This window comes from Brienomyrus brachyistius, chromosome 6 (genome assembly GCF_023856365.1).
Source record: "Brienomyrus brachyistius isolate T26 chromosome 6, BBRACH_0.4, whole genome shotgun sequence".
NCBI lineage: Eukaryota > Metazoa > Chordata > Actinopteri > Osteoglossiformes > Mormyridae > Brienomyrus > Brienomyrus brachyistius.
Genome location: NC_064538.1, coordinates 27855837 through 28000015, shown reverse-complemented (window position 1 = coordinate 28000015; position 144179 = coordinate 27855837). Strand labels below are relative to the sequence as shown.

The following is a 144179-nucleotide window of genomic DNA, read 5'->3' as shown; positions in this document are numbered from 1 at the left end:
AGAGAGAGAGAGAGAGAGAGAGAGAGAGAGACGCTTGATCCAGATGCTCTTACTTAGTGGCAGAGAAGAGTGAAACTTACTATTTCTTCATCTTTCTTATGGGGGGGGGGGGGGGGGGGGGGGTCCATGACATACAAGGGCTGTGGGGAGTTTTGTGTTGTTCCAGAACTTGGTTAATGAAAGATAGTTACTGTTTGAGTAGAAAATTACAAGCTGGCCTCTATTCTTGTGGATAATATACAATTGGTCTAGTGGCCAGTTAGCAGTACTGTGAAAGCCAGGTAATGTTATTTATCCAGAAAATTACCTTAATGATATGATTAATGGAACACAATGGATACCTGCTCAAAGAGTATGGGTTTAATATCTCCCTCAAACTGCATATAAGTACAACTTGTAACAGTATCTTGTATTTCAGTGTTTTTTTTTCTTGGCAAACCAAAATAGTACTGATTGCAATTTGTTTTTGTTTTATTACTATTCCAGTCTCTGTGGGAGAAACAGTCAGAGTTAAAATAATCTGTGGCTTGAAAAAGAATACAGAGAATGTATCAAAACCATCTCCTCTGGAAAAATATCTGCAACTGAAGAATGGAGACTACCCTTCAGTTGGCATTGCTGCACTGTCCTGGTAACGTCGGCATGGATCCTCGGTACATTCTGAAGCTCAGCTTAACTGACGCCGCTGGCTTTCTCTCCCCGTGCTTCCCCTGCTTCTTGTTGTTGTCCCTGACAGGCACCCCATGCACATAAATGAACCAGTATCCCGGTGTGATGTCACGTGCTTACAGGCTTGACAGACCCAATTCAGCGTGACCGGCCGCCCAACATCTAAATTGGAATTGTGAATATTTGAGAACACAACAAGACAACCTAGTGTTTTAGTTAATGCATCACTCCTTCCAAGGTGGTCTGTACTAAGACATCATCAATGTGGGCTTTTGCATATAGAAAATAGTACCTTAAGTCTGCTTCAGTGAAAGCGAAAAGGGAGAGGATAAGCACGCAAGAGCTTGGATATAACGATCCTCATGTGTCTTTATCCTGTTGACAGCTGTTCAGAAAGCTTACTTTCCAATGTAGATGTGCAATCATAGAATTATTATAACAGCAATAATAATAGTGGAATCACTGTTTACACTTGCCAAAACTGTACCATGGTCTTAAGGGCAGATTAAATTTTACCAGGGTTATTATTAGAATCTCTTTGGCAGGCAGCTTTGCTCTGGGAGGCTTGAAATGTGTGGTCATGAATAAGCACCAATAATTTTGAATCCTTTTTCTTTGCGAAATTGTGGCTTCTTCTCTCCTTGCTGGGGGGACTGGTGGGCTTTCCATCCAGGGCTCACACCAATGACACATCTAATCTTCGCTCCCATTGGCTAATGGCCATCAGTGCATGTTGGGGGAATGAGCAGTTTCCTACAGTAGGTACCGTGTACAGTTGTCTGGTGATGAATGATATAATGCTATGGGCCCCGTCATAAATGGTCTGCTAAGGTTTCATGTGAAATGTCCTCTCTGGATATTTTTCAAAAATTGGTCAGAAAAATCTCAGATGACTGATTAATCTATGAAAGTATTATTCATCTAGGTAGTAATTGTATACAAGCAACAATATGGCATCCGAATTAATGATAAAATAATAGTATATCAGGTCCCAAGTTATACTGATGTAGCATGTACAGGCAGTGTTACTCTGTGACTGTGACTCTTTATACTCAACTGGTTGGTTGAAACAAAATCTTGGTCTGGATTTGTGCTTTCTGGACCTGAAGTTCTCTGTAATAAATTAGTACTGTGAGTAACTTCCCCAACGCTGTGTACAGGACAAACAGACACACAGAGTACCTGTGACTTCCCGAAGGCCTGGTCAAGGTCATCCACCTCCCAGCTGGTGCCTCACAAACTCCAGCTATCTCTTTGAGGCCAAAGAGCAGACAGAGTGTTTAGGGGATTCAGTCCCCAGTCTTTGTACCACCAAGATCTCGCTGCCAAGCTGCAGATTCCTCCAGGCAGACAGACCTGCCTCTGAGGATCACCAACCCACTGCTGGCGCCACAATCAGTCAGCTATGTTTTCATATTATGCACTAACTGTTAAATGTTTGCAGAAATACACAGTACAAAACAAACACACCGGCTCCATATCTCATTTTCCAAATGTTTGCAGATTTTTGATACACAGTGTTCACATGCCTTCAGTTCAAAATATAATATTAGATAAAGATCATGTCTATACTTATGCTATGCACAGTATTTAGCAATAAACAAAAGTTATGCAATTCCTCTGTGCAGTAAGTATCTGGCCCCTTGTACTCAATAACCGTTTAAAGTGCCTTTTATCAGTGAGTGCGACACTCAGTTGCTGTGGTTGTTGGTAGGCCTCTTTGGGTTAATTCTAGCCCACTCTTTATTTAAACATAGAGACATTTGGTCGTTTTAGGTCTTGATATACGGTTTAAATTGGAGCGCTGACAAGGCCAGTCCAGATCATTGATCTTCTAATTATTCAGTTCAATGACACCAATGACACCAAAACACTGGTATCGTCAGTAGACAATACAGACAATATCAGTGTTTTGGTGTCATTATCTTTGACTCTTGATACTTTTTATACGCATCAGAGTTATGCTGGACAGGCTTCCCCACGTCTATAGCACCAAACACCACCCCAGATTTTACCTTTATACTGTTACAACCCTCCAAAATACCAAACACAAAGAACTACACAAGATTAAACAAAGTACAAACATGCTGTATAAATGATTTAATGCTTTTCAGTAAAGGTATGTTTATGAAAGTTATGCCTAAGGTATGTTGTGACGTCATAAAAACAAACACAGTACTGTGCAAAGGTCTTCGGCTGCCAAAGAAAATGATGTTTAAATCACCCTTATGCTGCTGTGTGTGATGATTTGACACCTCTGTTTGCTTTGCCATTTCAGAACCTCTTCAAATGTCCCCCCAGCCTTTGCAGTTGCCACCCAATATACCCAAGTTTGGCTAATTAATACCTTGTCAAGTTATTTAATTAATCAAGTTAATTAAATTATCTAGTGGTGAAATTTAACAAATACAACTGGGATGCCTCTGAAGAGAGCTTTGGGAACCAAAGTTATGTTCTCCTAGCCATGCACCATATCAGTAACTTTTTTATTGTGTTGTTTTTCATTTGCATATATTCTTATCCTAAATTATGTATTTCGTTGAGAATATATACACTTACTACATAGATAAAAAGCTTTAAACATTCCCTTTGATGGCCTAAGCCTTCTCCCAGTTAAATAATGAAAATAATCATTCTATTTACTATTCTAGACAGGTATTGTTATTATTATTGAAACAACAATGACTTTATGAGTGACACTATAACAAAGGTATAGTACTAAACCAAAGGGTCTACCGAAGAAGGAGTACAAACCCTGCCCAGCCCCGTCAAACACGTGCGTCAGTGTCTGTTATCAGTGATCCTTTTGTTAACCTCAGACAACCCCGCACTGCTGAGTGCTACCTTTCAAATTTCCTGAAACAAGTTGCAGGATTAGGACACTGAAGCGTGGATCATGGCAACAAGATGTAGTACAGCAGCACTGAAATGACTTCTAGGCACTTTCTCATCTTCTTTACTTGTCTTTGTCCCTGGAATAGCTGGTGTTGCTACCATGTAAAGCTGCTCCAGCAGCCAGCTCTGGTACCGAAGTTCACCAGTCAGGTTACGCATGTGACCATGAGTTTACAAGTTCATGTCTGTGCTGCAGTATAGAGCTACTGCACCTTTAATTTAACATAACTGTTTGAGCCAATATTGCTTTCTGTTAAAAAGTAAAAATGTAACAATTTATCATTAACATATTTAAGTTAACAGACATGCAATGAATGAGCATCCATCCATCCATCCGTTTTCCAAACCGCTTATCCTACTGGGTCGCGGGGGGTCCGGAGCCTATCCCGGAAGCAATGGACACGAGGCAGGGAACAACCCAGGATGAGGGGCCAGCCCATCGCAGGGCACACTCACACACCATTCACTCACGCATGCACTCCTACGGGCAATTTAGCAACTCCAATTAGCCTCCGGATGTCATTGGACTGTGGGGGGAAACCAGAATTGAGCATACATTAAAATATAAGATATTTAAATAATTTTTTATTAATCATTAATTATTAAAATAATAAAGAATTATATGCAAATGAACAGAAATACAACTTTTAAGAAATTATGAATTTCTTTTATTCTCCAAAGAGTCACTAATATTGTGTGGGGTGGCTTGGTTCCAAAAATCCTCCCCTCAGGGGTACCGCAGTCATTCCATATATTTCTTAAGTTTCACTGACAGCCCATTTAATTAACTTAAATAACCCAAGGAAGTACTTTTGCTAGTCAAAAAATACATGGGTATAATGGATGGTGACTGCAAATACTGGGTGAGTCTTGGAAATGTTCAATTAATAAATATTATAGAGAATAAATAAAATTATGCAACAGGAGAAGTTTTAGGTCGTAAACCCTCTCTGTACTGGAATAATGATTTGCATTTTGACGGTATTCTATACTGTAGGTCAGTAATTAATTTATTTTTCATTTTTGAAACAATATTCCTAAAAGCTACCCATGGAGTTGGCGCAGCGCAGGACTGACCCAGTCATGTGTGTCTACACAATCTGGCACCATCAGCTGAGGTCTGGCATGCAGTCACCTGCTCTGTCAGACCAGCATGACCTCCCTTGACTCCCCCCCCCCCCCCCCCCCCCCCACGACACTCAAACACACACACACACACACACACACACACACACACACACACACACAGGCGCAGGGGTTAACGGGCCACAGTCAGCAAAATCAGCAACTTGGGAATCATCCCCAGCTAACATTAGGTCTAGGTCAATGTTTCCCAATCCACACAAAACGTGGACTGTCTGACAGGGAGCCTGGAGGGAGCAAAAACGTGGACTGTCTGACAGGGAGCCTGGAGGGAGCAAAAACGTGGACTGTCTGACAGGGAGCCTGGAGGGAGCAAAAACGTGGACTGTCTGACAGGGAGCCTGGAGGGAGCAAAAACGTGGACTGTCTGACAGGGAGCCTGGAGGGAGCAAAAACGTGGACTGTCTGACAGGGAGCCTGGAGGGAGCAAAAACGTGGACTGTCTGACAGGGAGCCTGGAGGGAGCAAAAACGTGGACTGTCTGACAGGGAGCCTGGAGGGACTGTCTATGGGTCCCTGTGTACCAGATTGGGAAACACTGGTCTAGAGCATGAACCCACAGGATGATATAAACTTGAACAGCATTTCGATATCTATGGACTTAAACTGATAGTATTACTGCTCTTCATCATTCATCATCAGAGTCATTGTGTTTTATTGCATATTAATCTTTTTTACCATTATTTTCCCTAAAAGTATCCAAAGCAGGTTTCTATGGTGCAAATCGCTATCTACCATAACATGTATTCTGTTACACATGGTCACCGATTACGTCTTTGAAGCCGAATCAGTCTCTCTCCTCAGAATAAACCCCCTTTCTTAGAGGCCAAAGTTGGGTACAGGCTTCACTTCCCTCCCTCTCCCACCCACTCCATTACCCCCTGCCCCCCCAGATGCCTTAAAAAAGAAGCAATATGTTATGGTGCCCAGAGACAAGATTATTTTAAGGGAAGCAGGTTAGGGATTGGTAGTGAGACCAGCCAAATATCTAATTAGGAATCTTCTCTTGTACCCTTGAGTGAAATGTGTAACTCTGCAAACTGATCACATTACATTTGCACATTACATTTACATTTGATACATATGCTGTCCAGCCACCCACCGTGCTGGATGTCTGGCTCATTGGCCAATATGGCTCATTTTCCATGTAACTGATTCGTTTGAGCTCGCAGATGGCGCCTGCCCGTGTACGTTGTGAGCGTGTGTACTGCAGGATGCAACAGATTGCAACGCAGGGCACTTTTTCGTGTGAAGTTTATGCTATTTTTGCATTATGTAAGAGCAATGGGGCCAGATGGTGTGCATTAACCAGACCCTTGCCCCACCCCCACCCCCACTCCCACTCCTCCGCTTGCCTCCTAGAGATTCCAGCTCAATGGGGCCACTGTTTCTCACTGCCACAAACACAAGTGCAGGAAAACTGGGAGCCGGTTCTGGGGTGTGAGTACATTGAGGCCCGTAACTGTGCTATTGTCACTGCATCAGTGGAAAGGGGCAGGACACTGCAGTAATACGGTGAGGGGAAGGCATGCCTGGATGGTTCCTGGAAGAAACACCCACAAGCGACAAATACTGCACTCGCTCACATCCTGAACTCTAACTGTAAAATTTTCATATTATACTCTCATGAAATATATATGGCTATCCAGGTGTGTAAATTTAACTGCTTTATTGAAGCTAGACAAAAAGCAAAGATATATCTGTGCTGCATTGCTTACTGCATAACGCTGAGGGAGATCTTGCTCTTTTTCATCCCTGAAAGTCTGCCTTCCAAACCTGTGTTTTATACAAACATTATCTATACATGTAAAGCCAAACTATCCACTGTATGATGAATTTGACTACTTTGGATGAGCATTGACAGCAGTTAACTCTTTCAGCATTCAGTAAAACAGAACAGAAATGTGTTTATGGTTGATATCTCCTGGTAAATGGTGTGTAACTGAAGGCATGGATCTTGTTGGCATTCATGGAACCCTGCTGGAACAGACCCCTCTTGTTCCCCTAGTCCCAAGCATTTGCCTGTTATGTAACCAGCAAACATTATTGTCCATCACTTCACGGAAAGCAGGCGGTGCTTCCAGGCAGCCGTGCTAGTATACAGTTACTGTATCCACAGCCCAACGCCCCTTTTCCTAGCAGCTCCCTTCCCTTCTCCTCCACGTTGATAGTTTTTCTACAGCCTCACTGTTGATTGCCTCCTCCCACCCCACCTACAGGAATCAGAGACATTCTACCACTTATAATGTTCAATGAAATGTCCTTGGTTGGCAGAGACAACAGAAAAAATGACTGAAAGTTTTTAAAAAGTACAGTAGCCATGAACAAAAATATAAGCATGTCCTTGGGAGCTCTTACCCTGTGTACCTAGAGATTTACATTTCAGCTAAGAATGTATTCAATAGTTTGAACTTTTTTTGCATCTGCTAATTGAATTAGCTTAGCTTTTATTTCTATGTACGGAAGTTAAAAGCTATTTACTGAGGATTTCCAGGAAAGGGACTTTACATGACAGCAGAAATGCAGCCAGAACACTTTGTTTTTAGCTTGTCAGGTGTGAATTGAACAATGACCGGATTCAGCATAACTGCTCTTAACAGCCTGACTAGAAACAGGAGCTCCTCAGGCACCCATAGCACAGCCATACAGCAGAGCCTGTGAAACAAATAAGAGACTTAGTGCACCAGGTCCATCCAGAGCCATGGCAGAAAGGGTTTAGCACAATGAGGAGACACAATGTTAAAAGGAGAGCATCTTCATCCTCTGATTGTGAAAACTTGTCTGCACACTTGGCTCGTGGGAGTTTTACTTACACAAAAATGATTAGTTCAGACAGATTACCAATCAGATTGCAGAGTCCAAGCCATTAGATCGGTTGGTCCTGCCATCCTCTAGTTACGTGCACTTGGTGGCTGTGGTGTACACATTATGCTTCTGATAAGAGAAATCATAAACTTTATACTGGAGTTTCAAAATTTGGCAAAACTGGCTAGCGGTCTAACCAGCTTTTCATTTTAAGTTTGCATAGATTCTAGCTATAGTATGAATGTGAGATCTTGGACAGGATGCTGATCCATTACAAAGAAATTTAAAGATGCCTAGCTGTCACGACCAGCGGGGAACGGGTAATCGCTCTGGCAAGCGAGCTGGAAACATCGGACAGGTACTGCCATCGACAAACTTCAATGACGGACAAGGGACACAAGTAAGACTTGGACTTAAATAGACAGGACTGATCAAAATAACTAGACACAGCTGGGTACGATCAGGGAAGCACACGTGGATAATCAGGGGGCGTGGCACACACAAGGATAATCAGGGGGGCGTGGCACACACGAGGATAATCAGGGGGGTGTGGCACACACGAGGATAATCAGGGGGCGTGGCACACACGAGGATCGTACGAGCTGGGTATGACACTAGCTATCTGCAGTAAGTAATTTGCTTTTGGAATGAGAGGGACAGAAATCAAACCCAGGAGGCTTGACACCAAAATCATAACCACTAGAGTCACACTATGAAAATGCTTTTGGCTTAAGTCAAATAAAAAAAGACACAAACTCAATTTGTGATTTTATAGTCCCTCATTCTTCATTTTTACTATTGTCGTTGTAGATTTAAAACCACAGCCGATCCAATCCAACTGCAAGACAAGTCTGTTTAACTTGCTTCACTCATAATAAAACAAATCATGATTGTGTTCTGCATGAAAATAATAATGAGTTTCATGGTCAATATCAAGCAGCGGTATTCTGAAAGAATCGGAACAATGGTAATTAGAAGATCAGATGGAGATGGGGAACAGGCATGAAGAAAGAAACACCACAAAGAGGAGAACAAAGTGGAGCAAGGCAGTGTTTCCCAACCCGCTGCTTGGGGACCCCCAGACAGACCACATTTTTGCCCCCTCCCAGCTCCCAGTAAAACATGGACTGGCTGGAGGTCCCCAAGGACTGGGTTGGGAAGCACTGGTGTAGGCAATGGACAAAGACAGCACGTGATGCCCTAGAAACATTTGTTTCTCAAATGTAGCCCATTTAGGTTTTATAAAGTGTAGCAGTGAGCCATTTTTCTCATTGCAATCCGCCAATATAGAATTTTGTTTTCCCTGTTCATTCAATGTAGGTGCAAAGTTCTGAAAAATGTCTCTGTGCACACACACAGTGTCTTACTAGACCCAGTAAACTACGACAAAAAGTGTGCTAGTCAACGAAACAAAATTATCTGTAACATTAAAACCAATGAAGAATAAAGGAATTCAGTTTGAAATTATCAAGAGCAACAACCACCTTGCAGCATAACTTTAGGTTGTCAAAATTATTCAGAAACAGTGGTGCTGAACTCTCGCTCTACTCAGATGCCATAGTTTTAACCCACAGTCTATAAAGTGATAATCCCTGTTGAAACGCCTTCTGCTGCCTGGTTTTTGCCCCATCACACACTCTATCGATACAGTAAGTCATTTGGAAACTGCAGAACATGACGCCACTGTCAGCAGAATCTCACATTGATGAAACACATTCCACTCCATCTTCAATGCAAACCTCACAGCAATGGGGTGCCAGCTGCCAGCAAACAAAGCACGAGAAGTGCTACTCTCCATTAGCATAGACTGTCCATACTCGTCACACGGAAACCACTGCAGATGCTCGCAGGACCACTTGCTGGAGCGATATCCCCAATCACCAAGTGGTTGGAAGCACAACAGCCATAAATCCTGATCTTACTGAGATGGCATCAAATACATGTGAATTAATCTCCCTCAGACCCCATAAGCACTCATTCCAAGCCCCGCTTTTGCTTAGATCAGAGATGTTAGGTGTAAGATAACCGTTTAATTAAGAAAATCCAGTTTTTTCCAAGTGCAATGGTGTAGGAAAGAGTTTGGCATTGGGGAGAGGGGGATAGACGACAATTTTTTTTGTTTCTTTTTGGTGGGGGGGGTCGAATCCAAATTAAATATTTGGGGGTACAGGCCCCTTCATTTGCCTGGTTCCTATACCCCTGTCAAAGTGAACTAACATCTTGATAAGTTTCTGCTCAGTTGGCAGACTAATGTCTCACTTGAGTTTAGGCTGGACATAAGAATGAGGTGGTTCTTTCTGTGGCTGCTTCTAAGCAGAGGGCTGAAAAAAGTGAAGCAATACCATGGAAACAAAGATACATTCGGCAGTATCCTATCATTAAGACATAGAGGTTTATTGTTTTGAAATAATATTGGCGAATGTGTGGTTGGCTTTATATAATCTGGCTGCTTTGGAGAGCAAGTCATTTATTTTTATTCCACGGAATTGGAAGCACAAAGATCCAGCCCATATGGGAAGCAGCCCAGCACGGCTTGAAAGTTCCTTCATACCTTGAGGCAAAGGAGTGAGAACTGGCATCCAATCAACAGGCAAATTGATTTAATAAGATTGTTCTGAGCTTGGTTACAATGAAAACCATGCATTCATTTCCCTGCAAATCTGCCAAATCTCTTTCTAAAGGAAAATAACCTCTTGCTTAAACTGAGGACGGGGAACTCAAGTGCTCAAAAGTGTGCTAGCTTTTATTCCACCTTACCTTCTAATTTAGGCTGCAGGTACTTTTGTCATTTACTAATACAAAGCATCTGCAAAAAGTTAATGAAGAAAGTCATGGACCTACTTTCTAAATACATATGAACAATGTGTGCTGGTCCATCAATGAGCTTCTGTCCTCTTTTATCCTGACTGAATAGTGCTGCTGGCAGCCGGATGGAGCCCAACTCTGAGCAGCACCAGTGCAGGGCTGGGACAACATTAGCACTTCATTTCGTTGTGTTTTTTAAGGAACAACCTCAAAAGACCAGATCTCGAAAACACCATAAATCTGTGCTTGACACCAAAATGAAATTTTGTTCTTAAAGCTAAGATTTCCTCCAGGACTTAATTTAAAGGGAAACAGGGAGGAATATGCAGTCTTGTAAATGTAGCGTATGTCTTTCATCAGGAGTGGACACTTCCTCTCATATAACTCAAACCTGTTTTGTTTTTAACACCAAGTGTGAACCACAATGAAGGGTTAGAAGGTATTTTAGGACTGTGACAAAATTTTACAAAAAAAGGCTAACAATCCTAACAAAAAATGCATATGCTGTATTAGTCAGCATGATGCTTCATGAGAAAAGCATGATACCTTGGTCCTAATCATGATGAAAATCAGGAAAATTAAATCCAAAAACTTCATCTCAACCTACATACTTCCTTCCACTCGCTTGTGTTCCCTCTGACATCAGCTGCATATTTTATTGCTATGATATATTAACCAGGGAAAGCAGATCCAGATGTCGGCTTGAATTGTTTTCTCTTTAAAAAAAATTCTGCATCCCATATGAATGCCAAAGACGTCATAATTAGCAGCTGTTTCTGAGTGAGTGTTAGGCCCATTGTCTTCTTACACAGCTCGAGCAGGGGCAGTTCTTGTACCGATCTTCAGAGAGCCCCCCTCCCAGCTTTACGTGGGGTGTAGGACACTTCTAGGATGTGAATTGGGACTGTCTCCCAGGTGAGCAGGGAAAAGAGGCTGTCTTCAGTCATGGCCAGCTGTAACATAGGTACTGTATGACATTAACTCCAGTGCTCTAAGTCCGATGTAGGCTGGAGGTCACAGCTCTCCTTTTGAGGTCTCATGCCAAAATCTTGGCCCAGGCCAGTCATGCTGCAAACACATGCCAGACCAGCCCACAGCATCATCCAGGTGGCCCTTCGCAGGCTTTCATTTAAATTCCTTGGCTGGAAACGCAAGAGCATTTGGAACAATGAGGGAAGGTTTGAGGGGCCATCAGGTCTGGCGGCAGCACAGAGGTTCTCCACATACACAGTATGCACACAGACACACAATCATTCCTGTGCATAAAATACTGAAACATGCGTCCGCATTGCCTGCATCAATCAGCACATTAAATGCATTTTGACTCCAATTGGCAATCAAAAACATCGACAAGAGACAATGTAGATGTCACTGCCAAAAAGCTTTTGGGGACACTGAAAAATAACTGAAGATCCAAATTGGGTAATGCACCGTCTCTTGGGCTAGAACATAAAAATATTTCCTGGAAACACCACAGAATTACAAAATCTAAATGTGCTGTAATTAGATATTTCTTGTGATATAAATAGGTGATTATGATAGGATTGGAGCAATGTAACAGCTGCACTGCCTGTCCAGATTCAATAGAACGGAACCAAACTGTTCCACTGAGCACTGAATAAGTCCAACTGCTTCTCCATGAGGAGGACTGGTTCGCAAATGGGGTATAAATAGGTCTGTTCAGCGCAGTTTGTGCAGGAAATATGATACAATGATGATTTGCAAACAAAAAGAGAATAATAAAGGTTGCAGTGCTAATTTTTGTGCATAGCTTGCCTACACACTGCCAATGAACATGAATCAAAATATAATAAAGCTGAGGTAAAGTCAGCTCTTATTGAGTGCAGTGTACACATAGTCCAGTGTTATCACTGAAGACAAACTCCGGCCTCCACACTCACTTACTTCATTGACATGTCCAGTCTGGTTGCCTTTTGTCCATTAGCATGTCCTCTGGTGGACAGAGGAAGACATGTCTCTAGAGGAGTTTTGCTGGTTGTGTTGTCTTGCTGTAGGACCTGTCCTTTGTAGCCAGCAGTCTTGTTTTAAACTCATCTCAGATGTTAGAAAAGGCAATCCCGGTCTTCAGCTCAATAGAACTGTAGTTAATTGACATGTGCACAAGTACAAAAGTACAAGTAAACTGGAATTTACACTCAGTTCCCACAGTTTGGAACAATAGGCGGGACTATGACATATACTGTAGAAAGATTCATTTAGGAATACTATAACATTAGATAAATTGATAAAAAAGATAAATGAGTGATGTTAAATAAACTGCCTTGGATGCCACAGGACCACTCCAATAATGAGGTTTTATTTTTCTGGGTGTCATATTAACTAGGTTACTGGGGAAAATAGGACTTCCTTGTTTTGGAGGTTATTTTAGAATCTGCTTTTTGAAATATAGGGTACCACAAGAAAGGACCGATGTTTCACAGAAGCATGTTAATTGGACCTGTGAATGATATTTTTCAGCAGCAGGTTTTCCCTGGTCTTATCACTTTCCTCAAAAAAGGGCAGGATCGACCCATTTCGCAGAGAGCCAAGTATGCACTTTAGTAAAGTTCAACAATATGGAAAATGACTAAGCTGCTAAAGCCTTTCTGTGTGCTGTCACAGTGCGCTTTACAGCTGCTGCAGTACTGTCTTTGGTTTGCATCATCACAACACAAATTCAGAAGTACAGTATGAACCACGCTAAGGAGGCAGGCATTAAAATGAAAATTCACAGCTCAGTTTGGTAAATTCTACTTCACATTAAAAGGAAACAGGTTACATAACATAGAATAACTGTCAACAGAGGTTGTGCCTGTCATTGTTCTTAGCTAAGCTATCTGGTTGCAGACTGAAGCCTCCTTTACCCAGCTTCAGACCTCAAATACACAGCCTGAGCCCCCCTTTACCCAGTATAAGGCCTCCATCACCCAGCCTGAGCCCCCCTTTACTCAGCCTGAGGCCTCCATCACCCAGCCTGAGCCCCTCTTTACCCAGCATATGGCCTCCATCACCCAGTCCGAGGCGTCCTTTACCCATCCTGAGGATTCCTTTACCCAGACTGAGGCTTCCTTTACCAAGCTTAAGGCCTCCTATACCCAGCCTAAGGCCCCCTTTACCCAAACTGAGGAGTCCTTTACCCACTCTGAGGCCTCCAATACCCACCCTGAGGCCTCCTATACCCAGTCTGAGACATCCTTTGCCCAGCCTGAGGTCTCCTATACCCAGCCTGAGTGTATTACACAAACAAACAATGAGTTAATGAGAAACAGTCAAACATAAAAAGTAGACTAATCAAAGCTGACACCTTTTACAGTGAATATTGGTGATCAAACTCTAGGCATTTTACTTATTAAAGGGCTTTTTTTTGCTAAACCACGCTGCTGGAGACTTGTCCACAAATGACTTCCACTATCTGGCTGTGTTACCGTGACCTTTCTATCCATTTCAACTGGAATCAACTCAACCCTAAATCAAATGTGGTTATGAGGTGACTGTGCATGTCATCGCTTTCAACTTTCCTTCGTTTTCATTTTAATGAAACTTTTTTGATGATTTAGAATACAACATGCAATTTCCCTTGGTCAACAAATCAGAATAACGATGTCAGTGTGACTCACTAGAAGAGCATTAAAGGTAAATCAAATGTAAAACAATGTAGTTAATGGTTTCTCTTTTGCTCAGTGAAGGACTTTGCAAAAGTGAGTGTGAAAGTGAGCGAACATCATGCGGGGACACAGAGTGCTGGTTTCATTTTGCTATCCCTGCAGGCTGAGCTTCCACCACACATTGGCCATCATTAATATCAATGCTGTTGACAACCAAGCGTAGATCTAAGCCAGTCACTGGGAAGTGATGCCTTTTTCCAGATACGAATTGAAATAAAAGTGGAAGATTTCCGGATCAGAATTTAGGGAGAAGAATCGGAGAAGACGACAAAAACATCTATGAATCCTATTTGCATCACAAGAGCCATTTACAGTTATTAGAGTTTTTAGGTTTTAGGTTGGTGTTTGGTCAGCACACTCTGCCATCATCATTTTGAATGTCTTGCACTATCCTTATCTTGCACATCAGCATCACAGCCAACAGAGTACAGTGAGTGTCATGGAGATCTCCTTTTACCATAAAATATTCTCGGGGTTTAGTGGCATACAGGATAGGAACGTTGTCATGGGGATGGGAGTAACCGAATCTCCTTTGCTACAGGTGATCTCACTGACGGAGTTTCTGTACAGCTGGCTTGTCCTTTGGCTGGCATCCCCCCCAGGGTGCAAGTGCTGACTGGCATCGGCTCCAAGGCCCCAAAAACCCTGACTAGGATTAGAACAGGGGTCCCCAGCTAGATGGATTGCTGGGTTAATCACTGGGTTATGATGAATGGAAGGGTGAACGTTTGGATGGATGGTTGGTTTGTCCTTAGAGTATCTGGAGTGTCCCGGCTAGGTGTATTTGGCCTAACCTAATTCATCATGACATATAAGGGTCACCCAGAAAGCAATGCTCCACTTTCCATTTGTAGGCCTGACAGTGTTGTATGTTACTTATTATGCGTGTTAGTACAGCAGATACTTAATGAAACTAAAGGCAGCATATGACATGAAATTAACCTAGAGAGTGAGTATATTAAAAAGCACAAAAGTAAAATTCTATTATGTTTTATTTTTCAATTTTTACTTTACAAAATATTAAGCAATCAACATACACTCACCAGCCACTTTATTAGTAACACCCCTATACTGGCTCAGTCATGTAGATACAGTATCTGATCAGCTAGTTCTGTGGCAGCAGCACAGAGCATAAAACCACCCAGAAACAGCTCAGGAGTTTCGGTTAATGGTCAGATCAAACATCAGAATGGGGAAAAAATGTGACCGAAATGACTTTGCCCATGACATGGATGTTGACTGCCATGTAGGGTGATTTGACTATTTCAGAAACTGTTGATCTTCTGGGTTTCCCACACATAACAGTCAAGCGTTTACATAGAATGCAGAGAAAAGCAAGTTTCAGCTTTGAGCTGGCAGGAAGTTACAGTAACTCAAATTGTCATACTACAATAGTGGTGGGCATCTCTAAATGGACAACGCTTCGAAAATGACTGCTGCTACAGCAGCAGAAGACCACATCATGGTCCACATATTCCATTCCATATTCCATTCCACACCTATAAGATCAGAAAGCTCAGGCCTCAGTGGGCACAGGCTCACAGACCCTGGAGAGTTGAAAACTGAAGAATGTCACCTGTTCTGATGAATTGTAATTTCTGCTGTAATATGTAGATGGTATGGTCAAAATATGGCAGAAAACAGCATGGATCCAACCTGCCAATATCTCAGGCTTTTAGTAGTGAGATGACGCAAGGAATGCTATATTTCTGAGTAATAGTAATGGACATTGTCCCAAACATTTGTCTTATTTTGCCGTTAGACCCCAATAAACTACAATAACAGTAACAAATATATGCCCTGGTTTCCATAATATTTAAATTTGGTCAAATAGTGGGTAGTATGTGGTAGTATTATTCGGTTGAAAGTACAAGTATATAACAACAAAGTTCAGAGAGTATTTTCTTCAGTAACCTACAGGTGTGAAAAAGTTATAATTAACAAGCCCTAAATAAAGCCATACAGAGGGAGAGCAGTTTGAGTAGTCTGGTAAACAACAGGGATATTTTTGAACCAGTCCTACTAAATATAATTCAGAGTGAGTTTTTACCATCAAAATGACAGTGATAGAAATTCCTCAAGACCTCCGGAAAAAAACTAATACATTTTCATATTAATCGAAAGCAGTGGGAACATAAGAACATAAGAACTATACAAACGAGAGGAGGCCATTCGGCCCATCAAGCTCGCTTGGGGAGAACTAAACTAATAGCTTAGAGTCGTTAAAATCTTATCTAGCTCTGATTTAAAGGAACCCAAGGATTCAGCTTGCACTACATTATCAGGAAGGCTATTCCATACTCTGCCTACACGCTGTGTAAAGAAGTGCTTCCTTAAATCCAGCTTGAAATGTTCTCCCGCTAATTTCCACCTATGGCCACGAGTTTGTGTATTTAAACTAATGCTGAAGTAACTATTTGGTTGAACAGCATCCAAACCTGTTAGAATCTTATATACCTGGATCATGTCCCCCCTCAGTCTCCTTTGCTTGAGACTGAACAGATTTAGCTCAAGTAACCGTTCCTCGTATGACATTCCTCTAAGACCAGGAATCATTTTTGTGGCCCTATGCTGCACCTTTTCTAAGGCCACAATGTCCTTTTTAATGTGGCGTTACTGAGGGAGGAAGTAGCGAGGGAATACGGAAATGGGCAAGCCGACTACGCCACTCTGGGAATTTCACCCAGAGAATTAGAATACCAGAGTTCAAAACCCACTCCAATATAAAAGGACACAGATTCGTGATCACCATAGGGGAGACGCGAAGACCATAAACACTCCCTTTATTAGGCTGCTGGCTATTAACATTCAAAATAAAAACACAAAGAAACCAAACAGCAAATTACAAAACCAAAATCACAGCACAAAGAAATACAAATCAAATCATGCTTAAAACACTCCAATCACACGAAACCCAAACCAGGCAGCTGTTATCGGGAGGGGAATGGGAGGCGTACAGTCAGACAACACTCTAAGGGGTCCCGCAGTACATGACGCCGGTACATCCACCCAAGGGGTGGGCTAGAAGAACGCAACGCGACCACGCAGCGTGGTATCACCCAACACGGATCCTCACCGCCCAGCACCAAACCTTCCCAATGACACCCCCCCAAATTTACATCCAGTCACTAAAACACTTTAATACCTAAAACCAAGTAAAACACGAAACAAAACATAAAACATCCGGGCAAAACATCCAGGCAAAACAGCAGCACTTGTAGTGACTTAGTATCCCGCTGATGGTCTGGCTCACGTCGGTCCGGGACACTCCAAGTCGCGATCCACTACAAATACAAACACAGTATTAGGTATGCCCCTACTACCCAAACGTTGGTAAAAGGAGACGAGACATACCTGGCAGATTACACGCGGTAAAAGTTGGAAAACCTTAAAAGCGGAAGCAACCGCAAGCTGCTAGATTTACCAAGCCCTTGCAACTGTAAGAAAGATACCAAAGCACATTACAACCACCCATACAGCAAGCAAACGACCCCGTCCACTGATGCCCTACCTGCAGCGTTGGATATAGCCACAACTTCCGGAAAAGGAGATACTAGCGCACGGAGAGTCACGTCACGCTTGCAAATCAGTCACACACGCAACCACAACCGGGTCCTATATACGCGTGCTGATTGCTTAATTGTTGCAGCCAGGTTAATGAAATTACCATGCCCCAACCAGATCGCACCCTCCAGCTCCACCTCATTACAATCTACCCCAGGATTTTGCATCGTTGTCCCGACGATGGACAGCTACAACCAAACCCCGAGTTACTGCCAAGGTCTAAACACAGCCCCTACCGCATGAGACACAGGTCCGGAAGAACTCACAGCCCCTAAGGCCACGCCCCCTACCGACCTAGGAAGATGATAAAGATTAGTATGTCGGCCTGCAGTGGTCCTGGCGGTTCTTCGTATCCCTACCCCACTGGTACTTGGCTGTTCCATCACTTGAGTGGTGACTACAGAGGGTCTTGAAGGGGTACCCGTATGCCAAGAGGCATATTCCTCCCCGCCTACCCCAGAGTGAATTGGCATGGCTGGAGGCAACGTTGCAGCCAACGACTGGGGGCACTGGGAAAGACCTGTACAGGCAGCCCCAGGGGCAGATGACGCTGTATTCCCCTCCACTGCAGGGATCTGAACCCAGAGCTCCTGCTCAAACGAGTCCTCGGAGGTAGCCACCTCTTCAGCTGGAAAAGGCTGAGGATCACCTTCGACTTCACAACCAACACAGGGCTTAAGCATGGTCCGATGAACATGCTTGACCTTCTCTAGAGCATCAACTGGTGCGACAGTATAAACCACACCCCCCAACCTAGGGGTTTTCAATACCTTATGCACCACTGAACTCCAGAGGTCTTGGATTTTATGTCGGCCCCGGACTCCAAGATCACGTACATACACTAACTGGTTCTCCTGTAACGGTGCAGCCTTCACCCGGTAATCATGGCGCTCCTTACGCCGCCCTGCGGCCATAGCAAGACGCTCCCTGGCACCCTCAAAAGCTAGCTGAAGTCTGGCTTGATGCTCCACTATCCAGTCATTCACTGTACCAGGCACTGGTTCTTGAACCCTGCCCAACAAAAAATCCACAGGCAGTTTGGGATCTTGTCCAAACATAAGAAAGTATGGTGTCTCACCAGTAGATTGATGCGGTGTAGTATTGTAACTAAATGTCACCTGGGGTAAACATGCTGACCAATCCCTCTTCTGGGACGCAGGAAGTGTCCGCAAAAGATTGTGCAAAGTACGATTGAAACGCTCACACTGACCGTTACCCGCTGGATGATAAGGGGTAGTACGTGACTTACTAACACCATACAAAATGCAGAGTTGATGCATCAACGCACTCTCAAAATTACGGCCCTGGTCGGAATGAATACGACCCGGGACTCCCAATTTGTAAAACCACTCGGTCACCAAAACATGTGCCACTGTTGAGGCGCGTTGGTCCCGTGTTGGTATAGCCAAAGTATACTTACTGAAGACATCAGTCATCACCAACACATTCTCCACCCCATTACGTGCTGGCTCCAAAATGGTGAAATCCAAGGCTACGATTTCATTGGGTCGTGAGGCCAACAAGTGTCCCATGTAGCTGTGGGGAACAGGCTGAGAGTCTTTACTGACCTGGCAGCGTTCACACTCCTGGCACCAGCGTGTAATATCAGATGCCATTCCTGGCCAATAACAACGCTGCCGCACTAGCTGACTCGTTCTCTCGATACCTTGATGACCATGATCTTGATGAAGCTGTTTCAGCACCACCACCTGCAAAGACCTGGGCAAGACCAGCTGGAACACCTCTTCACCCCCATCAGGACGGAGAATCCTCCGATACAGTACCCCATCCTTTTCCACCAGACGGTCCCACTGACGCAACAACAACAAGGCTGAAGATGATAGCTGCCCCCGTTCCACGGCAGTAGGACGCTCCCTCCTATTCCAAAAGGTCAGGATGCTACAAATATCAGGGTCAGCTTCTTGCTGAACTCGCAAGTCGACCGAAGAACACTGCGGAAAGACCGAAACAACCGCCTGTGACGCAAAGATGCAATTACTGGGTACCGGGGTCTGCTGCACGACAACTGGGACAGCCGTCCCAGGACGATCTGAGGCAGAACTAGGCGGTAGATGTTGCCGAGACAAAGCATCGGCATTTCTATTACTAGTACCCGACCGATGCTTCAGTTCATAATCAAACACCGCAAGTTCAGCCGCCCACCGCTGTTCGGTAGCACCCAGCTTGGCGGTAGAAAGATGGGCGAGGGGGTTATTATCAGTAAACACAATGCACTTAGCGCCCAACAGGTACTCACGAAATTTCTCCGTCATGGCCCACTTCAGCGCAAGAAACTCGAGTTTCATGGAGCTGTAGTTCGACATGTTCCGCTCCGCGGGCCTCAAGCCCCGACTAGCATATGCAATAGGCCGAATTAGGCCACCCTGTTCTTGAGAAAGAACAGCACCCAGGCCCCCATGGCTTGCATCTATTTCCAATCGAAAAGGCAAAGAAAAATCGGCATAGGCCAACACTGGTGACCCCACCAATCTACTCTTTAAGCCCTCAAAGCTAAGCTCACACTGTGCAGTCCATGCAGAAGCCAGAGAACGACCTGAAGCGCCTCGCGACTTTGTCCCGACTAGCTCTGCCACTAACTTATGCAAAGGGGCTGCCAGCTGTGCAAATCCCTCCACAAAACGGCGATAGTAGCTAGTGAACCCCAAAAAGGAGCGGAGCTCAGAAACATTAGAAGGCCTCTTCCACATAGCCACCGCCTCAACCTTTTTAGGGTCTGTCGAGACACCCTGGCTTGAAATCACATGACCCAAGTAACCAACTTCCTTCTGAAAGAAAGCACATTTCTCCAACTTGGCTTTAAGGCCCTCCCGCTGTAGCCGTCCAAGTACCAACTCCAATCGTTCCAGATGCTGTAAAACAGAGGAGGAAAAGACCACCACATCATCCAAGTAGAGCAACAATGCCTGACAATGCTGATCCCCAAAGATTCGCTGCATCAACCGTTGAAAGGTACTAGGCGCGTTACAAAGCCCAAATGGCATTCGGTTCCACTCAAAAAGCCCAAAAGGCGTGCAAAAGGCAGTCTTGGTCCTATCCGATTCCGCAACGGGCACTTGATTATAACCACTGGCTAGATCGAGGGTAGAAAACCAGCATGCACCTGAAAGGGCATCCAAAGATTCCTCGATGCGAGGCAATGGAAAAGCATCCTTACGGGTCTTACTATTTAGCTGCCGATAATCCACACACAACCGAGGGCTACCATCCTTTTTCCTAACCAGAACGATGGGGGATGCATAGGGACTGCAACTCTCCCGAATGACCTGTGCCTCAAGCAGCTGTTGGATATGGGCCTTCACTACCTCATACTCGGAGGGAGGTAATCGCCGATAACGCTGACGAACCGGAATGTCATCCAATAATGGAATCTCGTGGGAAATGAGGTTACTGCAACCCAAATCCCCATCATGTGTAGCAAACACCGAGCTAAACTTCAGCAAGACGGCCCTTACCTGATCCTGCTCTGAACTAGGCAATGCTGACAAATCAAGTTCCTGGATCCGGGTTTCAATGGAAGCATGGGCAACTTGATCGGTAACCGAACCAGCCACTGCCCTCACTTCAGCAACTCCAGTAGGTAAACTGGTTATAAGAACATCACTCAGCCTCCCCAGAATGGTACGGGGATATAACACCACTGCCTCCGTACCCACGTTAACCACTGGAATATAAGCAGTTCCCCGATCCACTTGAACCAAAGCTGAAGGGGCCAAAAGCCCTCCGGGCAACCCAGCCGCATGCGGCTCAAACAAGGCAGAGCCGTGCGCAATGTGACCAGAACAGGTAGTCGGAACAAATGCAAGGACACCCCCAGGGACACGAGACGCCCTGCCTCCCCTTACACGCACAGTCCTACAGGACTCAGTAGGGATCGCATCAACCTGATGACACTGCTGCAACGCCTGCCGGACTGACCTCGGGGCCTGCACCACAGGCGGATGTTCAACCCAAAGCGGCCCATGCTGACCAAACAGGTCGCGATAACACTTACTAATGATGTTCATCCCTAAAACACCAGGTGCTTGGGGAACTACACCCCCGGGTGGATCCTTGACCACTAATACACCACAACCTGGTATCTCCCTACCACAAAGGGTCACATCCATTTCCAGATACCCAACATACGGAATGGCCAGGCCATTGGCAGCACGAAGCTGCAGCCACTGACACAGCTTCAATCGATCAGGCCCCCATGGTTCAAAATGGCTCCTAAAACAGCTTTCCGTAATCGTGGACACCATCGATCCAGTATCCACCAAGCAGGATACCTCCACCCCACCCATATTAACGCTGATGTGTGGACAAGATGACATTAACTGAGACACCATCCCCACATTCTCCACTACAGAGCCAGTAGAAACCCCCTCCGCGCTGTGGCTCAACAACGCGGCGGGTACTCGTTTCCCGGCTGCTGACCAGACTGGGCAAGGCTTGACACCGAGCCGGAAGAGGGTGGGTCCCTAGGACCAGAAACCCTTGGTCCCTCACAATTCCGTGCAAAGTGACCAGGTTGCTGACACCGGCGACAAATGACAGGGCCGTGAGGAGGGCGAACTTGCTTAGAGGCCTGCAAAAGTGATACAGACCGAGTGAGCAAATTAATCTGCTCTTGTTGCTGTGTCAGAAGGTCCTTTAATTCTAGAAACTCACTATTTGAGGCTACCACCCTAGGGGCAGAGTATGACTGACCTTGCAACCCATAGGAGATACCATAGGCAGCGGGAATGGACAAACTGCGACCGCGCCCACCAAAGGGGGTACCCTCACGTTCCCATCTAAGAGCCTCCCTCCGTACATCTAACAACCTCATGGAGGGTTGACACCGAACCAGTCGTTTCAACTCTCTACGGAGTGCACAATCAGCAACATGCTCCATAAATTGGTCTCTTAACATTACCTCGGCATTAGGTACCGCATGTGGCGCAGCCTGTTGAATCTTACCCATCAAACTCATTAGGGCCAATGAAAACTCAAGCAGACCCTCCCCATCCTGTTGCTTCCTAGAAAAGAAAGCTTCCTGCAACACTACATGAGAATAAGAACAACCATACAGCTCACGCAATATTGCCAGTATCCTTTCCGGGTCACCCCGTTCAACCGCGGAGCGATGTTTAAGCTCCTCCTTGGCTCCCGCCTCTAAGTGGTCAAACAGAAAAAATGCTTGATCAGCAGATGACAATTGCCGAGCCCGCATACACGCTTGCACCTCGTCCTCCCATTCCTCGAAGCTCACCCCAGACCTGCCCCCAAACATGGGACACTTCCGGTCCCTAGAAATAAAAGCAAACCGGTCGGTGAAAACACGATGCTCGGCTGAGACAGGTGGAGGTGCAGGGGCGGATTGGGTGACGGAGGGATCTGGAGCCTCTGCTCGCTCCTGGCGCAAACAATCAATATCAGCCTGGAGCTGCCCCACCAAATCCCGGAGCTGTTGCACTTCATCATCCATGACAATAAAGTAGGTGGACTACGAGACTCAGCAAATTTACGTAAAATACCAGCTCAACGGACACAAATGCTGCTGTTTTGCCTCTCGGTTACATACACATTCAAAACCAAATCATAAAACAAAAGATAAAAATTCACCTATCCTTCCAAGGGAGTGATCAGGAAATCACGGTTCCACCATATGCTGGTGAAGATCCTGCCGACTACGCCAAATCTGTGGCGCTACTGAGGGAGGAAGTAGCGAGGGAATACGGAAATGGGCAAGCCGACTACGCCACTCTGGGAATTTCACCCAGAGAATTAGAATACCAGAGTTCAAAACCCACTCCAATATAAAAGGACACAGATTCGTGATCACCATAGGGGAGACGCGAAGACCATAAACACTCCCTTTATTAGGCTGCTGGCTATTAACATTCAAAATAAAAACACAAAGAAACCAAACAGCAAATTACAAAACCAAAATCACAGCACAAAGAAATACAAATCAAATCATGCTTAAAACACTCCAATCACACGAAACCCAAACCAGGCAGCTGTTATCGGGAGGGGAATGGGAGGCGTACAGTCAGACAACACTCTAAGGGGTCCCGCAGTACATGACGCCGGTACATCCACCCAAGGGGTGGGCTAGAAGAACGCAACGCGACCACGCAGCGTGGTATCACCCAACACGGATCCTCACCGCCCAGCACCAAACCTTCCCAATGACACCCCCCCAAATTTACATCCAGTCACTAAAACACTTTAATACCTAAAACCAAGTAAAACACGAAACAAAACATAAAACATCCGGGCAAAACATCCAGGCAAAACAGCAGCACTTGTAGTGACTTAGTATCCCGCTGATGGTCTGGCTCACGTCGGTCCGGGACACTCCAAGTCGCGATCCACTACAAATACAAACACAGTATTAGGTATGCCCCTACTACCCAAACGTTGGTAAAAGGAGACGAGACATACCTGGCAGATTACACGCGGTAAAAGTTGGAAAACCTTAAAAGCGGAAGCAACCGCAAGCTGCTAGATTTACCAAGCCCTTGCAACTGTAAGAAAGATACCAAAGCACATTACAACCACCCATACAGCAAGCAAACGACCCCGTCCACTGATGCCCTACCTGCAGCGTTGGATATAGCCACAACTTCCGGAAAAGGAGATACTAGCGCACGGAGAGTCACGTCACGCTTGCAAATCAGTCACACACGCAACCACAACCGGGTCCTATATACGCGTGCTGATTGCTTAATTGTTGCAGCCAGGTTAATGAAATTACCATGCCCCAACCAGATCGCACCCTCCAGCTCCACCTCATTACATTAAGATATGGTGACAAAACCTGCACACAATATTCTAGGCGAGGTCTCACCAAGGAATTGTATAATCTTAGCATTACCTCCCTGGACTTAAACTCCACACACCTGGAGATATACCCCAACATCCTATTGGCCTTTTTTATTGCTTCCCCACACTGGCGAGAATGGGACATGGAAGCATTAACATACACACCAAGGTCTTTCTCATGATCAGCTACCTTTATTTCAGTGGGACCCATAAAATACCTGTACTTTATATTTCTGCTCCCTAGATGGAGTACCTTACATTTATCGACGTTAAATTTCATCTGCCAGGTATCAGCCCAGTCACTAATTAAATCAAGATCCCGCTGTAGCTGCTGAGCCGCTAATTCAGTATCTGCTACACCACCCACCTTGGTGTCATCTGCAAATTTCACCAGTTTACTGTATATATTGGTATCCATATCATTTATGTAAATTAGGAACAATAGTGGTCCTAAAATGGAACCCTGCGGTACCCCACTATGAACGCAAGCCCACTGTGACATTGTGCCTCTTATAACTACTCGCTGTTTCCTATCTGTTAACCAGTTATCAATCCAGGTCGCTACAGTACCTGAAATACCTGTCGCTTTGAGTTTAAGTAGGAGCCTCTTGTGGGGGACAACATCAAAACCCTTTTGGAAATCTAAGTAGATGACATCATAGGCCTTCTTATCATCAACTTCCTGAGTAGCTTCCTCAAAAAACTCCAACAGATTTGTTAAACAGGATCTACCTCTCCTAAATCCATGCTGGCTATCCCGCAAAATGTTATTGGAGTCCAGGTAATCTACCATTTTCTCTTTGATTATAGCCTCCATAACTTTACCAGTTATACAAGTTAGCAATCCAAAGAATCCTGAGCCAGAGTGTATTTTGTTAGGTGTACAGCTCCAGGATTAAGGAGCCAACCCAGATTTTCCATACAACCTGGTAGACTTCACCTAGCTACTCTACAATTTGATTGGTTATCTTGAACCAATCATTGCTCCTTCTGCACTCGGAACATTTTTGTGTAAGTAATACTCCCATGAGTGATCACCTACTGCACCACCTGCTATTTCCTTGGTAACTCGCTAAATTCATTCATTGCAGTTCATTGTGAGGCATTGAGATCTACTTCAAACTAAGTAGATACCTGTCATTTGACCCATTGCCTATCTATCCTAGTATTTTTGGCTTTTGATGAAACAAAACTGCCATAGATTGCTCTGAAAATGGACCAACACCTGATTCTGTCTAACTGTCTAAAAGGACAATGGTTCCTGGAGGAACACTCAGAATCTGTAGGCATATTTCACCTGAGATCATTGTTTGATACTCCTCCATTAGGAAGCCCTATGCAAACATAAAAAATTTGTTAAAATTGAGAAGTAGAAAACATTGCATGCTAAAGTAACAAGAATATTCCAGCAATGTCCTGCAGCCTTGACCGATACAAGCAGTTAGACAATCCATTTCCAAGTTTCTACCTCAATGGGCCCTCTACTATACATTTTCTTATTATTTACATTGGTATTACATGGTTTACCCTGATGAGAGTAAGGGTGGTAGCGGGTAAGACCAGACCTCTCTTTCCAAGGCCAAAAACTCATTATGGGAGATCCCCAGTTTTCCAGCTCAGCTAGGAGATACAATCCCTCTTGTGTATCCTGGGTTCCCCCAAGGACCTCTATCTGTTGGGACATGCTGGAAACACCTTCCTAAGGAGCAGTTACGGTGGTATTCTTATAAGATCGCCAAACTGCCTCAGCTGATCCCTATCAGCCCAAAGTAGCAGCATCGCTATTGTAAGGACCCTTTGGATTTCCAGACTCCTCACCTTGTCACAAATAGTAAGCTAGGCAACGCTACAACGAAAGCTCAGTACAGCTACTTGGACTGCCGACTGGTTCTTTTCATCAGTAACTACAGCTCATGACCAGCGGCAAGGCACCCAATGACTTAGCTGGTGCAATACCTGAACCTACCTAGTGGCCACAGAAGTGTGATCCCCCATAGCTGGAACGTACCCTGGGTTCTTTGAAAAACACCTCCACCTGTGTTCGTCAGTCCTAACAAAATCCAGAACTCTGCATGTTTGGATGTATTTTATCTACCTCTGCAGCTTTTCCATCATAGAGGCACTGAATGATTTCCCAGAATATTTTGGAGCCTTGCATCTGACCCCTACCTTTCACCTCGTGAATGGGGAACCAACAAGGTGGCTCCATATAGCTACATTATGGACATTTTTAACTCCATACAATAGGTAGACCCTGGAAATTCTGCTCTTGTTATCTTCTATGTAGCAGTTATAGTTTGCATGACCTCTCTTTCTCTCTCTCTCTCTTCATCCATCCATCCATCCATCCATCGATCACCACCTTTATGATCCTGATGTTTACTGGGAAAATTCTGCATGGACACATGAGTAGAAAGTGAGATTCTGTGTATGACTAGTGCCATTTTACATTTGGAAAACACAGGCTGTATTTCACTGAAAGAATGAAGAGATGTGGATGGTGGATGTTGTCTGGATATTTAACTACATCGGGATTTGGGTGACTCACAGTTATGGAAAGGACTGGCATTTGTTGTTGTTCCTTTTCTCATAGAAAAAATGATTTATCTTGATCCAGTATTCATCAAAGTTATCAAACTCTTTCCCAGTATCAAGCCACTTGTATCTAGAAATCACCAAACCCCAGCTACTATGGGCTGTGATTAACCTCTATATGAACTACCTGAGGGGCGGCATGGTGGTGCAGTGGTTAGCACTGTTGCCTCACACCTCTGGGACTCGGGTTCGAGTCTCCGCCTGGGTTACATGTGTGTGGAGTTTGCATGTTCTCCCCATGTCGTCGCGGGGTTTCCTCCAGGTACTGCAGTTTCCCCCCACAGTCCAAAAACATGCTGACGCTAATTGGAGTTACTAAATTGCCTGTAGGAGTGCATGTGTGTGTGAATGGTGTGTGAGTGTGCCATGTGATAGGCTTGCCCCCCATCCTGGGTTGTTCCCTGCCTCATGCCCATAGCTTCCAGGATAGGCTCCAGACCTAAGCAGTTTGGAAAATGTATGGATGGATGAACAGCCTGAACACAATCAAAGATTTGTACACATAAATTTTGCCTTATAAATAAATATACAAGAAAAAAATGCAGGGCTAGATTTTATTTTTGTTTTACATCATTAGAATCCATCTGGAATATTAACTGTAAAACCCTTTTTTCTAACGTGTTTGTAACAATGCAGTACAGTAATCAAAAATTAATTAAAGCTGCAACAGCACACCATAAAGGATCACAGCAGTCCTGAGTCAGAAAAACTGGAGGATAAAATTCAGCTGTTCAGCTGTAGAAGAAAGTAGAAAACAAACTGTTCCCAGGTTGCACCAAGATTCTCTAAGAATGGAACATTTTTACGCACTTCTCCTGGTATGCATATATAATTCAGTAAATAATGAAACACATGTTGCTGATATACCACAAGCCCATAATCCACATAAAACCTGAAAGTCTGCCTACCAGAAACACATGCTAGTTTTCCCTTTATGTCCAAAGCACTTAAAAATGTGAAAACATCAATTTTATATAGTCTAACAAGGTTCTCTTGCTCCTTTCTCTTCTTAGGTTTGAATATTTCAGTATGATCTTAATATGTAGGGCATGTGTTTCTTCTGTATTTCTTCAGTAAATTTGATACTACTAAAGATTAACCACTTCCATTCATCACTTTCCAGTCCAGTGGTCATTTTAAATAATACTGGCATTAATGAAAAATTTCCATTAATCCATCCATCCATCCATCCATCCATCCTCCATAACAGAGTATCTAATGCAGGATTGCAGTGAACCTATTTCATGAAGCAATAGGCACGAGGCACACATTTATAAACCTGAACCAAAAGCAGTGTGATAAATAGTTCTTTGTGCAAAAAAAAAGATTAATTTCCATATTACATGTCTGAGAATATTCACTAGGTTGTAACACCATGTTCAGTACCAGTCAAAAGTTTGCACACACCAAGCCTCCTACACAGGAGAGTGATAGTGTCACGTCACATGACCTGGCTGTTATGATCACGCTCCAGGAGAGCGAACAGTGAGCGGGGAAGCAGATTCCGGACACACGGAAGTCCAGAAATTGGGGTTTTTATTGTAGGCACAAGTACAAAGACACGGTGGACAACGTCAATGACAGACCTGGGGAAACAGGCTTGAACGTGGACTGAAATATACAAGACAAGCCAAAATAACAGGAAACAGGTGATCACAATTGGGGCAGGACACACGGTTAATGAGGGGGCGTGGCACACACGAGGACTGGACAAGCTGGGTGTGATAAACCCCCCCCCCCCCAAAGGCGTGCACTCCAGGTGCGGCTCAAAGGCATGGGAGACCGGGAACAGAACAGACACAAGGACAGGAAATAAGACAACATCTAACAGAGGACAGGAAATGCAGACAGACAAAGCAGAAAGGGAGACACCAGGGGAACACCAGCGAGAGGAACGAAAAGGGCCAGGAGTGAACATGGGAGACACAGAGGGATGAGGAGCAGAGACAGGAGGGACAGAGGGACGAGGAACAAACATGGGAGGCCAAACAGGAAAGAATGGGTGACAAAGGGGAGCCCGAGGTAGCCACAGTGGGCGACGGGCAGTAGCTGGAGGGGCCGCAGGCAACCAGGAGGTCGGCGCAGGAGGGGACCCCGAAGGGGCCAAGGAAACAGGCCGAGGGACAGGCAGAGGAGTCAAGGAGGGAGTCGGAGGGGGCACCAGGGGAAGCGAGGAGGAAGTTGGAGGGGACCCCAGAGAAGGCAAGGAGGGAGGGGAAGTTGCAGCAGGCGACGGTGTAGCCACAGCAGGCAAAGGCGCCGTCCAGTGACCTGCCGGAGTCTGGGGAGCCTCAGTCGACTGAGGAGTCAAAACGGGGGAACCCATAGGTGACCAACGAGGCATCAGAGGCAGGATTGAGGATGGGCAACGAGGAGTCAGAGGGGGACCCACAGGTGACAGCCGAACCGGAGCCATATGAACTGCAAGGTGCCCCTGAGCCCCAGGCAAGGCGAGCGAGGGCGAGCCAGGGGACAGGGTGTGCGGGACCCTGGCCCTGCTCCTCTCCCCTTTCGGGACACTGAAAGGCGGGGTTCTGGCTGGGGTCGACCTCGCCGGGGTATGGGCAGAGGAGTCATTAGGCAGGTCCCCGAGGAGGTCCCGGACTTCTTGACCACTACTTCTTCCCCCTTGGAGGAGGAGGAACTCGAGGGAGCTCGGGGACATGGACTGGAGTCACGGGCACCAGGGCATGAGCCACAGGGACAGAAGTCAGAGGGGCATGAGCCACAGGGGCAGGAGTCACAGGCGCGGGCAGAGTGCTGGCAGAGTGCGGGCAGAGGCTCCAGGACCTCGGGCACTGCAGGGGACGGAGCAGTGGGTGTGGGCAGAGATGCAGGCAGCGTAGAAGGAGCCTCGGGTACGGGCAGAGCTGCAGGCGGTGTAGCAGGAGCCTCGGGCACGGGCAGAGCTGCAGGCAGCGCAGCAGGAGCCTCAGGCATGGGCGGAGCTGCAAGCTTCACAGCAGGCGGAGGCAGAGCCATAGCAGGCATCTCAAGGATGGGCGGAGCAGGACCGGGTGGAGCAAGGACAGGCGGAACAGGAGCCTGGGGCGAAGCAGTAGGCGGTGCAGCAGGTGGAGGCGTCGCCTCGGGCAGTGCAGCAGGTGGAAGCGGCGCAGTGGGCGATGCAGCAGCAGGGGCCGTTGGCAGAGGTGCAGGAATCGCCGACTCGGGACTAGCAGGGGGTGCCGCAAGAACTGCTGACTCGGGACCAGCAGGGAGCGCCGCAGGAACCACCAACTCGGGGCCAGCAGGGGGCGCTGCAGTGGCTGGAGCCTCGCTGGGCGGCGTGCCAGCCGCCGGGACAGGCAATGTCAGCAGGACAGGCAGGTCAGGCATGTCAGGTGCCGGCGGGACAGGCACGTCAGGCGCCGGCGGGACAGGCAGGGCGACGGGCAGGTCAGGAACAATGGGCAGATCAGGAAGATCAGGCACGGGCAGGACAGGCATGTCAATTATTGCTGCCAGGGTTGGCGCCGTAAACGCTGGCATTGCCTCCTTATAAGCCCTAGGCACCCGTGGGATAGCATCCCAAACTGCTCTGGCCCCTTTAAAAGCTAGGCATGTTTTCCTAAAGGATACACCGCCAACGGTGGCTGTTCTATGGAAGCTAGGCGGACTTTGGTAACTTGCCGAAGCGAAGCGGTGACGATGTCCCGGGTGAGCTCTGCCGGTTCCCGGATCAGGAGGGGTTCCTCCCAATAATTGGCAGGGAGAGAAGCTGCAGAAAGAGAGCATGTCTCCAGGACGATCGTCAAGATCCTCTCCTTCGGCTTCTTCTTCCTCCTCCGGCGGGTGGCTGTCGTCTGAGGGTGCCCCATTTCCAAGAGGATGGATGGCAGATTTACAACCTTGGCGGTGTGCAACGCGACCGTCTGAATCCTCTTTTCAGTCACGCTCTGTACCAGAAACCGGAGGTTTTCATGCACCTGTTTCATGAAGTGCACGTTCTCGGGAGGGGATATCTCCTCCAGGATGGTCCCACTCCGGCTGGCCAGCTCCAGCGCTACAGGGTCTTCTTGGACCTCTGGCTGGCTGAGCCAGTAAATCACTTCCTGTAGCAAGCCAACGCGTTGCCGCTCGACTTGCGGAGGTAAGTCTTCTTTGAGGTCTGTCATTCTGTTATGACCCTGCTCCAGGCGAGCGAGTAGTGAGCGGGGAAGCAGATTATGGACACACGGAAGTCCAGCAAATGGGGTTTATTGCAGGCACAGGTACAAAGACATGGTGGACGACGTCAAGGATACAGACTTGAACACTGACTGAAATACACAAGACAAGCCAAAATAACAGGAAACAGGTAATCACAATCGGTGCAGCACACGCAATTAATGAGGGGGAGTGGCACACACATGGATCGGACGAGCTGGGCGTGACACTGGCCATCTGACCTAAACACAGTAGAAAAGTTTTTGGAGGAGCTTGACCAGAGAGTGAAGGAAAAGTGGCCAATGAGTTGTCAGCATTTATGAGGGACCTCCTTCAGGACAGAGGGCAAAGCATCCCAGGAGGCCACCTCATGAAACTGGCGTAGAGGAAGAAGTAGGGTCAGTCAGTCCACGAAGCAATAAGGGTTAATGGCCTTGCCCAAGGGCCCCTTGGTGGAATTACTTTGTCGACCCAGGGTTTTGAACCAACAATCTTCTGAGTCTCAACCCACAGAGCTTCACCCCAAGTTAATTCTTTATTTAATACTTTTTTTTGGTCAGTGCATAATTCCATATATGTTTTTTTATAGGTTTGACATCTTTATAAATATTTTAAAATGAAGAGAACAGTGGAACTGGAACTGTATGCCTGTACCACATGAATGATCTTTTTGGTACTAAAACTGCAGTGAACTGCGTTTAGCTACCAAATGCTTGAACTTTGGTACAACTAAATGGGAACCAGAATACGGAATGCAAAATAATGGGTATTTATTAACCTCTGTCACCAGTAGCCTGCTTGAGGACGTATACTCTTTCCCAAACAAGCAGAAATATACACACACCCACTGGAAAAACAGCTGACACTGCAGACTAGAGATTTCACAGTACCGTCATTTGTGTATAGTCTGAAGCATATGTCACCAGGTTGTGCAATGTTACATGGTCTGATTTTGAACTTGGCTTCAAGGAATGATTGCATAACAAGGACAGTCTGACGAGACTGGCTGAATCAGGAAATTTAACCCAGCTATGGAGAGTAGTGCCAGGACTTTCCTGCACTCCAAAAGAGTTGGAGGGTGTACCAGGTCTCCCATACTCCACCATTCAGCCTGGTAAGAGCTGATCTCCAACAGACACATGGACAGCTATGACTGACTATGACTACATGTGTCTTTGGTTTTCCAAACTTGCTCATCACAATAAAATAATAATATCAATAAAATAATGCAAACAAACCTTTTACTGTAACTGTTTCTTTGGATGTATAATAAAGACTGACTATACAATTAGTTAAACAGTGGATGCCACTTAAATAATTGATAACGCACATTTAGGCCTTACAAGACATTATAGTAAATAATCTATTTAGTCATCTATACATCTCATGTATTTTTTAATATGTTTACATAAATGGCTGCATTTCGTGACACGTATTGCTGCTTGGTTCTTTCTTATTCTTGTTGTGGCTTATTGTTATCATAATTATGAATTTGACCTTTAACCCTTCCTTAAAGGGGCAAGGTCTAGAATTTCAGCCTTACCGTCCAATCCCAAGAACTAGACAGGAACCAACCAACTCGGCATCATAAGCACCTTGCAGAAATCTGACCTGCAGACGTTTCAATGGATATCTGTCTTATTTTTCACAATAGGTCACAATTTTGTCTGTAAATCTACCAATATGCATGCTAAAAGCTTTGGTGACATCTCTTGTGCTAGACTGCGTTTCTATGAATTGGAGGCCCAGTGTTACACAAGGACATAAGCACTAAATCTTCCTAGATGGATGCCAAAGTTTGTGTTAATTTTCAGTCCCACAGAAGAATGAACAGCTTAATTCACACAGGGCTCTTTTATAGCAGGGTTTCCTTCAAAGCTGTTTCCCAGAAGATAGTCTGGTATCCACTGGTGTATGAACTGACAATGGGGATCTTTCAAATTCAAGGCCTTTGTTCTGCCTGCATTGTTTGTTGCTCCTTCTTATTTTTCCATGCAATTATACCCTGGTCATTGTGAAGGAGCTATTTGATCTGAGATATAAGTTATCAATCAAGGTTGAGCTGTTAAGGTTTCAAATGTTACTAAAAGGTGCGGCGTCTTGACGTTGCCACAGGCCTGACTAAAATTAAGATCAAATGAAATGCATTATACAATCAAAACAAAAAGTAGCACTGCATAAGGAAAGCATTACAAAATAAAAAAAAATCTGCCTAAATTCTGAGGTCTGTTTGTACTGGACAGTTCTGGGGGGACTGTCATCAATTTTATTTTCATGAAACACCGAACTAGAGAAAAGAAGCAATGTGAGAGACAAGTCCAATGTCTTACAGATGTTGTCGAACAATTTATAGTACTAAAAAAAGATAATAAAAACATCGTCAATAATCTTTCTATGCTTCAAAGAAAACGTCACCAAAACAGTTACTGGTCAAGCAAAATAAAATCCATAAGTGCAGCTCTTTTCATGCACTTATCCTACAAAGAAACCACAAAATATCTCTGGATTTTACATCTATTTATCTACCACCAATACCTGGCAGGAAACATACAGTAAAAGGCAGAGTGAGTGTGATTGCTGTGGATAATGGCCTTATGCACGTAAGACAATGCTCCTGCATTTACGTCAATCACGGCAATATGGAAGAGAAGACTGCAGAAAGCTAAGGACACATTCGGAAGGTGGTTGACTCACATCCTAATTATTTTACACATCAGTATTCAAACTGAATTATCACAATTAAATACCAAAGTATGCAAATGGTCTCCTGGAATTGCCAAAACAATGATATATATCAACAAATAAAAATGTCCAGGCTAGTCATCTCATGGTAAGAAGCAAGTGGCTGAGATACACTTTACCACCCAAAAATTTTGTGTGTACGGATGATTTTATTTTCCTGATAAAAAGGAAGCAGATGACAGACCATGGAAAACGTAATTCTTCATTTGTTGTATGTCATAATTCTTAAATCCATCAAAGCTTTTATGGTAAGAATGAGGTAATAGTCAAGACTGTGCCTGATACTAAACTCGGTTGCTTCAACATTAATTGAGAAAGATGAATCACACTATCAGAAAAAAGTACCAATTTGTACATTTGAGGGTACAATTACTTGTCACTGGGGCTGTACCCTAAAGGGCCTGCCAATTGCACTCTAGCTGTAGCTAACTGTACCTCGGCTGGACCCTTTTTTTTCAGACAGACTGTATACAAGCATACTATGTCACATGGTAGGGGTCAGGTTCAGTTTACTTACTGATTGTAAGTTTCAAAAACAGCACTCTAAAAGAGACCAGACCATCCATAGTGCCAGGTTTTCTGAGCAGTGGTGGTTGAGACCATTAGACAGTACTGTACACCATAGGCAATCAAAGGACTGGCTGGGAAGGCAGAGGATTGACAAACCAGGACACAATAAAAAAGAATTCCGGTTTATCAAGACTGCAAACACAGAAAACTATGAAACCTGAGACATGACAGCAGAGGCCATAAACCCAGCCCCACAAAATGGGAAACGAGACTCCAATGTGGTGAGGCCCATGCCCCCACCGTGACGAGGACAAGAAACCCGTAGCAGTACTCAAGGCTCAGTCCACAGACGATTCTGAGCCTGCTTCTTCCGGTTCAGAGTAGCTATCGCCGCTCCTTCTATTCAGATGTACTGTAGGTTGAAATTGGAGTAGATAACCAAGTCCACATGTATGTGAAGATAATGGCTTTGTTACACTTTTGTTGCATATTTTAAAACCTGTATTACAGAGAAAGAAATTCATATATGGTTGCTGTCTCAGTTACATATACAGCATGTGTCAGTTTCTAATTTAATCAACAACAAATGCATATACTACATGATTGTAAGATCTGAAATGAATGAAGATATCTTAAAAAACTTCAGCAGCATATTCTCCTATATTAGCCAATTCAAGACTCTCCTGGGCACAGAGAAGCACCTCTTTGGCCAAACCCACATAGCGATCGGCCTTCCACGATGTTCCTCTGCTGGTCACCTGTCAGGAGCAATAACTGTAAGTTAGAATGGCAGTCAAGGAAGATTTTTTTCTTACTGGACTTCAAAGTGTTTAACAGTTGCCAGGGAAACCAGCGTGCAATTCATTAAATGCTAACAGAATGACTGAATGGCTCCAGTCGACTTTGGCACATGGGATAACACTTATTTTTTTAAAAACAATTCGTAATCTCTAACAGAAACCATTAAAGCCTGGTGGATAGATAATAGAGATATTTTCCATTTTGTTTCTGACTATTTTTCAAACATAATTATATTGCTGAGCTGTTCATGATTAATCTTTCACTCACATTATTAATTCTCGTCTATTATCTTAATTAAAGCTTAGTGCTTATCGTTATTGGCTTTCAGGTGCTGCTAATATTTGTGCTAAATCTCTATCTCATCACTGTTACTGCCCCATTCATATCTCACTCCTGACATCATCATTGCAGGCACATGTCAGGTGGACTTCCATGTACATTTTTTTTTAATAAAATCAAAATAAAAAAATAGCAATTGGAACTGGTGCCAGAATTAATGTAAATATGAAAGCAATGGGTATGTATGTTGATTACAGAGTCACTTTGGGTTTTCAAGACTAATTACTGGCCTACTGCCTTTGGTAATGCTAAGTTAAATTTGAACATATCCACAAATTTCTGGGTGAAGTTTTTCCATAGACCATAGGTCTTTTGTCATTGTATTTCGTAGACAGAAGAAGACGTTTCATGTTTCTGTCAAACCAGTTAGCGGCAGTGTCTTTCGGAAATGACTCAAGTTACATTACATTGTAAAAAAGGGAATGTAGTATCATTCATTGATAAAACGGCATCTAAAAGTACAGGTTTGGAAGTACTTGGATAAATGCCAGAAGCTTTGATAAATAAGCTTTTTATTGACCCTTAGGGCGCTGCATTTAAAAACCAACTTTAGTTCCACGCTCACTCCTGCCCCACAGCTAATACGAGGTAGCTGATGACATGAAGCATATTGCTCTCTTGAACAGTATCTCTGTAGAGAGAAGAGTTATGGAAGTTAGTCATCACATTGACCTGATTAAAAATACAGTCACATAGGAAATCATGTGCATTCAGATTCATTGTTGTACACTAACAAAACACACGCATTCTATGGCAAACATTGTATACAACTTTTACTATTGACAGAAATCAATGGTGGGTACAAATAACCAAAAAGTTAGCTTTGATAACCGCTAATTTGTTAACCTTAACAGCTTAATTCAATAAAGCTGAACCAATTGATCACTAAAAAAAACAGTGGAAACTAATGATAACCAGTAACTGCTTTTACTATATGAATTTAGCTTAATTTTTGACTCTGAAACCCTTAAAAACAAATAAAATTTTTTAACCTGTTTAACACTGAAGTTGCATCTGTCAGGCTAGATTGATTACCTGAAGATATTTAGGATTTACCTAATTGGGTATGGCTGAATTCTGTAGTCTCTGGAATAAATCTGCAGTGAAACTTTATTTGTATGATATTCCATTTCTGAAACATAAGCGTTTTTGTCAGAGAAGCCCTATTTTGCATCTGGCCCATGCTGTGAAGCCACTTAGGGACTACAATCATGGTGCCGTTTTCCTAAAACTAGGAAGGAGGGTCTCAGCTCATTATTGGTTTACAGCTCTGTCAATCAGAACCTAGAGAAAACAGCTGTAGGCAGGATTTTTTCTTGCTCAGCCAGATAATGTGTTGGATTTAAGATAGTTGGAGCTAAATGTAAATGAACAAAGATAAAGTCTATTTAAACTGTGGTATCATAAAAGCAGAGAAAAGGGGTCTGTATCACGAAGGTGGATTTCTTGCTTAGTGGAATAACTTGTCGGATTTAAGGTACCATTAGATCACTGGATTATACCTTGGTGTTAACTATTATGGGGTACTTTCTCCTTTGGCTTCCATGGAAAACTTAGCAGGTTTTATACCACAGGGGTCCTGGACAGCTGGCTTGCGTTAAGTCCTCCCATGTTTCAGAATAGCTTCTATCCCTCCCAGGCCACCAGGCAGCGTTAATGCAGGTGTGTAAATCTGAGGTGTCAAACCCCAAGGAACAATTTATGCACCAAAATGCTGTCCTCAGGTGTCATGACTCAGCAGCCTCAGAAACGACAGTAGTGGCCGACTGCTAAGCTCTGAAGAGACAGCTAAGGGTGGACCTTCATTAAATAAGGAAAAATAACGGAGCAAATGTCTGCCATGTGGCATGTGCACATCCCTTCAGATTTTCTACGAGAACAATGTTCAAGAAATGAAATATGTCCATACAGCAAATGATCTTTGCTGATTTGATTGCGTGCTAGCAGCCTCTTACAATGAAATGATCTTTTGGGCTTAAAAAACTATTTGCAACAGTCCTTGGCTTTTTAAATCATGGCAGCATGTGCTATATGATAAAAAATCCAAACAGCCTAAAGGCATGTAACTGCACTAAATAAGGTTTGTATACAACCTAATAAGTTCTAACCAGCAGTTCAAGTTGGATTTGTATCATACTGACACAATCTTTTTTTCTGAAAAATTATAATGAAGTCCTTAGTGAATCTTAAAAAATGGACAAAACAGGCAAAAAAATGTATGATATATTACAGGCCAAAAGTTTGGACACACCTTCTCATTCAGTGATGTGTTGTCTTTATTTTCATGACCATTGGTAGATTCTCACTGAAGGCATCAAAACTATGAATGAACACATGTGGAGTTATGTACTTAACAAAAAAAGGTGACATAACTGAAAACATGTTTTATATTCTAGTTTCTTCAAAATAGCCACCCTTTGCTCTGATTACTGCTTTGCACACTTGCTAAACACCTCTGGGAACTCCTTCAAGACTTCAAGCTCATTGAGAGAATACCAAGAGTGTGCAAAGCAGTAATATATATCTATATATAATATATATAATATATATAGTAATATATATCCAATCAAAATAATAAAAATAAAACCATTGCACACAAAACTTTTTTTATTTATTTATTTGTAAATGCCTCTTATGAAGAACAGGGAAAAAATATATAATATATATTTATATATAATGAATTGTCGTTATATACACTTGTATACAGCTTTCTACCGGAAATATACAAGGTCACAGACTTATGGTGTTACTGGAAGGATCTTCTGATTCACATGAATGCAGCTTCACGTCTGCTTATTTACATACATTCATTGTTTGTGACACACACCTGTTATATAACAAACATTTCATTCAGACGGGAGGAATGCATTGCTGTATGCAGAGTCTTTTAAACACCAACACAATAACCAATCACGATTGCTTCTGCATTTCCATGGCGTACAGGCTGACCCGGGTTGGATTAAGGGCATGTAGGAATGCACAGAACAATACAAACACCTTCTCCCACCGTGGACACTGCCTTCCCGGATACACACTCCCTGTCCAAGCCTGCTCACTGCCCTGATCTCAGTGTCAAATGATAAGTGAGTTCCGCCAACGTGAAATTGTATGCAAGGTAGTCAGGGAACAAGGCTGGCCCCGGGTGACATTACACATTCAACAGACACCAAAAACATCTCCATGTTGCCCATTGGGCTGGGTTGTTCGCAGGAAGTTTAGCACCATGCACTTCCAGTTTTCTTGTGTACAAGTGACACCAAAATCACGGAGCCACAGCATCGTTCAAGCGACAGGGGCGGCTGCTTCACTCTCGTGTTTTTGATGACTTGAGGCAGATTTTGTTTCAGCAATAAAGAGACTTTGAGTCCTGTGGCTTCAGCTGCTCCACAGGCCATAATAATACTACTTTTTTTTGTGCACCATCGTACTGACAGCATTTTTTTTTTTTTGCGCTCAAAAATCCTGGCTACCAGAAATACCTCGACTGAGTATTTGGCCCCATTAAGCATGTTTAATCTGGTAAGGCCAAGTATGTATATGAGATTTTGATATTAAAAGTATATTGGCCTTAATAAACACTGACTTTAATCGTAAGAACAAAAAATAATAAAACCAGTGGCTTATTAAAAGACAAGATAAAAACAAATATTGCAATACTGATTAAAAGGGCAGCTAGTCCAAAGACAAAATCCTCTCACAATCATAAATGTGCATCTTGCTTTTCATCTTGGTTCATTGTTGGTCAGTTGGACTACTTCTTAACAAATGCTGAGTGGATCACAGTTTTCTTTTCTTGTAACGATGCTTCATAATAAAAATTAACATCTCTGAGTTTATTTGTAGCTTATCCTGACATGATCCTGGTGTTAATCAGTAGTTCAGATTTTCACATGTGTCTCTGTGTTCTTTTAAGGGTTTAGGTAACAACTGAAAATCCACAGCTATTGATAGGCATCATTACATAATACAAGGAATGTTGATGCTTTTGTTACTGTTCATGCAACTCGTAAGGCAGATATATCAATAAATCAGACCTCAAAGTACAAAAAAAAAACAATATTTTGAATAATATACTGTTGATCTTTTTTAATTTAAATTTTGTATAGGAAGCAAAAAGACTTAATACAAAAATCCAAGACATTATGAACATCTATACAGATGTAATATCAAGTAACAGTTTGTGTTTTTGCTTTCTCTGATTTTTCCTTTTTTTTGCTTCAAACAATAAATTATGACAGTACCATAACTGAGCTATCTCAACATACATCCACTCTACAACATACACACGATCATATCTCGCTCAGTCCATGGGGGGTCCTGGGGGTCGGCTGGTGGCTCGCACTGTCCGACTGCCTCGTGGAAATCGGTGGACTTTGATGTGTTTGGACAGGTGGTCACTGCGGGCAAACTTCTTGTCACAAGCGGGGCACTGATAGGGCTTCACACCAGAGTGGGAGCGACGATGTCGGGATAACTCATCCGAACGTGAGAACCTGTAAGACAGATACAGAGACACCATGAGGAAGTTGGAGAACCAGAGGAACATACACAAACACAATGAGATTCCAAGAGACACATGAAGGAAAGGGTTGCACAGACAAAAACTGAAGGACACACATCTCAAGAGAGAGAACAAGTAGATCACATACCAAACCAGAGACCCCATGAACGGTACTTTGTAATTCAAACCCCACTCTTACATATTTGACCAGGCCAATAGCAGAAAGTCACCTTTAGCTTTTAATACCATCCATACTCATCGGAGTTCAGAAATTCATTAGTAAAAATCGTCAAGTGAAGCAGTGCTCAGACAATTCAGCCATAATTCTTTTCTCTTATAAATCTGAGTTGAAATAGTGAGAAACAGATTTCAGCGCATTTCAATGATAGGACTCTGCTACACAAAAACGGCTCCTTCGTGACACTCAGGCTAGAGAGATGTTTGTAACACAATCTCATCCAAACTGCAGACAAAGGCCGAACTGAATTTAACACAAGCAAACAGTGAGCCCAAGGCTAGAAAAGAAGATAATTTATCTTTAGAAACTGTTAGAAAATGGCTGAATGTACTCAATAAAATAATTTAAGTTGAAACTGAGCTCACATCATCAGGACAGGGCAAATTAAGAGTAAAGATCTAAAGGTTCACAAATACTTAAAAAACCTTTCTTTAAAAACTTAAAAAAAAAAACATTTAAAAACCAATAATAAAATCTGTGCAGAAACAATGCAAACAGGATTCAAACAGGACGTAAAAGATGCTTAAAATTAGATGCTTAAACTGAGTCCTGTGCAGAAAATGAAATGGTCATGGTGAAACAGGTGGCACCAGATATTTTTTGACCTAAGACTGTAGCAGGGGGAAAGCACTGCAGAACTGCAGCTGTGTGGAAAACCAGACAGACCAATCTGTCGGGAGACACTGCTATCTTACCCAAGTGTAAAGTTAGTTAAATTAAACAGCCGTTAAATAGCACATATCATTATGAAAATCGAGTCCTGCATTCCATCTGTACACTGAATACACTGCACGGAAACAGATTTTGCATAAAAGAAATTTCAGTTCATCATTTTCAAGAAACACAGGGAATCTCCTGGACTTGTAATGAAGCATTTTTTCATAGGTCCAGAGTCTATAACTAACTCATATGTCAGGCAAATTAACTACAGTGCCGAATGTTCAGCTCCCTGTAACTTCAAGCTCAAAAACAGTTGTTTAAACAGCATGTTTAAATGGGTTCTGGAGAAACTAGCTCTTTAGAACGCAGCTCTATTTCCAGTTGGCACCGTTCAAAGCCGAGCCTATTCAAAATTCTCCTCACGTGAGGGATCTGCCGAGCAGTGCTCCCTGAGACATTCACCATTCTGAGCCGTCCAAAGCATGCACTCCAACTACTGGGTAAAAAAACAAAAATCTATTATTAACAAACTACAATATCACAACTAGTTATGATTTTAACTATTTACATTTTTTTATATGAAGAACTTTATATTGAGTTTGGATGGCTCAGATAAGAAACTTAAGCCCAATCCCTCTGAAGCACTTCAAGCTAAAGGTGCCAGTGGACGGTGCCATGGCAACTATTCACTGGGAAACTTTTGTTTCCTCTTTACACTTTACAGGCAGTTTCCAAGAGTGAGCGGTTATGTACTAAACCAAAACAGTTCCCAGCACCTTTCCCTTTTGCTCATTAAAGATCCAGCAAGTTCTGTCTGTGACTAAGAAGGTAAATAGACAGAAAGACCAATAGATACACACATAAATTCTCATAATCAATAATATACATACAAAATGAATAATATACAATACAAATTGGACGCTAACTTCTGAATCAAAATTAGCCACCTGCCTTAGTTATGTTACAAACCGTTATATGTAATATTATTTGTTTTAAAGGATTTTCAACTGACACAGCAGATTTCTGGGTAGTCATAAATCCTGAAATTGCTCAGCTGTGAATATCAACAGCATCCAGTATCTTATTTATATTGCCAGCATATTTATGCCAAAAGCAAAGTCTTTTACACACAAGATATTCTGGCATCACCAATACTGAGAGTATTAAATGCTGTATCAATGCTTTTACTACTGTTTACTAAACTAATGGTCTTTACTGCAAAATGACAACTGCATGCTCTTCTAGGAGAGATTTGGGTTTTTGCAGTGGTGTTACAGCAAGCCAGAAAACCCAATGTTACTATGAATCTACACCCTTAAAGAACGTGCTGCCTTAAATGATAAACACACAGCTGAGGTGTCTTTGTTGAGGGGCGGCCGCCAAGTATAATTCCCAGTTTGTTCCCATCGCTGCCCTGTAATCGAGACCAGAAGATATAAAACCAGCTGCCAGGGACCAATTGATCACAGCTAGCACTGCCAGTGTTTGGACGTCAGAAACTTCAGCCCGACAAAATCATGCCAATATCATGCATGTATACACATCTGGGATAAATAGCGGACAGTTTTATGAGCTCTGTACAGCTGTCGTGTCTCAGCTGAAGGAAGCCAAGGACCACAAGGCTAGTCAACACAACTCAAGCTGCATCTCTAGCTTTGAGGCACATGTTGTGTTACGCTGACTTAAAATTACAGTGGAAGCAATCACAGTCCAGTCAGAATGATATTTAAAAAAAGCCAGAAATATCTCAAGCATTCATTTTGGTGCTGCAAATCAACGTGACAGCTGTTCCAGCTCCGGCGGGCCAAATACGACAGATTAGAATTTGTACGAAAAGCTGAGCTCCAAAGGCATGCACAGCAGCTGTGAGGAGGGCATGCAAGGCTGCTGTCGTTAGACCATGTGGCACACAGTCCACTTCATACCCCCAGAATCATGCAGAGCAGCCTGGTGACACCCACTTAACCCCCCAGGGCTCACGCCAGAAGACCGAACGAACCACGTGTGTTTGAAGGGTGACAAGAGGAATGCCACGTGGAATTCAGTGGCTGGATGACGTGATATTGTCTTATTTCCCAAACAAAAGCCAAAAGAATCATGAGTACGCTCACGGAAAACACAACATTCAAATAATAGACAAGCAGCTGCATTCTCCATTTATGCTTCCATTTCCTGAAATAGGAAAACCTCAGAAACTGGACTTCGAAGAATCTTTGCGCCTCATGTTATAGTTTCAACGGCTAAACCAGGTCACTGATAAAGAGAGTTTACAAACAGGGAGGTATAAAGGAGAAGCTAGAACAGAAACATACAGTACAGGTGTACAATCTACATAGCTTCAAAGACATCACCAGCACATATGACGTATGGAAACAGAAGAACAATGGGATTACAATAAAAAGGCGATGATGCTCAATGATAATGGTAAACGCTGAGCTGTAAAATCAACCCCATCAAAAATGAGTCACCATTTGAAAGAGCAAAAGCCTTAATCTAGGCCGACTGCAACCAGGCAGTCAGCATGGGGCAAAGTCAGCCCTCACATCAAAGGTGATATCTTATCTAATGCTTGAAGATAAAAAAAACAGACATGGGAAAAAAATGAGAACAGGAGGAACTATAAAATTACCACTGAATTTAATGTGGTTGAAGAACAGCAACATACAAAAACTTCACCTACAACTCCTACTAACCAGCTGTGATAAACAAGTTGGAGACAAGATAAAACGAGAATATAAAATTTAACCTCCCCACTGCAAGAACACATGAACAAGTGAAATTAGAAACTGGGGGTCATATTTGTCAATATCAAACATTATAGAATTTTCTTAAACTTATATCTTAACATTTCATTTGTGGGATTCTGTAAGATCCTACGTATAGCATCTGCTATTCTGGGAAGTAAAAGTGAATGAGCTTAGAAAAGAAGCACCGCAGACGTACAATAATGTCACGAGGGTGAAAACTCTGTAACGATCTCTGCAATCAGGCAACAAAGGAACCTGTGAAACCTGGAGCTTTACTTTGGAAACAACAGATATACTTGCTTATCTAGTATTACCTCCATCCGCAGCCAGGCCAGGTGCAGGCAAAGGGCTTCTCTCCTGTGTGCCTCCTCAGGTGAGCCTTCAGGTGGCTACTCTTGGTGTACATCTTGGTACATCCCGGGAAAGTGCATTTGTGCATTTTGATGAGGTCCGCAACAGGATTCTTCTGGAATTTCTGACTGCCTGCAAACAGGCCCAGTGCCTGGCTCCCAGCACCACCCTCTCCAAGGCCAACAGGCTTGGCAGCAATTGGGACTGGAGCGATGCGGACAAACTTTGAGGATATGTTGGGACTGGTGGACGGGACCACCTGTGGAACCAAGGCAAAGGTTTGTCCATGAATATTGACCAGCAGCTGGGCGATTTTAATGTCTGGTGTGGCTGGAAGAGCACTCTGTTCTTGTTTGATCTGGACAGGCTGAATCTGCAGAATGACAGGAACCCCACTAGTGTCTTGAGGTTTGCTTGAGGCCACCTGCTTTGTAATCCCGTTTGAGGAGCTTGAGCTTATGCTAGGCACTGACTGTGTACTTTTGCTCTTGGTTCCTGCAATGACAACAACACCAGTGCTAGGCACTGTTTGGTCTGTGAGTTGAGTGTCACCATCAGACACTGTTGACCTCTGTCCGCACATCTCCAAGGTCGTCCCTTCACCCACCTCCTGCTTCAAGGCTACTACCTCCATATTTTCCTCAAGGAACTCTTCAATCTCCTCAAGGGTGGGCTGGAAAAGCCCAGTCTGGGCCTCCATCTCAGCCGCAAAGATGGGGAACTCAAAGCTCTCCTCTTTCACAGGCTGTGGTGACGAGTCTTTCCGGGACCCCCAAAGGACATCACAGATGGGGGCTGCTGATGCACCATCCAAGGTGGCCTGGGAAAGCAGGAAGTCAAGGATGCTGTCCTGGCTCTCAGCGCTGGAGCTGCTGCCGTAGCTAGAGCTGAGCACCTGAGACTCGGGGCTGGAGCAGGAGCGCGGACTGGATGAGTCGCTCAAGTCATCCTCAGAGAATGGCGAGGGAAGCACCTGGTAGCTTCCGGCGTCAGTCACCATGTCCGCCGGATGATGTGCCGACGGGGAGCCCGTGCAGGACAAAAAGATCTCCTCAGATGCTACCAAGTGATCCACCATTCCTGGTCCAAAAGACAAAAATTTTAGAGTCTTTCTTTTTAAATTCAGGTGTATGGTGAACTCTGTGACTGAATAAGGTTCCCTTCCTCCCCTTTCTGAAAAAAAGGATTGCGAAGATTAATGTAGACACAAATATGTTAGTTCTTTGAAAATGATAGATAAAAAGGAAAGCAAATGGAAAACAATTAAAAATCATTCATTTTATTCATATTTATAATTAATAATGTTCTCACACAACAATATATATTAGCTAATGCTTACTATATGTTTAAAAGACTAAAACCGATTAAAAATCATTTCATAAAGACACTCATTAGCCACCAGCAAAGCTGCATTCCTGCTGTGTTCGTCATTGCCAAGTTCATTTGTAACGAAAAAGTTACGTTTTACTTGAAATACAAACGCAAGTCCAGAATAATGTCTCACTAAATTCTCTACCGGCTGACACCAAACGATCATTAATCTCTTAGTTACAATATGGATTTTAATCTGAAATGTCTGTATATTCAAATACTATTCATCCGTCTATAGCTTGCGTCAAAGCATTATTCACGAGAATTTCTTTTGAAATACTAATCGTCCCTTAAGATCTGTTAGGCTTTTGCACGCCGTGTAATTCCCGTCAGTGTAACCCAGACCGAGAAACCATAAATTATTGTGTGTGTGTTTGTGTGTAAGAGTGAGTGTACTTTTCACATCTTTAGTATGGTTGTCTGTGCGCCCCCTGTACAAGCCACACTCATTTACAGTGCCCGACAGTAACCCGAGAAATAGCAAGCGCCTGCAATATTATTAACACGAACGTCATAGAGCGTGTTATCCGATAATTAATTTACATATTAAAACTAGTATCATTTCCGTGCAGATAAAGAGTAAAACGATGCAAATAATCCCCAAAAGATCTTCTTCTTGGTTAAGTAAACGCTGCCGATAAAACCGCGGTCATGCTCACTGCGCACGTATAAACTGCTGATAAGCATTAAGTACACAATACTTGGATTCTAATTTATAAAATATGACAGCTAACATATAAAATGTAACAATATAACAGCAACTGCAAACAATAGATTAAATGCTATCATACAAGCGATATATTTTCATTTATTTATGATTAATTTCTACTGAATTAATATTAATTCTGTTCATTTAACGTTCCGTGCAGTGTCACATGCTTAGATCAACAGTACGGATGTGGATATTTCTCTTCCTTACGCTTCAGTGAGGGTACCGCTGCTGCTATCATTCAGTGTAAACATGTTTTGTCTCCAGCATTCAGTATGTTGTAGTGAAGAAACGCACGCCCCATATGCCACTTTACAATCACACGATCGAGAAAAATATCTAATCTTACCTTATTTCAGATTTAAAAAGCACAGATTCCTATATTCCAATGTATATCTTTCCCCCACCCCGATTAAAAAATATAAACTGTAGATACGTGCTTTTAATTTGCCCTTGAAAGAAGCTTCTCATTGCAATGCCAGGCGACGCTTCTCGGATTCTGCTGCCTACTGTAGTAGTACTATATTGCCATCACATGACTGTTGGTGTGTGTTATAAGAGTAAAAGCAGGAGACGGCCGCTGAAGGCTCGTCCTCTCTGAGCGCTGCGATTGGTCAGAAGCATCGAGAGGCCGGTCAAATGTTTGTCGTCAATGGAGAATCTGCCTTTGATTTAAAGTCATGGCGAGTGTTAGACGTTTTATGCCTTAAATTTCCAAATACCTTAAAAAAATTCAAAGAAGCTGCTATTTACATATCCAAAACGAAATGTTTGCCGGATAATCAGGTTATTATTAAACAGTAACAAGTTTGTTATGGTCAGTAAGCTTTGTTGTGAAAGCTTTATAAAAATAGACTGAATTGAAAAGGAAAATGTTTAAATGGAAATCAATATTAATATTTGAAATAATATTTGCATTGTAGAATTACGTAGACAATCTGTATAACTTATAGACATATTATTTCAGGGTGGCACAGTGACAGACATCTCCAGGGTTGGTGTATCTCCGTTCCATTTTTGTACCTTTACTTGTCACTGGGGCTGTACCCTTAAGGGTCTGCCAATTGTATCCTATATAGTAGCTGTAGGTAACTATGCCTTTTAAGCTATAGAAATGGACTCAGAAGAACCTGTCCAAGGTACAAACAACATTAATGTACCACAAAGTGTCCATTTCTATACCTTAAAAGGTATATTACCTACAGCTTAGGTACAATTGGCAAACCCTTAGGGTATAGCCCCAGTGACAAGCAAAGGGCTCACTTTTTCTGACCATGTATGTAGAGTTTGCGTGGTCTCCCTGTGTTCTGCCCACAGCCCAAAGACATGCAGTCAGGTGTACAGGATAATATCCTGTTTGTGACTGGCAGAAGAGCGGCATTCTTTCCAGGCTGCAGTCCAGCCTTATGCTCTCTGCTGCCAGGGATGCGCTGCAGACCCTCTTCAAGACCCAGACCAGGATACGCACTTAGAGGGATGGACCAAAATTATTTCAGGTATATTCTCACTTACAGATGCTTTAAATGACCCACAACATAAAGAGCAAAACTGAGCATTTTACCCGGAGCTTACAGGAATAAATTCCATCTGGAATTCTACACTTGTGCGGCTTAGTGTTTTGGTTGCTGGGAATTTGATTTACGTCAAATGTACAGTGTAGGCGATTAAAAATACTACATAAGACAGTACAGATGTGTGTTAGGGGATGGTAAAGAGTGTGTTTCTTGATTGCACTTTGTTTTTATGTTTGTGGGTACAGATTTGATTGAAACGCAGCTTTTACCAGCCTGAACCTATTTGGCAGTGATTTGTAATTTCGAACATTTTCATGACCTTCAATTTGTGCTTGAGGCATAAGGAAACAGATTATCACAACTGAATTATTATTCCTAAGTGAAGGTAAACTGTAAAAATGCTATAAAATATTAAACATTCTTGCATAACCACTTATAAATATAGGAAATATAGTAATTCCAAAATAGTGTTTGATAACATATCATTTTACTTCAAAGAAGTTTAGCTGAACTAAAGTGCATTCTAAAATGGAAAAACAAAAAGAAAATATTTTACAAATACTGAAGGCAGTGCAAATGCCATTATTAACAGTACATTCAGCTGAAACTTAAATGATGCAAAACAATTGAGTGAGTTCTTTAGTCTGTGTTAACTAAGCATAAAAGCTAAATAATATAAACACAAATATATCAAGTAATAATAAATATTAATTTTCCTTTGGCCACCAGATAAAGAGATCAGGTTTACAGTAAGATTATGATAAAATGTGGGTCTGAGTGATTCTTAACAAAATGGTTACCTCAATATATAAGCAGTGGAGTCATCTTCCTATCATCTAAAATACCTAAACTGCATGGAAACGAGTGGATAATTCAGTTGGCAGACAGGCCATTTTGAACTCCATATTTAAGGAGAACACATTTTCCCATCAGCGTGCATGATGATATTAAGTTACTATAAACTTTTTCTTTCCTACATAGCTGTGTTGATGCAAATTGTGATTTATAGGGCTTTTGATGTGGAGTCTGTTGGTAATAAAGTTGGGGAAAGAAGCTGGAGAGATTGTTTCACGTGTGTTTGTCCTGGCGAACATAAGCCTCTGTAAATTGGTCCCCTGCTGATAGTTTCCTGCAGGACAGAGACGTCACCATAATAGCTGTGTCTAATGAGAACTTACAGGAAACACAAGGAGGAATGAAAGTTATCGTCTCATTCTTCTATTGTCACGACAAGGCATGAGGCAATGTTGATCCAATTTGTGGCTTAGGCACAGGAACTTTATTAGTAACAACAAACACCAAACAGACACAACTAAAAAGACCGTAAATGGCTGAAACAAAATCAGATAGACAATTCTGGAGCTAACTAGGGCTGTGATAAGCAGGGGAACATAGAGCTATCTGATGAACCAGGAAGGCATTTACAGTACAGTGAGGTGCGTGAACACGGAACACAGACAAACACACTCCAACATTTACAGGTAACACACAATGACCACAGGGGAGCAGGGCAAGGGATGGCACATACACTACATAGACAAGAGTACTGGGACACACCTCTTAGTCACTGAATTCAGCTGTTTCATTCAGACCCATTGCCACAGGGGTATAAAATCAACAGAGGTGGAGATTTCAGTTCCAGAGAGTGCAAATCCAGATCAAGATTTGTTTCAACCAACCAGTTGAGTATAAAGAGTCACATTCACAGAGCACTCAACTGGTTGGTTGAAACAAAATCTTGGTCTGGATTTATAGTGAAATCAAGCACCTTGCCATGTAGTTGGGTTTACAAACACTTGTGAAAGAATCGGCCTTTCTAAAGGGCTCAGTTTGTTTCAAGTATGGTACTGTAATAGGATGTCACCTTTGCAATAAGTCAGTTTGTGAAACCTCTTCCCTACTAGATATTCCATGGTTAAATGGAAGTGGTATTATTGCTAAGTGGCAGCGTTAGAGAACAACAGAAACCCAGACACAATGTAGCAGACCACGTAAAGTAACAGAGTGGGGTCACTGAGTGCTGAGGTACATAGTGTGTAAAAGTAATTGTAAAAAAACCCTCTGTTGACTCAATAACTGCAGACTTCCAAACGTCCTCTGGAATTAACCGCAGCACAAAAACTCTGCGCTGGGAGCTTCATGAAATGGACTTCCATGGCCAAGCAGCTGCTTGCAAGCCTCTCAGTGTCAGATAGAGTGGTGTAAAGCATGCTGTCACTGAACTTTGGAGCAATGGAAACATGCTCTGTGGAGTGACAAATCACGCTTCTCTGTCTGGCAGTCTGATGGATGTGTCTGGCTTTGGCGGATGCCAGGAGAACGTTACCTGCCTGATTGCATTGTGCCAGCTGTGAACTTTGGTGGAGGAGGGATTATGGTATGGGGTTATTTTTCAGGGGTTGGTCTAGGCCCCTTTGCTCAAGGGAAGAGAATTCTTAATGCTTCAGCATACTAAGACATTTTGGACAATTCTATGCTTCCAACTTTGTGGGAACATTTTGTGGAAGGCCACTTTTGATCCAGTATGACTGTGCCCCAGCGTACTAAGCAAAGTCCAAAAAACATTGTTGGGTGAATTTGGTGTGGAAGAATTTGACTGGGCTGACAGAACCCTAACCTCAACCCCATTGAGATTATGAGCCAGGCCTTCATGTCCAACATCAGTGCCTAATCTCATAAATGCTCTTCTGGATGAATGCCCACAGACACAGAAACTTGTGGAAAGCCTTCCCAGAAGAGTGGAAGCTATTCTAGCTGCAAAGTGGAAAACAGCTCCATAATGGTGCCTATGGATTTAGAATGGGATGTCATAAAAGTTCCTGTAGGTGTAATGCCCAGGTGTCCCAATACTTTTGTCCATATAGTGTATATATCCCCACAGGGGGAGGGACAGGAGTGGGCCATTACCAATCAATACTAAGAACTGAGACATTAGGAACTATGGGCTACACAGGAGATACAAGGAATAAGGGACATAACTGCAGGGTGAACTAGGAACATAGATTCTAAGCGTAAGGACCAATACTGAATACATGATTGCAAGAAACAATAAATGCTACAGGTGGCAATTATCTGCATCCAAGTACTATGGCCTGAATAGATGCTATGACCACATTTAACATCAAATGCTCCATTAGAATTCTGTAAATGAATGCGTATTAAGCATGGAAGAACATTGTGTACAGCTTTAGAATATCTACATTACTGTATAAGGCCCTATGGACTATGGGCAGTACAGCACCACCATAAGCCAACCTGTGTCTTTTTTCTGGCCTGAGTAGCAGTAGGAATATTGCACCATTAAACCAAATTTCATGATTCCCAGTCATATACAAGGATAATTATAGCTTGCTGAAATTTGATTGCCTGTTGTCAGCCATGTTTGATGAGTAGATGAACTTTTATTATATGATTTGTTGGGACATCTGGCCATGAGTATGCATATAAAATGTCATCTTTTAATGTCTGATGGTTTCCCAGTTATAAGCTATTTTCAGTTATGGCGCCCTATTGGACGATTTTTATGAAATTTGGAGAGTCACCTTGGAAGGTCGTACTAATCATAGATTTGGTGTGGACTGGATGTTCCATTGATTAGCAATGTCTCATTAAGTTCGAACAGGCCATTCCCAAGAAATTACTTGGTCTGTGTCATTGAAACAATTACCATGATCGAAAATCCTACAGGCAACTTTTTGCTTGTAAGGTCTCAAGTTGTTGCAGTTTAAATTATTAAAAAATTATTAAGTAGTCAGCCCGTTTACATTTAATATAATTGCAAACTGTGAAATCTGTAACTTCTGTAATTCCATAATTTTGGTGCTGGGTTCTGCCTCTATAACAGTGTATTTTGTTTATTTAACTGTATTCTCACAGTGGGAATTACAGAAGACTAAACATGTCTGTTTCTTGACTGTTTCTTCCTTTTACAGCTTTTAAAGGAGGACACCAGATAGCAAAGCAAAAACAAAAGTATCTACACAATGCAAGGCCATAACACTGATAAACAAAATCACATAAGGAAATCTCCTTCTCTCACACTTATGTACAGTAAAAGACTAATCATAGGTATTTGTTATTAACATTATCAGTACTATTTGAAAAATGACACAGGATGTTTAAAATATTATATTTACTTACATAGTGTTTTATTTTTCTTTCCCTCAAAACTCTAGCAAATCTAGTAATACCTTCAAAAACATAGTTGGAGATTTATAAAACTCATATGCAATAAAGAAGGTAAAATAGACACTCCTGTATGTTATTTAATGTAAGATATGAAAGAGAATTTTGAAATCCTGAAAAATGAGCTAGGAATCTTTAAGCGCAGAAAAGGAGGGCTATTAATCTTAGAAGCCAATAACCTGGTTATCTGGTGTCTGACGTCTGTCCCTTTGCAGAAGCGGTGTCAGTTGCTGCTGTTGACTTAGGGCACTGACCTGTACTAGGACCAGTGTTGGAAGAGTTAAGGAACATTTGGAGGGGCTCCAGCCCCCTCCCTCAATCATTCCTCAATTTCTATTTTGAAATACGTGGTGAAGTTCACTGATATCACACGACTGGGCTAACCTGGTTGCCACATGCTCTCTATTGCAAGTAGAAGAGCCCAGGCCAGCGAACTGGGAGGGAGTTAAAAATGTGAAACACATGAACTGCTGCTACTGAATCCTGTCCTCAAGTGGCTTTTGGGGGTCAGCAAACTGAGGGCAGACCTGCAGTTCTGGGCCAACAGATTACAAAATAAAGCATAAAGGATAGGGTATAAAGCAGAGGATATGCGTGTTTACGTCGGCAAAACACTTAAGACAGCAAGAAGAGGGTCAGGAACCCTAAAACACTGTGGAACATAATTGGACTAAGTTCAGGATCCAATATAAAATATAACACAGCTCAAAATTAATGGAAATATCTCTTTTGTATAAAGACCATAGGTAGTTTCATTCTAGTATTAATAGTGTTGACACAAGGGGTTTAAATATAGAATACAGACCAGTATTCCTCCTCTTATATTTGTCTAAACTTCACATAACAAGGTCTACTTTGAGATAGACAGACAGACAGTTCATTGATGCTGAAGACAACTTGTGTATACCCTGTGCAAGCATTGTATGATTATACAGTTATAATATATATTATCATATCATGTTTATTAATGCACATTACAGCTGTTAAGGTATGTTAGGATGTTAAGGTATACTTACATGCTGCTCATGAATGTTCCACAAATGCATTATAAAGGAATTATGAAGGTGCAGTTAATGGTCAGTGTTATGGAAACTTCAGAATTCATACTGCTGCTACCATCTACAGTTGGTCTGATATTGGTGCTGATAGATCGTGCAGTTTCAGCATTTATTTTCTTGAATTCTTCTACGAATGGTGACAGCTGACACATTCAACCCTGTACTCTGTAGACCATCATTGATTTCTTTGGATGTTCTTTTTGGATCTTCCTGATGTGGCCTGATTGTCACATATTTCTTACACCCACAGAGGTCTCATTCTTTTTCTGAACATTCCAGACTGTTGATTTTGGAATACCTAGTTGATCTGCGGTGGTTCTGTGTGGTGTTTCCTTCAATCTTATTATCAGAACTGCTTGCTATTTCATCACGATCATGACCCTCTACGTTTAATCTCATTTGTAAGTTTTACATCAAACACAGATCTCATAATCAAATTCCAAGTGACTAAAACCAACCCGACACATTCACAGCCCTTATCTGTTCAGAATTAAGGGCACATGGAACACCAGAGCGGTGGCATGGTGGTGCAGTGGTTAGCACTGTTGCCTCACACCTCTGGGACCCGGGTTCGAGTCTCCGCCTCAGTCACACATGTGTGCGGAGCTTGCATGTTCTCCCCATGTCGTCATGGGGTTCCCTCTGGGTACTCCGGTTTCCCCCCACAGTCCAAAAACATGCTGAGGTTAATTGGACTTGCTAAATTGCCCGTAGATGTGCATGTGAGTGAGTGGTGTGTGAGTGTGCCCTGCGATGGGCTGGCCCCTCATCCCGAGTTGTTCCCTGCCTCGTGCCCATTGCTTCCGGGATAGGCTCTGGACCTCCCGCGACCCAGTAGGATAAGCGGTTTGGAAAATGGATGGATGGATGGAACACCAGAGCAATCAGAAGCACCTGCCAATCTCTTGTTCCAATACTTATGCTCTGTCAAAATTGGAGGAGTAGGCACAGCAAATGACACACTTTACATATGGTTAATATCGCATGGGAAACATTGCCTAGAAATAAAAGCTGACTTTCTATACTTCATCCTTATGTTGTTGTACACACATTATATGGATATAAAACAAAAATAAGCCATTTAACCTCACTGTCCAAATATTTTTGCTTCAAACTGTAATGGTCTATTCATGTGTTTACTGTGTTTCTTTCTTTCTTTGAAGCTGTATAATTTGTGTCTCAGCACAGATCACAATGCAAAGCAAAGAGCAACATCCTATAAGATGATCTTCCAGGATCTGGGCAACCACACTGCATCAAGGCAAAGGGAGAAAAGAGATGAGGAGGGTCTGGAGCAGAAGGCCCTTCTCTCGTCACTCTCACTGTTTCTCACCACAGAGGGTGTTGCTGAGGACATCGGGAACAGCACGGCCCTAGCGAACCAGCCAGCTATCATGTCGGCTATTGCTATGGAAGAATAGTTTCCCAAGAGAAACTGAAATCATTTGGGCTACAACATAAATTTAAATGACCATAAAGGATTTAAGTTCCTTTTGTTTACTGGAAAATGGTAATCTTGTGCCCCATGACGGACTGGCAAGCCATCCCAGGTATTTCCTGGGGTACCCTCTAGGCAGATGGGCCCCTCTGTGCCGGATATGTGCTTGCAAGGTGGGTGGGTAGATATGGTATGAGTGCAATGAATGCTGGTTTATGTCGAAAAACATAAATCAACTGCTTATCAGTACTGCGGTCTAAGATGGCCAAAGCCTAAAAAACACTGTGGATGTATGTGACAGATAAAACAGATAACTTTCATTTAAGAACAGCTATGCAGTAGGTGGCTATAGACAGAGCACACAAGACGGATTGTTTAAAATGTAATTATGTGCTTAATGCCCTGTATTCCGTGGGATGGGACATTTATATCCACTGGGGTATAGTGTTTTACAATAAATGTATGTTACATTCATTTAACAATGAATGGATGGTGGGAAGGAAAGTGACACCAACATTATGTAAAAATAAATGAATGAATGAAATAGAAAGGCAGGTAGATGGATGGATGGATACATAATCCTCAAATTCAATTTCTGTTACATTTCATACAGACTTGGGATGGCAAGAATTACCACAGTACAATTAAACATCTCACAATTACATCATTAGGCAACAGTTGTAGGAGCACCGAGTAGGAGCTGGGAGCAGGAAGCGATCGATCATATTGTGCCCATCATGCTAAAGGAGATACTGGGATGTCACTTTAGCACAGCCAGTCCCATCTAACTGCATGACCTTCTCTTTTATGAAGATGGCATCAAAAGCCTTTTACAAACACACTACAAAGCAGGTCATTCATTTCCACTATGAGGGGATCCCAGGACCCTACATAAATCATGCACATTTATTTGAAAGTTAAAAAAAATTAAAGTTAATGTGTGATAATAGGTCATTTGAGCATCTAGCCCAGCATAGTGCACTTAACTTGATAAAATTCCATTTTGCCACAATGGGTTTTACCGTTTGAAAAAGATCAGTCATATACTTTTTGCTTTATTGCGTTAACAAGATAAGTGTCTGCAGAGATAGACCAATGGCAGAACCATATTTTTCCCTTGTGCAGCAGTACAACTTGATACGCAAAGTTATTCTTTGCAGATTCCATTTTAAATAGGACATGCTGCACATACTTTATGCTACATTATTGCTTCTGAACAGGGAATAGCAATGTTTCCTAATGCCTCACGGGTTAGAGGATTGAGTCTCACCTCCCTTCTGTTTGTGGGTTTTCACTTGCAATCTAAATATATGCGGCTTGGTGTTTCAGACTAAACTGCAAGTACTGTGTGTACCTGCTCTGCGATACACTGGCATCATATCCAGGGTCCCTATGCTGTTGCAAAGCAGTTAACAGAGAATCTAACAACAGTACTCATTACAAGTACAGAACAGGTTAGGGGAACAATAAATGCGTAGTAAGTACTTGCTGCACTAGAGTTTACAGCAGATTTATTTTTCCATATATTCAGGATTGCAACACACTCACACTTTCAGACTCTCACGCTCACACAAGAAATCTCACGGCAAATCTACATTATTCCACTATATGCCTAAAATCAGCTGCATCAAAAGCACTGGGGAGTTTGCAAACCCTGCAGACTAATTGCAAGGGAATAAAAAAACTTACAGACATGTAAATGTGTGAGCAGACTTGTCTCGAACTGAAAATCTCATGTCAGCTAGGTGACCATAGTTGGCAATGCTGCATTTGAAAGCTGCAATGATTGGTGTACTTTCATGGATACTTGATCACTTCAAGCTCTCACTTAACTGAAAAAATAGTACTTAATAATTAAAATCTTGCTCAAATTAGGTGCTGTGCAGGAACTGATATTTTAACAGAATTATACCTCAATGTCCTAATTTGGTTTGTCATCCACTGCAGAGTAAAAGGTGTATTTTAGGAAGACGTGTTCAGATTAAACATGTACTTACTGCAAAACCCAGAAAAACAATGGCTAAGCTTCTTACTCTTTCACTTGCCTCTTTCCTACTGAAGGATTAAAAAAAAAAACTTGCAACTTAAGTCAATTCAAATTTTGTAAGAAAAACCTTCATGAAGGAACTATAGACTGTCATATTTACAGAAATGTTATCAATTTGCAAATGTTAGCTTACCATAAAATATATTCCAGACCACATAAAGAACTATTTGTATGAGATAAGTTACGAGTTGATGTATTTCCTTCACGTGGAGATGGTGGTAGCATTTGTGCTCATTGGTGTATATAACAAGTGTATTATCCACAAATATTTTAGAACATCTAGGATTTAACCTGAAAAATAAACTCATCCAAATGAGTGGTTTATAGTTTAATTCTTCAGGATGCAATGTTTGATATAAAAAGGTCATTGGTTCAAATCTCATGGTCAGCAGAGTTGACGCCACATTTGGGCTCCTGAACAAGGTCCTCAAGTTCAACTACTTCAGGGCCTGGCTGACCTTGCTTTCCTGGATAAAAGCACTGGCTAAATAAATGATTGTAATAAATTACAAATCAAGCTAAATATTTATTGGATATGTAAGCGAATGAGCTGAGATTTTATTAGTCATTTCCTTAGGAGCTACACAATTCCCAAAGTTCTCACAGTGGGGTCTGCATTTTTCAAAGAAAGGTGTAGAAGTATCACAGGAAGACTTCTGGCAAAATGTCAACAAGTTATAATATTTCAGGTTTCAACAATGCCAGAGGAACATAGAGAACAAGCAGTCTTTTTTTCTGTGCAGGTTAAACACTCATAGGTACATACAAAAAAGGTAAGAAAATGTTTCTTTTGAAAAAGATCAGGTACTTTGCTCACTCCAGGCCCTTCTGGCTACTGACTCAGGCTCCGAACGGTAAGACGTCTAACAGGATGCTGCCCTCGGAGGAGGTTCCTGCAAGACAGCAGCCACACTTGGTTACGTCCCCATTATGAGAGCCTCTATTGCCCAAAATTCATATTTCAACACCACACAGTCGTGTAATAATATCTTTTTGGGGACCGCGCATTCATTTCTATGGGAAGCACGCTAATGCTAACTATGACACCCAGTCCTAACCATAACCATAAGTAACCAAACAAGATGCGAGAGTTTTTGCATTTTTAGGTTTTTCATCGCAGTCACGGATTTAAAAAAAATAGAGGTATACCTGGGCCTCACACACATTATCAAGCTGTCTTACACACACACAAAAAACAATCAAAAGGGCATGTGCAAGACAGTTCCATAGTGTATGCGAAAGGTTTGATATTAAGTGTCATAGTTTGATGGAAACAGAAGCCTGACTGCCCTGGAGCTATTCCTCTTAAATGCTGAAACCCTCGTCTTATGGCAAGTAGTTAGTATCACAGTTTGTACAACAGCCCATTAACGTTATGTAATAATAACCTTAATGGGATATTGTATGATTCCGACTCCATGAAGCGAAATATTCTAAATTTTAAGAGCGCCACCAGTGAACTTAACAGGTCTTTCCTGCCGTCTAGAGCCTTAAACTACACCCCATTAAACACTCCCACAAAAGCAATAACCAGGTGATACTCTTAATTACTCATAGAGTGCTGCAATCAGGTGAATCCCCAAACTCTGCAGAAACTTCTGAAGGACCGAAGCCAGCCAGAGTTCAAGCTGCGATTCGAGCAGATGGACTACATACTGAGACATTCTGGCTTCCGTAAATACCCACATTTGTACAGTAGGGGAGGGCTTTGGCACTGACAACATTCCTAAGAGTGTTATAAGCAGTGAATTTTAATGAAAAGGCTCTAAGCCAATCAGAATTCAAATGGCTTCTGTTTCAATCAAAATCTCACGCACACTATCAAACTCCAACACTAAATATCTCGCACCTGCAAGTTTAACAGTGTGAGAAGAATGTGTCTGAGTTTGGCAATGTTTGAACAAGAGTTTGGTAATGTATGTAAGAATTATGATTTTTTTGCCTAAAGCGCTTCTCATACTCACTAGGCACTAAAACATTTGCCTTCTCCAGCATCAGGACCACTGTAAGATTAGCACCACCTGCTGTTTAAATACTATTACAAATTACTATAATGCTGAACCAAAGGGTTAAAAAAAAGATCATGTGGTGCAGAATTATTTGGTCAATTACATTTTTTATTTAATGTAATTCACACAATATTAGTATATTTGCACCCATTTTCATCGAACTAGATGAAGCAATCTGATTAAGTAACACCCAGTATATACGTAAACGAGGCCGAGGACATTGACTCTTACCTGGGAAAGGAGGTCCCACTGCTAATAGCAGAAAAGCTTGATGAAGAAACCATATTTCCTGCAGCTTGCTGAGGTAAAAAGCGGCTATGATGCTCAGTTACTAGGTACCACCTTGCAAAAGACCGAATGAGGAAGCTCTACTGTGCTACATGGATGAGGAGGAGCGAGGATTCAACCGCCTTGGGCTTCACTGTGCCTTCATTGCTGGCAGCAGAACACGACAAGGCCTCATTGGAGACACCTCTCGTAAACTCTCCCAGATCCTTGCCACCATGAACGGTTTGCACATCTTCTGAAAACACCTAGAATGCAATTCTCACTATTTAACCATATAAACACCGCTCTCCATTATTCTACTCCAACTGGGCCAAAGTCTGGGCATTAAGAGAAGTCATCACAGACACACTAGTGCTGGACTCTTTGCTCGTCACTATTTCACAATTTGTGAAGGAGCCGACAGCAGGACAGCAGAAAATTGTCTCTCAAGTTGTTGAGCTAGTTTCTAGTCTCTTCCATGGAAGTTTCAGGGTGTGTAAAAATCCCGTTTTGCATGAACAGAATGATATTCTGGCTGGTGATTGTATTGATTCCTTAAGAGTAGCATGAAGAAAGCCACCACAATGTAGCGTACTGCTAGAAACTGCATGAGAATAGACACGGGAGATGTGGTCAACAGTACTCACATCAGGAAACGACATGCTATTGTGCTCTGCTATTGTGTCCAAAGCAAAAAATACATCAGATGTTTATTCCTTGTGATCCTTGCCACTTTTTGCATGCAAATATTTATCAGCTTCATCAATTCAATCACATTAAACAGAATGGTGATGCAGGTCAATCAGCTGTAGCTGTTTGATTAAGCATTGTTTGTTTTCTCCGTTTCCTAAGGCCTGCCACAATCGAAGCTAACTGGGACACCTTCTTTTTCAGCCGGGCTGACTCTTTCCGTTCATTACTCAGCTTTTTTTGATAAATGTCCAGCTGCTCATTCAAAATATCCAGTTTTTGCTTTAATTGCCGAGATGACTCCAGAACTGCATAATTGTGCTCATTCACAACCATTTTTTTGAAAATAGTAGGCACCGTATGTCCACTAACAGTAGTTACCGATGGGCTTTTAAAAGACATTGTTGGTGTTGCTGTAATTACTGGTCTCTTTGGGGGCTTTCGACCAAGAGATTTCTGAAATCACAAAAAAATATATATAGATATAATGTATATGAAGAATCTGATTCATCTGAATCAAAATCTTTAGGCGGAAAATACTGTAAAAGACACGTAATTGCTTAAAAATTGTGTATTTTATTGCAATAAAGACAAAAATTGCCAATATACTGTATGCTCCTAACGTGCCATGAACATTTGAATAAGTACCTTTTGTAGATGAGCAGGGAAGGAGAATATAGTGGGCACAGCTGAGGGTGTGAGACGCACTGTTAATCCACTTCTGTCAAAGCAGTCCTCCTGGAAGTGACTGGAGCACAGAAGTGACCGTTTCGATGGCATCCACTTATCCCACTTCATATTTATAACCCACTGCCGTAGCCTTTTGGGGTCACTTGCTGGAAACCTTTAGCCAAAAACAGCATATACGGGTATTCAAATGTTGGACGGCAGTTTCACATAGTTGTAAATTCACGTTTGCAACAGTCAAAGGCATAGGGTGAGATAGCATTTTTGCAAGAGTTGCATTACCCAAGGTAAACAAATGTGCCGAAAAACATTAATTTGAAGGTTTTAAAATAAAGAGCAGATGAGATTTAAGTATACATCTAGCATTTATTATAAATGATTTGCAAAAAAAACAGGAATGTGACCTTTATGCTGTGAAAGTTGGTGTGACTGTCCCATTTCAGTAATGATGTAATACTGATTGTTGAGTCTTCATAAAATAATAATAACAACAGCGATAATAAAGAGAAAAAAATATTGCTCAAGAATCGTGTAAGAAAATCGCGATCTCAATTCAACCCAGAAAAAACTGACGTTATATTTTACCCAGAACTGCCCAACCCTTGTGCTGTCACTGACTTGCAAGTTTGGGATCCAAGTCAACAATGTAAAAGAACGATTCATAAAAACCGGGGGACAATGGAGAAGAGGAAACAAAGCTTCACTTGTTGATTTAAACAACTTTACCTGTGAAATGTGAGGCCTTTCTTCTTGGCATCTTCGGAACGGTTTCTACACCGATACGCAGAACACGAAGGCATTCTGGCATGTTTAGTTAAACAGCTGTTACTGAAAAATCAATATGTGGAGCTTATTTACCCTACAAGCAGAAGAACGCACAAGATTCTTAATATCAACAAAGGCCGCGTCTGTTTTTCAACGGTATAGACAGTAAAATGTAGCTTTTATATTTTTCCAAAAATTTCTTTAGGTGCATTGTAATTATTAAGTACCCACGTTTTTAACTGAATAATGCAGTTTCAAGTTTCAAGTCCGCAGTATTTGTTCTAGCGGGAACATCCAAGATACAGCCAATCCACATCGCAGATCGCAAAATTTCCGGAATCACAAACTTCCGTCGCTTCTCTAGTACGTCATACAATCGCGACACAGATATAGGTTGTAGTTTGCAGGTCAAAAGTTTGTGGTTACAGACTATTGAAGTAAACACATATTAAAGTAATCGTGAACTCGCCGTTTAGCTCTCCCGTTGTCTAGCTACATGCTGTATTGTTGGGAAACGTTTGATAAGTAGTTAAATTGAAAAAAAATAATATAGCCCTAGTCAGAGTCAAATAGAAGAATTTGGAGCACTGAAGCTTTCCAGGCAATTGTGTAGAAAAGTCTTTCGTTTCTAAAGGCTTCGAATGGTCATAGAATAACCTATTGGTCAAAAAAACCAAGCAGGAAATTATACATACTGTAGGTCAATGTACACCACTCTGTCAAACCTGTGTAATTCTCAGTAAACATTGTAATGTAGATTCAATATTTTGTGTCATTTGCAACCCTACATTTGTTTTGTTTCTGTTTATTTCTGTTTAAAATGTCTTTTATTTTATTTAGTTTTTTGATTATGTATATTTCACATCTCAGAACTATAAATATATCGTATTAAGAAACTGGATGAGTTAACAGATAATAAGGATAAACAGAAGAAGCCATATGCCCTTTGTCCCCACCAAATGTCCCCACAATGTGACAAAAACCTGTTATTTTGGATTTTTTTCGGTCTCCACAAGGGGAAACTTAATGATACAGCTGTATTTTTTTTTAAAATAAATCTTGTATCTTGTACCACCAGATGGCAGTATAGGCCTTTGACTTCCCAAGAAAAATGGGCATAGCATTATGCCTGTAACACACTTAAATCTGTAAACTCAGTTACACTTCTTATTCAAAAACACTCCGCAGCATCAAATGCCTGCAGCATTCGGTTTGATTTCGATTTCTTTGTACTCATGCACAATTTTCAGTTCACTGTAAGTGTATGAATGTCTTGCAACAGAGCGGTGTTACAGGCCGGAAGTAAATGATTGTAGTGTGTGTGTGTGTGTGTGTGTGTGTTGGGGGGGGGGGGTCATATATACATTACATTGTGGAGACCAAATGTCCTCGCCATTTGATAAAAAAAACCTGTTGTTTTGGTGAGGGAAACTCAATTATATAAAAATCTGTGACTGTAAAAAAATGCCATAAATCTTGTATTTTATTTGGTTTTTTTATGGTCAAGGTTGGGGCTGGGTAAGGGTTAAGGTCGTCATTACTGGGAATAAGGTTATGTCCATTGAAATGAATGGAGACTCCCCACAGAGTGTATCAACGTTTTTATCCATCATTTTTACCTAAAATAATTATATTTCTGTTCAACTACACAAAACCATTCATAGATTTTGAGACATGCTTAGTTTTTGCCCAACTAGTCTGTGATTTAGGCAGAGAGGTGGGCAGCTGTGCTCCAAGGGAACTTATTTGAAGTTCCTATAAACAGATGTGCTCTTCCTTTCATTTTATCAAATGAAATTCTCTCCATATGGAGTACAATGAATGTGCAGTGCTACTCATTTAAATTACAGTGCAGGAAAGCAATATGTAGGGGCAGGCCCTTAACGTGGAACCCCGTGTGAGCTATGAGTCATGAATGCAAAAAAAAATATATAATAACACCAAAGTGGTTGTCAGGAGGTGGGGAGATGAAACAAGCACTGAAATGTAATTGAAATTCATGCTCATAATGAGGGAACACAAAGGAATACCTTCAACTTGAGATATAGCTCTGTTATTTTCCACCAAAAAAATCTGGTTTGAGGGGATATCATTGTCAGGCATGTTTCAGTCAGTCCGTTACCCTCTGCCGTCACTGTCGTTCTCTGTCAGTGTCTGTCCAGGCCCCTTTTCTCCAGGAAAACCTTCTTCCACCACTTTGTTCCTTCCATTTTCATGGTTGTTTCTCTGCCTGAAAAGTCAGTTTTCACTCCACAGAAGCTGTATCTGCTAGAAGGTCAGGCACTCTGGAGCAGTGGAGATGGGGCTTCTGCTTTTATCTCTTTTTTCTCCTTTTTTGGGGGCTTCAATGCCAAACGCTGAAGAAAAAAAAGCAGGTATGAATCTTGTAGAAAATATTTTGTGATCATCGAATGTTAATGGTCATAATGGCAAGTCTTCCTTTTGCGGCCATAATATAAATCTCGGTGGCCTCAATGATTCTGATTTTCTAATTAAATTTTCTCGTGAAACTGGGTCACCACATTGGACACCTGACACCAGCATTTTTGACTGACAGAATATTGATTGTGTGAATTAATGTCATATATTTCAAGCAAGCTGTCAAAAATTCACTAGAGGAATCACAAATGAAAACTCATAATGATTAATTTGTTTAAAGTGCTTTAATGATATCCGATATGTTCACATACAGCAAAGTTGAAAATCAGTAGCTGTAAACAACTGGAATGTAATTACAGGCAAAGTCTTTATCTTTATCTCAATAGATGTAAATCTCATGAAAAAGACAAACACATCACAGATAATGGCACAAATGTGTCACTGGATGAAATGGATTAAGAGATACTATTATATTTGGTCAATGGTATTCAGCATTTTGCTTTTTTTTCCCGAAACTGTTTGTTTTCACTTTCTCTGTTTGAAGAGAAGATCCAAGAGAATATTATGACATACATTGCACAATCTGAAAAAGGCTCCCAGAGGAAGAGGAAATGAAATGCGTGTCTGGATTCATTACAGCTGATGTGGCAGAGTGAGCTGTAGAGCTTGGAAGTCAATAGCACAAGCATCGGACTGCTTTCCTCCAAAGGCTTCTGAAGGGACATTTCATTTAGAAGATTTAATATAAGTTAATATAAGCATCAATTCAGCTGCACCTGCTGTTCTCTAACTGTCTTTTTGAAGGGACAATCTCTAAGCAATTAAGGTGTTTCTTGAGAAGTGGATTCACCTGCTTCTTAGTGTTAATTGAGACAGGCACTTATTCAGGACATACATTACACGTTGTGCCTGAAACCGAATCCTGAAGAGTTTCCTTGATATACGTGTTATAATCAAACAAGGGGTTGGGCTACATATTACACCAATGAATATATTCTTCAGATGTAAAGTTCACATGTCAGAATTCATCCATGTACAAATGTAAGTATTACCTTAATTAGGAATAATTAATAGGTGAAGCCAAGTTCAAGTCCAGTGCTCCCAGTTGGTTTCATGGGCATCGTTAATTTATTAACTGGCTTACCATCGTATATCTGTGCTCAACACAGATTAGGCAGAAATGATCAATGCCTTATGCTTTATTGTGAACATTTACATGGACTGCCTACTAAGTATCAACATACTTTAAATTTGTGAACTAAATAAATCCAGTAAGGTATGCTATCAGGAGGCATACATGATAGGGAATTGAAATATTAGGGCCTGATTAGTCCAGTTTGACGCATATGCTGTGCCATGCATGCAGTTACATATATTTCAGAGTTCACAAAAGGTCACAAGTGCTCATAAACTCAACAAGCACAATAAAACCTTGCAAATGGACTGAAATGCTTTCTGAAAGTGATATATGTTCTTTAAGTGTCACACCTCTGATGAAATAGGTTTACTGAATCTAAAATAGCAGTAGCATAGATTATCAGTGGTGTCATTTTTTGATGTCCTTGTTCATGCAATACAATGAGTGTCACCGTAAGAGACCCCCCCCCATCTAAAAGCTAAGCAAAGGTAAACAGATTTTGAACAGTATTATTGCATACATTTCTTTCTACTTAACCACAAATTAAAATGTACCAAAGGTTATTTTAAGAGGCATATCAAATTTGCACTAAATAAATACTGCATATGTAAAACGCATTTTGCGCATTTACCAAGGACGAATACAGACTTCAGACATTGAAAGAGAAACATTTTAAACATGTTTGTCCTTGAACATGCACAGAGGAGAAGCAATTGATAAACAACTGATGAATATTTAAATATACATTCATGCTTCATCGGAAAATATATAAAAGGTAAACTTTTAACAACTTACTCTTCCGTTTGAAATATTTATGTTTGGTTTTTTGAGTTAGGTGAGACATTTTTACAGCATTCACATTACAGCAAATCTAGCTCTACTGTACATCTGTAATGTTAAGACAGCTCTTTATAAACACATCATATGTATACATAAAACTGTAGTCTACACTTTTTCAACAAAATCAATAATACAGACTACATAAACTTTACTTTCTACATTTTGGCAGTTCCTGTTAGCGTACAAAAAATAAAACAAAAAAACGAATCATTATTAAGTTTGTACGACTGGCATTAGCTTTGTACAATACACAATCATGTAATATGTTGCACTCATTATGTCGGTACTGAATGAAAATGGAAAGTATTGGTATCAGTATTTGCTGTTTCAAGCATGCAACTATCCAACTGTAAATGTAAAAGTTAGTCAGTAGAAGGAACAAACACTAACGTGTGTTCACGCACGCCCAAAACGCATGTGAATGACAACTGATAGTAAGGCCACATGTGCTCGCGGTGATTTTCACTGCTAAGTACAATCAGCTGCCACCTGTCGCTGAAGCGCACGAGTCGTGCCTGTCATTCACCAGGCTACCTGTTGTCACGAGTTTGACCCTTTAATCCACGAGACCTTGAATCTGCCAGGCTATGGGACTTAAGGCCACACATAAAGGTGACGCTCTGAACGAAAGCGGATGTGAGGCGGGCAGGACGGACTCTGTTACCTGTATTAACAACCATATATTTAGGTCTGCTGTGTATTTTCTGACATGTTTGTTGACAACATTTCATCAAACTGGACAGTCCCCCCATTTTTGGGTTCCTCACTTCTCCCATTAGCCTGTTATATAGGATGAAAGGCCAATAACAATAGTTAGTGAGAAGCTGTATGAAAAAATGTTAAGATGTGAAAGCACATCTGAATTAATAGCCTACTAAAAACTATGTCTACATTTTAAAAATCACTAATGTATTGCTTGTTCCCAATGCTGCAATATTTCACTAAATGATACAGTAATAAATGTAGCATCTGTCATGTGCTCTGTAAGTGGTAACAGTGTCATTGGCCTGTGACATGCATAAGGCTGTTCTATAATAAATTTCTCTCCATTAGTCTCTTAGCAGTAGATGAATAAACACAGTGGGCATTGAGAATCTTATGTAGTACCAATGTTGTGGCTCTGCTTTTTTTTGGCCACAGAACTATATATTAGAACTTCTTATATTTGTTATCAAGGTTACTTTAAAAAAAATCAGCTTTTTTGTTTTCTAGGACAGTCTCCTATTTCTACGTCTTGTTCCTTTTGGTGCTTGGTTAGACCCTGAGGCACGGGAGCGATCTTAGCACTGCCTTGTTCAGCGTCTGCTGTCCCTGACTGGTCCCTGGAATTAGGGCTCTTCGTTGTGCATTGCTGTTGCCGTGTTTTGCTATTCTGAAGGAATCCGTGCCCATGAGAGAAAAGAGGACCCACCGAATTCACCAGTACGATCTGTGTGATGAATTATTCAGAGCCAAGTGGAGGCCTGTGGCTCGCTTTCTGCGGTTGCTATTTTACGCGGTGGGGACAGGCAAATATTTGCACACCGATAAGGGATCTTCAGATATGAGAATCTGAAAGCCGTCGGATGAGGGTGTAACTGGAGGTGTAATTGTGATGATGCTTAGGGTGGGCTGCGTTAGATGGTAGACTTCCTACACCATAAGTTAAGAGATGTCTGGGGAAAACCCACACAGCTTGTGATGGCCAGAAAATGCTACAGAGAAATTTGTGAAAAAAAAAAATATATATATTTAAATGCCTGAAGACATTCGCATCTATTTTTGGTCTCTCAGACAGTTTCCATTTTTATCTTACCACATTAAAAGAGTAAAGCCTGGATTCCACGTCTCAGTACAGGTTCATTTCCATTACAACAGTCTTTTCAAATTTTTAAATTTACGTTTCTACATATGCAAAAGCCAGTCACTGTTTAAAAGTCACATCCCTGCCTCAGACAGCAAAAATTTCATGTCGGTTACGTCAAAACAAATCAGAACCAAAGAGTTCGATGCCATGGTAGTGGAACTCTTCCTCATAAATGTTTGAGAAGCAGACGATCAACCCATGAGCACGTCCTACTTCTCAAAGCGGCAGCAGGAATTATGGACAAGGCCTCGTCTTTTGCCGAAAACCTGGCATGCCGCCGTCCAAACCCCTCCACCAGCTCCATTGCTTCTTGCCCCCTATTGACACACAGTCAGACGGACTGGCGTCCGATGGCCCCCTCCCCACTGAGCACCCCAGGATGTCCTGGCATTTCACTCATGGCAGGGGATCAGTACACCTGACATTCGCTATGCTGTGTGGGCATCTACAAACAGGTAACCTCACAGTTTTCATCCTCATCCCTCAAACTCTTACATAATTTATACATAAATAGAACTTCAACTTTTTTTGACTCTCACGGCGGGCAGACAAACGAGCAGCTTATCTTTCAGGACTGTTTTCTTCTTTCAAAGTCTTACATTAAAGCACAAGACTAAATTACAGGATGAAGGACGGCATGAGTAACATCCTCAGGTGATCCGTCGGGTCTGGCTTTGCCTGGCTGTCATCTGAGAAACACGTAGCAGGAATCTTTAGCGGACTCCCTTCTTGTATGTTGAAGAAGGTGGAAATGAAGCTCTAGCTGCCTTTGACTGGCATCAGACTGCCGTGCTGCTGAGAGAGAGGCAGCCGAAACGGATGGAGATGCGGAGCCGCGGCCGCGTTTGCGATCAGTAGGGACTGGCTGTTCACGTGTCTGCCGTCTGCTTAGAACTTTGAGAAATATGCATCAAATCTTCTCCAGTCACTCTCCACTGAGACAGCATGTGTAGATGAGTGAGTGTGTGTGTGTGTGTGTGTGTGTGTGTGTGTGTGCGTGTAAAAAGGAGAAACGTTTTTGGAGGACCTGGGATGGTCGCCCTTAGATGTGCATGTGCAGTGTGGGCATGCCGTCCAGGGCGGGCCGGGGTTCGATACCCTGTGACTTCATATAGGACAGCAGCTGCTCGGGGATCTCGGCCAGCACGTCCTTGGCTAGGCGGGCCATGCTCAGTACCTGATTCCCTGCCCGGTCGATGTAGTCCCGGAAGGGCACGAACTGCAGGGCAGCAAATTGCATCAGTTATAAGTAGCTTATCATTCACTTTGAATATTAACGGGGGGGGGAGTACCAATCAAAAGCAATCCATGACATTAACCACACTGACTTATCAGTGCTCTGGGAAGAACTTCAAAGGCAGACAAGGCATCAAACTGAACCTGGCACTCATTAATCACTAAAGGGACCATTCAAGTCATTTTCTTTTACTGCATAGAAACCAGAAGCTCACTGCTTTATTATTATTGTTTTTTACCTTCCACACAAGCTTTAATCACAAATAAGTACAACATGCTGATAATGAAAGTCAACTTGTGTTTTTAGAAATAAAGAAAAGCATTTTCTTTGTTCAGTTTGACAGTATTTGGCTGTGAGGCACGCTGAAGATGACAGGGTATGAGGAGTGACAGGAAAAACTCGGGCAAGTGCCGCACCTGGACGATATCCCTCTCTGCGAAGCGCCCCCTGGAGGACACTCTCACCTCATCCCCATCCAGCTCCTCCATGGCTGCGGACGGAGAGCATTGCGTTAGCCTTGACGAGGGGCCACCTCTGCATCCACCAGCTCTGCTTTACAAAGGCAGCTTATTGTTTTGATGCTTTTTTTGATGCAGTTTAGCATTTGAGGCCAACTGTGAAACTGCAGGCACTAACGACAGGGGCCTATTGGGGAGGGGGGGGCGGGGGGGGGGGGCGCGGTGCTGCATGTCGGCAGATGGCTACGGGGGATAGAGACCGACCCGGCCGAGACGGCATCTCACACACACATCTGCTGCTGGGTGGGGGGTTAATAAGTCCCTCTTCTACAACCTACCCCTCATAACTGACTTAAAGGCGCCCATTCTGTGTCCCACAATAAATTCTACACGCTTTCTGACATGCATACTTCATTTATGGAGCGTCTTTTAACTTGGAGTTCAGTGGCCAAAATGGCCAAAATGTTCAGTGGCCAAAATGCTTTGTGTAAGTTCTATTTTAATGAGCTAAAGCACACTGAAACACATGTCACATGTTCTTCTAGGGGGTGGCCAACCCACTTTGGTTTAATGGTGGAAAAAAAGAGTCACAGAACCAGCACATGGTCTAAAAAGAGTTGCACTAAGTCTCCTAATTAGTCATGGCTGTGTTTGGAGCGTAACATGCTACAGGGATCCCGCTGTACTAATTGGGTAAATCTCATTCATCATTACTGTAATTAGTTCATTCGGTAGCACGCTCTCAAAATAACAATGAAATACTGCGCCATTCACTTTAGACCCGGTTTTTGTTGGTCACTTTCCGATGCTTCAATATAGCACCAACAAAGCACCTGACTCCGCCCCATTTTAAGACTGACACACCCACGGGCGCTCAGGTGGTCAATGTGACACCAAGTACAGTGTCATGGATGAACCCAAAAGACAAGGATGCAGCTGCATGAGGGATGGAGTGGGCACGTTGTGTGGCCACCATCTTGGTGTAGGAAGGGTGTGCCGACCATATCAAGAGGTATTAATGGTCAGTTGTTTGAATTGGTTGTTTAACAATAATGTATCTGTTATATATCAAATAATATTCCATATGGGGCGGCATGGTGGTGCAGTGGTTAGCACTGTTGCCTCACACCTCTGGGACCCAGGTTCGAGTCTCCGCCTGGGTCACATGGGTGTGGAGTTTGCATGTTCTCCCCATGTCGTTGTGGGGTTTCCTCCGGGTTCTCTGGTTTCCCCCCACAGTCCAAAAACATGCTGAAGCTAATTGGAGTTACTAAATTGCCCATAGGTGTGTGTGTGTGTGTGTGAATGGTGTGTGAGTGTGCCCTGTGATGGACTGGCCCCCCATCCTGGGTTGTTCCCTGCCTCGTGCCCATTGCTTCCGGGATAGGCTCTGGACCCCCACGACCCAGTAGGATAAGCGGTTTGGAAAATGGATGGATGGATATTCCATACAAAAAAAAATACGCACATATATCCTGAAAGAATTAAAATATTTCTTCCACTGTACATATCTAAAACTATATTTCTTATTGAGAGAAATGCCATCCTAGTGAAACAGAGCTTTCTGGGATTGGGATGGTCCCCCTACAACCCAGTCCAGGGTAACCAGTTAGAAAATGGGGCAGTGGGTACATGGATGGGTGGATGATTAGTGCAGCAAAGATAGAAAGATCTTAGCTAAGTCATCAGGTGCACAATGTGTACTTCATCCATTCTTATCATCCACAATCCAGTTGCTGGGCAATATATACTGTACTTCAACCAAGCGTCCATCCGTTTTCCATGCCTGCTTGTCCTCTTCCAGAAACAACGTGTAGAAGGCAGGGAGTAACCCAGGATGGGGCACCAACCCACGGCAGGGCACACGCTCACACAAAATTTGGTATCTCCATTTCACCTTAGCATTTTTCTGGACTGTGACGGGAAACTGGAGAACCCAGGGGAAACCCCATAACGACATGGGGGGAACATGGGGAGAATACAGTGAGAACATGGGTAGAACTTGGGGAGAACATGAAATCTCCACACGAGTAGAATCAGAACGCAAACTTGAACCTTGGTCCCAATAGTTATTACTATTTTCATTACCCTTGTGACCCTAGGTAATATAACTGCTTCAATTGACTCACGATATCTAAATCAAACATTAGGTTTTGATTAATTGATCTAAAAATGAAATTAAGTTTAAGGTTGTTTTTTTTTGCATTGTTCCTCGGGACTACTGTGCTATTATGTTGTGAGCACTAACACAATAATTAAATTCCAAAGTGCTATTCTGGGAAGAAAGTAATGATGTTGGTAATCTCTTGTGCATGGTAAACTCACACTGCAGTAACGCCCTACATCGCTTCTACAGTACATAAACAATACCTGGCAGAGTGCCATCTGGAATTGTAGAATGGTGGTTTGATTTTGAAATAACTATTTTAGAGATACAGGACAAAGAAAGACACTCCCCAGTGTAAAATCATAGTTAAAAACCGAATCGGTAAAGCTTTAGGGAGTGCCTAACTAACCCTAACCCTAACCCTAACCCTAACCCTAACCCTAACCATTAAACACATGGAGCAGGAAAAGGCACATGGCCAAGACTGTCTGATAAATTATTGAATTATTGTCCCTTTAAAAAGAATACATACAATTTATGCTTAAAATAGAGGCATAAAGGAACCCTAATCATATCAGATGGTGTAAATTCTATTGCTGATGTTCCTATAGTTAACATCTCCAAACCATGACTCCCATGACTGTGCTTGGTTGTGCCGCTTCGCGATTCTTCCTGTGGAAGGTAGCGTTTCATGTCTATCAAACAGAGCGGGGTTTCTATCTGACAATATGTCCAGCCGATAACTGTCTTCTCCATATGGCATGAATTCCAGAACTTTATTGTTAGTGACCCCTGATTTCTTCCTTGGTACGTTACCATTTATTTTTTTCCTATCGTTTCTCTCTGACAGCAAAATCATAAATATAGACCAGAATCATAAATACAAACAGCTTTATAGGGATCTTTGGGATTGCCGGTGCAACTTTACCCATGGGCCTAAATTACAGGGGGGGTGGGGGGGGGTTGTATAATCAAAACCGGGTAATACAACCCTCCGCCCCCTCCCCCCCCAACCCCTCCGCAATGTTCAAACCAAAGTTACACCTTTGACTTCACCACTTACTTTTGGAGAAGCTTTGGTAGGACATCCACACCTGAATTACTACTTTTCCACGTTTGGACAACATGGTTTTTCCATGTACTATACAGTACATGGGTAAAGTGCTGTATAACCAGAAAAGAGATTCAAGGAATATAACAAAAAATGATATTTTTGCAAGAACTATTTGGAGAAAGAATATAAAAAGTACATTAGCAGGATTATGAACAGTTTACCAACAATTCCCCTTCCTCCTGTCCAGCACATATATATATTTGTGTTTCATTTTTCTTCATTCATTTAATGCGATCGGTCACAGCATGTCTACACTTATATACTGTATGATCAACCCGGTGGGACCTCAACAAACAATTTCTATATCGGTCTCATATACTCCACATGGTTTTATTACACACTGTGTCTCCTCCACACGAGGCACTGGAAAAAAGGCCATGGCGCCCACATTAAACTCGAGAAAGTCTACTAATACACTTTGAAATTAAGAAGGAGAAGGTAAGCAATGAAAACTTAAAAAGAAAAGAGTGAATCCGCAGAACGTATGAAACAGGTGCTCATATGCCTTCAGAGTGGTGATGTTTGCACGGGCAAGGGATCTATGTTATTGTTAATGTAGCATAAACAAAACGGACAGATACGGTAATTGAAGAACAAAAGAAAACTACTACTGAAGGTTCTAGAGCACCTATGCAGGTCATTAAAGAGCATTGTGCATATTGGCAGGGATTTGCAGAAGAAATACAAGGACACACACAAGACCCACAGAAAAATACACGCAATCTTGAATTATGGCTTCTCAGCTCTATGGTCAACCTAAGCTTTATGTCTAGCATCACTCCTGGTATACAGTATAGTAGGATAATGCTACGTTATACCTATATAATATACTATGCCGTATAGTATATACATAGTATATATCATGGGTGCCCTAGATCCCTCTTACTGGGACACGTGCCCCAGTATATATGTGCTGTGCCCCACTAAAATCTCACGTCCAAGTAATGGGGGGTGGGGTGGCCTGTACTCCAGTAGAGGTTTATGTCTAGCAACACCCCTGCCAGCAACCACTACAATTCTCCATAGAGAAATGTCCCACAATGCCTAATCAAGTACAAAATTTCCCAGCAGATGATGCCTGAGTCGTGCTGCGCCGGAGTGATGCAGAGTTTGAAAGAAGAGCCTGGGACGTGCTCTCGTGTGGAAAAGCTTCAGCGCTTCGCAGTAGGTTAGTGTAATATAAAAAAAGTGTATATGCCAAATGATGGGTATTTGAAGAAGCACAATGAGAAATGAAAGTACTTCTTTTGCTTCTGGGGGAATTACTCACCATCAAATTCAGCTGGTCCCACCCCCACAATGATGATAGACATAGGTAGGCTTGCAGCCTGCGGAGAGAACGGGGTACACAACCAAAACAGCAAAGGGTACACTGAAGGATACTTTGGAACTGGATAAAAATGGCTCCGAGAGCGCAGCTCGCTTTACACATTTAAATTTCACGTCACCCCGTTCAGGAGACGGCGGTGATACTCACATTGACCACGGCTTCCTTGGTCTGCACCATGTCAGATATCACCCCGTCTGTGATCATGAGCAAGACAAAATACTGAGAGCCGTCCGTAATTTCAGCTGCCGACCTGCAATGGAGCAGCGAGCACATGCAAATGGGCACCCAAAATGGACAACATGTGGTTAGCATGTGTGTGGTCCACTGGAACTACAGTACTGTAAATTATTCACAGGTTCAGGTGCATGGAATGTCCCTCTCAAAAGCTAAGCCAAAATATTAGATTAAAAAGTGATGGATAAAATGCATGTACATAGAAACAAAGATAGATAAGCCTAAAACAGTGTCTCCATGGATGCTTATCAAATAATCTGAATTTTAAGCCTTAAAATGTCTTAAATGCAATTTTAACGGGTCTTGAAAATTGATTGGGTTATTTAGTCAACCTTAAAGTGGTATCAAGAGTTTGTTGTCTACAGTTTATCACGGTCTGAAAAAAAGGTTAAAAAAAATCACAGAACAGTTAATAAGTTTAAAATCGCATGCCAGCTGAGTACAGACTGTAAGCCGGTGAGTAGCCACAAAGGGTTATGTGTTTTTAAACTAATTGTTCCTATTACAGGTTATGTACGGCAGGGTTGCCAACTCTCACCCATTTGGTGTGACGCTCATGCTTTCAGATTCTCATGCATCCTAACCATTAACTGCAAACTGTGTAACCTGGTCAAAATTTTATCGGAGCACACCCAGCTGATGTGTGGTGATGTGGTGTGGGGGCTGACGTGGCGTCCCCCCTCATCAAGAAAATAATAGCTGAATGTTCATTTTGAACGTCGGTAAATTAATTTACTTTGCAAGGAATTCTTCATACTTTTTTGCCACTATGGATGTGAAATAAGTCTTAAATTGCAATTATAATGGTCTTAAAAAGATCTTGAAAAGTCTTAAATTGAACTTGTTGAAACCCATTTAGGGGGAGACATTCATAATGCATTACAATGGCCAGTATAAGTATTAAGGGTGCTTTGTACTGCATTACTGTATGAAAGCATCTATAGTGCATTACAGATGAGATCTTCATAAAGCATTCATAATGCATAATACACATGGCTATAATGTATTATGTTTATAAATATTTATAGGCATGTCTATGATGCTTTATCAATGCATTTTAGTATGTTATGACTGTGATCATACATTCTTATATCATGCATTCATAGAAAGCATAGAGACAAATGTTGCCAGTTTGGTTTATGGTTATGATTAGGTTTTTTTCCACATCACATCAGAGCATTATGTAATACACGTTTATTTGCCCAAAAATGTTTGCTTTGTTATCCCTATGGATCCCATATTGTGGAACATTTCCAAGTTATCAAAGCAAACGAGACTTGATTGTGCATTTTGCCCACATGTAGCCATGCAAAACACACAGGGCTTCATTAAATGTCCTCCTTGGCTTCTCTGTAGGCCAGCTGACGTTTGTTACAGTCCTGTGATGTGCTTCGCGTTCTGAAGCCAGTCTTTGGACAGCTGGCTGCTCTGCATCACTCTGCATAAAGGCCTGTCAGGAATGCACCCTATTGTGCTCTGCAGCCGTTCCCCTGATTGATTGAGTCCCTGCTGCCGAGGCGGCTGCCTTTCTGGAGCTGATATTTATCGGACCTCGATAAGGTGTTCTCTGTTCTCTCTTCTCTGTTACTGAAGCCATCTTTCTTTCACATTGTAATTTGAGTCTCAGCGCTCCTATCAATCAGCATCTTCCTGGGGTTCTGCTATCTTTCATAGCAACTTATGTGAATCTGGCTGATTTGAATGAACTGCACTAAACCCTCCATGGTTCTCCTATTGAACTATTTTTACAGCTACTGCTCCATTTCATAACATATTTCCATGATCAAATGGTTGATTTACGTCAAAATAAGAAAGCACTTTGCCCTATATGAATGGCAAATGGTTGCCGGTCAGCCTTTTAAAACCATTGGCTGATGGAAATTTACTTGGCAGATGTGTTTGATGCCATTCCAGGCGCTATGGCTGTTCCTTTGAGCTGTGCATTTTCGTCTTGGCTCCTGGTCTTTGCAGTCCACAGGGGTGTAAATTACCCATTTTTTGTCTACAGCTTGAAGACAATGAGCAAAGATGATGCCCTGGCCGTGCAGAGCGTTGGCCTGTCTGGATACTCAACTCCCTCTCTTCCTCTTTTGGATTGAGCTCCATGCCCCTGCTGTAGTGTGTGTCAATTTTGTTTGTTTGTTAGACTTTTCTCCCATGTGTGTTTTTTCTATAGCTCTCTAAAAGGAGGTGTAGGTAGCCGCCTTTCTTTAAATCAAATTTGTAAGTCGGAAAAATAATAATACAGCACATGATAATAATTATTATCCAGTAATAATAAAAGTAACTACACACAGTACTGTACCGTACCTTAAACCAACAGATGGCTAAAATCACAAATGTTTTTATGAGCGTTACAAAGCAGTGTGTGTGTGTTCATCATTACAAACTATTGCATTTAAGTTAAATTTTGAATCTAATAAACATTATGGTGGTACATTCATAAGTACAAGCTGTCCGTAAGTTGGACGTCTCAACCTGCAGACTGCCTGTGCAGAGTAGTGATCTTTGTGAAGGTTGCAGTTTCAAGTACAAAATAGGATATATATTCATTCAGCAGCATAGCCGGTGGTGCAGTAAGTATATTGGACTAGACAGATTCCCCCCTCCCCTAATTAATAATCAGTCTGCATCTTTCTACGTTTAAAGATTCCATGCATCATCATGTCAACCTAAAGGGTCTTTGCATCAAATCAAAATCCAATGTGCTTATTAAAGGGACTTGTAACAGTAATATGACCTTGGAGTATTATTCTACAACCAAGAAGGATACCGTTAAAATTGCTTATGACTTAAATCAGTTTAAGAACCAGTCAATGTCTTTAACCTTTTAAATTCAGTAATGAAACTGATTTGATCATACATGATATGGCTGAAATATCTCAAATTCCTATATAACTGGCTACAATTTCATTTAGTAGCAATCTATATTGTTTATATATATATATATATATATATATATATATACATACAGTAAATTAGCTGTTTATTTCTTGGGTAGCATAGCAAGTAAATAAATTCTTCATATGTCAGGGTCTATGGGACATGGTACTTTACCATCTTTTTAAAATGACTTCTCAGCCTCTGGGGTTCTGTACTAGGCATACCCAAATCCCAGTCCGCAGGCTGGTACCAGTACATGCCCAGTATTCTACCGGGTAAGGGGTTGTTTGGAGGGTTGTTTTTATTATTTCCAAAAATAAAATAAATTTTTTCAACTTTTTATGTCCCTCACGTGAAAAAATGTGAGCAGTTAAACTTATGAAATCCCCGATCAATCTGCCGGTACCGTGCCCGGCTGTTTTACGAGTGGGGAATACCTACTCTGTGCCCCCGGACTGCACTTTAATGTGGAATACACATGAATGTTTTTTTCTGCTTGGGGGAAACTTTAGTCATGAGTAGTATTGCACAATTATAAACTGTAATGTGGTTGTTTTGAATAGAGTTCATTTAAAATCCTGGGTGCAAAGTACCAAACTTTATATATGCTAAGGAATTAGGCTCAGTGCTAAGGTGTAATTGGATATTTAATTATAATTGGTGTTCTGCAACCAGGAACCACACACACAGCAGGTGATCTGTGTTGCCTTGCTTTCAACAGCACACAAATCCAAAACACCAGTGAGAGCAGAGAATGGAGCCAGACAGTGGGAGAAATAAGCCAGCTGAATCACCCTGAAGTCTGAGCAGTGATGTACAAACACTTGATTGCGGTGTACTGCTTATCTTGCTAGCTCCCATTAGTATTGTGGGCAGACCAGCCAGGTACAGCCCTCCAGCAGCAGTAACTGTCGAATGTCACAGAGGTGACATGCTCTAATAAAGCCCAGGTAACTTAATGATGCCAGAATCTCTAGCTCCGTAGGCATATACATGCACCAGCAACAAATAACAAGAGTGGATAAATCCATGCATTGGCTTTTCAGCAAGGTTAAGAAACGGGGCCAGCTGTCAGGTGAGCACTGTAACAGAAATACTCTGTCTGTTCATCATAACCCAAATGGTAAACATTTGTAGACATCTATAACAAGGCTCCATGCTACATACCTCATTAAATGTTTGAGTGTTATTTTCTACTGCATGTATGGAGGCTATTCATGTCAATTATTTTCATTACAGCAAACTCAAAAGCTGAATATTAAAAAGGTTCAGAGAGAAATAAAGTTGACAGGGAAGAAGGTGAAGAAGGTCTTCCCTGAATAATTGGAATAATGGACTTTTTTTATTGCTTTTTATGTGTTTGCTTGCTGGGTACTGGGTTCATTATCATGCTTCTACTTACTGTAGATGTGTGTGTTCAGAATTAGCATGTGCATCTTTGAAATTCTGAATGCCATCTCCCTTAAGATGTCAGGGTCAAGAAGCAGAATGTTATTAAAGATGGCATCCACAGTACCTAAATGTGGCAACTTTGTTCCTGTCAGAATGTGGACCAAGAGCCACAAGGGAAGGAAAAAAAAACCCACACAAAAATAGCGCAGGCGCACAGCACTGGTCTTACCGTGCCACTTGGTTGATGACAGGAGCAAAGTTGGTTGGGCCATAAAGCTGCACGGCCCGCAGGCTCTGGAAATAAGCCTCCAGCACCCCCTCGATTCCCACACAGTTTGGATTTTCCGGGTCTGAGTTCTATAAGCAATCAAAACGAAAGGCTGCATTCAAATGCTTGTTTAATTCAGTTTGTGATAATTCCACACATCAGGAGTAAATGTCATCATTTCATTGATTGTAGCTCCTGATTAGACTCCGGGAATAAGTACCAATAAAGTTGTTAGGGAAATCACTTCATTAATCTTTGTTAGCACTCATCTCTGGACTGTTCGCTGTTTAATATTTTATGCATAATATGAAAGCAAACAATATTAAAAAAATGAAACTGTCACGACTCTGACTCAGAGCACACTGGTTAAAACCCTTTATTAGCCTTTATAAACAAGTTCTTTGACAAAACACCTCAACCTGGACCATCCATCCATCATGCCAGGTTTTTACCCTCTGGTCCCTGAGATCAAAAGTCCAAACACTGCTGGAAACAGGGAACCGGGGGACATGGGCTGCTGACTGGATGGATGACTCCAGGATGAGGCGAAGCAGAAGGGAGACTCAGGTGCAAGGGATTGGAGACTGAAAACCTAAAAGGGGCAAAACCACAGAACCCAAGACAAACAAAACTCCCCAAAAACAGGAAACTAGCTGTTTTACCTGGCATTGCCAACACATATGCATAACATGTTTGCTCTGATACTGTAGGCAGTGCCAGCAGTAGTACTGCTGAGAGGCTACTTGGGATCATGGATACCTCAGCATAGACACTGGCTAACCAGAAGCCTCAAGCCACACAAACCACCACGGCAGCACCTACTGGCTACTGACAGGCAGGGACGGATTACGGACCGGGCCAGCGGGGCCGCTGCCCAGGGGCCCTTGGGGTGCAGGGGGCTCGTGGGGCCCCTAGCCCAAAACAATTTGCAACGCTTATCAACAATGTATTTTCGTTTGTCTATTTTAGAGGGCCTACATTCTTTGATCCTCTGCCTACAAGGGCCCCTGACCCTATAGGGAGGGCGTTTGGCTGCCAAGGGCCCTTGAATTGTGGTGGTTGTGGTGGTGGTGGGGGCCCACGCGAATGTTTTGCCCAGGGGCCCACACAACCCATAATCCGTCCCTGCTGACAGGCACAGAGCAAACAGGACTACACACCAAGGTGACAGCACACCACCAAGTCCCCTAAATCAAACCTGTGAACAGGGAGTAACTAAGCCCCATGTTTTAAGTGCAGTGATGATGAGCAGGCAATGAGTAGCCTGCCTAAATACTACTGGGCTCTAACTGAGAGCAGCCCAGAGCCGGCTCAATTCCCTGATTAGCAAACCGGGGACAGGTTTCACAGAAAATGAAAATTAAATGGTAAGACAGAATGGCAGCGATTCCGTTAAAGTCGAGTAACTATGAGTCCTGCAGACTCAGCAGTAGCCAAAATGAGATCCTGCACTACTTAGAGACTGGAAGTCGTGCCACTTAAGAGCTGCATAAATAGTGTCACAGGTGAAGACAGTATGCATTCCGAGTGTGCAATGCTGCTGGGTCACCCTCATTCATACAACTATCATGGATGCATGCATTGAAAAGTTGCAAGATGTTGTAAAAGTTGTAATAAATGTTGCTGTGATACAGTTGCTTTTGGGCAATAATGCTGACCAAAGGATAGCAGGAGAGAGTGACAATTACAGGGAAAAAATCCAGTTTGGTTAATTGTTTGTCCCTTAGCAGCAGCCAAGCCACTTTCACAAGAATGTCGAAAACATAGCGTTGGTTTCTTTTTTTTTTTTTTGCATAAGGTTTTTCTTCTTTGCAAAAAAATAGGAAAAGGTGCTTGGCCTTGACATTATTTCATTCTCCTGCAAGGAAATTTTAATCCCCTAGCAACGGGTGAGCAATGCCATTGTGTGGTCAGCAACAGCTAGAGTTCATCGGCTGTGAAGGAAGAAACACATGGGATTCAAGAATATCCAGTGCAGATCGCAAAACTGGAGCCCGGGCCTAGTTTATATGTGTCAATCAATAAAACCAGCTACCACTGCTGGCACTGCCTACAGTATCAGAGCAAGTATGTTATGCATATGTGTTGGGAATGCCAGGTAAAATCTAACAATGTGTTTTCATTTAGCTGGTTGCACCCAGCAGCAAAGACAATGCTTGCAGAATGTTGTTCAGGTCTTACTGGGCCCACAGGGTGAAAATATCACCTTCTCTCATGAATACAGGTCTATGGAAAGAGGCATGATACAGAAAGACTAAAATAGAGTAGGCATTACAATGACAGCCTTCTCACAATTAAACACTGTCTAAGACAAACCTTTGTTATATTATAGATGTAGATGCCCCAATTGAATATCAAGGCTCTCGACTGTGAGAGGACAGTTGAGTATGTTGAGCACACCTACGTAGACTCAGGAAGAATATGAAAGCTCGAGGCAGTGGGCTGGAGCTGAATTCATACCCACAAGCTCTTTTAATTCTCTGCTTTGTCAATGAGTCTAAGTAACTGCTGCTCTTTGTTGCTTCGGGATACTGTAAGTACTGGGTTTGGCTGAACCATTTGTCGCATGGATCCACTTCCTTTATTTGTACCTGTAGTGTGGTGTATGCCATCTCCCTTTCACAAATAAACCTGCAAGAGACTGTGTGCTTAAATACCCTCTTAGAAGAAGATTATGAATGGAATGTAGTGCCAAACAATATCTCAGTGCCATTTAAAACACTGCTCCGTGAACAAACATTACTGCATCCGTTCCATACCTTCAACTGGATGCCCAGAATTTTATGTTTAATTGTGGTTTTGTCACTGAATTAGAGAGTGGCATTATATGCCCACCGGATGTCTACTTGATCAATTTGTGTACCCTGCACAAAGACACTAGAACAGAGCTCTTCTTGGGACTTGAACAGGCAACTGTCTGGTAATTAGGCCAGTGACTATCCTTGCTGCCATCCCTACATTATATTATTTGAGAGTTTAACAGACACTGACGTTTAGTGAGGCATGTCATATCATGGAATATTCTTAGGGGCACAGGATTGAGCCCTGGGATTCGAACCTGCAGCTTTTGGGGCTTTGTTGATAATGTGGCCATACCAGCTTCAGTTTATGATTTGTTAATTTTGAATTTCTAGGATTTCATTCTGTTCTTCACCATTTAGTTCATCCAGTTCTCTTAAAATTAATGACTTGTGGTGTTTTCAGTCTTCCTGCCTTCTTTGCTCTCCCAGACCACTATCTCACACTTCAGGGGGCCCTCACTGATGACACGGCACACTTGAGTATAAATACACCAGTCATTCCATTTCTCATTTCACCTGCCTTGTGTGCTGACTCTTCATATGCCCAGTCAGGTATATTAGGTAATGCAGAGTCGTTACTGCAATGTAAGAGACCCAATAAACCTACAATAAATCCTTTAGAGATCATTGTAGGAAAAAACCTCTGGGCCAAGGTTTAGGCAAGGTCCCAAAGTGAAAGGCATGCGCAATGCCAGTGTTATAAGAGGCAAGCAGGAATGTCTTCAATGAAGAGCGAACTAACCAGAGGAAAGGCATGGGAAATCTTTCCATCTGGTGGCAGCTTGGCCCCAAAGCCATAAGCTGGGAAGAGCTTGTCGCTGTCATAGTCCTGGATGATTTCCCCCACAGCCTTGAGCGCCATGGCATAGGCGTTCATCTGGTATGGGTTCATGTAGTGCAGGGACGTTGGCTGGGAGGGGTTCCCTGGTAGAGATAACATGCATCATCATCATCATCATCATCATCATCATCATCATCATCATCATCATCATTATTAGTGTTGTTGTTCTTGTTGCTGTTGTGTGTGTCCGTGTGTCTCTGTGTGTGTGGGTCATGTCTATATTACTTCTCAGTCCTCACAAGGAGAAACATAATTTTACAAACATCAGTAACTGCAATAAAAAACACTAAAAATGCCAAACATGTGTGTCTGTGTGCGTCTGTGTGTTTTCAAGGATATGCACGATAAGCGGACGCTGTGGGGCCCTTACCATTGGATGCGGTGAAGTCAATGGCCACTGTAAAGTTGAGTTGAGTGCTGTTGGGAGAGACGTTATTTATACTGGAACATCAATAAGCTTAAAGACCTAAGATAGCCTGAATTTCCCATGGACAGCACCAAGGAGGTTGTAGAAACTGAGAAAAAGAGAGATCGAGGACTTCTCCTGATACCTCAATTCCACATTTCTGTTGGGGATAGAGTTAGAATTGAGGTCTTTTTTCGCATTGATTCAGGTTAGTATTTTGAGTGCTGGTGCTAAAACCTGGGGAGGACTCGCACACCACAGAGGGCTGCAGCAACAGCAGGTAGAAATCAAGATTATTAGCCTGGTATTGGACACGGACCCAGTATGACAGACAGGAAGATGGCAACACTTGAGCAAGCTCAGCATGCTCGCAGCTGAAAATCTGGCATGGAGTTGCTTGCACACTGTGCCATGCACCCCTTAATTAACGACAACATAATTAACATTCCTCTCACCCGCCACGGATGAAATCCACAAACGTGTACTCTGACTCCACTTTGAAGGACAGTAGAGTAACCTACCAAAAGTAAGGAATTAAACAGGGTGGTATTTTATGATTATATACTTGCCAAGTCATGATCACAACAAAGCAGAAGGACCTTTACTCACAGTTCCAGAATTTATGTATTTTTTCTTTTTTCCTTTCTTTTTTGGGTTTAGAACCTAGAAGAAAAGGGAGATATGGGGGGCAATGAAGGTACATGGAAAAAAACCCAGTAGAGCCCAATGGAATGCGACCTCATAGACGTTGCAGTGCCGACCTCATAGACGTTGAACTGGCTCTGTCCGCGAGACAGCTCCCTGTAGCTGGTGGTGAACTCGCCAATGAAGTCATGGCTGTGGGACACAGGAGAGCCACATGTGCATCTTACAGTTACTGTCACACACTGACACATCGCTATCTTTCCTGAGAGAAGCCACTGTGTATGACTCTGTCACAAACATCAGCCTCCCATCAGCCTGACGCTTTCTCTTTAAAACCCCCTGCTTTGTATAAAACTGAAAACATTTGAGTAAAAAAAAAAAAAAAAAAGATATGCAGGTTCAGTCGTTATTTATGTATCTCTTTCAAACATTTCAGAAATTTCTATAGGCTTTGGAATATATTTATTTTTGCCTTTTGACCCATTTCCTATTTCTGGCTCTTAGTCATGAGGCCAGTTTTCCCTTATGAAGTCATATAACAAAAGATAACAGCAAGAATGTTTCTGTGAATATAATCTTTACCTAGTTTCATGCTGTTCTGTATTGATATAAGTGTCACAAAATGAGCTAATTTTAAACAATTCATATTTGGCTTTACAGTACTTTCATGTATTTCTTTACCATCTGTAAATTTATTTGTATTTATATTTATTTATTTTATTAATATTCTTTCAGGATATTATGTTTGTCTACTGTGTACTTTTAAATTTCTTAGCATTATGTTTAATCATCTTGCACATTTGTTTGTCTGTCTGTGCTGTATGTTCCTTGCTGCTGTACTGTATATCCCCCTGGGATCCATAACTTCTTTTTTGTTTTAAGTTCTCCAAAGGAAAGGTCTAACCATTACTTTTTTTGTCTGTTGCTCTTGCTGTTTCGTTTAAATAGCTGTCCTGATTTCATTTTCCCCTTTAACTGGATCACTGTGGAGTTAAACGATCTTATAAAGTTTTCCCAAACAGCAATCGCATTTATTTATTGTGTACCTTGGTATTAAATTCCCAAAATGCAATTTTCACTGCCACCAATGGAAACCACACGGTCCTTTTGCCAACCTGATGGAACCTTTTTCCTCAGAGAGCAGGAGCAAAAACGGCTGTGAATTAATTTCGCTTCACTCTTAAGTAACAGCAGATCCACAAAGACAAATATCAGGACTGGTTGCTATGAAACCTGCTCAAAGGAGGTGGGAGAAAACATAGAGAAAGCTTATGACAAGGAGCAGAGTACCTTCCATCTCTGTCCCAGTCGTATACGTCCACCTTGACGGTTCTGTAATGAGAAATGCGAATGAAATGAAAATTATTTTTATTTTTTGGGAACATCCTGTCCACCTTAAATCCTGAACTAACCAAGGATACACTATGGCATCCAGCATCACTCTCCTGTGCAAAATTCCAGCACCCAAATGCAGAGAAGGGAGGAGAGGGTGACAGGTTGCGCAGTAATGCCGGCACTGTCTTACTGTAACAGCAAGGCTTCACGTGACAGCTTCTCTTAAACTAGGTGTGAGGTGGAACGGGAGGAAATGATGGGGCCTTAACAATGTGCTGTAAGTACCTTCCTGTGTGGCATCCAATCGCGCTAATCGACAGCAGCAAAACAGCAAATGAAAGGAGGTGAATCATCACCCAGTCAGGCATCATTTTATGCCACTTGCTCCATGCAAACAATGCACTGGTTGTAAAATGTAAATCTCAGAATCTGAAAGTGGGTTTGACAAGCTGACTTAGAGGTCTCAGCTGCTAGGGAAGCAGGTTTGACATTAAACCTGTGCCACGCTATATGACGAGTGAAATGCAAATCCCTGACACAGACCCACACTGGGCATTTTCAGTTGCACACAATCTGCCGAAGCTCATTACAGTGAACCAAGCAGTGCTGCTGTCACTGGGCTGTACTCTCATTCAGCTTGACCCAGTTCTGAGTCTTTGGACACAATACCAGCTCGTCATGTTTTGTCATTGTAATACTTCACAATTATTGCGTTGCTCTCAATGTTCTGTTTTTCTGTTGGGCGCACACCAGAACGGGCTGGAACATTTTCACAGAAGCACCAAAGGCCCTTAGCAGATTTCTGAAATGAAGACGCCAGCTAATGGAACAAGAGAAGGATCGTGCCCTTTGTGGGGAACGATAGTTAATCCGACATCCAAATCCTCTGTGTTAATCCCTGCAGCACCAATAACAGCCCCAAAGACACTGTGGTTGCCTGCTGGTGTTATTCTGATAACCACGGGATCCAGCTCCTCTGGTCAGTTCTTCATCCCGTTTTTTTGTAACACGATTATTTGTGCAATGCTCCTCATGCTGTTGCTGCCCTGCATAATGATGGCAGAAGCAAAACTAGACTAAACACTGAACAGAAAGTAGCTGCATGTTCATGCCAAAGGTCTGAGATTCAACAATGTATTATTTTTTTGTGTGAATGTGTGTAATATAAGCAGCCATTATTTCAGGTTATAAATTGCCATTATCGGTTTCAGGATTCACCATGGGCTGACTTGCATATGGCATGTTTACACAAATGGAATCTAATGACTTAATAATGAATGTGCATAATGGAAATGACTCACATAGTTCCCTAGACTTCTGTCTATCCTTCTGACATTTCATTCATATCATCACTTCTTTTAGCACACTACTTGGCTCTGATTGGGACTTGGTCATTAGGACCAGAGTTTAACTCAGTTTCCATGACCAAGGGAGCAAAAATTGTCAGCTCTAAAGAATCAATGAGAGAGGCTCAGTCAAAGGCTGACATGTTAACTAAATCAGTCAGGAACTAGTTGGCTGGGTACCGCAGCTAATGTGAAAATGCTTCTCCGGGACGTGTTTATGGGAGGTGTTCAGGCAGCAGAATACTGTTTGTCATTCTTCGACAATAATCAACTGCAACAACAAATATTCACACTCATGGCAACAGACCAAGAAACCCTCTTGAATTCCTATTTTGAGGTGCCAGCATTTCAGTATTTCATTAGCGTTAATGGAACAACGTTCTTTATTAATGCTAACTGTGCAACTGTGTTTAACTTTTAGTCCTTATTATCGTGCTCTTATTGTGCACCGTGACTTGTTATACTGGTAACTATTATACTTGTTATGCTGTTTATATTCTGTAGCTTTTCTGTCGCTACTGCTGCCTTCCACTCTATATTTATGCGAGTTGCATAAGGTCCTCCGAGTCCCCGGGACCAGTGCTATACAAATAAAACGTATCATTAGTGGACCTCAGGAGATCCATCGACAGAGTCCTGCTGTCACTCACCTGTCATAGTCACCATTGCAGAGCGCCCGGACAGGGATGGTGAAGGACTGCCATACTGGGTTCAACGTGTTCTTTATCACCTCAGTCTTGTGGCAAATGGTGAACCTGGGAATGGAGAACACGTAACACACATCTAGCTCTGTTTGAGAAGTACAGCCTTTCCCCAGGCCACGACAGGGTTACGTTCCGATGTACCTATTGTACGGTGAAAACAGCGTAAGGTGCAAAAGGTATTTTAATACAGTACACCTAACCTAACAAACATAATAGCCTAGCCTAGCCTACCTTAAACTTGCTTGGAACACTTACATTAGCCTACAGTTGGGTAAAATCATTAACACACAGTCTATTTTATAATAAAGTGTTGATTTCTTCATCTAATTTATTGAATAATGCGCTGAAAGTGAAAAAACATTTAGCCATTGCAATGTCAAAATCTCGTAACATGAGCCATCGTTAACTGGGGAGCGCCTGTATTCAACATCATTGACCATAGTGCTAATGACTAGCACTGGGCAAAATACTGTGACATGCACAGATGGGTGTAACAATAAAGACGTGGATAAAATTGCTTTCCATGGAAAGGGATATAAGGTGAGTAGTGAGGGGCTGCCTTGCTCACGTTCCATCCTCATTGCTACGGTAGAACACCAGGAACGGGTCCGACTTTCCGAAGAAGTCCTTCTTATCCAGCTTGTTGGCACACAGCTGCATGGTGGCTATGTCCTGAAAAGAGCATCAGTGGCAAGGGAGAGGGAGAGATGGCTGTGAAGCTGGAATGGGCCTAAGTGGATTCTCTCTGTTTCTTCTGGAGAGAAAGAGGTGGGTGAGTGGGAGGTGAACAATGTGAAACCACAGAAGTTCGAAGGAGCTTAAAACCAAAACACTGCCCATAATTCCCTCTGGTTTCTCAGAACGATTTCAAGTGGGATGTATCAGCTATAATTGTCTTGTGTTACGTGCCTGTTTAGCTTGCCTAGAGTGTTGAGGGTATTCCCTCATTACAAATGTACTACATCACATCCCTCCAACTTAAGTGAACGCATCCGCCTTTTCCGGTGATAAATGACGACTGTTTAAGTGGTATCGTCTCACGAGACACGTCATACAGTGAAGGATGCCATTGTGCTGTGTAATTTGGTCAATTAAGCTCCAAAGGTAATGGCGATCATTATGTTTCTGTGTTACCCTGTGGGGGAAGCCTTAATGTGCAGATTATTATTAGCTCATAGTACAGAGTAGTACACAGCAGTACAGTAGTAGTACAGTATCTGTGAGTGTTTGTCTCCTTTGGGTTCCATCAAAGACTTTTCATGAGCTTCTATATGTTTGCTTGAACTTCCTGTCAAACAGGACCATGGGATATGAACTTGCAGTCATCAGAGCTCCTCTTCATCTAATTTAAACTGGTGAATATCATCTTCCCACCTAACTCTCCCACTCTGCTCCCATTGTGCCATTCAGAGATCTCCTTTCTTTAAATAACAGGACAGTCAGCATTCAGAATAAAGGTCAGGACAGAACAAATCAACACAATGTAGAGAAGATTTTTATAGTGCCCAGTCAGGTTATAGCTCAGCAAATGGCACTTTGGCCAGAACAGCCCAGGATGTGTGACTGTGCACCCTGTAATCCAACAGTATCCTCTATAAGCCCCTCCCCGCACACACACACACATATATATGCCCTGGGTTTCCTGCCATAGGCTGCAGGCACACAATGCATAAGCAGCATAAGCAGTTAGAGGAGATGGATGGATGTCCTGCCAAACATCTCTGTTAATACTGTAATACGGCATATAAGTTATGCAGTACAGTATTTGCAGTAACAGTATTAATACTGTAATACACCACATAAGGTATGCTGCGTTGTATTTTCCTTTGGTCTGATTTTCTGCTTATTTATTTATGTAAAAAGTGGCCAAATCTTATTTTGGGCCATATTGGTATGGTTCTTTCAATCAAAATGAAATAAACCTTTCTATTTTTTTGAATATTTTGGTGAACTATGACGCCTGATTAGTGTCAGCCCTGTAGAACATAAATCAGAACACAGAACAGATCACTTTGGCCTTTACTATCAGTAAAGTTATCAGCCCCCAGATTTTAGAGGCACTTTCACGTGATGAAAACCACCCACCCTTATACCCCTAAGGATATCTAGATAATAGATACTGATGTCTAATATTCCGGACCGGGTTCGAAAGCTGCTGCACCAGAGTCTGGCCAAATGGAGACAATGCGGGGATGGTAATACTCCTCTCCGGAGGAAATGTGCAGGTGTGAAATCATATATGTGCTCGCAAAGAACTGCAGAAGAACAATCAAGGATGCACAGGCCTCTCTCATTCAGCTGAGGCCAGATTTCATGACTCCATCATCAGAATGAAACTGGGCAATGGAATACAGGTGGGAGCAGCTGGGCAGATATCAGCGCTCACTAACAAGAAGCACCTTTATGACCCGGCTGATACGGTACCCATTATTTTTGATAAGAATCAAATACATAATTCCACAGCAAGAACTACCGACAATCGAGCATGAAGGAACTATGCTGTGTACAATTTCTGTACTGGAGAACGAGCCAAAATTCCTCCATGGCCCTGTGAGAAAGTGATCGATAATCACAGGTGAGAAGTTCAATTGCGCTCAACTCAGTTTTTCAGCATAACTGGGCAATTAATTTTTTCATCTGGGGGCTTTATTAAATGTTCTAAAATGACAGTATTGATATTTTGTGTTATTTGTTCACTCAAGTTCCTTTTTATAAAAATGTTACTTTTGGTGTTTGAGTCGCCTCTTCCAGGGTGACTCCCCTGCCTTGTGCCATGTGCTTTCTGACATAGACCCAAAGCTCTCCTCGAACCTGTATGGGATAACCAATTATCAAGGACAGCGTTTTATTCAGCAGAGATGCATAAAATCAGACAGGGGGCAAATACCTTTTCAGTGTACAGTAAAAGAAGTCAATGCCAGTAGCTACTGTATGACTGATTCATTTGATGAGTACAAACGACAGAGAGAATTCAACAGCAAGTGAGCCCCGGAGGGATTCACAGAGAGGAGCAGACTTTCATCTGCTTTTCTTTTTTAAATTTCTCCTTCTCAGCCCGTAAGTTGGCTTTTGTCTGCTGTCTGGCTGTGTCACCGTCATGACATTGACAATGGTGAGACCGACAGCGCTGGGACCCGTCGTACAGCTTGAGGATTTGGCAGAGACTAGCCATAGTGTATTTGCTGTAGTGATGCAAAAAGTAGCCTGCAACGGGGAAAGATACTTTTATTTTCTAAACCTGAAATTAAACTTTTGTTTAATCTGTAGTTTTACTGGGACACACATAGATTATTTTTGTTAATATTAAAAATATTATAAAATATTTCACAAAATGTTAGCTCTGCCTTAGACTGGTATCCTGTACAGGGAGACCCCTGAGGCCCTGTGCTTCCTAAGACAGCCCCCCAGAGTTCCTGCTACCCTGACCTGAACAAGTGGTTGCAATTTAGACGATTGCATATTTATTTGATTTGCATTATACCGTATCCCTAGTTGCAATGAACCACCTGAAAGACAATTACAGCAATTCCTAAGTTATAAATATCACTTTTACTGAAATGGTGAATGGGCAGTATGGCGTGGAATTTGGTCCCCGTGTGGATTTTGGCAAGCACTGTGAGAGAACTGTCCCTGCAGTGAGATGCTGTGTCCCCTGACCAACATGGCACACCCTTCCCTCCTCCTTTCTCCGCATGGCAGTGCTGGACGACCTTGCAGAGTGGAGTGCTGCCAGTCTGGGCACTCACCCGGCAGTTACTCAGCTCCTCCGCCGTGAAAATAATGGTGCCGCACTTCTTCCCAGGAATCCCTCTGGGGGGGTATGCAGTGGAGTGGATGAAAGGGGAAGAGAACAGACAGGGAGGGGGAAAGAACAGAAAGTGACAGTTGGGGTTGCAGAGGTCGTCCTGACAAGCTGGACACAGAATCGCTCTCTCTTTGAACCTGCCGTCTGCTCTTGGTCAATTGGCCCTCTCCTTATTAGGAAAGGGAGTAAGAGTCAAGGCAGGATGCTGACCTCTGCTCAGACATTCAGACAGGGTGCTCTTATTTTTAGACATAAAAGATTCTTAGTCTGTAATGTTTTGCCAAAAAGTATAAATGATATCTTACTGCTGTTCTCTATCTCTTCCCCCTACAGGTCCCCATTTTTTTTGCTCAACCGTTAAACAGTCATATCACACTTTGAGATTGCGATTCACAGTCATACAGAGAGATTAATGTATGCATTAAATTTGTACTTTATTAGAATAGCGCACAGGGCAGGCAGAGTAATCTGGTTATGAGATTGAGGGCTCTGATGGGGGCAGGTGTGGAACCTTCAGTGGGTGAGTTTTAAATGAGGTTTGAGATTCTGGTCCGCTTCAAGCCTCAGGGGAGACGATCACCATAAGCTGTGTGATCAAGCATGCTGCAGAGGCTGTAGTGCAGATAAAGTCTTATCAGCACGCTTGATATCATTTCACAAAGTCAGGATCTCTCTGGGCAGCACTTCATTCCAGCACACATTTCACATTCATTTTCCACCGCAATTTGATCCACCCCTGAATACCACAAAAGCACCCTTGCAAGAAATACACTAGTCCTCCAAATACTGCTGTACCATGTCTGCTTGCCCCGACAATCACATACATGTGCTAGTGGGAGTTTTACTTGCACAAAATGTTCTGAGGACAGAACAGAAAAAGACTGGTTCAGAGAGACGACCTTTCAGATTATAGAGGAAGTGGATCCAAGCAAGTGGAGGAGGTGGAGCCGAGACATTGGTTATCTCTGTGAACCAATCATTTTTAGTTCTGCCCTTAGAACATTTTTGTGTAAGTAAAACTCCCATGTGGCATGTATGTACACAAACCACACACGTGAGCATTATTTTCTCAAGGGCATCTTTAGATGAGACAACCATGCCCTTTATGCTACCTGCACCTGCCGTTACAGCCCCCACCAAGGCAGTGTTACAGCAGTATCACATGATTCACCACGGTCAGGTAAATGACTTGGACAGGAGCAATCTAAAACACAATTAACCACCGAGCAAGGGTTTTCATCCTCTTTCCATGGAATAAATGCATGTTGCCACACAGAAGACAAATGGCTCAGCTCACATGTTCTTATATATAGAAAAGTCAAGGCAAGAAGGCTTTACCGTCATACCATGCATATACAAGTATTTAGTGACACGAAATAGCATTCCTCCCGGACCACAGTGCAACACACACTTGCAGTGATGGGAGGGTTGCCACACTGCTTAAAGGGAGGTGTGGTGGGGCTGAGTGTTCTTAGGAATGAGTAGGGGGTAAGGTGGGCTGCAGGGTATTACTTCTCTCAGGGAAGAAGCTGTGGGAAAAGCTGCCAGAACTGGCTTGGATACTCCTGTACTCCTGAGTTTTACTTACAGAAAAATGTTCTGAGAGCAGAAGCGAAAATGATTGGTTCAGAGAGATAACAAATCAGATTGTAGAGGAGGTGGGTCCAAGCAACTAGAGGATGTGGGACCGACCAATCAGATGTTTTGGTCCCACCTCCTTTAGTTGCTTGGACCCACCTGCTCTACAAACTGATTACCTCTCTGAACTAATCATTTTTCCTTCTGCCCTCCGAACATTTTTCTGCAAGTAAAACAAAGGGACCATGGGGAAGCTGGGAGAGGTCCTCCATAACGTTGGAGGCTTTGCACACACGATGTTTCTAGAAAATTCCCTCAATGAAGGGGGCTCCCGATGACTTTTACCCACTGTAGGCACTATAAAACCTAAAAAAGCTATTGCTCATATGTCACACATATAGTATTTACTGACATTCCATTTAACGGTCACTGCCATACTATAGCTCCTCTTATTTCAGGAAATAAACTTGGAAGAAGTTTGGCAGAAAATGACAATAGCAATAAGAGAGAGATTCACATTCAGTCAGTGAAATGCAGCCAGAATAGCCGTAGGATTCAGACACAGCCTGAGGAGCTAAAGGCTGAGCTGGTTTCACGCCTCAGCTCTAATGACTCTGGAAACTTCTTCCTCACCGTGAATCCTCACTGCACACTGCAAGAGGCTAGAGAACATGGAGTCCCACAGTCCACAACAATGACAGTCTGCTGGAGATCCCTCCTCCCTTGTGAGGCATCATCAATCTCCCCATCTCACTTTCTGAAATGCTCTTGGTCATTTCATGCGATCGGTCTAAATCCCTGTTTCCCAAACAGTGTGCTGTGAGAACCGCCCACGTCTGCCGAAGGAGAAATCCATATAAATTTTTTTTATTGTATTAATAATAATTAGTTATTATTTCTAAACTATTCTAATAAAAAAAAACTGTTGCACTTTCATCCATCTGATACCATCTTTAATGGTCGATCCTATTGCAATCGCATCCACCTAATAGTCAATCACACCTTGCACACAGTGCAACATAACTGCATTCAAAAGTAACAAAAAATATAGCCTATACTTGTCTGCTGTTAGCATACTGGCATTCATAGATATGGGTCAATGCCCAGTAAATGGCAAAACCGGTTATTTTGTGATGTCTGATTTTTTTCATAGTAAATAGTGTGGCGCAACAGAAGAAAGTTTGGGAAACACTGGCCTAAAGGAAACAGGGCTTGCTGTTTCTGGCCGAGAGGTAGATTTCATGTTGGAATCATAAAGGCCTCCTAAGAAGAGATGAGGGGACATGACAGAACACTGGGCACATTTAACATGCACAGGCTGCGCTGAGTCACCTTGCATTTCTGGGATTTTTCAGATTGTACAGGTTGCCACTTGGTAGGGGTGTACCTTGAAATTCTGGGCTCCCTGACACAATGTCACCTTGCTCCCCCCCCCACCCTCCACCCAGTGTTACATATAGTTTTATGTGATCAACGAACAGTGTCAAGTGCTGTGTCTCTTGAATCTGCCAAGGTTTGCCCATCCGATGTCCCTGCCACTTCAAAATGTTATTTGTAAACCTCGGATGAATGTTAGCCAATGACATTTCAGTTTATGCTTTAATAGAGCTCAAGGGGCGGCCTCCACGACGTAACCTGGAATCATGTCTGAAGGAAAGGAGAGTCCGGGTTCTGCTCCAAAAATTACTTTTTAAAATTTCATTTTGCAGGTCCACATGTGTGTATGAAAACTTTTATCACTGATCCCAGCGTCTATTTAAAATACGTTTACTGTACCACATACACCCTGACCTGAAAAGAACCATTCGGCCCATAAAAATCTGACACTGCATCTACTTCGATTCATCTATTACTTTTATACAAATATATCAGTGAAAGAAATTTTTGCTGAATAGTGCAACAGTAATGGCTGTCACCGGGGGCACTTGCATGGACTTAACTGCCCCCCACCCCGGTCAACAACTACTGTACAGCATTGTGGGAAAAAAGCGGAGTGGGTTCCCTAAAACTCAATTTGCATAGGGCCCTCCCCCCATGTAAATTTACCACTGTGTCACACAGTGCCTGGGCTACTAATAACACTCCTTAATTGCCTTATAAACTTACAGTATGAGCCCTTAAGTGGACAGAAATAAACAATCAGATCATTAAAAGGTCGAGTGATTCCCTAAATGTGTCGGTTCGATCTGAGATGATCTGCGATACTGCAGTGAGGGCAGCCGGAGCTGCACAAGCTCCCTCAATTCTTTCGCAGCCACTTGACAGCCATGTCTCCTGTGCTGAAAAATGGGCAAAATTGCTCAATCTGGTCTCCCAGAGTTGTTTAGTGCTAGAGAGATCATCGGTTCAGCTTTATCATAATGCCCACTGTGTACGACAGCCTGGCAGGGGCCACATCTGCTGCTGCCGGCGACAGCCAGGACAGGGACAGGGAGCTGGACACCGAGGCCTTCTCACTGCATCAGCGTCTGGCGGTGAAAAAAAGAGCGCATGGCAAAATATATAAAGGTGAACTGGAGTTACCTCCATTCTCCCCTAGCAGGCCAATTATGGGATGTTTCTGACAAGGACGGCTTTTCTCAGTGCTGGTAGGCATCTCGGTAAGACTAAAGGGAACGACTAACGAAAGTACATAACAGTAGAAGAAATTACTAATGAAAACTATCACAACGGCAGTGAAAGGTTGTGTCTTAATAGCCTGAGAAAGGTTCTCACCTACTCTGTAATCCATCATGCATCATTTAATTCACAGGTATCAAACTCCAGTCCTGGATGGCCGGAGCCCTGTACAGTTTTTGGTTTCCCCTCATTTAACACACCTGATTCAACTCCTTGCAACTCCTTGTGCTAATTACCACACAGCTTTTGAGCTGAATCATTTATGGTGGAACAGGGAAAGAACTAAGATACACAGGGCTCCGGCCCCCCAGGACTGGAGTTTGACACCCCTGATTTAATTAAAACAAAGATTTGTGTAAATCTAATATAAAAATATAATTATATATTTAAAAAATCCTTTTTTAGACTATTTTTGAAGACTATTTTGCATATGGTATTTCATAGACACACGTCAAATAATTATACATATTGCCATATATGCACAAACCTGGAATATAAATTATGAGGTCAATCCATGTTTTATTGATTAAATCAACAGAAAACTGAGTTAGATATACTGTAGTGTACATTTCTTTAGAAAACTGACTAGATGATTAAATATTTTCATAGAGCAGATGTTCATGCAATTCTGTCCATGTTTTTGCAATGAGTCAAAGAACTAGGTGTAAACAAACAGAGTTATCACACGGCGCTCACATCTAAGAACATCTGCATTCCCAGACAAGGAGTATGTAATATTAAACCAGATTACTGGGGTGATCTTTGAGTGAGAATGTAAAAAAATAAATAATCTTTTGAGGTTTTGAGTGACTTAAAGCAATTTGTTGCTATTTATTCATAAAAGAATCTGCATTTCTCAGAGGATTTGCAGATGAGAATTGAATAGGAAAAATCAACTTATAGTAATTTTGGTTTACCATGAAAAAATATTAGTTATTTTGGATAACGCAGATGTTTAACTTGATTAAATTATTTTCTTTTTAATACTAAAGGGGGAGGGGCTGCTTGTCCCTCGTTCCCAAAAAGATAATTTATTTTTGTTTTTTCTTTTCCTCGGTAACCCAACAGGTCTTCTGTCAAAATGGTGTTTTTATTTTCGTGTTTGCAGTTATGTAACATTCACCTTGTACCATCGCATAACAAAGAAAATCTCCCTGTAAAATTGAATTGTCACATAGTTCCATTTGCTGTTCTGGCTGAAAGAATTCTCACAATAGATTTTCTATAAATACATCAATCTAGACAATGGTTAGAAATTTATAAAGGTTCTTTTTCATTGACCAGGCACCCGAAGCAAGCCATAAACTGTCTAACACAAGTTGCACTGTCCTCCTCCATGCTGTCAAAAACTGCCATTTTCCCTCTACATCGTTTATGTAATTGTGATGAAATAATTCAGAGCAGTTCTGAAATTTGTATGGGTGATGCATTACCTGAAAGCACATGTTGGATTAATTTAATGATTTGCTTTTCTTGTAATGGCCATTGAAATGTGCAGCGTAAGGTGGGTGTATGTAGAATATTGTACACGTTGTTATTTTGGGTCCTTGCATAACAAAGCTTAGTCCGTAAAACTCTGCCGTGAATAAGCAGTCACAAAGTAATAATAAATAGCATTACATTAAGAAGAAGGCTACAAAGGAACAATATATTAACCAAAAAACATTCTCCAGAGTTTCCATGCCTGAGTCTGCTTAGCAAGAAGCCAGGGGAACTGTTCCACCAGGAGACGAAAACTATGTGTCTGACAGAAACCTCTAGAGGAAGACAACCCACTCAGAAGTGATCTGTAGATGGTCAAAATGCTCGTCTGCAGGCTAAATTTAGGCTGAGTTAAGGGATTGCTTCTCTTAACGAATATTTTATGCTTGTTTTCAAGTGTTTTAGGTCTAATCAGCACAATACCCCACTGACAAAGCAGCATAACTACAAATTGGGAGCCACTGTGACAGACTGCCTGGTGCACAGCCCCTAGCCCCCGGTAGCTGCTTCGAGACCCTCAGCCCTCAGAAGAAACCTCGCATTACAAATTGAGTGAATCGCACTGCAAGTTGACAGAATTCAGTCTCGTGAATTCTTTGAATACTTCAGCCTTACGATTTCCATCCTGCTAATTAGATCAGTACTTTGCTTTAAAAATATAAGCTATAGGACAGCTATGAATACAAGGCTGGCCAAATTAAAAAGGACAAGTGTGGTTTTAGCTTTCTTGTTGCTTTGCAATTTTCAGAAAAGGCACTCCATGATGATAAAGAGCACAACATAACAAAAACTTTCTGACTAACTTTGTATGTTATGTCGGATTCGGTAATATAACCCTTAAATCTGTGTGCATGTTTTTTTGTCACAGCTCAACGGTTGATTACATACAGCCTCCGCAGTGGGATGATGGACGAGAACACAAACTGGCTATTTGGCCAACGCTGATGATGAGAAGCTACTGGAACACAATGAATAATTAGCACTCTTGCATGTGGCAGGGAATTACGGAAGATGCAGTGGGTCACCATTGAGACCCTCTGAGTATATCACTAGTATCCAGCTCATTTTAATTGCTAATATGTGGATGCACATTGGGTTTGATGTCAAAACTTGCTAGAATTCATCATAAATTCAGTGGACTGAATAAACCTTAGACCAGCTTTCCCACAGTACAGATAAGCAATTTACAAATATTTTAGATCCAAAACTGCCCAGTGACAAACCTGGCAATTTATTTTCAGTCAGAAGTACAGCACAGTTTCATCTAAATCACTTGCAGCTTCCAAAAGAATTAAACTATAACATCTTCGGATTTATATACACTGTATTACCTCTGGAACAAACGGTGATAAACCCACTTGAAAAAGCACATGCTCTCCTGCAAAGCCTCCAGCATCTTTAATCGTACTTTTCTGTTTGGTCCGAAGCTAAACACACAATCGCTTATTTGAAAACTTTTGGAAAGGACTGCATGCTGATTAAGTTATGAAGGGAGCTGCATTTTGAATTGGAAACAGAAAAGCCTGCATTCTGCTTAAGACAAGTACATTGTGATTTTGGAGAAGATGCAGACAGGCTGTAACTAGAAGGATGGCATGAACACTGTTTAAGATTTGAATGAGTCAATCCATGTTTTGGTGTCATGGCCACTCTCACTCACAGCCACAGGAAACAGCGGATGTCGCACCACTGATACATGTGCCTCAGATCTGTACTGATTCCATTCACTATCATGACAGCAGCACCACAAATGCCAGTGCCTTCATCTTTAATTAGCCTGTCCTCCAATACAACCAAACAACTCAACAAGTGATAATGCAGGAGGTATAGTGCACCTCTCCAACCTCCAAAATATATTCATTAGGGATCATGGTGATGGACTGGGCAATATATGGACCTTATTCCAGCAAATAAAATGTAACAGCATCTTGGTATTCTATTACCCATGGCATTTAAACGAGGAGCAAAGATTAAGAGGGAAATAGTCTCCTCTATCTGATTACAATGTCATCTCAACAATTTAGAGATTGCAGTTTAGCCAAGTATAATCCCAGGAGGTGAAGATTCCTGAAGCTGACAGTGTGCTGATTCCACTCACGTAGGCCTTCCCACTTCAGGTGATGTGGAGAGGGTCTCCGCCAGCATAGTCAGCCTCTCTCCCTGTGAAACAGCGCTGCCGGGTGGAAATAATTTTGCAATGTTGCCTCAGCTATAGCAGTGGGAGAGAAGCCTGTCACTGGTCATTTCGTCAGATGACTGGAATCACCCCAGTGTTCCCATGGCTTCCCCCAAGCTCCACCCACCTCTGAAAACCCCACCTGCCATTTTATCAGGCACAAGAAACAACGGTCAGTAAAACTACTCCTCGCCAGAACCCTCAAATCCCATAATTTTCTGCATCTGCTCAGCAAGAAGAGCCAAGTAGATAGATCCTCTGTCATCCCTGAGCCCATTTGATGCAGACAGGCAAACACACAAAAAACGACACCACGTTTGATCAAAAGAGACTTGCACTCGGTGAATAATTTAATAGGTAGACCTGTGAGACTCGTTAGAGCTAACAGGAAGGCCACAAGTGCAAAGCTCCCAACGCAGTGCTGTGCAGAAAGGTTTCTCTGAATGCACAACTCATCTACCCTTAATGTGGTTCTGGAGGCGAAAAGTGGCTCCCACGTTGTACTAGCTAGCTGCACCTAATAAAGTGCCCAATGAATGTACTGTACATACTAGTGAGGCAGATGTTGATACGTCTTATGCAGGATGAGGATGAAATGGTTACCGGTGTCATGATAAACCACAGTAAAATTCCTGATTATTACTATCACTTTTTAAAATTATTATCATGAAACGGTGGTTGATTACCGTGCTTTCAAAAACTCACGTTAAATACGGTCCAATATCAACCAAAGTTAGCAACAGTCTCCCAGACGCAAGTGTGTAGATGCAGCATGCAACGTGGGTTTGCTTTGTGTCGCTGAAAAGGCAGTGACAGTGCTCCAGATATTCTTAACGTTAATGCACATTTGAAGCGGTCTACATGAGAAATAGGCTGTGTTATTAGTTTTAATTGCTGATTTAAGTGCTGCAAATTTTATTAATGCTTTTCAATAAAAAAAATAAAAATAAAATTGTGTTTTGGTTCTTTTTGAACATTTTCAGCAAATTTTAAAAATACTGTGACAATACTGATAACCGCGATAATTTTGGTCACTGTAGGCGTGATATTAATTCATTTCATTTCATCTCTAATGCACACATATGCACACAAGTACAGACGCTCCTCTACTATTCTACAACGAATGAGATACATTCCGAACGGCCGTTCATAACTTGAAATGTTCGTAAGTCATTATTCAACGTCATTTTAAGGGTATACACAAGTACAAAGAAATAGGATGCTGGGCGTACGCAGGCTACACTGCTGCGCGGCGGGAGTAGCGGCCTGAAGAAGCAGGAAAAAAAAAATTGATGTGGACAGAAAACGGGAGCCCAAATGAACACAGTTTGGACTTACAGTCAGTCCTCTTCATTCCTATGTCTGAAAGTTCGTAAGTTGAAAGTTCGTAAGTAGAGGAGCGTCTGTATATGTAACTTTCAAAGACACCATATTGATTCAAAAATAACCAGCAGACGTACTACAGAATTACAAACAAAGAAAATGTAAAGTATCAGAACATAATCATGATGCTACATGCATGTCAATTTGAAAAGTCAGAGCTAACACTACCTGATGACCTTTGCATTACCATGTTTTGAGAAACTTCCCTGCTATGTAGCACAGAATGCTCATCTCCACAGTGCTTTTGGGATCCATCGGATAGGATAGCCGATTATCAACATCAGCACAATTACATTAAAATATATCGGTACATTTGCCTTTTTAACAATTTACACAGGCTTGTTTTCCCTGTTTAATATCACAATAAGATTTTTGTCCAGGGGTTCTACTTTCTTTACTTTCTTTGAATTCCAGTTATACTGCATAATTAATTAATTGTCCTATTTTTTTCAGTGAAAGTTTGAAATTAGGTTATCAAAATAATCGATTAACCAAATCAAATTGCGGTAGAAATTAACAATTTCTGATGCAATCGTAATGAAATCAAATTGATTTGGGGCCAATGATTTACACCCCAAGAGGATTCATACGTGTTGAAAAAAGACAAACCTCAGTTAAAAATTTCCACGCCATAATTTCCCCGTAAATGGGAAAAGGCTTGATGTAAGAAACACAACAAACAACCCTCGAGAAAAAAATCTCACAATATGAAACAGAACAGACTCCAAACACAAAAATGTGGATTATTTGTCTGGAAGAATAAGAATAGGGCCCATGACACACCACGACTAACCCACAGAAAATCACATTTATGCCGTATGCAGAGCCCTGGAACTGCAGCTTTGGTTAAACTGATTAATATATGCACTCCAACTTAGGAAATCAACCCTGCCCCTTATCAATCTTTGGATCTTTGCAGCAAAGAACAAGGAAAAAGTAATGGGGAAAGGAAAGTTACTAATGTATTCCCTGTATTGTGACCATTAGAGACAACTATTAATTTAGTTTTAATTTAGTTGTGCAGTCTGCATAAGTCATAGTAGGCACTCCTCACATTTTACGTTCAAGCAAACACAGAGAACTAGAAAAAACACAAGTGAGATTTTATAACTGAGAACAATTAATTACTATTACAATTCAATGTTGTACAATAGCAAAGTGAAAGTAAAAGTTGCAACAACTTAAAAACCTATTTAAGTACAGTGATTAAGTACATGTACTTCGCGACTTTACACCACTGTTAATTTATCTTTGTGCAATGATGTGAATATGTTGATAGCCAGAACCAAGTACAGTCCATAAATAAGTGCTGACAGCGCTGTTTCTGAGAGGAGAACAGCGAGACTTCGTAGAAGGTGGAATTTTCTGCAACAATTTCATTACTTCCACACATCCTGTTTTTTTTTTTCGTTAGTAGTATCTCTTGATCATATTTCTTTTCCAGTTAACTCTTCCCCGGTAACAAGATAATGCAAGTGTGTCATTTCATAAATAATATGAAAAAATGCCCAGTGGGATGATGTCAGGACCTCTGTGGGTGACGACGATAATGAACTAAGAGGAAGAGATCAAACGGGCCTTTGGTACAATGTATACTCAACGTCTACAAAGGCCCAGGGTCTGACATGCAAGATTCACTTTGATTAAAAGTGAAGATTTCATAGGAAGCATCAAACATGTGGCGTCGACATTGGCATGTGTGATGCGTACAGGAGGTCCCCCTGGTGGGAGGGGGGGGGGGGGGGGGGGGAGAGTTTTCAACCAGGAAGCCATAAGAGTTATGCAAGAGATTCCTAGGTGCATATGACATTTCAAACATTTCAACAAGACCTCAGTGACCTCACAGCATGTCTGGTTAATTACTTATACCAAAACCTTGTCTCACAACACAAGCACATGGAATCCTATATTTGTGCCAGTACAGTGGAGGTATGACACTTTCCTTAAAAGGGAGGGCCATGATGACAGCCATGGCCTTGGAGAATGACACATACAGAATTCCTGTGTGCTTTTATGACCGCCCACGGACTCCTCCAACAGAGCGACTAAAACAAAAAGGCTCACAAGTCAGCAGTCCCATAACACAGTATGTGTGAATGAGAGACGTACATCAGTGTTTGTATGCCCGTGTTTGCCTAGCAGGTAACTGGTCATTTATATGGGTTGGTGGGTGTGAGATTGACTTCAGTGTCACTAACATATTCAGTCATGAACTGTAGGTCAAGTCAGAGATAGGGTCATTCACCACACACCCACACAAAGCATGGACAGATTGGTGAAAAAAATGAAAAAACAATTGCTTATTTTAAGCAAGTAAGGAGAGAGGAAAAACACAACATAACTTGTGTGTGAGCGCCAAACTTCCTTTTGAAGCAGCAAAAGTTGCCAGCAATGCAATATGTTTAACTGGCCTGATTCCACAAATGGGTTATATCTGTGTTTAGCACAGCCAGCAATAGAGCTTTGAATGATGATAACTCCCGAGTTTCGCAATCTCAATCATAAATCAGGCTGTGATGGCTCTCCAGCAGTACTGTGTCTCAAGCATTTTTGATGATCTTGCGTACTTTACAAACAGAACAACAGCAAAGTTCCTCATGGGAAAGAGGAACAAGCAAAGACACAGAATGTAGATAGCACTCTAAAGGCTTTGGGGTATCTTATAAAGGCTACAAGGGATGATCTGAAAGTCCATAGTCTATTTAGCTGCCCCAGATGGTAACTTGTAAAACTAATCACTTTCGTTTTAAAGTGAATTCTTATGCCTGTGAGGGAACATACCTGGAAAATATTCAAACCACCAGGCAAGTCAGTGAAAAGTGTGAAAAAGCATCGGACAATGAGAGGGATCTGGCAACTAGCAATAGATTATGAGTCCAGTTGACAATAAATTGGATCGACAAGGTTGTGTTAGTTTTATTTGAAAGATCCAATAAATGCCTTGTATTTAACTTGTATTTTAGTATACTTACTTAGGTTTCTGCAATGATAGTTTTCTCCATTATTTAGGCATATTATGTACAGTATGGCCACATCATGAAAAGGCCAGAGCCATCCATTTAGGGGCGTAGTTTGAGATGAATGGATAGGCAGTGTCACAGCGAGCGGGGCACGGACCCAGGAAGCAGGCAAAGGAGACGCAGAATCCGGGAAAGGGGACTTTAATCGGGAGATGGAGAGGCATACAAGGCAAGACAGGAGTTCATGCTACGCTAAGACATTAATGACGGAACTGGGGATACACACTGACGTGGACTTAAATACACAGGACTTAATGAAACAACAAGATGGTAACATCGGGGATTCACATGAGGTTAACGAGGGGGGCGTGGCACACAGGAGGATCATACGAGCCAGGCGTGACAGGCAGGGTCAAAAGTGCCCCCTAAAATAGGCCTAACAATACCCCTGCATCTATCTATCCATCCATCCATCCATCCATCCATCCATCCATCCATCCATCCACCTTCAAACCATAATCCACAGCAAACATACTATTTATACCTTATTTTGGTGCACATTTAGCTGTTTTTCTCCTTAGCAGTACCTGATGTAGAATCACTGGCAGCTCTCAATAAAGGGACAAACAAATACCGAGAAGCCGCTGAGCAGACCAGACTCTCCACGTAGAAATGTCCAATAACTGTAATAACTGAATGAGTCTGGATATACAGAAAACAGAGGAATCGGCTTCTGCAATTTGGCACCATAATGTCGTGGAAAAATACCATAAGCATTCCCATACTGTAGCTTGTTAAATGTTGCCTCATGTGTCTTCATACACAACTGTGGCAGCTTGTTTGTTGATGGCGATGGACATCCTTTGTGTGCAATTATATATCCCAGTACAAGTACTGCAGTGCAAATACAATAATACACCACCAGGCCATAAAAAAAGTCACCGTTTCAATTTAAGCCAGCAAGTACTTAAGAGCCAATGACTGGATCATTATTACAGCTCAGCAATGTTATACAGCAATAAAGTGAAGTCAGCTGAGGACCTGAATCTATGAATGGCCAAGTTATCACATCAATTCCATCATTTTTTTTATTACCTAATGGAATGGGCATTTTCCAAGATGATAATGGCAAAATTCATTTGGCTCAAATTGTCAAAGAGTGGTTCAGGGAGTACGAGGAATCATTTCAACACACCACAGAGTCTTGACCTTAGCCCTATTGAAAGTCTTTGAGATGCGCTGAAGTAGACCTTCACGGAGTGGTTCGGCTCACCTATCATCAGTATCTCGACGAGAAATGAATTCAGGTCTGGGTGAAAAAAAATGTGGAGATGTTGCATAAGCACATGGAAACAGTGCATTGAAGAATGTGCACCCTAATCAAAGCTAAAGGCGGTCCATCGAAGTTTTAAAGCGTGTGACTTTTTTTTGGCAGTATAAAGCTAACATGGAAAGCACCAGAGGCACTGGGTTGCTGTGTCATTTACATTTCTCAGTATGATACCCAAACCAAATTGCATTTATCCACATTTTGAAGTGATACAGCTTTAGAAGCCTTAGAATAAATAAGAGAAGCAGAATGCAAGTGGCATGTATAGCATGCAGTGGTGACTGTACAAACGCGCAGCAGGAATGTTTGCACACGACGGTGTTTTGCGGCACTGGCTAGAGCTTCAGGGACATCACTGGAAATTGATGAGGTGCCACAAGTATAATTTAATGCACCCATGAATTAAGTTCAGCTTGGACTGCAGGGCAGAGACACATGGTATGAAGGTGCATGGATATCAGACTGAGAAAGCTGACAGTGAGGGACCTCTCCGCTTAGCCCAGTGCCGTCCGCAGCACAGCTGGAAAGCAGTTTCTGTGCAACGTGGGCAGCCTGAAATCATGTGAGAGTGATCACAACACCTGTGCACCATTCACCGCAGGTACAAAAAGGCATAAAAGGCTGCACTAAAGGAGTGCCAGGAACACCCAATGACACACACCTCACCATGGTGTGACAGACAGCACCAGCGGCTTTGTACCAATGGCTCACGACACATGACATGGCGATAGATGATTATATACCCTAGATCTCAATGAGAAACAAAAGTGTAATATACCTCCACAAGTTCATATCCTCATATAGTTCAGACAACAGGGCCAGGTGCTCAGTTACCCCCACCTACTCTCCCTGCATGTGCCTGTACCTCAACAGCTAGAACATTACAGCTCATTATCTTGCTACTGTATTATGATTTTCGTAATCAGAATACGAGGGAAGTAACAGCACCTGTACACCAGGCGGTAAGTACTCAGTTCACATGTAATCATTATTCTGATCACAACCTCTGAAGGCCGACAATCGTGCTTAACCCTCCGAAGGTTTCAGGCCCAGAAGCATTTCAGCTTGCTAGAGTGGTTTACTAGTTAGCTTTTATTATGTTTGGTTTATTTGTTGGCTAGCCTGTTCGCTTGCTTAGTCATTTTTCCTCAAAGTAATTTGCATACCTTTGTGGTTCCGCACATTTAAACACATGATGGCAAAACGGTTCAAACATTTCAGGCCCCATGGTCAAATACCTTATTCACATGAACTCCTCTCCCGACCTTTTGGTCAGAAGCCCAGGCACGGCTAGGATTGTACCTGCTGTTAACCAAATTCTACATAAAACTGTTTGCAGTGTCACACCCCATTAAAAATTCACTTCCTGTGCATCTGTAAACTTCTGTCATGCGAGGCCCCGAAAGCGCAGCCAGCTGCCCTTGTTGTTAGTCACTTTCCTGCTAGCTCCGAATAAAACCCTTTACCTCCACTGCCGTGTCAGGGAATGTGTTTTTAATCAACTGTGCCCTCCTGTGAAAACCTCAGAGCCCAGCCTCTGCTCCGTGGCAGGCCATAGACGCTTATGTTTATGTTTGTTTTGGAACAAGATGAGAGAATGTCCTCACATATGGTGGGATCAAAAAAAAAGAATGTGCAGCTCGAAGAAGCAACTGCAAATGGTGGCGGATTATGCAAAGGACAAGCCTCCAAATTAAATTTAAATCTTTGCACCAGTAGAGAAGGCAGGCTTGTCTTTGGCCGAAGCTGCCAGATCTGACTCAATCCCTATTTACAGAATCAGTCAGTTTCTGCACTCAAGTCTGCCACAGACATTTTAAGCTTTGCTACATAAGGGACATGAATATTTAATGAAGCATTCTTATTACATTTGCTTGCAATATTCAGCCATTGAAATCATCTGCCATTTCACAACATTGCCATTAACCCAACAAGTAAAGTGGCAACCTGGGCTGTTCCTCCAAAGCTGAGGTTAGAAGATTACTGCCGTCTCTGGGGATGGGAGGAACACAAAATGGGTACAAAACTGTTTCAGGTGTCCATGGGACCTGCCTCCACCTCCATCCACAGGGCTTGACTGACAGGCACAGTGAAGACTTTAATGATTTCATTCAAGGCACAGAGTCCGCTTACATGCCACGGCCACAGCACCACCGCTAAAATATGGGCAGGAAGAGGAAATGATAACTAATAGAAATGAGATTGCTTCTATTTGCGACTCATCTTTATGTAGCCCAGGAGCAGCTACCTACTAAATAATGAAAACTCTCCATTTCCAATCAGAGGCATGGGGAGAGGGTTAGTTTCCCAGCCTGGCATTAATCACCTCATCAGATATCTCCCACTCGGCACCGCTGCACCTCCTGTGGCCCCTTTCCGACAGAATCAGGGATGCAAAAAAGGAAGAAAAAATGTAGACATGCATGCACTGCGCTGGACTGTAAACTGTAATTGAAATCGTTAGTCCCCTAATGGCACTGAGGCCAGGCTGAATGTCTGAAAGAGTGAGCCGATAACCAGGAGTGGAGTGATGTTGATCAGGAGTGGAGTGATGTGGGCCCAGACAGCAACTATATGACATGCATATACAACATGTCATAACAAGTCATGACAGCCAATGACAACTCTAGTGGCAGAGTTTATCTACTACTAGGACGACAATGCCAAGATTCATTGGGCTCAAATTGTAGAAGAATGGTTCAGGGAGCATGAGGAATCATTTTCACACATGATTTGGCCACCGCAGGGTCTTGACCTTAACCCCACTGAAAGTCTTTAAGATGTGCTGAAGAAGACTTTATGGAGTGGATCAACTCAATAATCAAATATCGATGAGAAACGAATGGAAATCTGGATGAAAAAATGTTGAGATGTTGCGTGAGCACGCGGAAACAATGTATTGATGTATTTATAACAATTGAGAACAATGTATTGATGAATGTGCACCATAATCAAAGCTAAAGGCGGTCCAATGAAATATTGAAGTGCGTGATTGTCCAGACAATGTAAAATAACATAATCAGTAATGTAAACTATTCCTCTTATTACATGTAATACACAACATTGTTATTATATTAAAATCGCTCAAGTTTGCTGAAATAAAAACTCCCGATGGTCTAAGGTGGTTCTTCATGACTGGGTAGTAAACACATGGCTGGCTTATCCCACCTGTTTGGAGCACATCCTGACAGCAGAAGGATCCTTCATCCTGGGGAACATAAATGTGAGGGCGGTGAAAGGATAAAGATGAGAGAGCAGATGTTTATGAGAATGTGCGCTGCCATGTGGAGAAGCACCAACCAGAATGCGGTGTGGAAAGCCTGTGAGACAGGGACACATTGCCATCACCCTCCGCTATCATCGCCAGCCTTTGAGGAGATTAACTACCATAACACAGATTCAGAAACAAACGTCCAAAAAAAGATTTTCAGCTCCACATCAAGAACGTCGAGTCAGTGACACCAAATTTAGCTCATAGTTACGAAGGGGGCTTCTGTGTATGTGTGCATGCGAGTGTGCGTCTTACTGCCATGAAACAGTGGGAAAGACTTCCAGGGTGTTTGAGTGCTCTCTATTTCTGACCCTGATGGGTATTTATAACGTAACCATGATGCCAACCCACAATGCGGTTGCGCACTGTTTATTCATTCTGTGAGCTTCACTGTATGAAACTGTGCGAAAATACAGCATCTAGATTTCCCCAGTAATGACACATTTATGGGTACCACTGTCCTGAAGTAAGCCTTCAGTCTTGATAGACCACAATAAGCATTACCAGTGATGGGGTATCTACTCAAAAAAAGGTCATAGTCCTTTCATTAATTCATTTTTAATGCTTTGTGCGGACATGATGTCTTATGAAGTGCTTGGACAGTTTGCTCACCAAATTTGCCGCAGTAGAAATGCGTTTCTGACCTGGTCATAGCATATATCTCACAGTAATATTCTTGTCTTTTTGTGCAGTAAACTGAAAATAATGAGTGCATTTTCATTTACTGAAACACCCTGGCTCTTCTGACAAAAAAACATTCTTTTTAAAAAGCCTGTATAACGCAAGAAAGGACATTTTGATATTCCAATATCTATAATGTGATTACTGACATTTTAACTGTAATTATTTACTTCATTATGGAGGAAAGGAATATAATTTCAGTAACAGTTTACTTTGTAACTCATTACCCCCAACACTGCCTATAACTAACCAAGGCCTTAAGACTTAAGAAAAATCCACCAAATCAGAAATTTGTTGTAACCCGTGGACAAACACCTCTCCTCGGTTACCATAGAAACCATTCCGCGGAGAGGGAGGAACGCTCTGTCTTCTACAGCATGTGACCCACTGCGGCTTGAAACATGGCCCCACCAAGAAGCCAACTGCTGTGCTACAGCCAGCTCTGATGATTGGGTCTGGTTGGCTTCCGCTTCTGCTGGGGGGAGACTGGCGTGCTGTAGGAAGAATAGGCCAGTAGGGGCTGGTGACTCCCCATGATGCGTCATAGTGAGTGGCAGTAAAGTGTCGATAAAGGATCAGCTACGTTTAGTCAGCTAACTGGATTCTCTTCTTTGCCTTTGCTGGTGTCTCTGCATAACCTCTACTTAGTTGCACTTTTCTGTTCTCCAAAGATGATTGGTTTGCTGCTGGTCAGTGAACAAACCACGTTCAGTTCAGGAGAACCAGGACTTTCGGGTCCTACAATATGCTCATAGACTGCATAGATTGCACAGCCCTATATCCAATAATGATGCCAATTAGGTGAGTTACATCACTGCTATTTTCAGACCAAAACATCCATTCTTCTCTCTGCTCTTTTCCCAATAGTCACACCAATTATAACTGATGCATAGAGCACAGAGCACGTAAATGGACCCCAGTACAACTCAAACTCCCCAGACACCGTTGATACAATGTACCACACAGGAAAGTCTTTAATGAGTTTTCAATATTCAAATATAAGCATTTACAGAATGTCCAACAAAGGCAAAAATATGAAGGTTTTAGCTCATCATACCTGGGATGCTGTTACTCCACAGCATCCTGGACAACAATGTAAAATAGCAAGGAATGTTTACAGGAAAAGCTCTTCTGCCTTCAATCACAGTAAATCACGCCTATAGCTCACAAACATATATGGCCAAAATACATTCCCCAAAGACTAAATTACGGCACCAAAACGACAGATTTTTCTTGGCCAGCAAACACATCTATCGAAGTAACTAAAACATCTCTCATTGATCCTATGATACCGCATATGATGTTAATGAGGATTTGCAGGTTAAATGTGTTACTCACTGATTTGAGTTTAACTCCCTACTGGAACAGGTGCAATTTTTTTATCTTCTATCCTAAATGCTGACAATCTACTGAACCTGTAGCAAAACTGCAATGATATAATTGAAAGCAAGTTTGCAACAATAAAACTACAAGGAGTATTACAAGTATGTAATTATATAATTAACACAAAACATTCTATAACAATGAAAAATGTACTTTTTAGGGACAGGGAACAGACCCATGGGACACAGGGCCCCGATGATGCAATGGAGGAATTTTATCAACACCCTCAAGATACTAACGGCTCCGCAATCAAAAAAAAAAAAAAAAAAAAAAAAAAACAGTTAAAAACCCCTAACCTATCTAACCATTATTCTCATTCTATTCTGAAACTAACTTTGAACCCTTAAAACTGCAGGTGCTTGTTCTCTGACCTTGCCCCTCCTTCAAAATACCAACACTCCAAACTAACAGATTACAAACAACAGAAATTAACAGATAAGGTGCAGATGAATGCAGTTCTCTGTGACTGCTATGAGTTAATAAGTCAGCCTGTGTGGTGTTCAGCGGCTGCATATCTGGGAAAGTCTGTTTGACAGCCTGTCACTGCACATCTTTTATCGCTGCATGATGCCACAGCTGCACCCTCTACATTTTTTCTTAAGTAATTGACTACACTGTGTAAAAATAAATGAATATATGAAAAGAACTAAACATATGCAAAGTACTGAATGCAATTACTCATATTTGTAAACAAGATTTACACAGGCAATCCAAAAATGACAAATTAAGTATAATTACTGTAACCAATACTGAAATGCTTTAATCTCTAACTCAAAACTCCAGCAAGAGTAATCTTTTTGGATGCTTCCTAATAAGTGAATTTCTCAGTCTGAGACACTGAGTCATTGCCGACCAATCACACGTTACCAAGGAGCCCCAAACATATCAGGAAGAACTTTAAAGGAACAGAAACATATGACGGGTCTCTCAGGTGTCACAATTCAGACAGGCTTCACCGCGGAGCCGAAAAGCAGGGCCGCTGAAACCCAGCGTACCGCACATCAGCTCTCATAGCTGCACCCACAACTGGGCTCAACACAAGGACCTTCTGTGTCTGCTGGTGTAGAGCGAAGTGGCCCACAAACAAGCCCTGGACTCCACCAGACTACACGTGAAAAGGCATCGAAGGGACTCACGAGAGGGTTTTCTCCAGCCGACTGCCTTTGGACCCGATGATCTCCCCCAGGGTGCAGAATGTCTGTCCGAGAAAGTCCTGAGCAAACAGCAACACTCGTTTAGGTGCACTGATAGCTTTGAATGTTCTTGCACAGCAGACCCCTATAATATTCTATGTCTTCATGTCCATGGAAATGTCACAGTGATTGCAGTATGATATCTGAGTTTATGTCTGGTTGACACCCACCGCCTAGTGATTTAGGTTCTGCGGCTTCAGTTCTTCTGCCCATTTAGATGATGTTATACCGTATAAAAATGATAATATTCTCTGATTATCATCAGTCTGTGCTTTCTTAAGATCTGTACGTTTTAGCAGTGCAGTGGCCCATGGCTCTGGCCGGCATATCATCCACACACAGCTTAGCACAAAAACCAGAACTACATTTCCAATACATTCTGAATAAACATACAGGCCTTTCAGAGTGTGCGCCTGCCGATACCATCCAATTACGACTTTTTTTGATGTTTTTTTGATGTTTGAGACAGAACAAAGAACAACAGATGGGTGTGTCGAAACATATTGAGATGATACAACTGCTAAACTATGCCAGTGAGGAGGAGCACAACCTTTATGGGGAAGGACAGCAGATTCACAGTGTTTCAATGGGCAATTTAAAATCATGAGTAGAAAAGGAATGTTCCACTTATGCATGTCTTAGACGAAACAATCAAAATAATAAGCAGTAGATATAGTAACACTGTTTAGGCTAAATTATGTCTCTGAAGACATAAGTGCATAAAATAACCCAACATAAGATGAGTACTGGAAATAATCATTATTTCTGCTTCTCCTTATTGACAGAAGTGAGATTAGCATGCTGCAAACACATAAGACTATATTATGTACATGCTATGCAGATGTCTGTTTCCCAGCCCAATCCTCAGGGACACCCAGACAGGTTATTCTCCTCGAGGACTGAGTTGGGAAAGATTGGTCTAAAGTATACAATTTACAGTGTGACCCATTCTGCTCTGCTTCTTCAATTTCATGAATGATGGCCTCACCTTCTGCTCATCCACAAATGAACAGCAGGGGGGGGGAAAAATTAGACCTGTTAGTCAAGCTCCTAGAGATAAAGAAAGGAAAAGAAAAAAAAAAGAATTTGTTCTCATTTTGAGATAGAAAAAAAAAATCCAAAATAAGCAATTCGCCCAGTTTTACTTTTTACCTTTATCCACAATGAACATTGAGAGCGTGTCATGTTTGCCCTAAGGGAATCCCCTCCCCTACCGCGCAGACCGGGACGCACTGACGGGCAGACTGAAAGCATCATCACAGGAGCTGTTAAAGCACCTCTCAGACAATGTTCTGGACTCCTGACCGACAATCTCCCAGGGACCCAGACTCATCAGAAAAGGTCAAGATTGTAAAGGACCGCCCTCACACGTAACGCTGGACATTTTGGCATTAGTGTAAATGTGTTGCCTTGACTTGTAAAAGGCAAATAATGTTTAATTAGTCAATTTCATGCCCTAAATTACTGCATTTCACCACATTACAAAAATTATGCCAAATAAAGACAGTTAATGGTTGTTAATGTTCATTGTTAGTTTTCCCTATGTGGTAATTACCCACATATGGTCGTAATAATTAGTGACCCTTTAAGTGGGTGGTTTGGCATTTTCATATTTTGTATTTTTTGTGTAACCTTCGATTTAGAATACAACCTGCTTTTTAACTCGTATCTGTATTTTGTTCATGGAAGATGCTTCCTCATAGTCACCAAAAATACAAGCTGCTGCCTTAACACAAGAATATAGAGGAGTACACATATCGCTAATCAGTTAGACAAAGGTACAGTTATTAATTATACAGAAAAAAATTAAGCAAGGATGCTTACATGTTTAGAAATGTTTGAACTTCTTGAGTCCACATTGTACCTAAAAGCACAAAAAGAAAGACAAGTTAAGATAAAAATCAAAAACAAAAAATTCACATCACAATAATCTTCATCACCCACGCCAATTATCAAAAAAGCAATTGATGTTTATCAACTTGAACATTGCTGTTTGAGCCTGACATCACAAATCTGCTATGGGTTGTATTGCTATATCATTATGTACTTGAGAAATAAACAGTTCCTTTTTAATTAATTTCACGCATCAGTGAAAGAGAAGTAATTAAAATGGTTCCCTTCATCCATGGAAAACTCCCATCTGCAATCACCCTTATCATGACACTTGTGCTCCAAGAGGCTATCCTCCACATTCAGCCAATCCACTAGTTTCCAGAACCCTTTAAATAACCAATACTGTGCTACAGTCTCATGTTGATCCTTGAAATTTGAAAGAGGGAAAAACCAGTTTATAAAAGAAAGCTGTCCGCATCAAACCAGATGTCCCCCCAAAGTCATGTAGCGATATTACCCACACATACCCATGTCTCGTCCATACATTTGATTTAAGGGTCAAGAACACAATTAATCAAATATGATTAGGCATAATGAAATTATGTTTCATTTTTGTGTGACATACATAACATTAGCATCTCTAGAACTTCATTAACATTTCAAGAATTTCAACATATCAAAGTTCATGGTCTCCAAGTGGATAATTTTCTGTTGCATTGCCCAAATTATACTGCTTTTCCACTGGAATAGAGGAACCGACCCATGTCCAAGCCGTACCACGAAGAGAGACTAGTTACAATGCAGGTCAAGCTTGTTTCAGTTTTCCACTGCAGAAGGGTCGGCTTGGTAACGGCAAGGCCAGTGACGTAAAACCGAAGAGACACTTATTTACTGTTTGCACAATGTACATCATGATTTACTATGTGCAATTATTATTATTATTTTTGTTTACTGTCTACTAATTTCCACTAGCACATATATGAGAATAGCTGTGTTATGCAAACATCAAACGCTAGCAGAATTAGCATTCACTTGCATAAATTTGCATTACGAATCCATTCCATTTAGCTGTTCTATAGCACTGTTCTATAGTAGGAGTTATCGGGAATGCATCAATATATCACAATGTGTGATACTACTAAAAATGAATAATACACATAATATACCCTTTTCCTTCAGATAATCCATGTGCAGAAGAGCAGAATCTCCGTGAATTTCAACCAATCAGATGGTGGTGATGCAATCAGCTTGGTTTGGTTATGCTACTGGTCAGCACAGCTTGGGTATGGCTCCCGTACTTTACAATGGAAAACCTGCAGTTCAAGGTACGGCTCAGTTCTTGGTGGCAGTGGAAAAGTGGCATTACACAAAGTTTTCCTATTATCCTACAGAACAGACTGCTTTTTTCAATTTATTTGATAAGCAATTGATTGATGAGTTATTCTCCCTGAAAGGAGAGAATAACTCTCCCCCACACTTTCTGTCATGGTATTCTGAGCTGAGGAAAGTCCATAAACTAAACTGCGAAGGAGTATTAGGCACAATCAAAGAGTTCCTGCTGAATTTGTAACATAAGTACCATGCAATACACACACACACACACACACACACACACACACACACACACACACACAACCTCAAGTTAGAGTTGCAATGTGCAGCCTATACTTATTCATCTGTAGTGTAATTCTATTGAGTTTAAAATATTGAAGTTTTCAGCAGCAAAAACTTCTCTTCAAAGGTGTTACATCACCAGGCCAAGTTAAGAATATGATTTACAAAACAATATTGCCAGACTCGTATGTGCAGAAATAAGCTTTGCTGTATTGAAATAAAGTCTGAAGTCCTTCTTTTCCTCCAAGCTATACACAAATTCTCAAGTTCAAAATTCTTAAACATTTTCAGACTTTTGCCTGATGCCCCATTATGGGTCATTCCTTGCCTCATGCCCTCCTTTCCAGGACGGGGTCCAGACTCCCGTGATTTTGCACAGGACCAATGGGTACAGAAAATGGATGGATGGGCATTCAGACTTTCATCCCACTTTTATATAATAGTTATACATGTTGAAAAATATTTTGTGTTTCAAAAAATACCTCTCTATAGGCAAAATATTTCTGTATCAGGTTCTTCTGCCTGAGATAGATGGAGACCATGTGAATCACCCTTTTTCATAAGAAGCTGAGACCCAATTAAAATGAATAAATCTAAGAAATCTCCCAATATCCCTTACAGTTTGACTCACAGTAAGGAATATCAAATGAGCCTTTGTCCATGAGGCATGTTTGCCCACTTCACATCACGTGGCAATAGGCAGGTAGGTTCAACTCTGTCTGGTCGAAGAGAACAGGAAAAACGTAAGTGTGGCCATTATACTGAAGTCTGTTTGACAAGAAAGTCATTACATGTCAGACTGCTAGACACAGCTGCACTGTGTATATAAATTTCTCTCTGTCTGTACTACTCTCCTCTTCACTCCCACAATCCACCTCCATCTTTCTGAGAAGAGCAAAAACTTCTTATCTATTAATCGCATAGGTAGCTCTGAGAATGTTCCAGAAAAAAAAACAGCATTTACCACTGCAGAACAATAAACTTGCCTAAAGCCTCGAAGTTACCTAACTTTTACTATATACACCACCAATCAAAAGTATTTGCACACCACAGGTTTTTACCACTTTTCAATTTATTTCATAAACTGCAGATTTTTAATTCTTATTAAGCACTGGAAAGTTGAGTGAACAACTAAAATATTAATATAAGCCAAATAGTACAAGTTTCGTTTATAATACGGAAAGAGTATATAACAGTGCCTGTCTGACATCCTATTAATTGCTGTGTGGTGATGGTGCAGTTAAATTCCAGGCTGTCCTTTAACTTTAAATGCAGTAGTTAACTGTTTCATCCCATGAAACTGAGCAGTATTTAATGTCCCTTGTAGAAAGAATGCCTCAAATTTTCTCTGCTGTTATAACTGCTAGAAGAGGTTACTTTGATGAATCAGATATGACATTTTCTTACCAATAAAGGTACAGAAATGGTGAACATACTGTCAATTTATTTGTGAGCAAAGAATATTGAGTGTATTTTTAGTAAATGTTAAGTGAGTAGCATGCAACTGTGGAAAATCTCAGTATGTGCAAAGACTTTTAACTGGAAGTGTATCATTACGTAACATAATAATGTAATTCAATAAAACATTTTAGGTACACAGATAAACGCACACAGCTGCAGATGATTAGCCATGCATATTTCTTTCTTGCTTCAATATTTCATTATGTTAAAGACAGTAGTCCTTCTCTAGCTAAGCAACATTCTCTTTTCACTTTATAATGTCAGGTATCAAAGCAATGCCACCCACACAGAAGAACCTGGGATTCTTTCAAACAAAGACCTGAGACGGCCGTTTTGGGAACCAACTCCGTGATGTCACAACTGTTCGTGATTCATCCATATTGGTCACTGCAAGTGTTGAAATATTCCAGACTACTAAACGCTGCAGTGAAATAAAGAAATAAATTACATTAGCTGTGGGCTGCATGGACACGCTGGTCTGTGCATAAACATGACCTGTACTTTGAGACTGGAGAAATGCTAGTGAATTCAGAGAGCAATAAATCACAGTGAAAATATGCCAGTGTCTTCATCATTTTAAAAAGGTATGAAATGGATTGATGGATTTTAAACTGGAAGTGATTGGAGGTATTTGCTTGGACACTAATACACACCTTTGGTGATCTCCAAAGTATATTTATTTTCTGCTTGTTTCAGTACATTATGCTTAATAACAGAGAAAAAAAAACATACGTATACAGGAGTATTGCCTGTAAATGTATTTCTGATGAAGCTCAGACTATCCAGTATTACTGTAAGACTCTACTCATTAAATTGAAAAAATAATTGATTTCTGCATCATATCAAATGCGATCTGCTCTTCAGGGCATATGGAGAAAAAGTAATACAGATATAATCATATCACCTAACCTTCCGAATCTTTAAACGTTTGAGTCAAACAAAAATCATACTACCTGGCAAATCTTGAGTAGCACTGATGCAACAGAGAGAGCACCATTTCAGTCATTTTGTTAGATGTGTGACACACTTAAAAGGAATTCATAGATGGTGGATAGAGTGATGCAAAGGCACCTAATAAATAAATGAACGTGAAAATGATTTGTTTGTGATTATGAAAGTACTCTTGAAAATGAATGGAATGCATTGTAGATTAAAGCAAGCAATGCTGAATCTATGGGATGTTTCTGAAGACTTCAGGCAAAAATCTTGTGGGTGAGCAAAGCTCAGGGGGCAAGTAGCCAGTGTGTGGCCTTTGTCTGAGCATCTCTGAAACTTAATCTCTCTGCATAGCCAGGTTTGGTGCTGTCAATGGATGTGTATAATATGTTAGTAAACGATCCATTTCATACAACAATCCAGCAACCAGAGTGCTGCATCTCCACATTGAGCAGGTGGCCAGTTTAGGACCACCAAGAGAGGCCAGTGACACAGACCAATACCCATACCACCGACTGTAACATTACTGAAGGTAGCATTTAACTTGCTTTACTGAACTCAATACTTTTGCTCTTTGTACAGCTATGCCCATGGTCTCACATCTTAGCACCGGCATCATGGTAATGTAAATCAGGGTGCCAGGGAATTTAAATACTAATGGGTTTACACTGGTGTACAAACACAGCCCTCAACTTCTTGAGGAACTGGTCATGCACAGTCCAACAAAAAATATCAAGTTGAATTAAATGTAACCAAATACACAGTAATGCAGGATTTTGCATGAGGTCTGCTTTATAATGTCTTTTTTGCATTTAATTTTATGATAAACACTGTACACATTCCATCAATTTCCACAGATTTAAGGACTGAACATTTGTCTCACATTCCCTTTGAGCTCCACCACCTCCTCGCTAACTAGGTCGGGTGATGACCTACATCAGAACTACATACTGAGTTTATTAAATATTCAGCAGTTACTCAAGGGCCTTCCCTCAGATAATTTGGTTGCTTTAATCGCAAACTGTGTAGGCACTTACTTTTGGGAAGGGAATTCCTTATCAATCAGAAGAGCCAAGGAAAATGTGAGTGTCCGGCCTTCCTCTACTAAAGCGGACAACGCTGAGAATTAACATGGGAAGACACAGCATCACAGAGAGTCCCCCTTTGTAAAACAACCAGGAGATTACCAAGCCTTGGGGCACTTAACTGTGCGCCAAAATCCACGCAAGCACATCATCGAGTTCCAGAATCTGTTTAATTCATTGTTTAAATTAGCTAAGATTTAAATCATTCAGTGTGGAAATACATAAACAAAAGACTCTCCCAAAAATACTATTTACTCATTGCCAGCACCACTTTTTTGGGCACATGTTACCTCAAACAGAGCAAGAAGCATAAAAGACAATAAGGCTGGACGCACATAATTATTGAGCAAACATCAAAATGGAACATTTCAGGGAAAATCATTAACAGTATGTCTGAACCTCAGTGTATTTTTGAACATTGAAAGCTTCCTGTTGTGACCCTTGATTGATAAAATGATTACATCAGCACCACTGTGTCATTGCCATGACAACAGACAAATATATAACCTCTATTTCTTCTAATAAAGCTAATTATATGAATGGCACACCAAACTGTAACAAAAATACTAGATGGCTGGTAATCAGACATCCACAATAAGATAAGGAGATAAATAATTATCGACATTCTTAAGGAAAATCTTTTCTCCCATTGTCCTCCTTAACTTGGAGAAGTAAAGCTCATAGCAGGTCAATTGAAATCTCTGTTAGACAGAGACAACATTTCTTAGAGGTTTTGCATTTTCTCTGGATCAGTGCCTAAGTTATCTCATTCCTAATTTAGGTCTGTGCTGTGTCCCTAATGTCAGACACAGACACGTTTCCAATCCTTAGCTTGCCTTTAATCAGTTATCTACTTTTTACTAAAACTACAATAATATTCACAAAGCTTTTTTCAGCCCTGTCCAAAGTTTCATCAGTATGGTGTTTCTGCTGTGTTGTTTGTGCTGAAAAAGTTTAAACCTTAGGTATAGTGCAGAAGCATACAGGAACTCTCAGTTAATGAAAACGACCCGCAGTATCTTGTGGCTGCATTTGCAACAGCCCTCTTGTTTAATCCCCATGTAACATGGCTTCTGTAATGCCCTATACTCCATGACATCAGCCTCCCAGCTTGACTTGAACCTCATCAGCCCAGTGACCACTTGATGCAGAGGGCAAAGATTCCAGGTTTATTAAAAATCAAGGAATGTGCCAGGAAGTTACTGTATTACAGACCTGTACGGTAGTCAGTAGTCTATTTAATGCTTCTGCACATGTGATTACTATAAACTGTACTCCCCTAATATCAGAACAATACCCTTTCTCCTTTCTTTGCTGGCCTCCTGAAATAGATAGCTTCATCGAAAAGGGATTTTTCATAATTCTATCAAAAAATCTGAAATTGTGACTCCTAAAATAAAATGATTACTCTGTACAGAAAATACTATAAACATTTCTGCTCATTTAGGAGAGAAATTGTCATATGGAGGCAGCACAAATGTAACTGAAAATCGATACTTAATTATGTTATGTATCTCATATACACAAAATAATTGGATGGGTAGATTTCCCACAATACACAGTTAGGTTCTCATGGAATACAGTAATTGCATTGTCATCGAGTAGAGATAGCAGTTAGTGAGAACTAAGATAGTTATTCAGAGATACACATTATAAGCCTATTTTGCTATTACTCCTATTGAAGAAGAAGCTAAATGGAGTATGTAAGTGGAATCTGTAGTATGAACTGTAAAGCCTCAGGGGTTATGCTAGAATTCTATTTCCAGACATGGAAGAGCATTATTTTTGTAAGGGGGAGTTAGCATACCTATGTTAAAGCAAATACTGCAATTTAAACCACTTTCTGTGCACAGAGTGGACTTTAAGAGCTGCATAGCTACACAGCTTATTTTGAAAGGTAGACCCACACTGTCTTGCCAACTTTATCAGGGAAGGATTTGCATGCAAAAGGCTGCAGTCTTTTTACATGTGTCAGTTACTTACACATCAAAGCGCAGATTCTGCTTCTCTTCGAAGAAGTAGTCCAAGACAAATTTTCTCACAAAGTCTGGGTTTAGGGTGTTGTCGATTACTTCTGTTCTGCCAAACTAGGAGGAAGAAAGGAGAACGAAGGTCACCGTAAAGGAGGGCCACTGTGATCTTGTCGTTGTTTGTGCATCCTGTAAAATCAACGTCACTGGTATCTCTTGGCCTGGATGTCCTGCCTCCACCACACAGATACAAAGGAACATCGTGTGAAAGACACTTTACTAGATAGGAACCTATCAGTCTTGTTGTCAGATACTAATCCCAATTGTCCAGAAGAAGTGCAGAGCTCTGACAGTGAAAAGTAATGAGCTATTGATCTCAGCACTGACTCCATACTTGGCTCACAGCCTTGCAGTTCAGGCCACCTAATCCCTGCAGTGTTTTCCAATCAACTGTCAGACATTCCAGGTGAGTTTACTTGGACAACACAGGCTATTGACAACAAATCTCCTGTGTATCATTTCCAGGTGTTTCTATTTTGAGAACTTGTTATGTAATTGGCTGAGTTTGGGAATGTTTAGGAAAGTGTGTGTGTGTGTGTGGGGGGGGGGGGGGCAGGAAACACAATATGTTCAATATTAATTCAATCCCCTGGATATATATTATGGATTGTCAGGCGAATAAAAATAATGTACATACTGTATCTATAGAAAATAAAACTTTCTGGAATTAATTGTGCGAGAAAAAAACATTATAGTGGGAGAAAATACAGTGATATTCCTCACAGGTTTCTACCTCTTCAATTAAGCCTAAAAAGCACACATATTTATGCTGTTTGCCTCTCTCTCTCTCTCTCTCTCTCTCTCTCTCTCTCTCTCTCTCTCTGTCAAAAGTTCCCTGTTTTGCTAAAGACTCTTAGCATTACAGTGATGTGCATTTCAAGAGGCTCCCTGGACGAGCACAGCCTTCCTATGAGAGCCCGGACTATTACAGGCGATGCTGGAGAATCTTCACTCCTGCCACACACAGCCTTGACATTAAAAAAAAACATGCTTTCATCTATAAATCTAATAGGCGTTACTGTAGAGAAAATTACTTTTGTCTTTCTTGTTCCATTTCTACAGCAGCTTTCCATCAGATGAACACGAGGCAGGCAGTAAGTTAGAGAATGGAAGCTTTTTCCAATGGACACATTCTCTGTTCAGATCCTTAGAAGCCAGAAACGCGAGAGCAAAGCAGAATAGATAAGCACCACAGTATGTTCTTACGGACCCTCTCTTCTGTGCTCATTTCTACAGGGCTAGATGGCTATTTCCCCACCAATCAAATCTCGCCGTGCTTCATCCTCTAGTTCCTGGATCAGTTGGATTTTGCCACCATGTAAGGCACTGATGGGTTTTGGTTTTGCAGATAATGAAAAATGAATCCTTATTATGATGTATAAAGTTTCTGCTGGTATCTTCTAGTCTCATCCCACTAAATGAGTAATTTCAACATGAGTAAGATGACCTTACTGTTCATCTGACATTTTGTAAAGAATGGTAATTCATGTATTTCGCTAACAATGTATTCAATACAAATGCATTCAATAGTTGCTTGTTAGACCTGGGCTTGCAGTAAAGCTTTGTGATCCTTGGTTTGTTACATAATAGTGGAATTATGATCTTTGATATTCAGGCTTATTATTGTGCAATAAGAGTACAGTCCTGGGTCATCCCAGTGGATGGCTGAGTTGATCCTAGATCGTGCTTGTTGCCTTTCTTATGATCCAGACAGGCTGGCAGGGAGGAAATGCCCAACTGCCAGCTTAAAGGTCTGAGTAAACCTGCTGTGTAGACTGACGACCTGCTACCTTTTGAGCTTGTCATTTGTGAGAAAAGCTGTGTTGGCAAACATACATTATATATATATGTATATATATATATATATATATATATATAGGTAGGTAGAACATCCATATATAGACACACACAGGCACACACACACATACATATGTCTGGCCACCATACATGCTGGATTCCAAGGGGGGAGAAAAGCTTGTTTTTAAAACGCCATTACAAAACGGAGTTGGCTTCCGTTCTGTTACCATTTTTAAAGCTACTACCCCGCCAGGCCCATGCACATCCAGGCCCAAAGTGAAGTTCGAGAGAGGAAGTACTCTGTGACTTAGCGAAGTGGGGGAGAAAACAGCTACAGCATTAGCTGCTAAGTCTGGAAACTCCCCAGGCCGGAACCGAAACGCCCGGCAGTACAGTGGGCACGCTGCTGTGTCATATGCCAGCACAGGGTCAGAATGATAGGTACTAATAAGTAATTTACTACTGTGAGTGAGAAAAGACAATGAATGAGGTCATCGGCAGACTCTGTGATATGTGTGAGAAGCGGTACATGTACTTCCATTTAAAAAATATTCATACATTTTCAAGCAAAACAACTTGCTTGTTGCTTATTTGTACGCCTCTGGTTAAGACTTAATGCCCTGGTTGTTGCACATTAACAAGGCTGGAGCCCATCCAAACTCCCGCTGAGAGGGAGCACATGCTGGGCGATGCCGCAGATGGAGCTCGCTGAGACCTGCGTTCACAGACCACCGGCACTCAGGCTTTTCCTAATTCTGATTAGCTGACACATCTGCAAGCTTTTTTTCATCCCTGTCCAAAGTTTCCTTGGCAAGATGTTTCTGCTGTGTTTCTTTGTGCTGAAAATATTTGAGCAAGTGCTTTAGTTTCACCATTAATAGATTGCTGTTGCTAAAATCATTTTTGTTAGGAAAAGTTGAAGGTAAACGAGGAAGATAACGATCAAAAACAGGATATAGTTTAGCCAAAATTACTGATACAGTACCTTGGCAGTTTTTTTTCAGATAATGCACCAGTTCTCCTACAAAAGTATGGATATTACAAATATTTCATGTTAACATATGCCATTCCTTTATTTCCATTAGAAAAACAGAAAAATTTGGAAGAAAGTCAAATGTGATCTTAAGGGAAAAAAGAAAGGGAATAATTCCCTAAGCCACAGAAGTTCTACCAATCCTTATATCCTTTAAAAATGCAAGGTGTCATCAGATTGGGTGTCACGATCCGGAAGCGCGAGTAAAGCGCAAGGGTAGGGCGAGCGAGCAGGAACAGGCAGACAGGCGGAATACGGGGCAAAACAAAGGGTTTAATTGCAGGAACCGGGGCAAGGGACATCAGACACAGACTGACATCAATGACGGACAAGGGAAACCAGGGAGACCAGGACTTAAATCCACAGGACTAAATCAAAGTAACTAGACAAAGCTGGAGACGATCAGGGAAATACACGTGGGTAATCAGGGGGCGTGGCACACACGAGGAGCGGACGAGCCGGGCATGACATTGGGCCCCTGAACACCATAAAAAACAAGTAACTGAGGCACTCCTGCTAAGTTTTAAAAGCCTTTATCTAACACTGGCTATATACCTGTACGTTTCAACTAGTGAGTCTTCATCAGGGCATCGTGTTTCATCAGGACATCATGCTTGGTCAGGACATCATGCTTCATCAGAGGACCATACTGCATCAGGACATCATGCTTCATCAGAGCACCATACTGCATCAGGACATCATGCTTCATCACAGCACCATACTGCATCAGGACATCATGCTTCACCTGAGCATCATGCTTCACCAGGACATCATGCTTCACCTGGGCATCATGCTTCATCGAGACATCATGCTTCACCAGGACGTCATGCTACACTAGGGCATCAGGCTTGGTCAGGACATCAAGCTTCATCAGAGTGTCATGCTGCATCAGGACATCATGCTTCACCTGGACATCATGTTGCATCAGGACATCATGCTTCACCTGGACATCATGCTTCATCAGGACATCATGCTTCACCTGCACATCATGTTGCATCAGGACATCATGCTTCACCTGGGCATCATGCTTCATCAGGACATCATGCTTCACCTGGGCATCATGCTTCATCAGGACATCATGCTTCACCTGGGCATCATGCTTCATCAGGACATCATGCTTCATCAGGACATCATGAGAGGCTTTTTAAACTTATGGTTACTGTTGTTTTTTTCAAATCTAATCTTAATTCACAGAGAACCTGAGAATTAATACAGTATTTGGTAGCACATCTTTTAACAAAAATAACTGCAAGCTAGAAGTCATGAATTCTTGCACCTCTCCACTGGAATATTGTACCACTGTTATTTTGCAAATTACTGCAGGTCTCCTAGATGTGACAGGACTTTTCAGAATTGAGGTCAGTTCTCATTGTTGGGCACTTCAAAATAGTCCAGCACTTGCTTTGAAATCTTTTTTGGGTGCTTTTGAAGTGGGCTTTGGGTTGTGCATTGTCCTGAGATCCGACTTTTGACAGAGACCAAGCTTTCTGACACCAGGCCCTACATTGTGCACCAAAATGCCTTGGTAACCTTCCGATTTAATGATGCCATGTACAGTTTCAAGGCACCCAGCGCCAGAGGCAAAAAGACAACCCCAAAACACCTGTCGGCCTCCTCCATGTGTTACGGTAGGTTACTGTTCTTTTCTTTGAAAGCTTCCATTTGTTTTCTGTATCCATACTGTAAAGCCAACATACTCATTTGGTCTCATCTCTTCAGAGTACATTCTCTCAGGAGAATTTTGGTTTGTTCCGGGATGTTTTGGTGAAATTCACACCAGCTTGAATCACTGACTCAGCCGTGGGGACCTCCTGGATCTCCTAACATAGAACCCACTTTCATTATTTACAATGCTTATAAATTGCCAGCATTTGCAACTTGTCACCTGTGATTAAAAATAAAGATTAAAACAGGACCACCGGCTTGAAATGCAATTGCGCCAAATAAGTTAAAAAAGTTCATAATAATTTTGCCAATACCATTTTTGGCATTCTAGATGGAATAAGATTAGCTTTGGCTTTTTTTGCCAGTTTTCTTGTTGGCCCACTACAAATAAATGAAATACATGTTAAAATATGTGTAATGTCAACAAATTTGTGAAAGAACTAGTGCATAAATTGAAACTAGTACAAGGTGCCAGTATGTTTGGCTACAACTGTAAATCAATACAATAATGGACATCACAAGAAGACCTATGATGAATGTAATCTATATGCTATCTACATAGATGTAGCATCCTGGGGAGCGACCAGTGTCCACCTGTATCCATGCCCCTTGCTAAGAGGCAGATCTCTTTTTAGCATCTGTGCCCCCCCCCTCCCCCCCCCATGGCGCTGACACGGCAGTGGAAACACAACCTGGCAAACTCATAAACACAGAAATAGACAGCTCTTTTTATAAAGAGGAAGCGTTGGACAGAAGGGAAGAGAGAGAGTAAGTAAGGGAGAGAGACTCATTAATGCCTATGTAGCTATTGATGCATTTTATGCATATATTTTATGTGTATACTTTGAGCTTAGCTTCTCTGGTAAGAACACGATGGAAACACAGATCAGTGGCTCAAAAACGTTTGGGGTTTTTGTGACTGGAATGAAATGCTTGCTCTATCGATTCAAAACCCAGATCAGGTTTGCCTGTTTCCCAGGTGCTCTTCCTTAACGGGCATGTTTACTTGCCTCTTGCGCTGGTGCCCACCCTGGCCACCCGTAGCTGGTTTGCCCTAAAAATACAGCCCATGCCAATGACCTGGCTGCCCTCTGTCAGACCCAAAGCGGCACCACAGGTTGACGAAGGCAGCTGCTCTCTCCATGAAACACACACACACGTTCCTCTGGGGGCGGGGGCCATCTGTGAATATTTCATAAGCCCCTCCTGAGCGTGGAACCTCATGAGGCAGTGGTCGCCACATTAACTCCACCCTGACCCCAGACTCCGCCGTCTGATGCGCCAGTATGTGGTGCCAAACATCCTTACGCCGCCTCCGTAATTCATAATTCAGCATGTAGCTGAGCATCAACATCTTGGTACTCCTAAAGAATATTAATAAACACCCTAACAAACAGAGCTACTTTTTCCTGTTTCTCTCTATGTGCTTGTGGCCAGAGCATTTGAATTCGGCAGAATAAGTCACAGCAAAGGCAGCAGGTCACAGTGTCAAGCGGCGAGCACGATAAAACTCAGAGGCCAGCTGAAAACTGATTGCACTTACCTCCCTCCATTCTTTAGTGCCGATACCCTGCACGTACAGGACCACCACTGGAAGAAAGAGACGCAGAGGGGGAGAGGAAGGAAATGAAAACGTTTTCCCAGTGTTTCTCACAACTCAATGAAACGTGATTTTATTTCAGCTTAAATGTACTTTGAAACAACTCATATTTGCTTTCTGACAGTTTCCCCATACTGACAACTGCTCCGTGTCATAGACACACATGCACACACACAGACACATACACACATACCTATTGAGACAGCAGCAAAGTGGTTTCGCCTTGAATCGCTACGTGGTGAAGGTGTTAAGGCTGTAAACTTAATCACTGCAGGTTGTTGGCTCAAATCCCAGAGGGGAAGCTAATGTGTAAGAAATATTTTCCTGTGGTCATAGTTAACAATACGCCTTTCTCAAGACACACAGGGCACAAGGGAAGGAGCATCGTGGACAAGATGCTAATTCAGAAGGTGTATGTGCACAAACATAATTATGTAAGGAAACCATACAGATGTCAGTTTCCCTAAATTGCTTGCAGGAGCTGTGGGAGGAAAGCAGAATAGGCAGAGAATGGAAACTCCACATGAGCATGCACACTCTGCACACAGAGGGCCGGGACAGAGACCCATGATGACCCTGGGTGCATAAGGTTGCAGTACGACAGACTGTGCCAGTCTAAGCTATAAATCCAGTACTTCACATATAGATGGGTCATAAGTATGACATAAGTTCTACATAAGCCAAGTACTTTGTAGTGGGTTAAGTGAGCATGGATCCATGGTGCTATAACTGTACCCTTAAGCAGCTTGCATGCAGATGTCCTGCCCCATTTGTCCGATACTGACAAGTCTCTTAATATCCCCCCTCCTTAGTTTATGCAATACAGAGAAAACTGGCCAAAAGCAGCAGACATGCTTTGAGGTAACTGATCCTGCTAATGAAATCTTCCCACTTTCACAAACCTCCAGTTTACATACAGTATAGGATCCAGCTTTGGGGAATAAAAGGCAATAGGTTCACATCACAAACATGGTGGGTGATTAACGTGTGAAAATTGTGACACTGTCATAAAAGTATCATATACAATCCTCACAGTTACCACTGAACTTACCAAAGGACTTAGGATGTCACAGCAACACACTTTAAAGGACTCCAATGTGGTTTAAAGTAGAAGTTCTGAGTATTCAACTGACCGGCTGACTATGTGAAAAAGTTTCAAGAGCTGGGGGTGGTGCTGAATTGATCAGCAGGCCTGATTGAATAAGTTTGACCATTTACGTTATTGTTTCACACGTGATCAGAACACAAAACTTAGGGATTGCAAAAAGAACGGCGTGCTCTGTGAATGAATATTCTGCTTTTGGAACCTCCGAAACCCAAACCCCAGTAGAATATGGACCGGGGACCGTTTCCAGCACCTGTACCATGGAGAAGGGGTTGTGAACCCCTGGCTTAAGGTATCAGTTATTAAAGAGGGTGGTGTGGCTGCGTGCCACACTTAGGCTGGTGTGGGGGGAGGGGTGGCTCAGCAGCAGGGGGACAGGAGCGGCAGGTGGTCGGAGGAGGGAGACTCCCAGTATCCGGGCTGCATGGCAGCAAAGAGCCGCTGCTTCACACTCTGGTGAGTATGTGAGCACAGGTGTGACCCTGGCATCCCCACATACATGGGAATAACAAACTTCTCTCCAAAACGCACACAAACAAAATCATACTGTCAACTCAACAATGTTATTCTCTGCTGCCCTGAGGTCCCTTTCTATCATTATTTACTGATGCCAAAAGTAAAATACCTTGATGATAATGTGAATTTATTCTGAAGGTTGAATAATTCGAGTGTGCAGTAAGACACCCCCAAACTCTCGACTCTTTCAACTTTTTGGCTAATCAGCGATGCAGCTCCCTCCCTGACATCTGCACGCCGAATCGAGGGCTGGCATGCAGAGGCGGTCCTGTGGCATACGGTGGGAAAGCTGAGCGAGCAAAGGAGGAAGCGATGCAGAAGGACCTGCGTGCCATGGGCCAGACTGCAGGGCATCTAATCACTGCTTACCCATCATCCTGACTGGCAGTGGAGCTGTCACAGGGGATCTCGGAGAAACTCTCAAGAGTGATCAGCTTAATAATGCACAGTGCGAAGAAATAACGCAAAAGACATCAAGCAAAAAGGGGAGTATAGTCGAGAAAACAATAGACCAGCAAAGGCATTTAGGAGGGAAGGGCCAGATAGTCAGACCCACCTACAGTCTCAGTCTCAATCTACAGTGTCCAGCTGACAGGAGACATCGCTGTAGAGCAGTGGTCACCTACTGGTGGACTCCGGTCCACACCCAGACCGAACCACAATCCAGCCTGCAATCCCACCCCGATATTATCATCGAGGGAACCCTCTCCCCTCAGCTGGCAAGTGTTTAGTCACAGTGGACCTTGGCATTGCGTTGCTGATGGAATTTGGCTCTTGGGGAGTCCTGCTGTGGAGTGATGAAGGGGAGAGGGACCCACCGAAGGAGACGCAGGCTAAATTTGTGTTTTACGTTACTGCTAGTCACACAAGGCTGAAATGGCTTTGCGGAGCCTGAGCACAGACACTCAGTGTTCTTTAATGCTATTTGTGTTAAAGAAAACATACCAGCTAAATAAATCAAATAAATTAGCTCATTACATAGGAAGTATTTTCCCTGAGGTTACTAGTGCTGAAGTGCAGTGCACTTTACTTACTGATGCAGTGCTAATAATCATATGCCTGTGTGAGAGTCTTTTTCCTTCATCCATGACCATATGATAATACATTTTCCGTACTGAACAAGGGCAAAGTTGCAGCTTGTTAAAGGTTTAAAGTATGAACTGCTTTTCTAGCCAAATATGACCTTGTCTAGCACAGCCTTCGAAAAGGCATCAGGTGTATTTTAAGCTAAATTAAAGACATGCGGAAGTCATGTGATAAGAAAACAACACTCATGGTTTGGAAACAACTGCTATTTGTGACCCTCGACCTTAGTTCTCGCCATAACTTTCCAGATATCCCCTTTTTTTGAGAGAAATAAATCCTCTACAGCTTTCGAAGGTGGACATAAAAATCATCTTCGCGATTTTTCAGCTATATTGTCAACAACAAAGAAGTCTGTACAATGTGCACATTCTCTGCATAGAGAATTAGGGTTCCAGCTAAAAGCGAACTGACACACAAAACTCATATTCAAAACTGACCTTTGCAGAAAGCCTTGGGTGGTTTGATTAGTTATAATAAATGCGTACAATTATAATCTGAACAAGGCCCACAATGGGACAAGCTCTCTTTCAATATGACAGAGGCTGCTCGTGATGAGGTGTTAATGAAAGAGGGCTTAATTTGTTTCCAGCAGAAAGTAAAGACTGGGTCTTCTTTAATTACTTTTTTAGGCTACTATCTTCAGAGGAGGCGGTCCTGGGGCGCTTTAAACAGGCCACAGTTTCTGAGCTCATGTGTTGTCCAGATTCCTGAACCTCCTCTTTGCCTGTCCTACTTCACCTGACTGTATGACAGGCTCCCCGGAGGGTGGACAGAGACCCAGCAAAACAGCCACGTATCTAACCAGAACAGACCTCGTCTAGTCTCCCAGCCACTTCTCATGTTGTCACAAATTCAGTTTGTTTTGCACAGAGATGTCTGTAAACCAATATGTAGACAAAAAAAAAACACTAAAATGTACAGAAAGACAGTAATTAATTAACTATTAACTAATTGGAATCCCTAAAAGATTTAAGCTCAACTAGACAGAAGCTTTATAGCCTTTTTGTATAAGCTATAATTTCTATTTCTGTTATCTAAATGGATTATTTACTATCTGGGCTACTGGGTGTGGTGTATATAAATATAAAAACGACGATGAGTCAGTGCAGCCATCAGGTTGCAGTTTTGTGTCGAGGGCTGCGATTCCAAGCAATTACCATGACAATCTTTGCTGAAGGCCAAACCTACAAGGCGATAAAACTGGGGAAAGTTGTCAGGGTGTATTTGCTGTAGAATCTAAACCAATAGCTTTTACCTTACAGCAGCAATATGGTTTCACAGTTTTTATTGAAGACAATATACACAGCTCCCTTTTCATTGCCAGCTCTGTCAAATAAATTCCTTGCTTTTCACAGATGAAATCCCAAATGTACAGAATTTACAGCCAAACAAGAATTCAACCTACAGTGTTTTACATCCTATACAAAGTTCAAGCAAAGAATAAAATCACTTAAGCCGATGTAAATCACACCCGTAAAATGCTGAAAACAATCCAACTACACCCATTCAGAATATATGTTCAGAATATATCATGTTCTATCCCTTACACACAATTTCATTGACCCCTACAGCTTACTGGACCTAAGAAGTGTCTGGAATCTGACAGAGCCTAGATATTGTGGCTGCGACCCCACCCACCATGAAACTGACCTCAGGTGAGATCCCGCATTCACAGACGCGATCAATGCCTGAGATCGCATTAACACACAAATGCACATATGCAGATTATAAGCATTTTCCCCCCAAGAAACAGAAAGAAAGCCATGCACACAGCGTTTCATTTACAATTCTCCGGTGGAAAAACAGACACAAATACATTTTCATGGCCAAATGGAGAGCCTTGACAAAGAGGCGTGAGAGGAAGTGAGGACAAAATATTAATGTCAAAGTCATCCTTAACAAGGTTATCTACTAAGAATTCACAGCACACACACTCTGGGGACATAAATAAAGACTGATGCTTCAGTAGCTTCTGTTTTATGGGTTTCATATCGTAATCTGAGACAGTGTCACATTTCACGCAAAAAAAAATAAATAATAATAATCATAAATGGTATTTGGAATGACCTTCTCATATTCAGACCAGATGTTTTTAGGTCTGATGGCCAATACAAACAACACGTAACTTGGCACTGACAGTGTCAGAGTTGAGTAAGACTTCAGCCAAGCACAGAAGCCTTTGGCTTAGGTACTGTAGGGAACCAGCAATGTTTATCGACCACAATGAGGCAGAACCTTGATACAGCCAGTTATATGTATGGTACCCCTTCACTGCAGTGGATCCCAGGAATTTTATTTGGTACAAAGTATGGAGTGTTTTGATCTACTACCAGTTCCAGCCACAAACACAATTCAGAACGTGAGCTATTTTTGGGAACTGAAGCTTATACCCTGCCAAGAAGGATGCAGTAAAACCCTCTCTCTCTCTTCTGAGGCTTTCCCTGCTTGGCTGCACCAGTGTTGTGGACAGGTTTTCCTTCCCCTTCCTCAGCCAAACAGTGATGACAAGCGCTCCTCTGGGGCTCCGGGCCCTGCAGGTTTGATAGCACTATAGCATTTCCAAGCCAGTGTGTCTATGTGAGCTTTGTGTCACAAAGTGCAGGTCGTAGCCATGGCTGGGGAGGATTAAGCTAACATCTAATGCTGTAGCATGACAGGACTGCTGTACCTTTCAGACTTCATCACAAATATATAACCTGAGATGTCAGGCTATGTGAAATGTACACCATTCTCAAAATAGAAAAATCAGTAGAAAACTTTCTGGGGAATTCCACAGACACATAAAGCCAGACAACAAATGTTCAATAAATAAACGCCTGATGACTCCTGATAACAAATTGTATCAAATTGTACAAAAGAGAAAACTGACTGGAATAAATCAGTAAAATACATTTTAAAAAGATGTAGTCACATACGGGGGTGGAAAAAAGGAAAAACCTGAATAAAAGGGACTTTATTTATGAAGTAAATAAATCATAATTACAAACACAGCTACAAAGGTGAGAAATATTAGGTTAGATGCTAATTAGCAGCACGCATGAGCTGTAAAAGAGGTCTGACAATCAGTATTTTGTTTTGTGAGTTTCCAAAGTAACAAAAAGCAATTCAAAAATGTAAATCATCACACTCTGGATTGCAGGAGCATTGGTCATGAAATCCAGTGGGACAGTCTCAAAATTTATGACATCATTTGCCAGACACAGACAAAACACATCGGCAAAGTCTAAGCTGCTGACTGGGATAGATGGACGCTGATTAAGCCCAGTAGCCCAGTCTGAACAAAAACTCTTTCTTGTGGGGGTCACTCAAGTCACGGCATGGCTGCTTGTGTCCAAGGAAAGATGCAAAACCTGACGTAAGGAGCATAAACTCTATGAGCAAGGGAAAAATACTATGATGAGTCACCTGTCACCATTTTTCACGAGGCCTACAGACCACAAAGTCTGTGGCCAGCTGTTAAACCTGGGGGGGTTGTCTGTAATGGTAGTGGAAGCCATTACACACGAGTCATTAGGTCCAATGATTACGCTGTATTGTCCTAAAAGGGGATATGAGAGCATTTTGCAAGACACTATTCCCTCATCATTTTCCCATATTTTAAGGTGATAAAAGTCAAGCACATTCCAGGGCCGCCTCACACAGCAGCTGCACCAACCTACTGGAGACTTTTATCCATGAAGAACGGCCAAATACGCTATTTCAAATAGTCCGACATATTTATTACATATTTACATTACATCCATCCATCCATTTTCCAAACCGCTTATCCTACTGGGTCGCGGGGGGTCCGGAGCCTATCCCGGAAGCAATGGGCATGAGGCAGGGAACAACCCAGGATGGGGGGCCAGCCCATCGCAGGGCACACTCACACACCATGCACTCACACACGCATTCCTACAGTATGAGCAATTTTGCAAGTCCAATTAGCCTCAGCATGTCTTTGGACTGTGGGGGGAAACCGGAGGAAACCCCACGACGACATGGGGAGAACATGCAAACTCCACTCATGTGACCCAGGTGGAGACTTGAACCCGGGTCCCAGAGGTGTGAGGCAACAGTGCTAACCACTGCACCACCATGCCACCCCTTACTAAGGTAATAGTAAATGTAAATGATATTTCAGACTGAGAGTTCTAGTGTCATACATTTGCATTCTTTAACTAAACACTTAGCGTAATACACCCACATTCTTCCTCTGCGTCTTTGTAAGGAACTACGAAAGCAGCATCTGCATCGGAAATCTCTTTCCTTGGCTGATCAAGTTCCAGAGACAGACTTGAGCCAACAGTGACTAGGGTCAATGCTAAGAGATCCATGGATGCCTTCATGAGATGGATATATGATGGAGACATAATTATGTCTGAGACATCAAAAAAATCCCCATGACCAGCTCTAAGTGACCCATCAGCAAAATTAGGGGTAAGGAGTCACATCTCTCCAGTCGCTAATGTTTAACTTGGCATGTAACCGTTTCACTGTGTGACAGTCCCAGGATTCCTGACACAAAGAGATTGCTGCACAAAATATATGAGCCATTTTAATAACCACATGAGGTGATGAGGATTAATTACCTCCCTACCTCTCTCATTGTCTCCTTATTATTCCGTATCAGAAATATTTTACTCTTCACAAGGCTAACGCCATAAATAATAAGATTTGTCAATAGGATCGCTTTGATTTTTCGGAAAGACAAACGAAGGTGGACCCCCCCCCCCCATATAAAACTATTGAAAAAAATGAATCGAAGTGAAACTAAAAATGAGGTTTTGCTTAATATATCTATATAACATGGATGCCGTTTGCGTAAAAGACAGTTAAGCAAACGGTTTTGTGCAATCAGCTCACAGATGTATTATGTGCTGAAGCAAATCCAACTGATTCCCATTCTAAGGCTATAATTTGTTGACGGAAACCGTGTGGTCCTGAGATGTCACCAGGCCTTTGCTGTGTTTTCTGGGACGGGCTCCAGGCTCATTGTAACACTGCATCGCAGAGCAGCTACGGAAAATATATGGATTAACCTGGTGTCTGGAAGTAGCATGTAGACACACAACTATGATTTTAATCAAGTATTTTTTTTACAACACCCACTATTCATGAGATATCTGATCTTTTCCAGTGACAATGACTTGACAATGACAATGACAGAACATTTGTGTATTACTGATATGGCATTTGTCACCTGAATAACTTCAGTCCCACATTGTCAAGTGAAAATAAGCTATAATTAATGACACTGACAGCACACAGCACATACATGCCAGTGTCCCTGTGACTTTCATTGTGTTTTCCATTTTTCATATAATATTACACATCAAAGTGATTCGTTTTGATAAAACTAAAAAAAAATGTATCCAGCAAATCGGGCCCTTACAAACTCCAGGCAGAATGGCATCATTTATAACACTGTGTAATTTTCACCGTATATATTTTACAAGCTTAACAGTTCAGATTTGATTTGAAATCAGAGCGGTAATATATACACAAACTGCTTTGTTCTAATGTTAGTCCTTCAGCAATAATTGATGGATCCATTATATACTTTGCCAGGTAGTCATTAATCATGATGGATCCCAGTCCTTTATAATTAATTTTTTTATTAATCACTCTAACAACACAATTAATACAGAACTTTTGTTTAGTGACATGTTCGAAATTTGACTTTTCCTATTTCTACATCCTGATTTCTCCATCCATCCATCCATCCATCCATTCATCCATTCCTACACCTTCTTGTCCAGTGTAACATTGTGAGGATTTGGACCCTATTCTGGAAGCCACAATCACAAAGCAGGGAATAACCCAGGAAGGGACACCAACCCATCGCAGGGCACAGACACACCAGTCACATGCACATTCACACCTAAGGAAAATTTGGTGACTCTAATTAACCTCAGCATGTTTTTGGACTGTGGGGGGAAACTGAGGAATCTTGAGGAAACCCCACGATGACATGGAGACTCAAACCTAGATCCCAGTGGTGTGAAGTAACAGTGCTAGTCTCTGTAAGAATGTAGGCACAGTTCAACTTATAAATACTTAGTAGTATAGAACCCCGGGATTATAAAAAATGCAAAAAATTGCATATGAGCAGTAACAGTTGCTCATACTGTATTATGAAAGGCACTGATATATCACAGATTTAACATTAACATTTTACATTGCAGCGGCATGGTGGTGCAGTGGTTAGCACTGTCGCCTCACACCTCTGGGACCCGGGTTTGAGTCTCCGCCTGGGTCACATGTGTGTGGAGTTTGCATGTTCTCCCCATGTCGTCATGGGGTTTCCTCCAGGTACTCCGGTTTCCCCCCACAGTCCAAAAACAGGCTAAGCCTAATTGGGGTAACTAAATTGCCCATAGGAGTGCATGTGTGTGTGTCCTGCAATGGGCTGGCCCCCCATCCTGGGTTGTTCCCTTCCTCGTGCCCATTGCTCTAGACCCCCCGTGACCCAGTAGGATAAGTGGTTTGGAAAATGGATGGATTTTACATTGCATAGTGACCATTAATTATGACTACTACTACTACTCATTAACACAAACATCCTACTCCTCCAAACAGTTAATCATTTGCCTGTAAATGAATATTTGGACCATGCAGACAGTGTCTAGAGCAGGGATGGCCAATCTTACCCAGAAAGGGCTGCTGTTTTGTGCAGGTTTTCGCTGCGAATCCCTAATTAGATTACTAATTAGAGGATTGATTGGCTAAAGTGTCCTCACACCTGGGTGTGAACAGCTGACCTACAGGTTATCCAAAAACCCGCAGACACACCGGCCCTTTGCGGATAAGATTGGCCGTCCGTGGTCTAGAGGTTTAATTACATTGCAGCTAAGAAGCATTAGAACGGCTAAAAAGCCCAATCTAAGTGATTTTATACATGGTATGATTGTTGATGCCAGATGTGTTGGTCCTATCAGCTCAGAAGGCACCCTCTTGGGGTTTTCATCAACTGCAGTATCTAGAGCAGTGTTTCTCAGTCCGTTCCGTGAGGACTCTGTCGGTCCAAGTTTTTGCTCCCTCCGAGTTCTCAGCCAGATGGTCCACAGGTAGGGAGCTGAGAAGGACCAAAAACGTGGACTGTCTATAGGTTCCCGAGGACCAGATTGGCAAACACTGATCTGGAGTTTACAAAGAATGCTGTGAATAAAAAAAATATCAGGTGTGTTGCTGAAAACATTGTGCTAGAGAACAATGCCTATACTTGTTAAAGCTAACAGGAAGGGCCCAATGGCAAAAATTACAGTTCAGCACAACCATGGTGTGCAGATCTAGGGACAAAAGGAGGATCCTACCTGGGCTCTGGAGACTATTATATAAAGTGGGCAATGAGTGCATATACAGTACATGTCTCTGTTGGTGTGCAAATGCAAGGGACCATGACTTAAATTCATTTAAATAAACACACGAAAACAAATCACGATGCAGATTTTAAAACTGCTAATACTGTCATTGGAGGTAACTATATCCGTTTAGGAAAAAAAAAGATTTAGAAGAGACAGGGACGCATTTTCAAAAGGAATCTCTGTCATTTCAATGTGCAAGTACTCAGGGAATCTTATATAAAACCTTATATAAAACACATTTGCACATTTCCTATATTATGTATACAGGACTGTACCTTGAGGACTTGCATTAGTCACACTTTATTTACCCCTCTGGGTCACACCAGACATTGGGGAAAAAAAACAGATACATAGAAATTTCTTGTGAGGTTTTATTACACAGCCAAATATGGGAAAAGACTTTAAGTACCAGCCCTGAAACTGAAACCCCCTGTAGAGGTACAAACTGAGGACATTTTAAGATCAATAACTTCATCTAAATGATAATGCATGCACTTCTATGGGGTTAGACTGGATATTTTTAACTTGCAATGCGTGTCACAGATGTGTAGTAATTGTAGCAAACACTGAAGTGATTTAGCTATTTTTTTTTTAGACCAAGGTGACAGGTGTAATTTTTGAGTACCAGGATGCTCGGTGCAAACAATTATGTTTGGCTTAGAGAGCACTCTAAAGGGACCACCACCGGTCATTGGAGCAAGCCTATTGATCTGTCATTAGGGCATCATTCACATGAAAATTAATGGTGGATACAGAGTTCCAGAGCAGAGTGATGTCAGAATGTGATTACAGCAAAATCACTCGTCTAAATTTGTTTTGGTATTCACAAATCTGTGGGGACCACTTCAGTTTTAAGATATGATGATTAATCGATGTATACTGACAGGTCATTAGTCGAAGTTAATGTAATATATATTTATATTTCCTTTGACCTGTTCTAATGCTAATGCCAACGACATAGATAGTCAGAATTTACAGTACAATGTTGTGAATAAGATTTTGTCTGATATATTATTTTCACATTTTTCATAGCAAATGGCTTCAGATATTTAGCCTAATATAATATTTGATAAAGTGAAACAGAGCACAGATAACACCATTTAAAATTGCGACCTAATGTAAGTAATGCAGCTATCCAAAACACATACTGACCATGTGAAAAATTTACAGTATAGTAATTTACAATATCAGATGACCACATTTAACTGATAATTAGAATCTTTGAGGCATCTAAACCATACTATATACTGTCCCTTACCATGATAGCGAAGTCATTACCACAAGCTTTCTGCAGTAATACTATGCAAAGAATATATGGAAATTCCAGAAGAGGTAAGGAAACAAGTTGTTGAAATCTGTCAATTGGGGAAAGGTCACAAAACCATTCGCATTCCACTGCCCCAGAGTATCAAGAACTCCACTGCATAACCGAATAAAGATCTCTAAATGAACAATATCTGGAACAGTAGTGAATCTTTCTAAGACCGGCCAGCCTGCCAAAATTTCTCCAAGGGCAGAGCAACAAGTTATTTAAGGAGTTACAAAAGATCCCAATAGAACATACAAAGAACTGCAGCCTTTTCCAACCTCGACTAAGTTCAGGGGATCCATAAGGCACCAGCATGGTGAAAACAACTGCTATCTAAAAATAATATCAGTGTTTGTCTTGCACTTGCAAAGGAACATCTGCATAATCCCCAGGATGCGTATCAGTATTGTTCTGTTATATAAAGTACTGTTATACTGTATGGAGATGGAGTCAAAAGTTGTGCTCTTTGTACATCATACCTACAGACAAATGTGTGGGTGGTAGCATGACAGTCCAATCATCTGCTTATGACCTGAGGCTTAGGTATACAACTGAATAGGTCAGACAAAACAGCATTAAAGTGTTGGTATTGCCAAGTCAAAGTTCTGGCCTTAAATCATTAGGGATGCTATGGCAGGAATGAGGCCAAGTAATTGACAGAACCCTGTGGGTGGTGTGGAGTGGTGGCTCTGAGACTAGGGATCTCTGCTCGAAACTGGAAGGTTGCTGATTCAAATCCCATGCCTGCCCTGAGTGATACTACTCCATTGGGCCCTTGAGCAAGGCCCTCCACCTGTGATTGCTTCGTCCTGGGTACAGCATTAACCGACATCCAGGTTCAAGTCTCCGCCTGGGTTCTTTGTGTGGAGTTTGCATGTTCTCCTTGTGTTGTTCTGAGGTTTCCTCTGGGTGCTCCAGCCTCCCCCCTCTCCTCGTTCCAAAAACATGTTGGAGTTGCCAAATTGTCAATCGGTGTAACTAGTGTGTGTGTGTGTGTGTGTGTGTGTGTGCCCTGTGATGGGTTAGTGCCCCATCCTGGGTTGTTCCTTGCCTTGAGCCCATAGACTCTGGACTCCCCTGTGACTCTGAACAAGCAGTTACTGGAGATGGATGCATGGATGTACTGTAGCCTGGGATAAGCTCCATGTGACTCTGACCATGCTTAGAGAATGGATATTTTTAGCATGGCTCCATTTGGATGGCATAGCCAGTCAATGGGTAGCGCTGTAGCCTAACCTTCCAGACTTGTCCATTCAGGTCCTGCCACAGCTGTCTGGAGTTTGAAGGTTCTCCCAACAGGCCACAAACAATTGATTAAGCAATTTGCTGCCTTTAAATAGCTAATAGTATCTGAATGCCCCCCGTTCTGTGCTCTCTGGGATAACCTCCTGGCTCACCAAAGTTATGGAAGGTGGAAGTAACCATGTTGTATTATGCTACCTTAGAGCAAGCTGCTCATCAAGTAAAGCTCCATTTACTTTGATTTCAGCGATGGGACCTTGATCAGAACTGGGTTCTTCCATCTGTCCACCAAAATGTCCATATGCTTAGTGACCATAGCAACCCACATCAAAAGTTATAAGTTAAGGCTTATTTTCATGATTTTTATACACATGCAATTTTGGAAGCATTTGAAATAATTATAGACAAATGTGCCACATTCAATGCTATAAACTCTGTTGTTTCCCAGCCTTGTCATTGGTTTGTAATTGCATTATTAACAATACTGATTCTAACAAGAGCTGCTAGGATTCCATGGTCCAGGTGCCTTCAAAGCCAAAGAAAGCAAAGGCTCTCTCGCCTCATGCCAAGGCTGACCAGCTAGGCAAGGCAGCCTCCTTTGGTACTATCTGTCTGGGGTCTTTCAAGTCCCCATCACAAAGGCCGGTGTCAGCTACCTGGATCCGACTTGGAGAAGGTGTCCATATCCAGCAGGCTCCTAGGGAAAAAATGGACAATCATGTTGAGAATTTAAAGCATGAGCATATTTTGTTTTAAAATACAGATCAAAAAGCTTAATACAAATTACTTGAAAGCAAACTAAAAATCAACCAGATCAAGTTTTACGATCTTCATACAAAAAGCAACTCTCCAGTGAGGCTAGGAATTCTGAATACGGCTCCCAGCATCGCATACTGCAAGTGACAAGGCTATTAATCCCCAGTAAAGAGCCATTATAAATAAGCAAAAGCTACAAAGTTCAGATAGGATGTACATTGTGATCCTCTGTGGTTTTTTATGATTTTGACTCATGGGATAAGTGAGATGCTTCACATATTTTCAAAAACTAAGTTTGTCTAGCCCTTTGAGGATTTTGGTCGCTTTGATGTTGTTTGTATCGCATGGTGCCAGTTTTTCAGCTAGTTTGGGAGCTATGTGTAGTGTAGTGTGTTTTCCCCCCATTAGTTTCAATTTGGTGCAGGAAAGACAGAGAGTTGCATGGCTTAGAGGGATAGATATCCGAGTCCCTGTCTGCAAAGACACAGGTTCAAATCCCATAGCCATCAGAGTAGTGTTCTTATCACTCGGCCTTTACGCAAGCACTTGCTGCACCTGTTTCCTAGCGCAGAGCTTTCCTTGCATGGACAAACGCATTTGCTAAACAAGTAAATGTAATGTGGACTTTTGGTATTTCCAAAGGCATCTTTCACGACAGCTCTGTATAACTACTGCAAAAAAACTCACTTTGCCGTACATAACTATACACTCACACTCAGTTACTGCTCAACTCTAAATAAATCATAGCACTAGTAATCCCAGGCTAAGAGTAGTAATTCATAATGCAGGAAGCATCGTTCCTCAGCATTTTCTCCAGCGAGAGAGATCCTTTTCTCATTATCGGCACCTTAGCACAGATTTTTCGCCAACGCCGGTACATTCATGGAACCTGAATAACAGCCGATTTTATCCTACAACCAATACAATGGATAAACCCTAGGTTCCAATGAATAGTTTTACTAATTTTTTTGGCTAAAAATAATTCCTGCTCTGACATGGCAGGATAGATATTCGGGGTATGAAAAGGAGCAGCCTCATGGTGATTTATTAAGATACTTTTCAGAAATTGACTGGGTGCCAGAAGTTCGGGGTTAAGACTGTGACATCAGATGAAAGACTTTAAATGCAACAGTTGCCCTGAGGAAGGGCTTACCATTAGTGTCTCTGCCATGGTGGGCTACAAGCAAATAACAGGAGGAGATAATTAAATGTTATTAACACATTATCCCCACATTTTCCATTAGTTCATTGCCAAAGACAGCAGATAAGCTCCATTAATCAGAGTTTAGTCTTATTCCCCAGAACCACCCTTGTTGTTTCTGATCCTTACTCTAGAGTGTCTGTCTGTATCCATGTGTCCCTCTTGCTCGCCCAACACCAACGTCCTGCTAACTCCTAATTCACCCGACCCCAATCTGTCAGCTGGGTAGTGCTGGTAAAGCCGTCTCTCTAGAGCAGTGTTTCCAGATCCAGCCCTGGGGGACACACAGTCGGTCCATGTTTTTGCTCCTTCTGAGTTCCTTGCCTGACAGTTCACGTTTTTTTTGCTCCCCTACTGGGAGCTGGGAGGGAGCATAAACGTGGACTGTCTGTGCGTCCCCAAGGACCAGATTGGGAAACACTGCCCTACAGTGCTTGGGGAGTTAGGTTGGTCACTGTATGCCAGATATGAAACACATCCAGCTTCCAGAATTTAGGTATTCTTTTTAATTCTTTATTTCGATCTTATTTCCCTCCAGAAACTAAAAAAAATTCCACGTGGAAAGCAGCCACCGTAGAGGTGCCACTGCTCCTGGAGGCTGGGAGTGATTCCCGACAGAAGAGAACAAACAGACGAGCCGCCTTTCCTTCATGGTGCCCCTCGATAAGCATTCAGCTCATTAAGCTGACACCACGGCAACATGTTTTATACATGAGCTTTTCAATGACAGCACAAGAAGCACACGCACAGCTGAACATTTCTGCACACCCAAATACACCTGCACATACAGAGCTCCATTTTACAAAGGACTTTTGAAAACTTTTGGGATCATTTTAAAAGGTCAGCACCTAAAATGACATTTCAGAAAAGACTTTAGTCTTAATTGCTTAGTAAAACTGTCAATAGCATCTACAATTTAAGTTACTACATTTACAGTTTATTACAGTGTTCCTAATTGCCTTGACAGAAGGGTTTACTTATTCACACTTCTGTCAGAAAACTATTTCCCTCCACAGCTGTGCCAGCTGACCCTGGCTGCTGAGTTCGGAAGCACGGCTCTATTAACCCCCCTGTGCCAAGCGTGTTCGGCATGGCACCATGCAAACCAGTGGTGAATCGGGCCTTCTTGACCTCCCAGGGAAGGCCTGAGCAATTTCCGCCATCGTGGGCCAAACGACAAGATGCCACATAATTCATTTTAACAGGAACACAGCACATTCAGCATTTGCAAATGCAATTATATGCATATTATAAGTGTATTACATTGACCATGGGTGGCATTCACTGTAACTGCCCCTAAAATCTGGGATGTTCTTCCTCTCAATCTTTGCGAATTAAAATATTTCATGCAACTTCAATCTCCTGTTTAAAAACACATCTCTTCAAAGAATATCATTCATCTTCTTGCATGTAACCTGTACTGTCTTGATGTTATGTGTATCTTTGTTGAATTGTAAAGTGTCCTTGAGTGAGATACAAACAACTTCTCCTTCTTCTTTTATTATTATATGTTTGCACAGTGATTAATTGATAAATGATTTTGTCCTCTTTCCTGCTGCATCCATGTTCTGGTCCATTGATATGATTCAGTATCGGTTTCCTAGTCTCTGATATCTCAGCAAATCTGAAATGGCTAAGCTGAACATGTGTACACAAACCAACTGAAGGGCTATTTCCTGTCATTCAAAGAGCAAGAATTGCCCTCCCTTTACCAAACAACACATGTAAGCATGCTGCAGAACAATCAATACCTCTGTTGAGGCAGGTAGCATAACAGGTCAACCCTCTGTGACTGTAATCAGCAACTATCTTCCAGCTCAGCCTAGAAAATGCGACCACAAGGACACACGGCGCTTTAATGTGAATCAATGTGCGGCATTGACGGGCCCCGTGCGCTTGGACCTGTGCATCTCAAAGCCCGTCGTTAGATACCAAGGAAATCGTAATCTCCAGCAAGTCAAAGTCGTGAAATGAATAGTGTTTTAATAAAATGTTAAGTCCTATTCATGAGGTAAAAGTCAAGATGAAATCTTGCTATTTGCCGTTTTGGACCACAGCAGGGAGTCTATTACAAGTCAACAAAAAAAGCTTTCAGTGAACTCTTCTTTATCCTGCTCTGGCATCAGAGATTGCCCTCACATAATGCAACACAAGTAAACAATGGATAGCTCAGCCAATAAATACGTGTATGTATATATATATATATTTTCCTTTGCAGCATGCTTATGTGTGCTATATTCCTTTTCATTAATAAATTATCAATTGCCTAAAGACCAGTGAAATGTTCCTCAAGGGCTTGATTATACCAATCTGCACACAAAAAAACAAACAAACAATTAACCTCAGATAAGTTATTGACATACACAGGAGCTGATCATTTTTTTTTTTCCAGAATCACTAGTGGCAGAGTGATTCTCAATTAACCTTTCTGGATCTCATGCTCACTCAGAAAATAAATACCAAATATAATCACCCAAGATTTATGACAGCTTCTGGGAAACCAGCTCCCAGAGAACTGTGATAAGTTTATTTGCGTTTATATCTACTTAATTTGTTCTCAAAATTGCTGGCGGTATTAAAATAGGCAATGCAATATTAGTCACTCCTGGAACTGTCAGGAATATTTCACCATGTATATATTATATGTATTATGTTGTTCAGGTGTGAACATTTACAGTCCTCAAAGATTGTAAGGTGTGGCACTTTTTATTCAGCCTCAGGTATCTTTGCTTTTTAGCAAGTGTTCTTTTGGATATCAAGTCCTATAATTTAGCATTATTAGTGCAAAGTTGCTGAAAATGCTGCTCAAACCTGCAGCAACACGTAAGAGTGGTCAATTCAGTTACTGTGCAACATTTTGAAACATCTTGCTATGTTATCATATACCCCATCATAAATATATCAGTTAAAAGGAAGTTGATTTTTGCCTAGGTTGTAATCACGACATGATTCATTCAGAGCTGACTGCCAAGTTCAATATGCAGGAAACTACACATAACAAAAATCTTCCTTTTACAGTAGCTGAGAAATGTATTGCCTTTTATTCGGGTTCGATATCAACAATGGGAATAAAAAGTAAAGTCATTGTTGGGTAACTGGAAAGAAAAAATACAGTTCAAGGACACCACAAATTGAAACATTAATTTACTATACAGTAGTAAACAGATTCTCAAGTCTTCTGAGACGATTTCATCTTGCACACATGCTGACAAACGACACAACCTAAACAAACAGATTACCCATAGAAAGCTGTGATGCGAGGACGTATGGGGGACCGCAAGCAAACGGGCGCCGGGCGCACCTCGGTTTGCTGATTTATCCCCTGAAAATGCTATCAATGGAATTTAAGCCTCGCTTTTCACTTCTAATCAAACGACAGCAGTACCCAGAAGAAAAAAATCTGTACTCTATTTCGCTCTTTACCACAAATAAAAGTAGGAATGCTTAACATATAACATATCTGTCTAAACTGTGCAGAAAAAAACTGCGAAGAAATATCACGCAACGCTCATATCCCCTCCCTCTTGTAGGTAATATATTACCACGTATTACATATTTATCGCATTGTTCGGACATGTACAATTAGCCACTCATGATTTTGAAATAATTAGATATTTATAAGTTGCCATATATAGAAAATTATTTTACATAAATCCATCACAAAAATAAGCATTAAAGTAGCCTGAAAGAGCCACGCTTCGTATATTTATAGCCTCGTACCCGAAGTGAAGCGCAATACTTTGTATAACTGTGATGTGTACAGACACTCAGCTGTGCTACAATAACTCTATTTGAATCACTTGGTTAGTTCATACCGCGGCAATAAAACAGCTCCTTCGATGTTAAACACAGATTAGTATATCCCCACTAATTTAGTTATCTGGTTATTTTCACATGCAGCCAATTGTGCATAAGACTCACCGGCATGACACGGTAACTTCAATCTTAGTTGCAGGCACGCTTGAGTTTAGCGGATCGAAGTCCCCAATTGACGCCATTTGTATATTTTAAAATTGACTTATTATGAATATATATTGTTCGTAATCAAGTTACAAGTACTGATTTTTTTCCAGCGTGAAGATGAGGATTCGCCGGTGAAATCGCACTCCTCTGCGGAGAGTTGACAGCAGAGATACCTGCGAGTGAGGTGAAAGGCACCATTTGAGTGGCTGCTGGTGCGCGAACTCGGAGGAGGCGAGAGGAGCTCCAGCCGCTCGGGATCGCCAACGGACTCCTGTCATCATCTAAGGTGTCCTGGAAGGGAAACATTAATAGCACATACATAAGATGTGGGATCTTTTTTGACAGCGAAGTGTATGTAAACACAGAATATGGTATTTTGCATCCTGCAGAATTTTCATGCGCAGTTAACCGACATAGAAACTACCTCAGTCCTGACCACAATAAGATGCAATAAAAATAGACTACATGTTAAATATTAACATATGAACTAACGGAAGTGTTTAAGATATACATGTAGAGATGTCAACGATGTGCGCGGACGCATATTCGTGAAAATATATACGTGTGTTTCCATGTACACCATATTAACATACCTATCTATACATTATATATATATATATATATATATATATATATATATATATATATATATATATATATATATATATATATATATATATATACACACACACATATGCATACAC

The 144179-nt window shown here is 41.9% G+C and overlaps 2 protein-coding genes and 1 long non-coding RNA gene across 5 annotated transcripts; all 3 read right to left on the bottom strand.

Annotated features, from left to right (window-relative positions):
- Positions 1-38084: 38084 nt before the first annotated feature.
- LOC125744620 (Krueppel-like factor 15) lies at positions 38085-46630 on the bottom strand. Of its 2 annotated transcripts, none has more exons than XM_049016621.1 (3): positions 46422-46630; positions 43956-45165; positions 38085-39988 (listed from the first exon to the last, which is right to left on the bottom strand). In XM_049016621.1, the coding sequence occupies exons 2-3, from the start codon at positions 45068-45070 to the stop codon at positions 39796-39798; spliced, it is 1308 nt and encodes a 435-aa protein (XP_048872578.1). In that variant the 5' UTR covers positions 45071-45165; positions 46422-46630; the 3' UTR covers positions 38085-39795. The 2 variants fall into 2 exon arrangements, with proteins under 2 accessions (XP_048872578.1, XP_048872579.1); XM_049016622.1 differs by having other exon boundaries at positions 43956-45072.
- A 9999-nt stretch (positions 46631-56629) lies between these two features.
- Positions 56630-61083, bottom strand: LOC125744622 (uncharacterized). 2 transcript variants are annotated; one of them, XR_007398460.1, is made up of 5 exons: positions 60964-61083; positions 60694-60826; positions 59929-60124; positions 58555-59736; positions 56630-57207 (listed from the first exon to the last, which is right to left on the bottom strand). It is a non-coding gene; the product is annotated as an uncharacterized LOC125744622 (long non-coding RNA). The 2 variants fall into 2 exon arrangements; XR_007398459.1 differs by having other exon boundaries at positions 60694-61073.
- Positions 61084-67112: 6029 nt separating this feature from the next.
- Positions 67113-143784, bottom strand: LOC125744618 (copine-9-like). The gene is made up of 20 exons (XM_049016620.1): positions 143434-143784; positions 138212-138252; positions 124895-124941; positions 118810-118913; positions 111722-111761; positions 109841-109917; positions 89783-89846; positions 86605-86708; positions 85983-86087; positions 83942-83983; positions 82768-82843; positions 82616-82669; positions 82462-82523; positions 81971-82017; positions 81502-81683; positions 77920-78047; positions 73329-73431; positions 73122-73179; positions 68589-68662; positions 67113-68154 (listed from the first exon to the last, which is right to left on the bottom strand). Exons 1-20 carry the CDS (start codon positions 143508-143510, stop codon positions 67978-67980), a joined length of 1662 nt encoding a protein of 553 aa, XP_048872577.1. The 5' UTR covers positions 143511-143784; the 3' UTR covers positions 67113-67977.
- Between the last annotated feature and the right edge of the window lie 395 nt (positions 143785-144179).

What these genes read in the sequence shown, in the direction of transcription:
- LOC125744620 (XM_049016621.1), bottom strand. Translation starts at nt 45,070, where the DNA reads ATGGTGGATCACTTGGTAGCATCTGAGGAGATCTTTTTGTCCTGCACG. An exon ending in TGGCCTGGCTGCGGATGGAG is followed by an intron (nt 39,989 to 43,955) that starts GTAATACTAGAT and finishes TCTGTCTTACAG; the next exon opens with GTTCTCACGTTCGGATGAGT.
- LOC125744618 (XM_049016620.1), bottom strand. Translation starts at nt 143,510, where the DNA reads ATGGCGTCAATTGGGGACTTCGATCCGCTAAACTCAAGCGTGCCTGCA. An exon ending in CGGCTGGAGAAAACCCTCTC is followed by an intron (nt 89,847 to 109,840) that starts GTGAGTCCCTTC and finishes ATACCCCCCCAG; the next exon opens with AGGGATTCCTGGGAAGAAGT. An exon ending in CAGAGAGGGATATCGTCCAG is followed by an intron (nt 68,155 to 68,588) that starts GTGCGGCACTTG and finishes GCTGCCCTGCAG; the next exon opens with TTCGTGCCCTTCCGGGACTA.